Here is a 143217-nt window from a genome sequence, read left to right as displayed (position 1 = left end):
AAGAAAAATTAATTTGCCCAGGACATGTATTTGAGAAGGACGGACAGTAAGTGCTGCAGGTCAGGGGCCAGATCGGGAGTTTTTGCCACCATGAGTTGTCCAGAATGTAGGATGCCACCTCAACTGGGGCAGGTGCCTGTCTCCAGGAGGACTCAGGGTATCCAGCATACCTGCCCTTGGTGGTGGTCCCCCGAGGTGCTCAGGGATCTGCTGTGGCCCAGGATCTGCTGAGGAGGGCAGGATGCGGGAGATGGTGTCCCCCAGGGAGGGATCCTTTGCTCCAGGCAGCTTTCAGAGGTAAGCCAACATACTCTCTAAATACAGAAGAGTCGGGATAGTGACACCAAGCAGCCATCGCTGGTCACTTAGCCCATGGCCACAGGCATCAGACCCCATGCAGGGCTCCTCACTGCCTGGTCAGCCTTCACTGCAGAGGTTGACCTCATAGAGCTTCGGGTGAACTCTCCTTACCCATGCTGTCTGCTCTCCGGTGGTCAAAATGCCTGGAGTTCAAAGTCATTACAATAAGACTTGTGGGCTACAGTTTGAGTCAAATGAAGAACTCTGTTTGTCTGGGTTGCTCATCACTGTCCGCCTTTTCTGTGCTTTAGGAAGGTCGTGGTTGATTTCAGCCTGAATAATGGCGTCAGCTTCATGGGCGAACCATTGAAAATCACCAGCAAGGACTGTGTGAGTGCCAGGGTGGGGCTGCAGTGGAGCCCCTGCACTGGAGGGAGAGACACCCTGGGGATCAGGAGGGGAGAACAACACTCCAGGCAGGCCCAGCAAGTAGCTTGTGCAGACAGGTACCTCGGGCAGCATCTCACAGTCGGCCTGGACCCTAAGCACTTCCTCGGGGAGCTGTCCCCCCAACTCAGGCTTGGGAAGTGCCCTGGGAGTGCTTTTACAGGAGCACCAGGGGTGCAGCCAGCTGGCCAGGCCTTGCAGAACCTCTGCTCTCTGTGAACCAAGTGTCATTGAAGGCGCCTGGAGGAGACCAGTTAGAACTCTAAGCCGATCCCAGAAACGGTTCTGAGGATCTGCCCACACTATCTCCCACGCTGCCACCTCCCTGACCCGGGTCTAGTGGTGGAGATGTCAGGGCTCCATCCTGGATTCCAGCCGGAGTGAGTGGGAGAGGCTGGAGGGTGTATGCTAGGAGCCAGAGTCCAGGACCTCTGGGGCTCCTGGGCCCTCCAGATCGGGGTCCCTGGCACAGGGGATCTGGAAGGTGGGCCCAGCTGTGGCCCTGCACAGCTGGGGTGTGTTTGCACTGCACTGATGCCCAAGCTACTGGTACAGCTCTGAACCCACTCATAACTGTCACAGCCCCCGCCCCCAAGCCTGCTTGGGGACACCTGCTGTCATTTTGCAGATGTCTTCAGCCTCCCTTCTGCCTGTCCTCCTCTCTCCTGCTCCTCAGCTGTCCCTCTGCGCTAACTCTCTCTGACCTCTGCAGGAAGTGTCTCCTCTGTGGGTGGGGAAGCTGTCAGGGCTGTGGGGAGGGGCCGGGGACTCAGCTCAGGGAGAGGCACCTGGGAATGGAGGTGCTGCCCCCCGGGCCCCACTCCTCAGAGCTTCTCATCATCCGGGCGCCTCAGCCCGGGTCAGCATGACTTGGGCGACAGAGAGCGTTAGGTGGTGGAAGACGTGTGCGTGGCAGGAGGGACGCCTGCGCCTATGGCCTCCACCGTGTGTCCAGTACCAGCTTGTGAGGGTTGCAGCGGTGCTGACAGTCCTCCATGTGTGTGTCTTCGCTGTCCCTGGACATCCACTCACCGGTCAGCAGCTGAACTCACGCATTCGCCCGTCAGGAGTCCCACCAGCTGACAGCCCGCCCTCGACAGGCGCATTTAGAAAGAACTCAAGAGCAGCCTGTGGCTCTGGGCCAGCACAGGGCCGTCACCGTCAACCTGGCCTTTGCCTCTCACCTCAGGGCCCTGTTTCCTGGGCACAGGCTCTGTCACCCCACTCTCCCTCTCCTGCTTCTCTGAGAGCAGAGACTTCGTGTGGGGAAGGGCTGTGCAGCATGCGTGTCCACAGATGCGGCACCCTTTCCCGTGGTCATGAGGAACACAGTAGCTCCCGTTCCTTAAGCCCCGACGTGGACCTGGCCTGTCCCGGACTTGCTGTAATCGCTCTCAAACCCAACAAGTGCCCGCTCATTTCCTCGTTACAGGGCGAAACAGGCTCAGAGAGGTTGAGTCACTTTGCCCAAGATTGCAGAGCCTTGAAGTGCGGAGAGAGGCGATGGGGACTGGACCCGGGGCTCCTGCCTCTGCTCTTGCACCCCCACCTCTCAGTGGGCCCAGCAGCCCCTCCTCACCCGTCTGTGTCTCTGTAGCTTTTTGTGGTCCTCACAACACCCCTGTACTGTCAAACATGGCATGCAGTGAGGGCTGGGTTTGGTCAGTCCGTGGAAGATTCTGGAATACCTTGACAGGGCTCTGGGGCAGAGCTTCTGAGCAGAGCCAGTGGTGGGGTCTGTGGCCCAGGGCTCCAGAGTGGCTCTCCTGGTCCCAGCCTTGGCCTCCTCGTCCAGCTGTGGTCCATCGAGGTGGGGCAACCTGAGGAGAAGAGGGAGCGGGCAGACGAGTATGTCTGGTGTGGGAGGCCAGGTGGTGGGCGCCTGGGAAGAGGCCACCCGGGCCCATCCCACGCCTCTGCCACGTGTCCTTTCTGTAGCCAGATGCCACGGCTGTTCCAAAGACGGAGACCTCTGTGCCCACAACTGTCACACAGAAGAGGACCCCAGTGCCCACGACTGTCACACGGAAGAGAACCCCAGTGCCCACGACTGTCACACGGAAGAGGACCCCAGTGCCCACGACTGTCACAAGGAAGAGGACCCCAGTGCCCACGACTGTCACACGGAAGAGAACCCCAGTGCCCACAACTGTCACACGGAAGACGACCCCGGTGCCCACGACTGTCACACGGAAGACGACCCCAGTGCTCACAACTGTCACACGGAAGACGACCCCAGTGCCCACGACTGTCACAAGGAAGAGGACCCCAGTGCCCACGACTGTCACACGGAAGAGGACCCCAGTGCCCACGACTGTCACACGGAAGAGGACTCCAGAGCCCACAGTTGTCACACAGAAGAGGACTCCAGTGCCCACTATAGTCACACAGAAGGACACCCCAGTGCCCACGACTGTCACACCGAAGGAGACTCCCGTGCCTACGACTGTAACACAGAAGAGGACCCCAGTGCCCACGACTGTCACACAGAAGGAGACCCCAATGCCCACAACTATCAGAGAGGTGGAGACCCCAGTGTCCACGATTGTCACAAAGGAGGAGATCACAGTGCTCACGCTTGTCCCACAGGAGGACATCCCAGTGCCCGAGGTTGTCCCACAGGAGGAGGCCCCACTGCCCACGGTCATCCCACAGGGCCTGACTCACGACAAACATTTCTTCTTCCCTGTGCTCATCCCGGCCCTGCTCATGTTCCCGGTGCTGATCTGGTGCATCTGGTGCTGCAGGAGGGTGAGTGCCCCCTGCCCACTGCCCTGTGGCCCAGGCCCACGGGAACCCCGCAACGGACCCAGACGCCAACCTGCCCCATGGTCCTGCCTGTGGGCAGGTTCCCGTCAGCTCCAAGGTCGTCACATGAGCACCAGAGGTGCAGGCTCTGTCCTCCATTCCAGGTCACAGACACAGCCTGGGCTTCTCAGGAGCCTCCTGCCTCATATGTACCTCAGGGAGGTGGCCTACGGGCTGCCCTGCCCCTGGGGAGAGGTGACCCTAGGCCCCTGAGACCAGGGCTGCCTCACAGCGGCCAGGCTTCTGGAGGACTCAGGTGGACCAGAGCCGAGAGGAAGCCTCTGCTGTTGAGGGAAGAAGGGGGGTCTGCAGGAGGCACAGAGGGCCCCAATGGGAGATTGATGCTGGCCGGTAGGATTTGGAACCTTTGAAAACCAGCATGGGTCTCTGCACATCTCTAGTGTCTTCTGTCACTCCTTCCTCAGTCGTTACTAAGCACCAGGACACGCTGGGCCCCCTGCTGGGCACAGAGGGACAGAGTGGGTGGCCACCATCCTTGCCCACAAGAGCTCACAGCCTAGTGTCTGGTCTGGCGTTGGTGCCCGGGGCTATTGAGGGTAAAATGTCAACCTTCATAGGGTGTGGCAAGTACCCTGTGTAACCAGAGCAAGAGCAAAGGACAGGGCCTGGCCCGGGGGAGGGAGGGAAGGCAGAGGCTCTGGCTCGCTGGGTTTGCAAGGACACATGCCAGAGATCTGGATGGAGAGAGAGGCAGAGGCAAAGGCAGAGGCATGAAAGGCCTGAGCAAAGCCGCAGGAAGCAAGGCCTTAGGATTTCTACTAAGGGGGAGCAGCGAGGAGAGAAAGCCCAGGGGCAGGGGCCTGTCATCCCTGAGGGCTGCGAGGCCAGGGAGGGCTGCAGGGCATGGGGAGGGGAGGCGAGGAGGACGGAAGTGGGGAGTGTTCTCTTGTCTTCACATGATGTAAGGCTGCTGAGGAAAGGACCAGGCGGGGTGGCTCTACCAGGGACCAGGACCTTAGTCTGCTGTCTCCCCGTCCACCCTCCAGGGAGGTACCCATTCCCCTTGGACACCAAGCAGCCCAAGGCTCAGGGAGCTGGAGCCTGTTAACCACAGACCACAGGCAGCGGGCGCCCAGATTGACACCCCTTGTTCTGTCCCTGTGCTGCAGAGCAGGGTCCCGTCCTGTTTGCGGGGCTGAGCCAGAGCCCTCCCCGCCCCTTCCAGCCTGTGTTTGTCTCTTTAACATTCTAGACCGTCAAGGAGCCACCACCAGTGCAGAAACCAGAAAAGGTAGGTGCTGTTGGGTCCTGATGCTGTCAGCATGCCTGATGCACACACTGAGCTTCCCAAACAGGCCTCCTGCAGCCTGTGGGGCTGTTTCCACTCCCGCCCGCCAGCTCCCGAGCACCTGGCCAGAGAGAGCTGGCAGAAAGAAGGTGACAGAGGAGCAAGGGGGGACCTGGGGAGGACGTGGGACACAAAATGTTACCCACAAAAACCCTTTCTGTGCTCCCAACCCAGCCTGACCCAGGGCCTTTGTCAGAGTTAGCAACTTGGGGTAGCCTGCCAGGATCCCTACTGAAACAAATGGGGCTTTTGGGTCAATTCCCAAATGACTGTTTGTAGGATGGTCCTTCCCCAGGACACAGGTGAGCTCTGGGAAAGGGGTCTCAGGTTTCAGGGACCTCGTCCCCCCTCCGGGTCTCTTGTATGTTGGGCTCCATTTCCTTGGTCTTCATCCCTGTCCTCTGGCGGGGTAGGGGCTTGGCTGGGGCTGGCCTTTAGGGACTGCAGGGCTGAGGAGGGTGAGGGAGTCTTCCCTGGCATTGAGCTGTGAGGGCGGCCCAGCCCAGGGTAGCACAGGCACTAAGGGTTAGGTGAGCAGGCTGTGGTTCGCTGGGCGTCGGGGCCAGAGCAGTGGCCATAAGAAGTCGTTAGAGGTGGGGCCCGGGATCCCGAGGCACGGGGACCTGGGCCTGGGATCTGGAGGGCAGCAGGCCTCACTGCCCAGGACTGGCCTCTGTGCTGGTTGCAGTGTGGCCTGGGGAGGCTGGATTTGCCCGAGGCGGGGAATACAGCCGTGTCACCTGGAAATGCTCGCAGCCCTGACGGCCCTCCATGACGTTGCATGGCCTCACACCAGGCTTCTCCCATAAGTGCGGCCTCCGGGCAACCAAGGGGAGGGGACAGGATTTGTTCGCCTTTTGGGAAAGAGCCATCTTTGCAAACCGAAATGAGTCTGCTTGTTTTTCACACCGGGCCCCTCTCCTATGGTGCAGGATGCTGCTCCTTTGCCTTTGAACTCTCCAACAAACATTTGCTGAGTGGCGGGTTCTTGACAAGTGCTGGGGCAACAGATGTCATGTGTCTCTACCCCAGGAGCTGCCAGACCAGGAAGCAGACAGTGTTTTCTCTTCCTAGGAGCCAGAGACATGCCCCACAGTGATTGTCCCTTGTTGTGGGTGCCAACAAGACAGGATAAGACAGATGGAGGTAGGAAGGGCGCTTAGAGAGGGGCTGTGACCCCCAGGCTGGGGTGTGGGAGGAGGGGGCAGCCAGTTCATGCCACACAGCCCTGGCCCCGAAGGCATGACTTGGGTGGAGATGAGCTCTATGGGCACAGGACTTTGAACACTCAGTGCCTGACAAAAATCCGAGGCCTTCTTGACCCTCGTGGCCAGCGTAGGAGAAAAACTCTGGGGACTCAGGCTCACACCACCACCAGCAGTATCCTTGCTTCAGGTCGCCCCTTTGGAAGGGGCCCCGGTTTCTAGACATTGGTGGCTGGCTCACAGCCGGCCAGTCCCTGGGTCTCTGAGGTTTGTCATCAGCTCCAGCGATGGCTGGGCTTCACCGGCCACCAGGTAGATGAGTGAAGAGAAACTACATCACAGACAGGCCTGTGCAGGTCACAACAAAAAAGGAATGTTCTGAGCCAAGTTCTTACACCAGTAAACTACCCAGCAATGGCAGTGGCTCCTGCTGCCCCTGCAGAGGGTCCCTCAGCAGAGTGAGGGGAAGAGCCAGCTACATGTCCTTGTGGCCACTGAGATGGAGATAGGGGTGCAGGAGGAGGGGGCCTGAAGGAAACCTCCTTCCCCAGAGAGTGCTGTGGCCCCAGCCTGGTGAGGGAGAAGCCAGCCCACCAGGAGGCAGAAGATGACAGGGCTGGAGAGGGCCCTGGGTGGCCGGTGGTGAGGAGGAAAGAACCATGCGGTCTCTGCCCGGCTTTGCCCTCCTGCTCCCTGGTCCTGCCTCTGTCCCTGGTCGGATCTGTTGTTCCTCCTCGGAGCCTCCGATGGGAGCTGGAGAGCCAGGCCTGCCTCTCCCCTCGGCCAGTGTTGGGGCACAGAGAAGCCAAACACACCTTCCAGGGAGGGAGGAAGCCGCCTGCGAGAGGCTTGCTCTTGCTCAGTGGGCATGACCTCCACCCCACCAGGACCCAGAGTGGCCCGAAGTATAGGAACTTGCAGCCATGATGCCCCCCACCACTGGGTCCAGGGACACCTTCTGGTCTGTTCTCTGCCTTCCTCTTCCTGCTCCCTCTCCCACCCCCCACCCCTGTATCAGGAACTGGACCCCCAAGCAAGGCATAGGTCCTCTTCCCTGCCTTCTCCTTGTGCCACCAAATGAGGCCCTCTTCCCCCTTTCTTTGGCTCCTGCGCAGGTCCCCAATGCCCACCTCGCGTTTCCCCTTCAGGACCTCTCCTTGGCCACCACATATCTCCTCCAATCTCTGGACTTTTCCTCTAAAAGTAGCCCCTGACTTCTCCTCCTGCACCAAAAATACTGATTTGTCCCAGATTCCAAAACAGTCTGTGTCCCACAGTGACCACCCCGTTCAAAAGGCACCAGACACCATCCCCTAGGTGGAGGCTGCAGTGCTATCTCGGCAGTTCATGGGTCAGAGCCCCCGGAAGCCACTGGGAGCTGGAGGGATCACCACACCTGTGGAGACAGTGTCCACGCCTATAGGTTCCTCACAGCCACATCTGCCTTTCAGCGCAAACTGGATACCTTGTGTAACTTTGTTCAGAGCTGCAACCAGGTGCCATTGATGTGGTGTCAGCCCAGGGACAAGGTAAGCAGGGGACAGGCATGTTCCCCATTGGGTAGGGTCCTTTGCTTTTGGCCCTTGACAGTTGCCCTCTGGGACTGTGGGTCATCTGCAAGGAGGAATGGCCAAGACATGGAGACATGGTGCTTGTGAGCCTCCCAGGCCCATTCTGGACATGACACCCATGCATTTCCCTTGCATTGTCATGTCGGAAGTGTCAGGAGCTTTCTTATCTAGAGCGATACCCGGCCCTTCCAGACCTAAGTAAAAAGGGCTGGAGAGGAAGGCAGGCCAGTGAGGGCTATTGGCCTCCCAGTCCATCGTCCTCCTCACTGCCCACCCAACCCTGCGGGTCTGCTGGCTCCTCCCCCTCCACTGAGACTCTCCTGGGCTGGTCACACAGGGGCCAGGAGTGATGGAGGGCATGTGACACCCTCCCCAATATTGTCTGCCCAACAGTGACTGGTTTTACCAACTGTAAAGATTCCATCCTTCTGTCATTACCTGTGACAATGGGGAGAAGCCAAATTGTTAAAATTGTCATCTTGGAATGTAATAATAATGAAGGCTAATTTTTTTAAGTTTATTTTTTTATTGAGGTGACATTGGTTTATTACATTATATAAATTTCAGGTGTACATCATTATATTTCAATTTCTGTGTAGACTACATCTTGTTCACCACCCAAACCAATTACCATCCGTCAGGGTGCACATGTCCCTTTTACTCCTTTTCCCCTCCCCCCTCCCTTCCCCTCTGGTAACCACCAGTCTAATCTCTGTATCTATGTGTGTGTTTGTCATTGTTGTTTTTATCTTCTACTTATGAATGAAATCACAGGTATTTGACTTTCTCCCTCTGGCTTTTTCCTGCTTAGCAGAATACCCTCAAGGTCCATCCATGTTGTCGCAAATGGCAAGATTTCATCTTTTTTAGGGCTGAGTAGTAATCCCTTATGCATACATACCACATCATCTTTATCCATTCATCCATTGATGGGCACTTAGGTAGTTTCCAAGTCTTGGCTATTGTGAATAATGCTGCAGTGAACATAGGGGAGCAAATATCTTTTTGAATTAGTGTTTTTGTCTTATTTGCATAAATACTCAAAGTGAAATAGCTAGATCTTATTGTAGTTCTATTCTTAATGTTTTGAGGAATCTCCATACTGTTCTCCATAGTGGCTGCACCTGTTTGCACTCACACCAGCAGTGTGTGCGAGTTCCCTTCTCTCCACATCCTCTCCAACACTTGTAATTTCTTGTCTTGTTAATTATAGCTATTCTGATGGGTGTGAGTTGATATCTCATTGTAGTTTTGATTTGCATTTCCCTAATAAATTAGTCATGTTGAAGATCTCTTCATGTGCCTGTTGGCCATCCATATATCTTCTTTGGAAAAACGTCTGTTCAGATCTTTTGTCCGTTTTTTAATTGGGTTGTTTTTTTGTTGTTGAACTGTATGAATTCTGTATGTATTTTGGATGTCAACCGTTTATCAGGTACATGGTTTGCAAATATCTTCTCCCAATTTTTAGATTTTCTTTTCATTTCATTGGTCGTTTCCTTTGCTGTGCAGAAGCTTTTTAGTCTGATGTAGTCCCATTTGTTTATTTTTTATTTTGTTTCCCTTGCCTGAGTAGACATGGTATTTGAAAAGATACTGCTAAGACCGATGTCAAAGAGTGTACTGCCTATATTTTCTTCTAAGAGGTTTATGGCTTTAATAAACAAGTCTTTGCAAGTCTTTAATCCATTTTGAGTTAATTTTTGTGGATGGTGTAGGATGGTGGTCTACTTTCATTCTTTTGCATGTGGCTGTCCAGTTTTTCCAGCATCATTTATTTTTCCTTTTTTTTTTTTTTTTTATGAGGGAGATCAGCCCTGAGCTAACATCCGTGCCAATCCTCCTCTTTTTGCTGAGGAAGACTGGCTCTGAGCTAACATCTATTGCCAATCCTCCTTTTTTTTCTTCCCCAAAGCCCCAGTAGATAGTTGTATGTCATAGTTGCATATCCTTCTAGTTGCTGTATGTGGGACGCGGCCTCAGCATGGCCGGAGAGGCGATGCGTTGGTGCGCGCCCAGGATCCAAACCCCGGGCCGCCAGTAGTGGAGCGCGCGCACTTAACCGCTAAGCCATCGGGCCGGCCCCCAGCATCATTTATTGAAGAGACTTTGGCAGTGCAGTCCGCTTTTAGATTGACCCCTGAGCACCTACAGCATCTCCTACTGAATAGAGTAAAGGATAAATTCAACTGAATATGGCAAAGAGCTGTAGCATCCAGCGTCCCAAAGCCCGCTGTATCTTCCTCTGTCCCCCCGGGTGAGCTCAGATCTGGGACGATAGCACGGATGTAAACCCTCTCCATCCTGTTGTCTTTGGCTTGTCCTCAGTTCCATTTTAAATCTAGCTGTGACATTATTGGTTTGACAACTGCTCAGACACAACACCTCCCTCAGCCACAAGTTTCTGCCAGAGGGCGTGCACTCCCTCTCCCAGGAAAGCCCTTTGCTCCCTGTTCTGGAGCCTCTGCGTCTTCCTGTGCAGGCTGCCCTAAGAGCTGGTCATGGCCACTGGCAAGTCGATGGCAAGAGACCATAGGAAAGAGTGACAAGGAGAGGACACCTAAGAACCTTGACAGCAGACATCAGAACTGGAGGACCGCAGCAGCAAGGACAAGGGCCCCTGCACAGGAGGGGGCCTAGAAGGGCCTAGAGCATAGCAGCAGCAGCAGCAGCAGCAGCATCGTCCATATTCTTAGATCACCCTGTACGCACAGTATTGTCATTAACTGCTGTGTCACCACGTGTGTCATTTACACAGCTCGTTGACGTCGCTGCCTTAATCTAATCCCACTGCATCCTTGGATGCACTATCTGTGTTCTGCAGAGGAAAACGTTCAGGTTTGAAACCCGCCCAGAACTTGCACTTGGCTCTCCTGCCTCTTGAGTCTGCCCACTTCCTCTGTGGATGAGATGCTAAATGCAGCCTGAGCCACGCAGAAAACATGCTCAACACGTCTGGGTGGTGGCAGGGGAATGGTACACATGATCCAGGAGAGACTCATCACGAATCCCGAGCGGTGGCATGCTCACCTGGACAAATCTGCTCTTTCTGTCAGTGTTTTGGAGAGCTGTGTTTTTATCATAGGTCACCTGTCTGGGCCAGTGTATACTTTCCTGGGGCTGCTGTAACAAATTGCCACAAATGTAGTGGCTTAAAACAACACAAATTTATTTTCTCACAGTTCTGGAGCCAGAAGTGTGAAATGGGTTTCCCTGAAACGACATCAACTTGTCACCAGGGCCATACTCCTTCCTGAGGTTCTGGGGAGAAACACTTTCCTGTCTTTTCCACTTCTAGAGCAGCGTTCCCCGTGTTCCCTGGCTCCTAACTCCTTCTTCCATTTACAAGCCAGCAGGGCAGCACCTTAAATCTCTCGGCTTCCATCATCACATCGCCTTCTCCTCTTCTGTGTGCAAATCTCCCTCTGCCTCGCTCTCACTGGACCCTTGTGATCACATATAGGGCTCACCCAGGTAACCCAGGATAATCGCTCCATCTCAAGATCCTTAACGTAGCCACATCTGCAAAGGCCCTTTTGCCCTATAACCTAAAAAATCCACAGCTTCCGAGGATTAGGACCTGGATATCTTTCGTGGCCATTATTCAGATGACCATAGCAAACCATTGAACTACAAGCCTCTATGGGAGCAAGGATTGTCGTATTCAACACCTTGCACATTGTGTGACACATAATGAACCTCAGAGGGTCACGGGGGCATGAAAGTGTGAGTGTATATGGCGTAGGGGGTGTGCAAGGACCACAGTAAGGAAGGGCCACGCCCAGCGGCCTTTGCTCTGCCTGTGTTCCTAAAGGCCTGATACCTTGGTGTGCCAGTGGGTTTGTTTGGGATAAAGGCGGACTCTGTGGTCCTTGAGGAACCACCCACTGGAAGCAAGCCGGGGGTCTGGGAAAGGCCGAGGTGCTTTCCCTCCTCTTGTATATGCCGCTTCATGGAATGTGGAGGCCCTTTCTTACTTGCTGTCTGCATCCCCTGGAGCTGGAGTGGCCAGAGGTGCTGCCAGCTGATCAGTGTGCCCAGGCCACCCTCCCTGGCACATCCGGGCCGATCAGCTGGAGGTCCTCAGCAAAGGCAGAGCTGGAGCAAGGGGGAGATGACAACAAAATCAGGGGCGGTTGGTACTACATAGAGATTTTGCTATCTAAAGGGCCTGCATCATTCTTTTCCCAAAACAAGATGCCCGTGGGTGCTGCTGCCTCCACAGCCTGTCACCCATCTGAGGGTGTCCCCACCTGCCCTTGCCCTGGGGACCCGGAGCTCAGCCTGAGTGCTGTGGTGAGGGCTCATCCCTTCAGCACACGGTCACCAAGAGAGCGTGGGCAACACTGAGGCAGAGGCAGCAGTCAGGCTCGTTCTTGCTCCCCAGGCTTCCAGTCCAGGGGGAAGCAGAAAAGTTCAACACTAGAGCAAAAGGAGTCCAGAGTCAGAAAACGAGCTGCCGGGGAAGGCAGGGCAGACTTCCCATGTCTGAACAGCATCTCAGAATAGGACTCCGGGCTAGAGGCCAGCACCCAGGAAAAGGAAGGGCATCAACAAACGTCCACCCTGTGGGTCCTGACGGGTCCAGAGCCCGAGCCCCCTGAGCCAAGGAAACCACAGCCTTCTGGTCCCCATTGCAATGGCTTCTCAGTGACCTTCTCTCTCTTCTCTTCCCTGCAGGGGAGGTGCATCTGCTTCACCCTAGTGAAGCCCCCCTGCACACAGATGCCCTGCAGCTCAGAGATCTGCCTTCAACCCAGCCAGGAGTGCTTCCCCAACAGCTGCTGCTCACGGTGCCAACACCCCCCACCCATCTGCTCCCGGCCTTCCTCCAGGATGCTGTCGCTGATCCCTCCCCCTGCCCAGACACTCTGCAGAACTGCTTTGTCACTCCCACCCCCTTAGCCCAACCTGCAAAGCACCAAAAACCCAAGATTGTTAAGAGCCCCTTGTGTACTGAATTGTACATATATATTGAGTCTTGGTTTACAGTCAAAAGGAGTTGGAATTTATTCCTGATCAGCAAGAGAGTTTGTTACCTGGTAAGCATTGCTCCACCACATGAGACGTATCTATACTGCTCCCGCAGGGACAAAGCACCCTGGTGTCCTGTGGATGTAGACATGGATCAGTCCCACTCCCCGCAGCCTCACCTTCATCTGTCACCAAGGGCTGGGACGCATGGGATTTTAGGCAAATTCTGCTCTTTGGAAAAGCCCAAAACGCCTTTGAAATATGAATACAACTGTATGTCTGTCACTCGCTGGCTGTTACTTAATCTCTTGGGCAAGTTATTAATCTTCTTGTGCTTCACTTTCCTCATTGAAAAGATGGGAATAATGTCTCCTCTACAAGGTGCCATGAGGGTGATGGTAAGTGCTGCAATGTGCTCACCTCAGGGCCAGGCGTCTAGTAAGCACTCAGGTGCCTAATAGTTAAGATCTTCCCTCCCTGCCCCGGAGGAGGAGAGGAAGATGAGCACAGGGACATCAAGAAGTGTCTGGTGAGGTCAGGGGAGTCAGAGAAGAGACGATGCCTGGACCTTTTAGCTCTGGACACCAGGAAATGGGGGTGGCACAAATAAACATTCTCTGTAATGAGGCTGCTGACCACACATGGCTTCACATCCCAGGCCTACCAACCACATAACCTCCTAGACACTACTGGAAAAGGCCCTGGAACCTACTACCTCCTTCAGAAATGTTAATTCCCTTCCCATACCCTCAATATTTCTCATGATGTAAAGTAAATCCTAGGTGCCCACTTTACTAAGCTTTCAAATCTGCTCCTCTCTTGAGAGAGCCAGAACTCCCAATCTTTCAGATCCCTTCCCCTGAAGTCTTTGAAGACCTGATCAAGTTTTCTTTCCATGATAATGTTTGAGTACTATCCATAGATAAGACTCTATTGTGAAATCCCAGAACACAGGCGTGAGGCTGTAGCATCACCCTGGACCACAGTCTGAGGAGGAAAGAGGAGACTGCTTACTCCTGTACACATGCCAGTGCAATGAATCAGAGATCGTGAAGAATCAGATACACAACTTGATGAAAAGAAACAAAAAAGCTCCAATAATTGACCCTAAAGAAATAGAGATCTATGAACTGTATGACAAAGAATTCAGAATAATCCTCTTAAAGAAATTTAGTGAACTACAAGAACACACAGACAACTAAATGAAATAAGGAAAACGATGCATGAACAAAATGAGAAATTCAACAAAGAAACAGAAACCATCAAAAGAACAAATAGCTAGAGCTGAAGAATACAATGACTTTACTGAAGAATATGATAGAGAGATTCAACAGCAAACTTGAGCAAGCAGAAGAAAGAATAAGTGAACTAAAATATAGATCGTTTGAAATTATCCTACCAGAGGAGCCAAAAAAAAAAAAGAAAGAAAATTAAAGAGTGAAGAAAGACAAGGCGACATTATCAACAGAAACAATATATGAATTATGGGAATCCAAGAATTCAAAAAGAAAGAGAAAGGGATAGAAAGTATAATTAAAGCAAAAAGGGTTGAAAACTTACCAGATATGGAGAGAGAAATGGACACCCAGATTCATGAGGCCCAAAGGACCCCAAATAGGTTGAACCTGAAAGAGCTATACCAAGACACATTATAAGTAAATTTCCTAAAGAAAAAGACAGAGGGAATTTTGAACAGCAAGGGAAAAGTGAGTTGTCACATACAGGGAACCCTGTAAGACTTAGGGTGGATTTCTCAACAGACACTTTGCAAGCCAGGAGAAGGAGGGATGATATCTTCAAATATTGAAAGAAAAAACCTGTCAACCAAGAATACTATGCCCAGCAAAGCTGTTCTTCAGAAATGAAGGAGAGATAAAATAATACCCAAACAAACAAAAGCTGAGGGAGTAAGACCTGCCTTACAAGAAAGGCTAAAGGATATTCATCAAGCAGAAATAAATGTCTAATAATTAACATCATGAAAACATAAGAATGTATTTGTATAACACACTGGTAATGGCAAATATATTGTCAAAGTCAGATTCTCTAATATTGCATTGATGGTGCATAACTCACTTAGAACTTTAGTTAAAAGGTTAAAAAATGTAGGGGCCAGCCCTGTGGCATAGCGGTTAAGTGCGCATGCTCTGCTGCTGGTGGCCTGGGTTCGGATCCTGGGCGTGCACCGAAGCACCACTTGTCAGGCCATGCTGTGGCAGCGTCCCACGTAAAGTGGAGGAAGATGAGCATGGATGTTAGTTCAGGGTCAGTCTTCCTCAGCAAAAAGAGAAGGATTGGCATGGATGTTAGCTCAGGGCTGATCTTCCTCACAAAAGAAAAAAAAGGTTAAAAAATGTATTAACCATAAAAACAATAATTTGTTATTGGATATATAATATAAAAAACATGTAAATTGTAATGTCAATACAATGACAATAATGTCAAATTGAAGGAGGGAGAGGTAAAAGGATAAATTTATGTATGCTATTGGTATTGTTATTATTAGCTTAAAATAGAATGTTATAAATATAAGATATTTTAGGTAAGACCCATGGTAACCGCAAAGCAAAAACCTATAGTAGATACGCAAAAAACTATGAAAAAGGAATCCAAGCATACCCTTACAAAAAGCCATCAAATAACAAAAGACAGCAAGATAAGAATCAAGGAACAATGGGTCTACAAAATCGTTGAAAAAAAGTAACAAAATGGCAATAGTATGTCCTTACCTATCAATAATTACTTTTACCATAAAAGAATTAAATTCTTCAATTAAAAGACATAGAGTGGATGAATAGATAAAAAATAAGATCCAACACTATGCTGCCTATAAGAAACTCACTTTAGCTTTAAAGACTCACATAGATTAACAGTGAAAGGATACAAAAAGATATTATAAGCAAATATTAACCAAAAGATAGCACTGATACCTATACTTATATCAGACAAAATAGACATTAAGCTAGAAATGGTTGAGAGACAAAGAAGGTCGTTTTATAATGATAAAGAGGTGAATTCATCAAGAAGATAGAGCAATTATACATATTTGTGCACCCAACATCGGAGCACCTAAATATGTAAAGCAATTACTAACAGAGCAAAAGGAGAAATAAAGAGCAATACAATAATATGTGGGAACTTTAATACTCACTCTCAACAATGGAAAGATCATCCAGCCAGAGAGTCAATAAGGAAACATTGGATTTAAACAGCACTATAGGCCAAATGAGACCTAACGGACATGTACATAACATTCCATCCAAGAGCAGCAGAATACACATTTTTCTTAAGCACCTATGGAATATTTTCTAGGTTAAGTCATATGTTAGGCCACAAAACAAGTCTTAACAAACTTAAGAAGATTGAAATCATACCAAGTAACTTTTCCAACCACAGTGGTATGAAACTAGAAATGAATAACATGAGGAAATCTGGAAAATGCTCAAATACGTGAAAATTAAACACCACACTCCTGAACAACCAATAAACAAGTGAAGAAATTAAGAGTAAAATAAATATCTTAAAAATGAAAATGTAAAAACAGTATACCAAAACATATGGGAGACAGCAAAACCAGTTCTAAGAAGGAAGTTTATATCAATAAACACATACTTCAAGAAGAAAGAAATATGTCAAATGAACAAACTTACTTTACATCTCAAGAAACTATGAAAAAAACTAAGTACAAAGTTAGCATAAGGAAGGAAATAATAGATTGGAGCAGAAATAGAGAACAAGAAAACAATAGAAAAGATTAACAAAACTAAGAGTTGATTCTTTGAAAAGATAAACAAAATTGACAAACCTTTAGCTAGACTAACCAAATAAAAAGAAGAGTGCCAAAATCAATGAAATTATAAATGAAAGGGAAGACATTACAACTGATACCACAGAAATACAAAGGCTCTGAAGAGTCTGCTATCAAAAATATATGCCAATAACTTGGACAATCTAGAAGAAATGGAAAAATTCAGTCTCCTACCAAGACTGAATCATGAAGAAATAGAAAACCTGAACAGACCAATAACAAATAAGGAGATTCAATCAGTAATCAAAAACCTCCCAACAAAGAATAGCCCAAAACTAGATGCTTTCACTGATAAATTCTCCAAACAACTTAAAGAAGAATTAACACCAGTCCTTCTCAAACTCTTCCAAAAGATTGAAGAGGAAGAAATACTCCCCAACTCATTTTAGAAGGCCAGTGTTACCCTAATCCCAAAGCCAGATAAGGACACTACAAAAAAAGAAAATTACAGACCAATATCCCTGGTAAATATAGATCCAAAAATTTGCAACAAAAGAATAGCAAACCAAAGTCAGCAGCACGTTAAAGGGATCATACCATGATCAAGTGGGATTCATCCCTGGAATGCGAAGATGGTTTGAAATGTGAAATATCACATTAATAGAATGAAAGAATAAAATCATATGATCATCTCAATAGATGCAGAAAAATCATTTGACAAAAATCAACATTTATTCATGATAAAAACTCTCAACAAACTGGGTATGGAAGGACCATATCTCAACATAATAAAGGCCATATGTGACAAGCCTCCAGCTAGCATCATACTTGATGGTAAAAGGTTGAAAGCTTTTCCTCTAAGATCAGTAACAAGACAAGCTAGCCCATTCTCACCACTTCTATTCATCATAGTACTAGAAGTCCTAGCCAGGGCAGTGAGACAAGAGAAATAAATAAAAGCCATCTGAACTGGAAAGGAAAAAGTAAAATTGTCTCTCTTTGCAGATGACCTGATTTTATATATAGAAAATCTTAAAGACTCCACCAAAAAACTGTTAGAATTGATCAACAAATTCAGTAAAGTTGCAGAATACAAAATCAACATAAAAAATTAATAGCGTTTCTATATACTAACAATGAATTATCTGAAAAAGAAATAAAGAAAGCAATCCTGTTTACAATAGTATCAAAAACAATAAAATACTTAAGAATAAATTCAACCAAGGAGGTGGAAGATCTGTACACTGAAATTATAAGGCATTGATGAAAGACATTGCAGAAGACATAAATGGAAAGATAAACTCTGTTCATGGATTGGGAGAATTAATAGTTAAAATGTCCATACTCCCTAAAGCCATATATAGATTCAATGCAATCTCTATCAAAATTTCAATGATATTTTTTATAGAAATAGAAAAAAATACTAAAATTTATTTGGAAATACAAAAGACTCCAGACAGCCAAAGCAACCTGAGAAAAAAAGAACAAAACTGGAGGCATCACATTTCCTGATTTCAAACTATATTACAAAGGTATTCAATACAGTAGATACTGGCTTAAAAGCAGACACATAGAACAAAGGAACAGAATTGAGTGCTCAGTAATAAACCCTTGTATGTACAGTCAACTAATATTTGACAAAGGAGCCAAGAATACTCAATAGGGAAAAGATAGTCTCTTTAATAAACAGTGCTGGATAAATTGAATATCGACGTACAAAAGAGTAAAACTATGCCCCTAAAATACAACACTAACAAAAATTAACTCAAAATGGATTAAAGACCTAAATGTAATGCCTGAAACCATTAAACTCCTGGAAAAACCAAAGGGAAAAACTCCTTCACATGGGTCTTGGCAATGATTTCTTGGATATGACACCTAAAGCACAGGCAACAAAAGCAAAAAAAACAAGTAGTACTGCATGAAGCTAAAAAGCTTTTGTACAGCAAAAGGAATTATCAACAAAATGGAAAAACAACCTACAGAATGGGAGAAAGTATTGCAAACCACGTTTCTGATAAGGGGTTAATATCCAAAAAAAATAAGGAATTCATACAACTTAATCACAAAAAAAACCTAATAATCTGATTAAAAAATGGGAAAAGAAGCTGAATAGACGTTTTCCCAAAGAAGATATTCAGATGGCCAATAGGTACATGAAAAAGTGCTCAACATCGCTAACCATTAGGGAAATGCAAATCAAAACTGCAATGAAATACCACCTCACACCTGTTAAAATGGGTACCATCAAAAAGACAAGAGATAACAAATGCTGGTGAAGATGTGGAGAAAAGGGAACCCTGGTGCACTGATGTTAAGAATGAAATTGGTGCATCCACTATGGACAACAGTATGACGGTTCCTCAAAAAATTATAAATAGAACTGCCATGTGATCCAGCACTTCCGCTTCTGAATATATATCTGAAGGAAATAAATTCACTAACCCAAAAAAATATGTGCACCCCTATGTTCATTACAGCATTATTAACAATAGCCAAGACATGAAAGCAACCTAAGTGTCCATCAATGGAGAAATGGATAAAGAAAATGTGGTGTATATATGCAATGGAATACACTCAGCTATAAAAAAGAAAGAAATCCTGCCATGTGCAACAACATGGATGGGCCTTGTAGGCATTATGCTAAGTGAAATAAGTCAGAGAAAGACAGATACTGTATGATCTCGCTTATTGTGGAATCTAAAAATCACAAAACTCACAGAAACAGAGAACAGATTGGTTGTTGCCAGGTCAGGGGGTGGGGGCGTGGGGAAAATAGGTTAAAGTGGTCAAAAGTTATAAGATAAATAAGTTCTGGGTATGTAACATACAGCATATACAGCTGAGACTGAAAATATCCTTCCTTCAGGTGATGAACGAATGACACTAATCATAGCTCAAGGAGACATGTCAAGGGGGCAGATTTGCCTAATGGGGGAATGAAACAAAGATGTCCTCACAGTGTTGTGTATAGTGGGGACAAACAACAAACCACTAAATGCCCAAATACAGAGACTTGTTAAATAAGTTGTGTTGCATACCCAAGATGAAACACTATGTGACCTTGGAATGGAGTGTTTAATATGCATATGATATAAAGTTGAGGAGGAAAAAGGGCAAAAAGATTATATATTTGGTGTAATCTAGTCTTTGAAAAAATGCATAAGCAAAAGGAAAAACTGTTGAAGAAAATATACAGAAATGACCAACAGGTCCTATTTTTCATTAACTCACTAACTCATTCATTCATTCATTCATTCAGCAAACTTTTACCGAGAACCTTGTGCATGCCAGCTCTGTCCTAGGTGCTGTGGTGACAGTGGTGACAAGGCAGTCCTGGGCCTTCGGGGCAGAAGGAGAGTACACGTGGACCTGCACCTATGTGTGAGTTATAAACGGGCAAGCGTGGCATTTCAGCTGAGCCCTGAGGATCAAGAAGGGTTTGCCCAGGGCTCATGAGAAGGTGGATCTAGCTGGTAGAAGGGAAAACTCATGTGAGACCAGTGGTGGAGAACATGAGGGATGTTTAGAGAACTGAGGGAAGAGCAGTTCTGCTGGAGGGAGAGGACCAGGGGGCAAGGGTGCCAGGGAGGGTGTCTGTGGGAGGGGCCTGGTTGTGTTCATAACTAGAAAGGGAAAGAAATGATTCATTTGTAAAGTATGGCTACAGAACAATGCAATAGCATGGAAAAATATTTTAATATTGTGCTGTGTTGATGTATGTATGTGCTTCTTAAATAGAAAAACCCTATCTACCGAATAAATAAACAAAAACCATGGAAGGAAATATACTAAAATGGCAACCCCATGGTGAGGTAGTATGATGGAATGAATGCAGACGTGGGATTTGGCACGGTGGGTGTCAGAAGATCCCACTTGCCTGCCAAGGACGTCACCTCACATGCAGTTCTGGCTGATGGGTGTGGCTGCTCAGAGGGATCCATGTCCAGGGCCCATGCCCTCCTCACAAGGAGTCTGTGTGGATTTAGCTTTCCCAGCCTACAGTGCAGGAAAGCCCAGGGAGAAGGGGTGACAGGCAGTTGATTGAACCAATGGACAGTACCTGGCACTGTGGCACTGAACACAGCTGACCCCACGAGGAGGCTGAGGGGACACAGCCGGTCAACTCTGTCCCCAAAGGTTCTCCTTTCTGCCCCCAACTCTGTCCAGGTCAGAGCTTTTTTTGGATGTGGCCAGTGCTGGTCTGAAGCCAGCTCATAGTGGCTGGTGAGATTTGCAGGAATCTTGTGAGCCAGCTGTTTTAACACAGCCATTATTAAAAACCAAATCATGTAAACTCAAAAAATAAATAAAATGTATTAAAAACAAAGGCAATAAATACTCAAAACTCAGCACTTCCTAATTATGTTACTCCACTTTACTATTTAGTGTCTGTGCTTTGGCCGTTACTGCATCTCTTGCATCTGTCTAGTGGCTGTAGTGCCTGCTCCCGTGCATTTCTTCCCAACTGCACGTCTAGTGACATCACTTTGGAGGCTTGAAATCAGCCAGGATGGCAGAATTTATGGCATGCTAAAAATCGGGGCTTGATTTCTTGTTTCTTTGATTGTCTGGACTTCAGAAAGTGATGGAAATAATGCTAATACTGCAGATTAAACTGAAAAATGTCTTGTCTGCATCCATTAACGTTGTGAATAGAACGCAAAAATTAAGGGAGTATTCTTCCAGTATTCAAAAACTATTCTCCAGTTTGGCAAAGGAGTCACTCAAATCATTGACAAACTAGTGAACTATTGACGGCCGTCTTCATTGTTTCACTTGCGTCTTAACTTTATTGTAAATGAAAATACCATTCAACATTCGTGTTGGAACTACAGGCTGAGTTTAGCCAATTGCTAAACATTTACCAGCCCACCATGCATGTGCCCCAAATGATTTGGAATTCTGGGCACTGGAAATGTCAGAGACATTTCTGCCTCCAAAGGGCAGGCGGAAAGTAGAACTGGAAAGAGAAGGCAGAGGGCACTGCAAAAGCAGATGCAAGGCAGTGAAAGAAGTAGGTGAGAAACGAATCAGGAGTGTTGTGGATAGGGTAGGTTACTGTTATGGGTAGGTCATGTGATCTAGCTACAGGAACCCATACCATATCTCTTGGGGATGATGTTCATTCTTTTTTTTTCAACAAATACCAATCTCTGCTGGCCCTGAAGTTAGAAAGGTAAATGCTGTGGAGCCCACTACTCCACATTCAGTAAGAGAGGGAAATGTGGAATTATAATGGGATCTACAGAAGCCTGTATTAGTGATGTGGGGGGAATGTTGCAGGATCTAGGACAGACAGGCACTAACCCATGCTGCCTGGGGGACCTGAGGAACGCCCCATAGAGGAGGTGACATTAGCTCTGGGTGTCAGTGGATGAAAAGGAGCTCACCAGGAAGTGATGGTCAAAATGGCAGAGGAAAAGTCCTAATGGCAAAGAAGGACTGGGCATTTTCCAGCCATGAGGAGAAGGTTGAGGGGCAGGAGCTCAGGATGACACAGAGGTGGCCCCTAAATGATACCTTTCTATTCATGCTAAGCAGGCCACACCCTCCTGTGAATCCAGCCCCACTCATTGAGGCAGGGGAGGGAAAGGGGAGAGGGTCAGAGTCAGAGCCAGCAGTGTGCTCAGCTCTTCTCTGAAGAGCTCTGAACACCTGACCTCCAAGAACACCCATGTCCTCAGGCTCCCCTGGGAGGAGGAGCAGGCGCACACACAGCCCCCAGCTGGTGCCCCGCCCTGTCACAGTACAGATGGAGGGGCTGAGGGACGCACTCGTGGCCCAGCCTTCCAGAGAGTCAGATCAAGCAGAGCGGGGGTGCAATTCCAGGGGTCCTGATCCCCAGTGCAGACGCTCACAGAATTCCCCCACACTCCAGGGGCCAAACTGAATGCTGGGAGACGACTTTTTTTCCCATATGGAAATTATAATCCAGTGCTGTGTCCTTCCACAGCTTGCAACTTTACCCTGGTGCGAGGACGTCCAGGTGAGCCCCAAGGGGCTGCCCACAAAGCAGGAGGAAGGGGTTTCACCTGCGCCTGCTCACACGGAACACCAGCAGGCTGCCGGGCCCAGGGCTCAGGGCTCAGAGCACCGTCCACAGCCTGCCCGGCCCCGCTCACCGTCACTCCCACCCCTGAAGAGACACTGTGTGTCTGATTCATCTCTCTGTGGCCCCACAGGGCCTCAGGGGCAGCAGACAGCAGGCTCTCAGGAAGTGTTGGCTGCCTTGGACTAAAAGGCCCTCGTTTTCCCCGGATTCTTAAACGTGCACGTGGGAAGGGGGATTACATGATCTCTACGACAACAGAGCAGACATCGGAGGGTTTGGTTTGATCTTATGTTATCCGGCATCCTTCCTCAGAAAACCCTATTTCAGTTTGGGAGATTACTGGGACCCTCTGAAGCAGCTCAGTCCCTGTCTTTTCCAAGCCTTGTTCTCCAGTCCTCCCTTGGATCCTGGGATCTACTCCCCCTCTCCCAACCCAGCCCACCCCAACCCCACCATAACCTTCTAATTAATCTTCTTGGCTAAGTCAGCCAGGGTCAGTCTTTGTTGTTTGCACTGAAAGAACCCTGCCTGCTAGAGATGTGACAGCTCACCCCACTCAGAACTCAGATCTCTAGGCCACCTGCTTTCCCCTCCAGGGAGGAAGGACCACACCGCACAACACTGCCACCCAGAGGCCAGGCTCAGTACTGCCCTGCACTGTCAGCCTCCAGGCAGCAGCTGCTGTCTTCATAGAGCACAGGCGGCTTCCACCCGCGAGTTCTGACTCGGCTGACAACTCTAACGCTTGCACTCTGGTTTACAGCAGTTTTTGTTCCTACTGCTCAGCATGCTAATTCTTCTCCCAAATCATCAGAAGTGCCAGGACACTTTGAACACCTGGGGACAGGAGCTCCTGCAGGCAGAAGTGTCCAGAGGAATAAATGCTGGAGCAATAACACCCAGGCATGGCAGCGTGGGTCTGGGGCGGTCCTGCTCCCACACCTGGGGGGCAGCCACCTCTCCACTTGGCCTTGCCCCTGGAGCAATTGAGGGGTCTCCCCTGTCTCCATTCGCCAGAAGCGCCCACCCTTGGTTCTCGTCACACGTTAATCCACTAGCTTCTCCTCTGCTCACCTGTCAACTGTCCTCTTCTGCCAACCTGCTGGGCATACACAGGTGGACCAGCCTCCACTTTGCCCTTGAGGTGCTCACGGCTTGTGGAGGAGACACAATGGCCGTATGTGAGGTTGGCACCAAGGAGGAGAGGGTGCCATCAGCCCTGCTGGGGAGGCTTTCATCCCTGCCCTTCCCTAATCAGCTCCACCAGCGAGTTCTTGAAACTAGGAAACCCATCTTCAAGGGCCCCCCTCAGCTGGTGAGTGGTACTGCTGGACCACACTCCACTGAATGTTCCAAGTTTCATCATCAGAAAACATTTAACCCCCCGGGCCCAAGAGGACCCTGGGGAGTGGGCGGCTGAGCTCCTTCCTCGCAGGGACCTCCATGGGCTTGTTACGAATAAACGTCCCTTGGGCTCATCTCAGCTCCCTCCTCTGGCCCTGCCTCCTGCCCCACCTGTAAAAGGAAGCACAGGTACTCTGCCCTCTCTCTCTACGTTGGAGGCAAGAGTCTCTGACAGGCACTTTGCATGTCACCTCTTCCATCTTCACTGCACCCAGAGGATCATCACCCTCTTTCACAGATGAGGAGGACCTGGGCTCCCCAAAGCTAAACATCCTCTCCGAGGTCCCCTGCAAGTAGGAGGTGCAGCTGGGATTAAAACCCAGGAGTGTGTCCCCAAAGCCTGCTTTCGTTGCACTGCCCATGTCACCCTCACAGTGCCCCCCCATGGTGAGCACCAAGTCCAAACTGTGTGCCCCCAGGGGCATCTGAGCCACTCCTAACTACTTCCTCAAAGGGGATGCCATTGACCTTGGAGAATAGTGCCAGCCAGTGTTTCTTGAAGAGGCAGAGGTGGACACATCAGTCCACTGAGGGACCCTGAGCTCACCATCCCACTTCTGTCAGCCTCAATTTCCCACTATAAACTGGGATTTGGCTAAATATCCCTACAGTCCTTTCCAGATCTACCAGTGTATGACTCTAATTGGGATGAAGCCAATTCTCCCTCTTTCTCAAATAACTGGTCTGCTTGAAGCCCTATTACTGAGCATCCAGGAGCTCACACAAAGACACACACACAGATGCACCCTCACATGCACATACACACTCATACACACTCACGCACATACATTCACACACACATATACACTCACACACACACACTCCCCTCATCTCTCTCATGTGCGCGCTCTCTCTCTCTCTCTCTCTCTCTCTCTCTCTCTCTCTCTCTCAGGCAGTTCTCCATGACAGTTGACCTATTTGGAACCACATGATGTTTTCCCAAGCCTGGGAAGGAGCCTGCCTTGCTGTCCTCCTGTTCTGCTGCACCCCTGCATCCCTCTGCTGACAGCCCCACCCAACTGCCTTCCCAGCTCAGGCAACCTTTGCCAACCACAGCCGTGGAGGCCCAGTTGCCAGAACTGTCCAGAGTGCCCTGAGCCACAGACGTGACCACCCTCTTCTCAGCACTGAAATTTGGGACATGTGGTCTTAACTGCAGGATGGAATATTTCCTACCAAAATGCTTCATGATATAAAAATAGAAGTCACCTTTTGTTGACTACATAAGTGTCTACATGCCAGAGGCTGAATACACCTTATTTCATTGAATTTTCTCAACAACCACATGAGGGAAGCTGCATCTCTCAACCCAAGTGCATTCATCTCCAACCTGCCAGACGCCATGTTGCTAAACGCAGTGCTGCACTCCAGCTTTCTGAGACCATTGTGGATCTGGATTCTGCCAACTGCTGTGTCAGAGATCCATCCAACTTCATGCTCCATGAATGCTATCACCCAAATCTTCATGTCAATCGTGAGAACAAGGAGGAGGAAGAGGAGGAAGAAAAGGAGCAGGTGAAGATATAATGTTAACAAAAATGAGAAGGTGGAGAAAGGAGATGATAGGAGAAGAAGAAGGAGGAGGAGGAGTAAATAAAGAGGAAGCAGAGGAAGAAGAAGACGAATGGAGAAGAGGAAGAAGAAAAGGAGGAGAGGAAGACATAGGAAGAAGAAAGAAGAAGGAAGAGGAAGATAAAAAGGAGACAAAGATGCTGAACTGCCAGGGGACCTATGGCATGACCCACCTCCCTGAGGGTCACCACTCTCACACGCATCAGCACTGCTGGGGTAAGGTCACTCGGCCAAGTGAGAAGAATGTCCAACAAAACTCCATCTGGGGCTCCAGCTAACCTCGGTCCACTCTGTCTGCGACAATCGCCAGATCAAAGCCTCTCAAAATGGAAAATGATGTGTCTGACATGGCTTGTCCCTAGTGAGCTCCTCCAGCTCCTAATGCTCAAAGCTTCTTGTTGAAGAACTCACAGGCTCTTTCCCAGGGTCAACATGAGACTTTGAGTCTCATCCAGCTCCAGGCTTCATGTACCTCTCCCATGATCCCCGACACATGTCTGACGACCTGTGCAGATGCATGAGGCCATCTCTGGGTCACTCCATGCCCTGGCCAGTGAGTTCTGGGTCAGGAGACGACATGCACAGCAGCTCTGTGCTGCCTCGCTCCTCCTTTCCCACATGGACCTACCACAGCCCTTTGCAACTGGAGGATGGTTCTCTGCCAGACATTCCCTGGGTAAAGCAGAGCTGCCCTTTCCTCTTTCTCCTTCCACAGACGCCAGCTGCCCTGCCGCGAGTGGATCTGTGCAGTCCTTGTTCTCCCTGCTGTGACCCAATAGTAAAGGGCCCTTTGCGTTCCTCTACTCTCCTCAATAGCCTCGGTTCATTCTGGGCTCTTGCCCCCAACACTATTTACTGGTCCTCATCACTCTATCATATGTGTGTCCGGGAAGGGGCTTTTCTTGTCTTCCTTCATTCTTCTCAGTCTGAGCTCAACAAGACAACCCTCTGAGCCACACAGACATCTTTTGTAAGAACCCTGTGTTCTTCCTATTGAAATAATCTGATTTCAATGTCAGACCCTCCAACCTTTTTGAGTTCTAGGGCATGGGAACATGATGATCTTTGAAACCTTCTGAAAACGAGCCCACCAACTCAACATGTCCATGGTGTCTGACCATGTCCAGCCTTCTCTACCACAGGGGATACTTCTCCCTCACTCTCCCATCCCTCTGGGGCCACCAACCAGCATCAACTGACCAAAACAGGAAGTGGTACATTCTGAGGGATGAAGCCTCACCCACCCCACTATGTTAAAAGCACATATTTCTTTGTTTATTACCCATTCCCAGGGCCCTGGAGCTGTCCCTCTGCCTCTCTGCCTTTCCCAAGCCTCCTCGCTTGTGAAATGGCAGCATTGTGCCAGATCCCCAAATAAGGAGACTTGCTGGCCCTGGGGCCTGTTCTGGTGCCACACCAGGGCAGGAAAACTAATTCAGAGCCCCTACTACTAAGTGTTGTACCCAGTCCCAACCATCTAGTAAGACTGACCAGAGAACCCAGGCAACCTCAGAGCCCATCCTACAGCCTCATTTGGGGAGATAACCAAGCCAGCAGTCCTATCCAACTGTTCTCTGCCAGCAGCAGTTCCCTGACCTCAAAGCTCAGTCAGTGACCTGGCCCTAAGATAGACCCTGATAATAAGCCCCACCTGTCCAAGGATGTCACCAGTGGAAATGTCCAGAAACCCAAACTGGTGACTGGTGCTGACTGGTGAAATACACTTTCTTCCAAAATGAACTTGTAAATTCTGGAAGAGGAGACCACTTACTGAAATGTGTAGATACCAATGTAAGTATCAAGAATCATGAAAAATCAGGTAAATATGACACCACCAAAGGAAACTAATAAAACTCCAATAACTGATCCTAAAGAAATGGAGAACTATGAATGTCAGATGAAGAATTAAGAATAATTCTGTTAAAGAAGTTTAGTGAACTACAAAAACACACAGACAGACAAGTAAACAAAATTAGGAAAGTAATGCATGAACAAAATGAGACATTCAACAAAGAAATAGAAACCAGCAAAAGAAACCAAATAGAAATCTTAGAGCCTAAAGATACAATGACTGAAATGAAGAATTCAACAGAGAGCTTCAAAAGAACACTCAACCATGCAGAGGAAAGAGTGACCTAGAAGACAGCATATGTGGAATTATCCAGTCAGTGGAGCAAAACGGAAAAAGAATGACAAAGAGTGAGGAAAGCTTACAGGACTTACGGCACACAATGAAGAGAAACAATATCTGCATTATGGGAATTCCAGAATGAGAACAAAAAGAGAAAGGGATAGAAAGTATATTTAAAGCAATAATGGCTGAAAACGTCCCAAATCAGGGGAGAGAAATGGACATCCAGGTCCATGAGGCCCAAAGGATCCAAAATAGGTTAAACCTGAATAAGGCTACACCAAGACACATTATAATTAAATTGTAAAAGTCAAAGACAAAGAAATCATTCTGAAAGCAGCAAGAGAAAAGAGAGGAGTTGCATACAAGAGCCAGGGTCATATTTGTGGTTACTAGATGTGGGAGGTGGGAGGAGGAGGAATTGAGTGAAGGTGGTCAAAAGGTACAAAATTCCAGTTACAAGATAAATAAGTCCTGGGGATGTAATTTACAACATGAGACTACAGTTAACACTGCTGCATGGTGTATTTGAAAGTTGGTGAGAGAGTAGATCCTAAGATCTTTCATCACAGGAAAAAAACATTTTTTTCTTTTTCTTTTTTTTTTTTGGATTTATATGAGATGGTGGATATTAACTGAACTTATTGTGGTAATAATTTCACAATATATGTAGGTCTTATTACTATGGTGGACACATTAAACTTATACAGTGCTGTATGTCAATTTTATCTCAATAAAACTGGGGGGGGATCTCAGCTAATAAATGCAGAGGAAATGATAAAATTAGAAATCACCATTTTGCAACCATTAATGAAATAATAGCCTCAGATGTTTATCATCAATAGCTGCTTAAACCATCAGTTGAAATGTTGTTGGGGGTTTTAACCATGAGTTGAATTGTTGTTGGGGAAATTTAATGGTGGGAACAGACTGACAAACCTGATTGCATTGACCAATCTTAGCATCACTAAAAGTACAACTATCAAACCATCAAACATCATGTGTCTCCTGATGTACTACAAAAGGAATAATATCAACACAACAATAAAAATTAACCTGAATCTCACCAAGCTGCTGGCTCTAACTACTAGCTTACAAGAAATTTCGTAATAGAATAAAAAGTTTTATGAGACTATGAGAAAACAATCAACCAAATCCAAAATGTGGGAAATTACTCAAAATGACTGTTTTTTTAATACCATAAGTGGGGTAAAATAAAAGGAGATCAAACAAAAAAAATTAATGTAATACCACAGATATACTGTATATCCCCTTTTGTACTATGCTTCATACTTAAAAAGAATAAGACTAATTTTCACCCCCTTGGGGGAAATATTTTCACCGGTGTGAATGTATAGAATAAGAAAAGACACAATTAACTAATAAGAGGAATTTTTTTTAATATATAACTACAGATAGAGCAGAAATATAAAAATCAAACATATTCTGAACAACTTTATACCAATATATGTAAACAGATCTTCAAATTCCTAGAAAATAAAACACTTAAAATGATTTATAAGGGAAATAGAAGTGCTAAATATTCCAGTGTGTTAGTCTGCTCTGGTTGCCATAACAAAGAACCACAGGCTGGGTAGCTTAAACAACAGAAATTGATTTTCTCACAGTCTGGAAGCTGAAAGTCCAAGACCGAAGTACCAATGGGGTGGTTTCTGATGGGGCTTCTCTTCCTGGATTGCAGATGGCCACCATCTTGCTGTGTCCTTACATGGTCTTTTCTCTGTGCCTGCATGGACAGAGAATTCAGGTGTATCTTTCTCTTCTTATGAGGACACCAGTCCTATGGGATTAGGGCCCCACCTTTATGACCTCATTGAACCTTAATCATCTCTTTAAAGTCCCTATCTCCAAACACAGTGATATTATGGGTTAGTGCTTCAAAATGTGAAAGAGGGAGACAGAATTCAGGCCACAACACTCAGTAAATGTTAAATAAATTGTATCAATACTTTAAAGACTTCCCACAAAGAAAACATCAAACACAAATGATATCATACCAAATATTCAAGGAGCAGATTATCAGGATCATGTTCAAAGTCTTTCCAAAGAGAAAGAAAGTAAAAACATCCCAAGTGCATTTTATGAGGCTATTATTACCTAATATCAAAACCAGCTAAGGACAGCAGAAAAATAGGAAATTACAAGACAGCCTCCTTCATGATTGTAGGTAAAAAAGATTCTAAACTAATAGCAAACTGAATCCAACAGTGTTTTAAAAAATTATCATGTGGAGAAATAAAAGCTTTCCCAGACAAACAAAAGCTAGGGGAGTTCATCGCCACTAGACCAGCCCTACAAGAAATGCTGAAGGGAGCCCTCCTACCTGAAACAAAGAAAAGCAAGGAGATAACTAGACAGACAAAATCAGAAAATTGCAGCTCTCTATCAAATAAGTTAGCAAGCACTTAATTATAACATAAAGGATAAAGGGAAAGAAAGCATCAAAACTAACTATAAATACTTCAATTTGGTCATACACTCACAACACAAAAAGAATAATTTGTGACAACAAAAACATAGAAGGGAAAGAAGAAAAGAGATGGAAACTATTAGGCTAATGGAGACAAGAGGCTATCAGAAAAAGGACAATCTCATCTATGAGATCTTTTATACAAACCTCATGGTAACCACAAAACAAAAAATCAGAGCAGAGTCACAAACCAAAAATAAAGAGAAAACTGAGAAAAACATCACAAAAATACATCAAACAGAAATTGTAAAAACATAAGGGAAAAGAAACAATGGAAATATAGAACAAACAGAAAAATGGCAGTATTAAGCCCTCATATAACAATAACAACCCTAAACATAAATGGATTAAATTCACCAATCAAAAGACACAAAGTGACTGGATGGATTAAAAAACAAAACCCAACAATATGCTGCCTCCAGGAAATCTCAGCTCTAAAGACAAACAGGCTCAGAGTGAAGGGATGTGGGCCCGCCCTGTGGCTTAGCGGTTAAGTGCGCACGCTCCGCTGCTGGCAGCCCGGGTTCGGTCCCAGGCGCGCACCGCCGCACTGCTTCTCCGGCCATGCTGAGGCCGCATCCCACATACAGCAACTAGAAGGATGTGCAGCTATGACCTACAACTATCTGCTGGGGCTTTGGGGGAAAAAATAAATAAATAAAATTATAAAAAAAAAAAATTCCAATCATTTAAAAAAAAAAAAAGAGTGAAGGGATGGAAGGTGATACAGCAAGCAAATGTCAGGCAAAAGAAAGCAGGTGTGGCCATACTTCTATCAGACAAGTCAGACTTCAAGATAAGAAAGATGAGAGACAAAGATGGACATTATATAATGATAAAAAGGGATATTTCACCAAGAAGACATAACACTTATGAATATATATGCACCCTCCATAGGAGCACCAAAGTATATAAAGCAACTATTAACAGACCTAAAGGGAGAAATTGACAGCAACACAATAATAGTAAGGGACCTCAACACCCGACTTACATCAATGGATAGATCATCCATTGTCTATCAGACAGAAAGTCATCAAGGAAACAATGGCCTTAAATGAAACACTAGACAAGGTGGACTTAATGGATATATATATATGTATAAAATATTCCATCCAAAAACAGCAGAATATACATTCTTCTCAAGTGCACATGGAACATTCTCAAAGATAGACCATATGTTGGGAAGCAATGCAAGCCTCAATAAATTTAAGAAGATTGAAATCACATCCAGCATCTTTTCCAACCACAATGCTCTGAAACTAGAAATCAACTACAAGACAAAAGCCAGGAAAGTCACAAATATGTGGAGACTAAACAACATGCTACTGAACAACCATTGGATCAATGAAAAAATCAAAAGAGAAATCAAAAAATACCTGGAGACAAATGAAAATGAAAAATACCAAAACTTATGGGATGCAGCAAAAGTGGTACAAAGAGGGAAGTCTCTAGCAACACAGGCCTACCTCAAGAAACAAGAAAAATCTCAAATAAAGAATCTTACACTATACCTAAAAGAATTAGGAAGAGAAGAACAAATGAAGTCCAAAGTCAGTAGAAGAAAGGAAATAATAAAAATCAGAGCAGAAATAAATGAAATAGAGACTTAAAAAAAATAGAAAGGATCAATGAAAGTAAGAGCTGGTTCTTTGAAAAGATAAATAAAATTGACAAACTCTTAGCCAGACTCACTAAAAAAAAAGAGAGAAGACTCAAATAAATAAAATCAGAAATGAAAAAGAGAAATTACAATGGACACCATGGAAATATGAAGCATTATAAGAGAATACTATGAAAAGCTACAGGCCAAAAAATTGGATAACCTAGAAGCAATGGATAAATTCTTAGATTCATACAACCTCCCAAAATTGAATTGAAAAGAAATAGAGAAACCAAATAGAGCAATCACAAGTAAAGAGATTGAAACAGTAATCAAACACCTCCCAAAAATCAGGGGCTAGTTTGGTCACGTAGTGGTTAAGTTTGCACACTCCGCTTCGGTGGCCTGGGGTTTGTGGGTTCGGATCCTGAGCGTGGACCTACACACCGCTCATTAAGCCATGCTGTGGCGGCATTCCACATACCAAAAACAGAGGAAGATTGGCACGGATGTGAGCTCAGCGACACTCTTCCTCAAGCAAAAAGAGGGAGATTGGCAACAGATTTTAGCTCAGGGCCAAGCTTCCTCACCAAAAAAACAAAAACAAAAAACCTCTCAAAAAACAAAAGTCCAGGACCAGATGGCTTCCTTAGTGAATTCTACCAAACATTCAAAGAAGATGTAATACCTATCCTTCTCAAACTCTTCTGAAAAATTGAAGAGGATGGGATGCTTCCTAACTCATTTTATGAAGCCAACAATGCCCTTATACCAAAACCAGACAAGGATAACACAAAAAAGGAAAATTACAGGCCAGTATTGCTGAGAAACATAGATGGAAAAATCCTCAACAAAATATTAGCAAATTGAATACAAGAATACATGAAAAGGATTATACACCGCAATCAAGTGGGATTTATTCCAGGGATGTAGGGATGGCTCAACATCTGCAAAACAATCAGTGTGATACACCACATTAACAAAATGAGGAATAAAAATCACATGACCATCTCAATAGAGGCAGAGAAAGCAATTGACAAGATACAGCATCCAGTTATGATAAAAACTCTCAATAAAAGGTGTACAGAACAAAAGTACCTCAATAAAATATAGGCTATATATGACAAACCCACAGCCAACATCATACTTAATGGTGAAAAACAAAGCTATTCCTCTGAGAACAGGAACAAGACAAGGATGTCCACTCTTGCCACTCTTATTCAACATAGTACTGGAAGTTTTAGCCAGAGCAATTAGGCAGGGAAAAAAAGTAAAAGGAATCCAAATTGGAAAGGAAGAAGTAAAGTTGTCACTATTAGTTGATGACATGATTCTCTATGTAGAAAACCCTAAGGAATCCACCAAAAACTACTAGAAATAATTAATGAATATAGTAAAGTTGCAGGTACAATATCAACAAACAAAAATCAGTTTCATTTCTACACACTAATAATGAACTAGCAGAAAGAGAAACCGAGAATACAATCCCATTTACAATTGCAACAAAAATAATAAAATAGCTAGGAATAAATTTAACCAAGGAGGTAAAAGACCTTTACATTGAAAACTATAAGACATTATTGAAAGAAATCAAAGAAGACATAAAGAAATAGAAGGATATTCTGTGCTCTTGGATTGTAAGAATTAACATAGTTAAAATGTCCATATTACCTAAAGCAATCTACAGATTCAATGCAATCTCTACCAGAATCCCAATGACATTCTTCATGGAAATAGAACAAAGAATCCTAAAATTTATATGGAACAACAAAAGACCCCAAATAGCCAAAGCAATCCTGAGAAAAGAGAACAAAGTTGGAGGTATCACAATCTCTGATTTCAAAATATACTACAAACTATAGTACTCAAAACAGCATGGTACTGGCACAAAAACAGACACACAGATCAATGGAACAGAATCGAGAGCCCCAAAATAAAACCACACATCTATGCACCGTTTATCTTTGAGAAAGGAGCCAAGAACGTACAATGGAGAAAGGAAAGTCTCTTCAATAATTGGTGTTGGGAGAACTGGACAGCCACATGCAAAAGAATGAAAGTAGACCATTGTCTTACATCATACACAAAAATTAACTCAAAATAGATTAAAGACTTGAGTATAAGACCTGAAACCATAAAACTCCTAGAAGAAAACATAGGCAGTATGCTTTTTGGCATCAGTCTTAGCAGTATCTTCTTCAGATACCATGTCTCACCAGGCAAGGGAAAAAAGAGAAAAAAGAAACAAATGGGACTACATCAGACTAAAAACCTTCTGCAAAGCAAAGGAAACCATCAACAAAACAAAAAGACAACCCACCAACTGGGAGAAAATATTTGTGAATCATATATCTGACAGGAGGTTAATTTCCAAAATATATACAGACTCATACAACTCAACAACAAAAAAACAAACAACCCGATCCAAAAAAGGGCAAATGAGATGGACAGACATTTTTCCAAAGAAAATATACATGAAAAGGCACATGAAAAGATTTTTAACATTACTAATTATTATAAAATGCAAATAAAAACTATAATGAGATAGCACCTCACACCCATCAGAATGGCTACAATTAACAAGACAAGAAATAACAAGTATTGCAGAGGATGTGGAGAAGGAGGAACCCTCATACAGTGCTGGAATGCAAACTGGTGCAGCAACTATGGAAAACAGTATGGAGATTTCTCAAAAAATTAAAAATAGATATACCATTCTATAATCCAGCTATTCCGCTACCAAGTATTTATCCAAAGAACATGAGATCAACAATTCAAAGAGACTTATGCACCCCTATGTTCATTGCAGGATTATTCACAATGGCCAAGACATGGAAGCAACCCAAGTGCTCATCAACTGATGAATGGATAAAGAAGATGTGGTATATATATACAATGGAATACTCCTCAGCCATTAAAAAAGATAAAATCATGCCATTTGTGACAACATGAATGGACCTTGAGGGTAATATGCTAAGCGAAACAAGACAGACAGAGAAAGACAAATACCGCATGATTTCACTCATGTGGAAGATAAACAAACAAACACATAGATAAGGAGAACGGATTGGTGGCTACCAGAGGAGAGGGGTAAAGGGGCACATATGTTGGTGATGGGTGAAACCTAGACTATTGGTGGTGAACATGATGCAGTCTATACAGAAGCTGACACATTTGTACACCTGAAATTTACACAATGTTAAAAGCCAATATGACATCAATAATATGTTCATCACAAAATATGCAAAAAAAAATTTAGACAAAATTCAACACTCATTCGTGATTTGTAACTAACCAAGAATAGTTTGAAAACACCTTAATCTGATAAAAGATTTCTACCAAAAGACTTCCATAAATGTCATTCTTAATGATGATATGTTAGAAGCATTTTTTTAAAATCAAGAATGCCTCCATCACAGCTTCTAGTCAGCATGTCATTAGAGAACTAGTCAGCACAGTGTTTTTTGTTTTTTTTGTTTTTCATAGAAACTCAACTTATTTTACAGATAAATTTTTAGAATAAGAGAGTTTAGCAAGTTGGGTGAATATATCAATAAATAAATACATTTCTTCATGACAGCAATAAACAGTTTTAAAACTTTTAAAATGCCATTTACAATAACAGCAAAAATATAGGGTATTTAGGGAAGGCACTTGACAAAAGAGGTCAAGATCTTCATAGGGAAATTTATATGGAAAGCATTGAAAAAGATTTAAATCAGTGGAGACATTGCCATGTTCACTGATAGGAGGAGTTCAGGTTGCAGATATCAAATCCCTGCAAATGTATCTATATATTTAATGTTGTTGTAATCAAATATTAAGAGGGTTTTGAGGGAACAGAGATGATGTGCTGCTTCTAAAATTTTTATGTAAGAGCAAATGGATTTTCCATGTTTTTCCATGGAGCAGAGACGAGCCATCCCCACTCAGCGCTCTCTGAATTTCTGGACACAGAACCTGTGGGCATAATACAATGGTTCTTGTCTTATGTCACTAATTTGGGGTGGTTCATTTCACCGCAGTAGGTAACTGCGGAATGAGGTAACTCATTCGCGAAGAACTCTGGCATCCTTGCATACCTTCCCCTTCTAGATCCTTCCATCCCTTGGGCGACTTCAGTATTCACAGGAGTGACCTTTACAGCACACCAGACTCCAGTTCCTTGACCTCCTCACCCACAGTGACGTCCCTAGCTAAGCCACCTCAGTGCCCTTTCAGTTTACAGAAAGGCAGGGTTTCTGGAGGATGTTAATGGCCACCTGTAAGCGTTTGGGATGAGGGACAAATGGAGGCCTCCTCTTCCCCGCATCCAAGGATCCCATGACTCCCGCCTGGGGCTGTCAAGAGGCAGGACTCTGAGCAGAGCTGCAGGTCACAAAGTCACCATGCCAACCTTCCTGTCCATCACAACGACGGGAGACTCGGCCTCCGCGAGGCGGGGGAAGCGCCGCGCAGGTAGTGAGAGCCTGGGGCCACAGCCGCTTCGCCTCCTTGGCCGGCGGGGCAGCTACCAGGTGGAGGCTCGCGCACGCGCCCTGGTGAAAGCGCGGGAGGGGCTGAGTCCCCGGGCACAGGGGACGCAGTGGAAGCGGGGGCCTGAGGTGGCTTGAGGTGGCCCGGGTCCCGTGGTGCCGCAGGGGCCGCCAAGGAAATGGGGAGCGGCGGCCCCGCAGTGCCGGACCCCGCGCTCCTGCTGCTCCTGCTGCTCCTGCTGCTGCTGAGCGCGGGGAGCTTCCCACACAGCCTCCAGGGCTCCCCAGACTTCCAAGGCCTCGGGCTGGACTGGGGAAGGTTCCAGCACCACCGCCTCCTCAGTCCAGACCGGGGAAGGTTCCACCACATCCGCGGCCCGAGCGCGTGGCCCCAGGAGACCCAGAAAGAAGAAGAGCCGAAATCCTGCGGGAGCTCATATGACCTCTACTTCATGTTGGACATGTGAGTGGCCCTCCTGCCCTCGCCAGCGCCAAGGGGCATTGCTGTCCCTGGGGTCATTTGTGCAGCACGTGGCCAAAGGGGACACCCCTTCAGCGAGGGGAGTGGGTGGGCCAGTCTTGATCAGACCCAAGGAACAGACCTTTGTGGCCTCCTTGGTCCTGAGGCAGCAGGAATGCCCCAGGCATTTGTTCCCTGAAATTTTTTCATTTGGAAAGGAAAAAAGGCCACCAGAGGGTTTCTGAATGGGTCTGTGTCCTCCACCAGCTGGGCCTGAATCTGTGACCTGCATGCCCCTTAAACAGCCCCAGGGGACGTGAAGGCTGGAGCTGCCTTCGCAGCAGTTGTGCAAGCTCACTGAGGGCTTTGGGTTTGTTTGTTCGTTGTTTTGTTTTTTGCCCAAATGTCTTCTGTTTTTACTGGGCCCCAGAGAGATTGCTGTGTTGTCTGTTGGGCATTGTCACTGAGTCGTGGCTTAGAAGGTCCTTTGCTTTTTGAGTCCCTTGTCATTTCCTTTGTGTATATTCTATTATAGCCATTTTCTTTATGGTTACATGAGCATTAATGGTTACAAGTTAATATTCTCATTTTGTTCATATATCGTTTTCCTTTATTTTTTTTTAAATTATTTTTTGATTGAAATATATTTGACATCCAACGTTGTGTAAATTGAAGGTGTACGACGTGTTGGTTTGATACATTTATATATCATAATATGATCGCTATTGTAGTGATAGATAGTGCCTCTGTCATGTCACATATTTATCATTGTTTGTGGCAAATTTGCGTAGCAAATTTGATGATTCTAATATAATATTGTTGTCTATATTCACTAAATTGTGCATTAGATCTACAGAATTTATTTGTCTACTAGTAACAAGTTTGTACCCTTAAACATTTCTCTTATTCCCCCACCCCCTAACCCCTGGTAATCACCATTTGACTCTGTGTTTTTATGAGCTTGGCTTTTTCAGATTTTAAATATAAGTGATATCATGCAGTATTTGTCTTTTTTGTCTGACTTATCAGACTTAGCAAAATGTCCTCAGGGTCCATCAGGGTTGTTGCAAATGGAAGGATGACTGCCTTTCTTATGGCTGAATTATATTCCATTGTGTGTGTATATATATATATATATATACACACACACACACACACACATCTTTTTTGGGGGTTTTTTGTGTTTTATTTTTTTGTGAGGAAGATCAGCCCTGAGCTAACATCCATGCTAATCCTCCTCTTTTTGCTGAGAAAGACTGGCTCTGAGCTAACATCTATTGCCAATCCTCCTCCTTTTTTTTTCCCCAAAGCCCCAGTAGATAGTTGTATGTCATAGTTGCACATCCTTCTAGTTGCTGTATGTGGGACGCGGCCTCAGCATGGCCAGAGAAGTGGTGCATCAGTGTGCGCCCAGGATCCGAACCCGGGCTGCCAGCAGCGGAGCGTGCGCACTTAACCGCCAAGCCCCGGGGCCGGCCCTGTTTGATCCTTTTTAAATTAATTTTTGTGAGTGGTGCAAGGTGGAGGTCCATTTTCCCTTTTCTACATGTATTTATCCAGTTTTTCCAACACCATTTGTTGAAGACTATCCTTTCCACATTGGATGTTCTTGGCTCCCTTATCAAATATTAGTTGGCCATATATATGGGAGCTTACTTCTGGGTTCTCTATTCTGTTCCATTGGTCATGTGTCAGTTTTTATGCCAGTACCATACTGTTTTAATTATTATAGCTTTGTAGTATAGTTTTAAATCAGGAAGTGTGATGCTTCTTGTTTTGTTCTTCTGTCTCAGGATTGCTTTGGTTATTTAGGGTCTTTTGTGGTGTCATACAAATTTTAGGATTTTTTTTGTATTTTGTAAATGCCATTGGAATTTTTATAGGGATTACATTGAATCTGTAGATGGCTTTGAGTAGTATGGACATTTTAACAATATTAACTCTCCCAATCCATGAACATGGGATGTTTTTTCATTTGTTTGTGTCTTGTAGTTTTTGTTGCACAGATCTTTCACTGCCTTGGTTAAATTTATTCCTAGGTATTTTACTGTTTTAGGTACAGTTTGAATGGGATAGTTTTCTTTATTTCTCTGAAATCAAGAATCATTGATTTCTCAGAAATCAATGCAACTGATTTCTGCATGTTGATTTTATGTTCTGCAACTTTACTGAATTTTTTGACTAGTTCCAACAGGTTTTTGGTTGAGTCTTTGGGATTTTCTGTATGCAAAATCATATCATCTGCAAATAGTGACAGTTTTACTTCTACCTTTCTGTTTTGGATGCCTTTTATTTCTTTGTCTTGCCTAATTGCTCTAGCTAGAACTTCCAGTACTATATTGAATAAGAGTGGTTAAGAGTGGGCATCCTTGTCTTGTGCCTGATCTTAGAGGAAAAGCTTTCAGTTTTTCACTATTGAGTGTAATGTTAACTGTGGGTTTGTCATATATTGCCTTAATTATGTTGAGGTATGTTCCTTCTATACCCAATCTGTTTGGAGTTTTTATCATGAAAGTTGTTGTATTTTGTCAAATGCTTTTTCTGCATCTCTTGAGTGAATCATGTGATTTTTACCTTTCATTCTATTAATGTAGTGTATCCCATTTATTGATTGGCATATGATGAACCATCCTCACATCCCAGAGATAAATCTCACTTGGCCATGGTGTATAATTCTTTTGTGTTCTTGAATTCAGTTTGCTAATATTTTGTTGAGAATTTTTGTACCTATTCATCAAGGATACTGGTCTACAGCTTTCTTTTCTTATAGTGTCCTTATCTGGTTTTGGTATCAGAGTAATGCTGGCATCCTAGAATTAGCTTCCAAGTGTTCCCTCTTCTTCAATTTTTTGGAATAGTTTAAGAAGGATTGACCTTAATTCTTCTTTAAATATTTCATGAATTTGTCAGTGAAGCTGTATGGTCCTGGGGTATTCTGCATTAAGAGATTTTTGATTACTGATTCAATCTCTTTACTCATTGTTGGTCTGTTCAGATTTTCTCTTTCTTTCTGATTCAGTCTTGCTAGGTTGTGTGTTTCTAGGAATTTATCCACTTCTTCTAGGTTATCTAATCTGTTGGCATATAATTGTTCAGAGTAGTCTGTTATGATCCTATGTATTTCTGTAGTATCAGTTGTAATGTCTCCTCTTTCATTTCTAATTTTATTTATTTGAGTTCTCTTTTGTTCTTAGTTAGTCTAGATAAAGGTTTGTCAATTTTATTTATCTTTTTGGAAAACCAGCTCTCAGTTTTGTTGATTCTTTCTATTGTTATTGTAGTCTCTATTTCTGCTCTGATCTTTATTATTGCCTTCGTTCTGCTAACTTTGGGATTAATCTGTTCTTTTTTCTAGTTCTTTGAGGTGTAAAGTTATGTTTTTTATTTGAGATGTTTCTAATTTCTTAATACATGCTTTTATCACTATAAATTTTCCTCTCAGAACTGCTTTTGCAGCATCCCATAGGTTTTGGTATGTTTTGTTTTCATTTTCATTAGTTTCAAGATATTTTTTTTATTTTCCAATTGATATCTTCTTCCACCCATTGGTGGTTTTGTTTAATTTCCACATATATGTAGATTTTCCAGCTTTCCTCTTGGTGATTTCTAGTTTCATAACACTGTAGTTGGAAAAGAGAGCAGGTATGATTTCAGTCTTCTTAAATTTGCTAAGACTTGTTTTGTGTCCTATCATGTGGTCTATCCTGGAGAATAATCTTTGTGGACTTGAGATGAATGTGCATTCTACTGCAATTGGATGGAATGTTCTACATATGTCTGTTAAGTCCATTTGTTCATAGTGTGGTTCAATTCCAACATTTCCTTGTTGATTTTCTGTCTGAGTGATCTCTCCATTGCTGAAAGTGGGGTATTGAAGTCATCTACTATTGTTGTATTATTATCTTTCTCCCTTCAGATCTGTTAGTATTTGCTTAATATATTTAGGTGCTCAGATGTGCACGTATATTTACGATTGTCCTATCTTCTCAATGTATTGACCCCTTTATCATTATATAATGACTTTCTTTAACTCTTGTTATTGTTTTTGGTTTAAAGTCTGTTTTGTCTGATATAAGTGTGGCTATCCAATTTTTTTTCATTTCCATTTGCATGGAATATTTCCTTCCATCCTTTCCCTTTGAACCTGTGTGTGTCTTTAAAGCTGAATGAGTCTCTTGTAGGCAGCATGTACTTGGATCTTGTTTTTTTATCCATCCAGCCACTCTGTGCCTTTTGATTGGTGAATTCCATCCGTCTGCATTTAAAGTGATTATTGATATGTAAGGGCTTACTACTCTCACCTTACTGATTGCTTTCTGGTTGTGTTGTATTTCCATTGTTTCTTTTCCCCTCTGTTTCTGCCTACCTTTGTATATTGGTGTTCCATGGTGGTATGCTCTGTTTTTCCTTGCTCTTTGTTTGTTCAGTGTTTCTGTAGGGGGAAACCAGGGCTTGGAGCTTCCAAGTCTGCCATTTTGCTGACATCACTCCATGCTACTAGTTTGTTTTTTTTTTCCTCCAAAGGGAGTTGTGTGTTTATTTTTTTTTATTTTTTTTTTATTGCAGTAACATTGGTTTATAACGTTGTATAAATTTCAGGTGTATGCCCGTCAGAATGGCTATAATTAACAAGACAGGAAACACCATGTGTTGGAGAGGATGTGGAGAGAAGGGAACTCTCATACACTGCTGGTGGGAGTGCAAACTGGTGCAGCCACTATGGAAAACAGTATGGAGATTCCTCAAAAAATCAAGGATAGAACTACCATATGATCCAGCTATTCCACTGCTGGGTATTTATCCAAAGAACTTGAAAACACCAATGCATAAAGATACATGCACCCCTGTGTTCATTGCAGTGTTATTCACCATAGCCATGCTACTAGTTTTTGTTTGTAATTTCATTTTTACATTTATCAAGGAAATGCTTAAACATTAATTTAAAACTAAACAATATTACAAAGTTCACAACAAAAAACTCAAGGCTCTTGACCCTCTCTTCCTCACTTCTGATCCCACTCCCCAGAGGCAGCCACTTGCAATTCTTTCAGATTTTTCTTCTGGTATTATGACCATGTTTCTCATAACATGCTTGTACTGATTGCTGTTTCTTGCTGTTTGAGGGTGCACCTTCTCTATTGACTTCTTATTATTGAGGAAGAGAATTTAGCTTTCTTATAGCTCAGCTCCCCCACATGATTCTGACCCAGCCACTTCCATTCTGCCAGCATAGTTATAGCACTAGGATGTTCGGCCTCAAGCTTTAATAGTAGAGATATTCTCAAATGTCTTGTGATCCTCCTCTCGCCATTCTCGTTTAAGAGTGGGGCACTAAAACATGATTGGAGCTCTGTGTGCCAGAAGCCCACATGGTTGCTCTGTTCCGTACTGCCTCCTTTCCAGGGTCCTGTAGGTCCCTGTGGCATTTTCTACTGCCCATGAGCACTTGCATTCTTCTGTATTTTAGATTCTAGACTTTCTTTCAAAATCATCACAAACTGGAAACTTTCTAAGAGTAGGTGAGTGGGTTGAAGATTCTTGTTTCCTGTATATTTCTTTAGAAGATCTTCTTCACTCAGGGGAAAAAAGAGGAGGAGAGCAATGAGTAGTAAGAAGGAAAGTGGAAAGTGTTACCAATAGTTAGGAAAGGAGTTGTCTTGCACTTTAGCATGGGAGCTTACAAAAGAAAGTCTATATTGTGGTGATCATCAGAGTCTAGTGCCTTGCTAGCCAGTAATTGTCAGACACAGGAGTGTCACCCAGATATGCCAAGTACAATGGATAAGGCATGGGTTTTAAGGCTAGATCTGGGTTTAGATCCATGCCAGCTATTGAAGTTATGGCAAAATCCACGACCTTTGAGAGCCTCAGTTCTCTCATCTGTAGTGTGGTAATAATACTGATATCATAGGGTTGTTCTGGAATTGGAAATCATGTATGTAAAGTACTGGTACATATGAGCTCCATGAAGGATAATCCTGATATCGTTATCATCTCCTTGGTCTCATCACCGTCTGTTGACAGTTTTAGATACAGCCTAGAGGAGACAAAAGGAATGGTAGAGAGGACAAGCCAAGAGCCTTTTGTTGGGATGTGGTGTCAAAGAGTCCTGCCTGCCACCAACACACACCTTCAAGGGGTAGGAAACGAGAAGACAGTCGGGAATGGTTATTCCCAAGGAGAAGTGGGGGACCAAGAGAGCCAACATATCAGAATCGTTGGAGGCTTTTCCAGCCAACACACCCTCCCTCATTTCTTGTCTAAGAGCCCCACCTAGTGTGACCAACCATCCTGGTTTGCCATCCAAAGTCCCTCATCCTGGAAGGCCCTCAGTCCCAACACACAGGTCTGGTTGGTCACACTCTCCACCACTCGCACTGATGAAAGTCACCACCAGGGTGGACCCACTGAGATCGCTGAGGGTCACCAGGGTGACCCACTGAGAACTGAAGGACAGCCTTCATCTACATGGGGAGGGGGGAGGGTCTTGCTAAAGGGGCTGCTGGAAGGTAGGGAGGCAGAAACTGTGCCCACTCAATGAACACGACTCATCCCTCTGACTCAGGTCTTCTTCATTTTCAGGTCGGGCAGTGTGAACAACAATTGGATGGACGTTTACAACTTTGTTGATGAAGTGGTCAAGAAGTTCGAAAAGTACGGCTTCTCCATGTTTCTGGGTGTTTTCTTCTCCCAGGCAGAGTTCACAGCTGTTTAGACTTGGTGGGCATGGGAGTACCTCTCGGGTCAGAAGCACAGACACAGGGTGGTGTTCTGAAGCAGGAAAGGACAGATCACAGTGGTTCAGCTGGTTCTCCGCAGCTTTGCTTGGCTCCTGCCTAGGATTCAGGTCATATTGCAGGGGAGACAGTCTTCCCTTGAGGCCCTCAAGGACTAGGAAACAGATAAACCACTAACATACAGCTAAACACCTGGTTTAAACAGTGCTAAGGGCCAAAAGAAAAGGGCAAAGGACTTATAAGACAGCTTAAAGGAGAAAGCAAGAATTCTTAGAGAAAAAATGATGGCTTCCCAGAAGATGTGGACATTAGAACTAGGTCTTGAAGGATGGGGAAAGGTTAGGTAACAGAAGACATCAAGGAGACTTCTTGTGGAGAGAATGGTCTGTTTGATTGGACGGTAGGGTTAACTCAGGGGAGGGCTGGGAGATGAGACTAGACAGGACATCTTGGGGCCAAGGCCATTGGGGCTCAAAATGCCAGGCAAAGGGGTTTGGATTTCCTGCTGTGAGCAATACGGTGCTATAGATGATTCTTGAGCAGGTGTGTGACATGATAAATGTTGTGCTTCAGGAAAAGAAGTCTGATAATTGTGGGTAAAATGAGTTGGAACAATAACCAGGAGCTGTAGGAAGCTCATCTAGGGAACTGTGGTAGCAATTTAGTTAAAAGATAATGAGGTTCAGCAGACCAGAAGACAGTGGCCAGGGAGAGGAAAGGGAGGGATGTATATGAATGGCTGTCATGAGAGAGAATAATTTCTTTGAGATGAGAGAAGAGATGAGATGGGGAAGACAGGCAGGGAAGGAAGGGTGATGAAGATCCAAAGAGTTTTACAGTAGAAGCAAGGCCAGCTGAGAAACCTTCATGCAGGAGTGTGTAAGTGTCTATCTCCTTGTGCATGTGGCGTGCATGTGTGTGTGTGTCTGTGTGTGTTTGAGACAGAGAGACTTGTAGGGTATTGGAGCCTCAACAGTGAAGCCTCAGAATCCTTCACGGAAGTTACAGGAATTTCTGGGGCTCAGAAAATGGGCCCCAAAGGGGAAGAGTTGGGGTGGGGAGCAGGGAGGTTGGCATGCACCCCGTCCCTGGCTGCACATTGGCGTCATTTGAGCCTGTGTTTATGGCCTCTCACGAGTGCCTGCTTCCTCCCCAGCCCGAAACTGCGGATGTCCTTCATCACGTACTCCACACAGGGCCACACCCTCATGAAGCTCACCTCAGACAGGTAAGGGCTGCCTTTTTTAAAATTATTTTATTGAGGTCATATTGGTTTAGAACATTGTGTAATTTCAGGTGTACATTATTATATATCAGTTTCTGAATAGACTGCATCGTGCTCACCCCCAATAGTCTAGTTTTAATCCATCACCATACATATGTGCCCCTTTAGCCCTTTCTCCCTCGCCTCTGGTACCACTCATCTGTTCTCCTCATCCATGTGTTTGTTTATCTACCACATTTGAGTGAAATCATATGGTGTTTGTCTTTCTGTGTCTCGATTATTTCACTTAACATAATACCCTCAAGGTCCATCCATGTTGTTGCAAATGACACTATTTTGTCTTTTTTTATGGCTGAGTAGTATTCCATTGTATATATATACCACATCTTCTTTATCCAATTCATCAGTTGATAGGCAATTGGATTGCTTATATGTCTTGGCTATTGTGAATAATGCTGCAATGAACATAGGGGTGCATGAATCTCTTTGTATTGTTGATTTTATGTTCTTTGGATGAATACCCAAGAGTGGAATAGCTCAATCATATGGTATTTCTATTTTTAATTTTCTGAGAAATCTCCATGCTGTTTTCCATAGTGGCTGCATCAGTTTGCATTCCCACCAGCAGTGTATGAGGGTTCCCTTTTCTCTACATCCTCTCCAACATTTATTTTTTTTCTTGTTAATTATAGCAATTCTGACAGGTGTAAGGTGATATCTCATTGTAGTTTTGATATGCATTTCCCTGATGATTAGTGATGTTGAGCATCTTTTCATGTGCCTGTTGGCAATCTGTATATCTTCTTTGGAAAAATGTCTGTTCAGATCTTCTGCCTATTTTTTTATCAGGTTGTTTGTTTTTTTGTTGTTGAGTTGTATGAGTTCTTTATGTATTTTGGAGATAAACCTCTTGTTGGGTACATGATTTGCAAATATTTTCTCCCAGTTGGTGAGCTATCTTTTCATTTTGTTAATGGTTTCCTTTGCAGTGCAGAAGCTTTTTAGTCTGATGCAGTCCCATTTGTTTATCTTTTCTTTTGTTTCCCTTACCTGAGTAGACGTGGTATTCTAAAAGATACAGCTCAGACCGATGTCATAGAATGTACTGCCTATGGTTTCTCCTAGTAGTTTTATGGTTTCAGGTCTTACATTCAAGTCTCTAATCTGTTTTGAGTTAATTTTTGTGTGTGATGTAAGACAATGGTCTACTTTCATTCTTTTGCATGTGGCTGTCCAGTTTTCCCAGCACCATTTGTTGAAGAGACTTTCCTTTCTCCATTGTATGTTGTTGGCCCCTGTGTAGAAGATTAACTGTCCATAGATGTGTGGTTTTATTTCTGGGCTTTCAGTTCTGTTCCATTGATCTGTGTGTCTGTTTTCGTACCAGTACCATGCTGTTTTGATTACTAGAGCTTTGTAGTATATTTTGAAGTCAGGGATTGTGATGCCTCCAGCTTTGTTCTTTTTTCTCGGGATTGCTTTAGCTATTCAGGGTCTTTTGTTGCCCCATATGAATTTTAGGATTCTTTGTTCTATTTCCGTGAAGAATGTCATTGGGATTCTGATTGGGATTGCATTGAATCTGTAGATTGCTTAAGGTAGTATGGACATTTTAACTATGTTTGTTCTTCCAATCCACATGCATGGGATATCTTTCCATTTCTTTATGTCATTGTCGATTTCTTTCAATAATGTGGGGTGTAATTTTCAGTATATAGGTCTTGTACCTCGTTGGTTAAATTTATTCCTAAATATTTTATTCTTTTTGTTGCAATTGTAAATGGGATTGTATTCTTGACTTCTCTTTTTGCTAGTTCGTTATTAGCGTATAGAAATGCAACTGATTTTTTTAAGTTGATTTTGTACCCTGCAACTTTGCTGTAATTGTTGGTTATTTCTAAGTTTTGTGGTGGATTCTCTAGGGTTTTCTCTATATAGAGTCATATCATCCACAAACAGCGAGAGTTTTACTTCTTCCTTTCCTATTTGGATACTTTTTGTTTCTCTTTCTTGCCTAATTTCTCTGGCCAAAACCTCGAGTGCTGTGTTGAATAAGAGTCGTGAGAGTGGGCACCCTTGTCTTGTTACTGTTCTCAGAGGGATGGCTTTCAGTTTTTCCCATTGAGTATGATGTTGGCTGTGGGTTTCTGATATATGGCCTTTATTGTGTTGAGGTGCTTTCCTTCTATACCCATTTTATTGACAGCTTTTATCATAAATGGATGTTGGATCTTGTCAGTTGCTTTCTCTGCATCTATTGAGACGATCATGTGATTTTTAGTCCTCATTTTCTTAATGAGGTGTATCACATTGATTGATTTGTGGATGTTGAGCCATCCCTGTGTCCCTGGTATAAATCCCACTTGATCATAGTGTATGATCTTTTAATATATTTCTGTATTCGATTTGCCAATATTTTGTTGAGGATTTTTACAGCTATGTTCATCAGTGATATCAGTCTGTAATTTTCCTTTTTTGTGTTTTCCTTGTCTGGTTTTGGTATTAGGGTAATGTTGGCCTCATAGAATGAGATAGGAAGTGTCTCGTCTTCTACACTTTTTCAGAATAGTTTGTGAAGGATAGGTATTAAATCTTCTTTGAATGTTTGGTAGAATTCTCCAGAGAAGTCATCTGGTCCTGGACTTCTGTGTTTTTGAGGTTTTTGATTACTTTTTCACTCTCTTTACTTGTGATTGGTTTATTCAGATTCTATATTTCTTCTTGATTCAACTTTGGGAGGTTGTATGATTCTAAGAATTGTTCCATTTCTTCTAGGTTATCCAGTTTGTTGGCATATAGTTTTTCATACTATTCTCTTATTATCCTTTGTATTTCTGTGGTATCCATTGTAATTTCTCCTCTTTCACTTTTAATTTTATTTGCTGAGGCTTCTTTTTTTTTTTCTTAGTGAATGTGGTTAAGAGTATGTCAGTTTTGTTTATCTTCTCAAAGAACCAGCTCTTAGTTTCATTGATCCTTTCTATTGTTTTTTTAGTCTCTACTTCATTTATTTCCGCTCTAATTTTTGTTATTTCCCTCCTTCTGCTGACTTTGGGCCTTTTGATCCTCTTTTTCTAGTTATGATAGGTGTAGTTTAAGATTACTTATTTGAGGTTTTTTTTGTTCATTGAGGTAGGCCTGTATTGCTATAAATTTCCCTCTTAGCACCACTTTTGCTGCATCCCATACCACTTTTGCTGCATCCCATAAGAGTTGGTATGTTGTGTTTTCATTTTCATTTGTCTCCAGGTAATTTTTGATTTCTCCTTTGACTTCTTTGTTGATTCAATGGTTGTTCAGTAGCATGTTGTTTAGTCTCCACGTATTTGTGACTTTCCTGGCTTCTTTCTTGTAGTTGATTTCTAGTTTCAGAGCATTATGGTTGGAAAACATGCTTGGTATGATTTCAGTCTTCTTAAATTTATTGAGGCTTGCCTTGTGTCCCAGCATATGGTCTATCTTTGAGAATGTTCCTTGTGCACTTGTGTATTCTGCTGTTTTTGGGTGGAATGTTTTTTATATATATATATATAAAGTTCATCTGGTTTAGTGTTTCATTTAAGACCACTGTTTCCTTGTTGACTTGCTGTCTGGGTGATCTATCCATTGGTGTAAGTGCGATGTTGAGGTCCCCTACTATTGTTTTGTTGCTGTCAATTTCTCCTTTTAGGTCTGCTACTAGTTGCTTTATATGCTTTGGTGCTTCTGTGTTATTTGAATATGTATTCATAAGTGTTATTCTTTCTTGGTGGAAAGTCCCTTTTATCATTATATACTGCTCCTCTTTGTCTCTCATTATCTATTTTATTTTGAAGTCTGCTTCCTCTGATATAAGTATGGCAACACCTGCTTTCCTTTGGTTGCCATTTGCTTGGAGTATCATCTTCCATCCCTTCACTCTGACCCTATTTGTCTTTAGAGGTGAGGTGTGTTTCATGGAAGCAGCATATTGTTGAGTCTTGCTTTTTAATCCATCCAGCCACTTTGTGTCTTTTGATTGGAGAATTCAGTACATTTACATTTAGAGTGAGTATTGCTATATTAGGGCTTCATACTCCCATTTTATCTCTTCTTTCCCATTGTTGTTCTGTCTGTCCCTCTGGAATACCTATAATCCTGTGTTACTTTTCCTAATTGAGTTGGATATTTCTCAAAGAATTTCTTCCTTTTTTTTTAAATCTTAGTTCTCTCTCCTCCTCCACCTGAAGCATTTCTAGATTTCTATCTTCTAATTCACTAATTCTGTCCTCTATGAAGTCTGCTCTATTTTTTATGGTTTCTACATTATTTTTTATCTCCTTAATTGTGTTCTTCATATTCAGAATTTCTGTATAGTTTTTTTAAAGGGTTTGAATCTCTTTGGTGAAGTATTTCTTCTGTTTATTAATTTTATTTCTGAGCTCATTGAACTGTCTTCTGTGTTTCCTTTTAACTCATTGAATTTCTTTATGACAACTATTTTGAATTCTCTGTCATTCAGATTGTAATCTTCTGCGACTTCAGGTTTGGTTTCCGGACAGTTGTCATTTTCCTTCTGCTCTGCAGTGTTACTGTACTTCTTCATGGTGTTTGATGAAGTGATCCTCTGTTGGTGCATTTATGGTGTATCAGGTCACAGATTCCACCTGCCACCACTAGGAAGGGTGGAAGGGTGGTCAGGAGCTGTGTTTTCTGATCCCATCCCATCTTCTGGTAGTTGTGCGAGTCAGGCCACTCTGGGTTCACATGGGCTGGCCGCAGCCAGTTGGCGGGTTGCGCTTTTGCTGATGAGAGCCACTAGGCTCAACAGGCTCACCTAGCTGAGCTGCTGTCCTAGGCAGGAGGGGTGCTTTCATGCGGGCTGCTGCTGTGCTTGTGGGCAGTTCCAGGCCAAGCTGTGGCACTTGGTGGGTGGGGCACCTTCTTGCAGGCTGAGCCTCTGCCACCAGGTGGGGAGAGGTCACACAGGCAGGGCCATCTTAGTGGGTGGGTGCTCCCCTGGGCCAGGCTACCACTCCCAAAGCATTTGCGTGCGGGTTGGGCTGCCCCCGTCTCTACTCACAGTCACACTGGCTGCTGTGTGAGGATCTGTGACGTGGAACACTGCCTCTGGGGAGACAGAGACATCCACTCACCTAGTTCTGCTGGTTCCTGGGAATCTAGTCCACCACATTCAGGTATATAGCTACCTGGATCCCTTAGGCATCCTGTTGTGTTATGTAGGGAATCCTCTGTTGGTTAATGAATGTCTGTTTAGTTGTAACTTAGAGAGGAGAGACAAAGGAAACAACTGACTTCACCATGATGCTGGCGTCACTGGTAAGTGCTGCTTTGATCCCCAAGGCAGGTCCAGTGGCTGGGGCTGCAGGGAGAGCCAAGGAGCTGAGAGGTTCCCTGAGACCTCAGTGGGGAGCCCACTGGTGTGCAGGCTGGGCCGGCCTGGGCTCCTCTCAGTGCCCACCCTGACCCCCAGCCCCAGCTCCCTTACCCCTTTGACCCTTGGCTGCACTGGCACTGTCAGACCCATGTGCTTCGAGACCATCTCCACCCCTCTAAGTCCCACCCTGCACCGGTCCTGAGTCCTTTCCTGGGCACTCTACCCTTTTCATAGAATGGGCTGCCTGTGAGGACTCCTGGGATCTGGTGGAGCAGATGTTCGGGTCCTTTGTGAACACTGGCCTGTGTTGGGCACCTGCTGTGTGCGTCACTCTCTGCCCTGGGCCAGTGAGGGGAGGGGGGAGACAGAATCAGAACCAGGGAGGAAGACATGGGCAGCGTCGAAGTGCTGGGGGCTTCAGTGGAGGGAAGCATGGTCCCTTGGTGGGTCTGAGGCAGGGGAGCCCATGAGTGGGGTCCTGAACATGAGACTGGGCTGGGGTGCTGGAGGGAGGCATGCGCACCCGCATCCCAGCGGTGTGCACAAAGGTCTGGAGGTGGGAAGTTATGGGGCTTCTGAGTAGCTGGGAGGTTCAGATTCTCGTGGATGCAAATGCCTGGAACCCAACTCAGAGTGGGTGAAGCACCAAAGAGAGGTGACGCCATTTAGGACTGATGGGTCCCAGGATTTGAGAGACAGAGCCACTGTTCGGGACCTGAGAGAGAAGCCAAGTACAGCAGAGTAAGCAGGAATAGCCAGGCTGCAGGGGAGGGGTGTGGTGGTGCCAGTGCATGGAGAGCGCTCTCCCATATCTGACTCCCAGGAGAGGCAGGGAGTGGGCTGGCTGCTCCATGGGCTCGGGGAAGGAGTGGTTTTGTGGGTGCATGTGGTTCACGTTAGGGAGAGAGAGATCTGAGTGGGTTTGAGGTGGAAGAAAGCAAGTCTGTGGGTAGGGACTCTGGCAGGTAGCAGAGAGAGAGGCGGCAGGAGCTGGGCATGGGCCTCAGGTAGAGGAGCAGCCCTGGGGGAGAGGAAACCCACCGCCTCCCCCACAGCAAGGGCTCAGGGCCCAAACCACGAGAAGCTGTGGGGAAGCTCATGGAGGGCATCCGGGGTCCTCTCTGGAGAGTGAAGGTGGGGCCATCTTCCCTGAGGGAGGGTGTCAGGAGTGGGAGTGGGACTTGGGGGAGGGGAAAGATATGAAACACTGGGGGCGGGGTTGATGTGCACCTGGGAAGACAGCTCGGAGTCAGCTGAGGGCCCTAGATCTGCCTGCTCCCAAGCAGCCCACAGCATCTTGATTGGAGCTGGGCCCAGCCTGAGATTGGCCATTCCCCAATGTGCCCACTGCCTATGAGTTGAGGAGGGGTATGGCAGAGGGCCGCGGTGGGCCCTGGCATGTCAGGTGAGTCCAGAAGGGACCAATGGAGCCTGAGGAGAGGGTTGATTCTGGAGGGTCTGCCCAGAACGTGGGGCCTAGGCTTTCTGAGCCCTTTCGGCTAGGGGGCAGGCAGAGGATGACACAGTCCACAGAGGAGCTTGCTCTGGGCGCTAGAGGAGCCAGACAGCACAGGGGCTAGAAAGCCCCCAGGGGTGATGGCAGCGGAAGTGAGAACCGGCAAGAGGTGGAGGGAGCTCTTAGGGGTTGAGAGGGGTATTTTAAGAGGAGGAGGAATTGCTGAGGGTGCTAGGAGCCTGTCGTCCCTCTGTGAGCAGAGCTGGGAGTAGGGGGTGACTTGGGCTAGAGGGGCCACATCAGGGAGAGCTCGCTCAGGCAAGAGCACAGCCTGGCTGAGCTGGGTCCTGGGCCAGAGAATGGGAGGGCTGAGAGTTTCAGCATATTTGGAGGTGCTGTTGACAAACTGGAAATCTTCCAGAATGTTCAGAGAGGAGGGGAGGGTGTTTGTGCTGGGCTGGGCAGGGCCTGGTTTGGCCTCCACTGGCCCTGGGAGTCAGGCTTCCTCACCTCCTGGGCTGGACTGGGCAGGACTGCACCCTGGCTCTCAGCTCTCACCCCATGGTAGCATCTCCTCTGCCTGCAGAGAGAAGCCAGCCTTCAGGGGCCATGCTTTCCTGAGCCTTGGTGTGCCAGCTCAGCTCTGTCACGTCGGAAGCCTGGACCTAAGCCCCACCCCCTCCTGTGTCCCAGTCCCAGCCTGTGCTTCAGGGTTAACAGTGGCTGACAGGCTACATCCCCGTGGCAGGCTGGGGACCACTGGTCTTCTGCCTGCTTGGACAGCCCTCAGGGCCACTGCCCCAGCTTTGGTCTTTTCCTTTCGGACACGTGAAGTCCAGGAGCCTAGCACTCTAATTAAGTAGCTTTGCTTCTTCTTTACCACCGATTCAGAGGAGGGAGAGGCTTGGGGGCACCTCAGGGGTCTGTGGCAGGGAGAATGGGAGCGAGGGGGAGGCATCAGCTGGATGACCTTTTCCAAACTAGCCTTACCTGTTGGAGAATGTGTGCCCTCCTGAGGGACCCCTTGGGTGCTTTGCAGTCGTGCCAAGCACGTTGTGTGTGCTGGAATCACAGGTGAACCTCCCTGGATGCTCCCCACTCCCACCATGGACGGTCAAGGCAGGGCCCTTGGTGAGGTCCCCTGAGGTCTGCGTGCCTGAGACAGGCGTGAGCCCATTGAAAGCCAGGCCATACTCTTGGGACCAGCAAACCAGCATCCCCCCTCATGCTCACCAGATGGGGGACATGGAACGCCTTTCCGTTTCAATGACACAGAGCAGAAACACCATGACAGGGCCACTTGACTGTGTCTGCTCCACTCCGGGCAGGTCTGCACAGTGCAGAATTGTGCCAGGACAGCGTGGGGCTACTTTTCCATCATCAGCCTCTCACTCCACCTCAACTCCCTTTTCTGATTCTCTTCAGAAATGAGATACGTGATGGTCTTAGCAGACTTCAGAATGTAGTGCCTACAGGAGCCACAAACATGCATGAGGGATTTAAGAAGGTACAGATTGCTGGGGCCCTGAGAATGTTTTCTGCTTTATCAAGTTCTTAGAGTACTGTTCACTCACCTTGCTGTCCTCCCTCAACATTCCTTCATTCCTTTGCAGGCAAATGAGCAGATTCAGCAAGCAAACTCTGGAGGTAAGCTGCCTGCTGGCTTCGTCATGGGCAGGTCCGGAGACAGAGCCAGGCCTGGGCCTCAGCGAGGTCTGTGCAGACCCACCTCAGCTACTCCCTAGCGCTGACTCTTGGGGCAAGTTGCCTGCCCTCTCTGAGCTGCAGGTTCCTCCGCTGTGCAGTGAGGATACAAACCACCCCCAGTGATGTTTGTCAGACCTCCAAGGGATCATGTGTGCACGTCCTGGGTTCCTAGTAAACAGGAGGTCTCGACCTACAGTTGGGCTGCATGAGAACGAAGAAAACAGCCCGGCGACCTAGAGCAGACAGGCTTCAGCTTTCAGAAAAAGAGCTTGCTTTTCTCTTTGCTGACCTCACTTTTGTCTCACTCCCCTTTCTGGCTCTGACTCCTTTTGCCATAAGCTTCTTCCCTTGGTTGACTGTCGTCCTGGGGCTGTGTCTCCGACAGTGGAAGAGGCTGTGCTAGGCCCAGAACCGTCCTCATCTAGACTGTAGGGTCACAGCTCTTGTCAGTAGAGATGCGTGGGCCTGGTGGGAAAGGCTTAGAGCCGCTCAAGCACCTCTGACCCCGCATTCGGAAGCCCTGGGCCTGCAGATGCCAGCAGGAGCTCGGGCAGGCGCTGCCCAGAGCCGGAGCAGGAGCCGGCCTTCCTCTGAGCCTGCGGGGCCTGGTACAGTCGGGGGCGCCTGCTCCTCCCTTTGCTCACCCGAGAGCCTTACGCTTGTCCAGTGAAACAGCTGCAGTCGCCTTTCAGCGGAAAGTTTGTACCATCCAGTCGTGGGGATAGTTCAGCAGGAAGGGCCCTGAGCTGGGCTCGGTGTCCTCATCTGGAAAGTGGGTCCTGGGCTGAGCTCCCTTCTCCCTCCAGCAGTGGGCTGCAGAGCCCTCCAGGCGCTCTGGACGGCAGGTGCTCAGGTCTGGGTGCCCTCTCCCCGGGAGGAGGAGGTGTGGGGAGCAGTGCTGTGGCGCTGGCAGCTTGCAGCGGGTCCCTCTGGGTACCTTTACTGACCAGGCCACTCCCTGCTTCTTCTGCAGGAGACAAGGTTCCCACCGTGATTATCGCTCTGACCGATGGAGCACTGCTGCCAAGTTCATTTGTTGAGGCTAAGGCCGAAGTGAGTCCAGGTCATCGTTACCAGTGTTTTGCTCCACATATTTGGTGATTTATATTCAACGCTTTCTTTCTCTTAGGCTGCAAATGCTCAGAAAATGGGGGCGACTATTTACTGCGTGGGTGTAAAAGACTATAAGAAAGACCAGGTAATTCAGTACAAGTAACCAGGTGCCATCTCTGAGCCTAGTTGGGGAAAGCTTCCAAACGTGACTTTCCCAGGGCCACCCAGAGGATGGTCCACCCAGAGGATGGCTAAGTGGAGAACAGACAGCCACTGCAGAAATGAATTACAAGTCTTGTGTAAACCACACCAGAGGTGCAGGTGGAAAAGCTTCCACTCCCTTAGGGTGGGCTGATGGCAGACGCCAGGGGCTGGCCTTGGAGTCTAACAGGGCATGAGGCGAGAGACTGTCCCATGGGATGGGGACCTGCTGTGTCCTCAACCCCTGGCTTTGGGCACAAGGCACCTCCTCTCCCTTCAAGCTACTGGAAATTGCAGACAGCCCGGACCACGTATTTGGAGTGGACACCGGATTCAAGGGTCTGAGAAACATTGTTGATTCAGTGAGTGGGGGCTGGATGTGAGTAGGGAGTGGGCTGGCTTCTCACCACACCCCCCGCCATTCACTGTCCCTGATCCTGCCCCGTGTCTCCCTGTTCCAGCTCACATCAAAGTGCTGTATGGAAGTTAGAGCTGTGGAGCCTTCCAGTTCCTGTGCAGGGGGTAAGAGCCGGAGTCACTGTTGTAAAGACAGGGGTGTGTGTGTGTGTGTTGTGAGTGTGTGCTGGTGTGTGGTGGGTGTGGCGTGTTTCAGTATGTGCTATGTATGAATGTGTAGTGTATGTGTATGTGTTTTATGTGTGTGAGTGGTCTGAGTGTGTATGGTATGTATGTGACGTAGGTGAGTGGCGTGTGTGTGTTGTGTGTGTGTGTGAGCTGAGTGTACATGGAGTGTAGGGTTATAGTGTGCTTTGGGTATACACATGTGTGTATGTTTGTGTTGAGTGTTTTTGCCAGGGGTTGTGATGTGGATATGTGTGTGTTATTACTTTTTTTTCCACTTGTATTGAGATATAATTGACATACAGCTCTGTGTAAGTTTAAAGTATACCACATAATGACTTGACATAAATACATTGCAAAATGATTACCACAATAAGTTTAGTGTAATTACTTTTTTAAATCTTGAAACCAAAAGTATACTTAAAAAATAGGAAAAAATATATTTAAAACCCCTCAACAAAACACTACAAATGGCATCTAACAAGACATACAAAGGACAATACATCAAGCCCAATTAGGGATCACCCCAGAAATGCAAGTCTGATTCCGTATTTGAAATGTCTGGATAATTTATCAAATCAGCAAAATAGAGAAGAAAAACAACATGATTGTCCCAATGGATGAGAAAAAGAACTGGACACAGCTCAGCATCCAGCGTCCTACAAGGAGCATAGCCTGACAAAAGGCATCCGCACAGATAGGCACAGCCAACCTCACACCCAGCGGTCAGGCGGGGAACGCCTCTCCCTGAGACCTGGAACTTGACAAGACGCCCTCTCTCTCCAGAGGGGTCCCTGCACCAGTGCGGGGAGGGCATCCTGTGCAGGTGCTCGGCTGAGAGGAGCCTCTGTCTGTCATGAGCTCTGTGTGTGCAGGCTTGTGCATCCACGTCACTGGGATTTGTCCAGCTGAGGTGGATGGATGGGCACGCTTCTTCCACTGGTGACAGCACCCAGCCAGATCCAGCTGGGTCCAGTCCGAGGCAGCCGGGTCTGGCCTCTGTGCTCTTCAGGCTGTAGTGCAGTAGGCTGTGGGGTCAGACAGAGCAGTGGTCATCTCTGAGCTCTGCTGCCCATGGGCGTGCAGTCTGGGGCAGATGGCCAAATATCTGCAAGCTCCGCTTCTGTCTCCAAGAAGTAGAAATAACACTGCCCACTAGCAGATCCGTTGTGAGAGGTAAGGCCAGTGGATTTTACAGTGAGTGGCCCAGGATCTAGAAGCTGGGAGGTCCTAACCAACAGTAGCCAGTACTAAGATTTCCATCATTGATCATTGACTGTTCCCCCTGACCCCATGCTGAGCGCAGGTTGGGGAGGGAAGTGGTTCAAGGACATCCAGGATGAGTCTCCAGCTGAGCCAGCTGTTGGTGGCGGGTGTCTGAGTCCTCCTGTGTTCTGAACCTGTGAGCTGCAGTGTGAGGTGTGGAGGCAGGTTAGAGACCCCCACACACGTAGGGTCTGTTCCTGCTTCTCCTGGTTTAAAGCACCCAGCTGTGCGGCAGCCTGACAGCGTCATTTCTCTGATTATGTCCCCTGGACACACACACAGGCTGCGGCATCTGAGCAGCACATCAAACCGCAGGAGAGGATGCGAGTCGTCATTCCTCCCCAGTGGCAGCCGAGCCGAGGTGACAGGTGCCCGCTGCACACCCTCTGCCAGCGTGGCAGCAGTCCCCGCTCTGACCTTTTAAACAGTTGCTGTCTTGTCAGAAGATGCCACACAGTGTGACAGTCCCTTGGAGGGAAAGCACAAGCAGGGACCTGGACCCCAAATGCAGGACAAGGAGCCGTTTCATCAGGCTGTCATTCTGAATAGATCAGGGGCCGGGGGAAGCAGGCAGTGGGGGAGCACGACGCCCATGTCCTCTCCAGTCTCTCAGGCTCACTCAGGGCGAGGCTGAGGCCTCTGCTGGCCTCCTAGCCTCTAGGCCTGCACGCCAGCCCGTCCTCTGCACTGGGTCCGAGGGTGCTGAGAAGACCACTTCCCTAACCCCGGGCTGGCTGGGGAGTCGGAGGCCCCTTAGCTGGACAGCGGCACCCTCCAAGGGCCAGCCTTGCTCTGGGCCCCACCTGCTGCAGAGGTGCCGTGGGAGGGAGGGGACTCGGCTTCCTGCAGGCCCTTCCTCAGCTTTACAGGGTCCAGCCCACCCATCCTTTGAGACCTTACACTCAGGGCGCCTCACCCTCAGGGCCTTTCCTGGTCCACTGGCTCCTCTGGCTTCCCAAAGCCCTTGGTCTGTCCCTCTCGTTGGTCACTTGTCACCCATGTGTACCATGACTTCTGCTGGGCTGTGTCCACAGTTTTATTTTTCTCATTTAGTTCTTTGATTTTCTTCCATCCTTTTATCGTGGAAATTTCCAAACCCACAGCAAAGTGAAAACGGTTTACAGTGAACACCCCTGTATCCACTACCTGGATTTTGCAATTATTTGACCATGTTCTGTTTATCCCTTCTCTGTCTTGCTCTCTCTCCTTTTCTATGCATCAATCCATCTTATTTTTGGCTGCATTTCAAAGTAAGTTGTTACAATCATCAAGCTATCTCACCCCCAAACCATTCACAGTGCGTATCTGTACCTAGGGAACAACATTTGTTAACACTTCTCTTTTGGAAATGTAGAAGTCATGTGTGTCATTTTGTTTTTTTCGGTTTTTGGGGGTTTTTTTAATTCCTTTTTTTTTTAATTGAGGTAACATTGGTTTATAACACTATTTAAATTTCAGGTGTACATCATTGTATTTTGATTTCTGTGTAGGTTTCATCATGTTCACCACCTGAAGACTAATTACTGTCCATCAGCATACACATGTGCCCAGTCATCCCTTTCGCCCTCCTCCCTCCCCGATTCCCCTCTGGTAACCACCAATCTAATCTCTCTATCTATGTGTTTGTTTTTTGTTGTTGTTGTTTTATCTTCTGTTTATGAGTGAGATCATGCAGTAATTGACTTTCTCCGTCTGACTTATTTCACTTAGCATCATACCCTCCAGGTCCGTCCATGTTGTCACAAATGTCAAGATTTCATCTTTTGTTATGGCTGAGTAGTATTCCATTGTGTATGTATACCACATCTTGTTTATCCATTCATCCCTTGATGGGCACTTAGGTTGTTTCAAAGTCTTGGCTAGTGTGAATACTCCTGCAATGAACGTAAGGCTGTATATATCATTAGGCATTCGTGTTTTCATAATCTTTGGATAAATACTCAGCAGTAGAGTAGCTGGATTGTATGGTAGTTCTATTCTTTGAGGAAAAAAAAATTTTTGAGGAAAAAAAAGTGGTTTTCCATAGTGGCTGCACCAGTGTGCACTTCCACCAGCAGTATATGAGCGTTCCCTTTTCTCCACATCATCTCCTACACTTGTTATTTCTTGTCTTGTTAATTATAGCCATTCAAAGGCAAGAGGTGGTATCTCGTTGTAGTTTTGACTTGCATTTCCCTGATAATTAGTGATGTTGAACATCTTTTCATGTGCCTGTCAGCCATCTGTATATCTTCTTTGGAAAAATGTCTGTTCAGATATTTTGCCCATTTTTTAATTGGCGTGTTAGTTTCTTTTTTGTTGAGATGTATGAGTTCTTTATCTATTTTGGATATTAACCCCTCATCCGAAATACGGTTTGCAAGTATCTTCTCCCAGTTATTCGGTTGTCTTTTTGTTTTGTTGACGGTTTCCTTTGCTGTGCAGAAGCTTTTTAGTTTGATGTAGTCTCATCATTATTATTATTTTTTCTCTCATTATTTTTTCTATTGTTTCTCTTGCCTGGTCAGACATGGTATTTGAAAATATGCTGCTAAAACTGATGTCGAAGAGCATACTGCCTATGTTTCCTTGTAGAAGTTGCATTGTTTCAGGTCTTACATTCAATCCATTTTGAGTTACTTTTTTTGTATGGTGTAAGATAATAGTCTACTTTCATTCTTTTGCATGTGGCTGTCCAGTTTTTCCAACACCTTTTATTGGAGAGACTTTCCTTTCTCCGTTGTATGTTCTTGACTCCCTTGTTAAAAATTACCTGTCCATAGATATGTGGGTTTATTTCCGGGCTCTTAAATGTATTCCGTGGATCTGTGTGTCTGTTTTTCTGCCAGTACCATGCTGTTTTGATTACTGTAGCTTTGTAGTATATTTTGAAATCAGGGAGTGTGATACCTCCAACTTTGTCCTTTTTCTCAGGATTGCTTTGGCTATTCGGTTTCTTTTGTTGTTCCATCTAAATTTTAGGATTCTTTGTTCTATTTCAGTGAAAAATGTCCTTGCAACTTTGATATGGATTGCACTGAATCTGTAGATTGCTTTAGGAGGTTGGACATTTTAACTATGTTAATTCTTCCAATCCATGAGCACAGAATATCTTTATTTCTTTGTGTCATCTTTGATTTCTTTCATTTCATAATTTTCACTGTACAGGCCCTTCACCTCTTTCATTAAATTTATTCCTAGGTATTTTATTCTTTTTGTTGCAATTGTACATTTGATTGTATTCTTAATTTCTCTTTCTACTACTTCATTGTTAGTGTATAGAAATGCAACTGATTATTGTATTTTGATTTGGTATCCTGCAGCTTGACTGTATTCATTTATTAGTTCTAAAAGATTTTTGGTGGATTCTTTGGGACTTTCTCTATATAAAATCATGTCATCTGCATATAGTGACAGTTTCACTTCTTCCTTTCTGATTTGGATCGCTTTTATTTCTTTTTCTTGCCTGATTGCTCTGGCTAGGACTTCCAGTACTATGTTAAATAAGAATGGTGAAAGTGGGCATCTCGTTCCTGTTTTATAGAGATAGCTTTCAGTTTTTCTCCATTGAGTATGATATCACCTGTGGGTTTGTCATATATGACCTTTATTATGTTGAGATACTTTCCTTCTATACCCATTTTATTCAGAGTTTTTATCATAAATGGATGCTGTGTCTTGTCAAATATTTTCTCTGCATCTATTGATATGATCATGTGATTTTTATTCTTCATTTGTTAATGTAGTGTATCACGTTGATTGATTTGTGGATGTTGAACCATCTCTGCATCCCTGGAGTAGATCCCACTTGATCATGGTGTATGATCTTTTTAATGTGTTGCTGTATTCGATTTGCTATTACTTTGTTGAGGATTTTTACAACAATGTTCAACAGTAATATTGGCCTGTAATTTTCTTTTTTGTGCTGTCTTTGTCTGGTTTTTTATCAGGGTAATGTAGGCCTCATAGAATGAGTTTGGAAGCTTCCCCTCCTCTTCAGTTTTTTGGAAGAGTTTGAGAAGGATAGGTATTAAGTCTTCTTTGAATGTTTGGTAGCATTCTCCAGGGAAACCATCTGGTCCTGGATTTTGATTTTTGGGAGGTTTTTGATTACTGTTTCAATCACCTTACTTGTGATTGGTCTATTCAGATTCTCTATTTCTTCTTGATTTAGTTTGGGAAGGTTGTATGAGTCTCAGAATTTATCCATTCTTCTAGATTATCCAATTTGTTGGTGTATAGCTTTTCATAGTATTCCGGCATAGTCTTTTGTATTTCTGAAGTGTCCATTTAATTTCTCCTCTTTCATTTCTGATTTTATTTATTTGAACCTTCTCTCTTTTTCTTTTGGTGAGTCTAACTAAAGATTTGTCAATTTGTCTGTCTTTTCAAAGAACAAGCTCTTAGTTGCATTGATTTTTTGTTTTTTTATTTTTTCAGTCTCTCATTTATTTTCCCTGTGATTTTTATTATTTCCTTCCTTCTACTGCTTTTGGGCTTTGTTTCTTCTTCTTTTTCCAGTTCCCTTAGGTGCAATGTTAGATTGTTTATTTGAGATTTTTCTTGTTTGTTGAGGTAGGCCTGTATTGCTATAAACTTCCTTCTTAGAACCACTTTTGATGTATCCCATAAATTTTGGCATGCCGTGTTTTCATTTTCATTTGTCTCCAGGTATTTTTTTATTTCTCCTTTGATTTCTTTATTGGCCCAATCGTTGTTCAGTAGCATTTTCTTTAATCTCCACATATTTGTGGCTTTTCCAGTTTTCTCCCTATGGTTGATATCTAGTTTCATGCCATTGTCATCAGAAAAGATTCTTGGTATTATTTCAGTCTTCTTTAATTTATTGAGACTTTTTTTGTGGCCTAATATGGGATTTATCCTGGAGAATGTTCCATGTGCATTCAAAAAGAATGTATTCTGCAGTTTTGGGATGGAATTCTAATAAGTGCTTCTGTTCTAATGTGTGATTCAAGGCCAATATTTCCCTTACTGGTCTTCTGTTTAGATGAGCTGTCCCTTAATGTAAGTGGAGTGTTAAAGTCCCCTACTATTATTGTGTTGCTGTCTATTTTTCCTTTTATGTCTGTTAATAATTGCTTTATGTATTTAGGTGCTCCTATGTTGGGTGCATAGATATTTACAAGTGTTATACCCTCTGTTGCATTGTTCCCTTTATCGGTATGTAGTCCCCTTCTTTCTCTGTTATTACAGTTTTTGTTTTAAAGTCTGTTTTGTCTGATATAAGTATTGCTACCCAGGTTTCTTTTCATTGCCATTTGCGTGCAGTATCTTTTTCCATCCCTTCACTTTCGGTTTGTGAGTATCTTTAGGACTGAAGCATGTCTCTTGTATGCAGCATATATAGGGGTCTTGTTTTTTCGTCCAGTCGGCCACCTATTGCCTTTTGATTGGAGCATTTAGTACATGGCATTTAAAATAGCTATTGATAAGAATGCACTTATTGCCATTTTGTTACTTTATTCCTGGGTGTTTCATTAGTTCTTCTCTGTTCCTTTCTTCTCTTGCTCTCTTCCCTTGTGGTTTGATGGCTTTCTTAGTATTATGTTTGGGTTCCTTTCTCCTAATTTTTTGTGTATTTATTATAGGTTTCTTGTTTGTGATTATCTTGAGGTTCATATGTAATAACCAACATATATAGCAATCTATATTAAGTTGATGGTCTCTTAAGTTTGACTTCTTGCTAAAAGCTCTACTCTTTTACTCCCCACCTCCCACATTTTATGTTTTTGATATCATATTTAATCTCTTTTTTGTGCATATGTATCCATTAACCTCTTATCATAGAAATAGATAATTTTAGTACTTTTGTATTTTGACCTTCATATTAGCTTCATAGGTGGCTGATCTGCTACCTTTACTGTATATGTGCCTTTACCAGTGATTTTATTGTTTGGTGGGGTTTGTTGGTAATTTTCTTATTCCTATTTGCAGTCTTTTCTTTTCCACTAAAATAAGTCCCGTTAGCATTTCTTGTAAGGCTGGTTTATTGGCGATACGTTCCTTTAGTTTTTCCTTGTCTGGAACACTCTTTATCTTTCCTTCCATTCTGAGTGATAACCTTGTCGGGTAGAGTGTTCTTGGCTGTAGAATTTTTCCTTTCAGCACTTTGAATATATCGTGCCACTCCCTTCTAGCCTGTAAGGTTTCTGCTGAGAAGTCAGCTGATAGCCTTATGGAGTTTCCTTTGTGTATAACTTGTTGCCTTTCTCTTGCAGCTTTTAGGATTCTCTGATTATCTTTAATTCTGGACATTTTAATTATTATGTGTCTTGCTGTAGGCCTCTTTGGTTTTACCTTGTTTGGTGCTCTCTGTACTTCCTGTACCTGGATGTCTGTTTTCTTCCTTAGATTAGGAAAGTGTTCAGCTAGTATTTCTTCAGATAGGTTCTCTGTCCCTCTGTCTCTCTCTTCTCCTTCTGGGACACCTATAATATGGATATTAGTGCACTTGATGTTGTCCCAGAGGTCCCTTAGGCTGTCCTCCTTCTTTTTAATTCTTTTTTATTTTGCAGTTCAGCTTGGGTGATTTCCTCTAGTCTTTCATGCAGCTCGCTGATCTGTTCTTCTGTATCATCTACTCTGCTATTGAGTCCCTCTAGTGAATTTTTCATTTCCATCATTGTATTCTTCATTTCTGATTGGTTCTTTTTTATATTTTCCCATTCTTTGTTGACATTTTCACTGAATTCATCCATTCTTCTCTCAAGATCAGTAAGCATCTGTATGACGATTAGTTTATACTACTCTTTATCAGGTAGATTGTTTATCTCTGTTTTGTTTGGTTCTTTTTCTGAGGATTTGTCCTGTTTCCTTATTTGGAATATATTCTTTTGTCTCCTGATTTTGCATCTTTCTCTGTGCTTGTATCTATGTATTAGGTGGGTCAGCTACGTCTCCTGATCTTGCAGAGGTGGCCTTATGTAAGAGATGCCTTACGAGGCCCAGCAGTGTGCTTCCCTGTCATCACCAGTTCCAGATCTTCCAGAACTGACCTCTGCGTGGGCTGTGTGTGTCCTTCTGTTGTGGCAGGGTTGCTCTTGCTGCAGGTGCAAGGGGAGGCTAGACTGTCCTGGCCAGCTGGTTGTAATGGTCAGCTGTGTTACTGCTGCTGTGGTCCTTTCAGTCACTTTATCAGGCATGGGGAGTCCTAGTACAGTTGGCTATGAGGTCTAATAGCACCTACCTGCTCCAGTTTTTCTGTTAAGTAGTAGGCCCCCAGTGTGTCGTGTTGCTAGGCTCAGGGGCTCACAATTGCTACAGGCCTGTGGCCTGCTATGTTTTTCTCAGCTCTCTAAGTAGTGCAGCTGGGTGGGGCTGGCCCCAGGCATGTCAGCACACAGTTGTTTCAGGCGTTGGAAGGTGGGGCTGATCCTCTATGGGGCTGTTTAAGAAGCACAAGTCTGCTGCAGCTGACAAAGTCTCACTGCCCACAGGCCCACACACCCTGTCAATGCAGTCCTGCCCCGTGCACATGCCCTGCCCACTGAAGCAGGCCCACTAACCCCACTGCAGAGGACCCACACACTCCGCCAACACACACCCTGCCCCTCGTGTCCGCCCTGCACCGCAGAGTTGGACCCACTTGCCCGGCTGCAGAGGTCCCACACACTCCGCCTATGTGGGCTCACAGGTTGCCCAAGGGCTCATTGTTGGGTGGGGCCAGTCCATATGGTAGGCTGCCTGCCCTGGGTGAGCTGGATTAAATCGGTGCTCTAGTGGGTGGGGCAGATGACTGTGCTAACAGACCAGGGGAAGGACTCCAATGGCATCTGCCAGCATCTGTTTGAGCGTGCCTGTACTAGGTCACAATAATGGCTGCCGCCAATGTCTCAGTCCCTGGGGAGATGGTCCCACCCTGGGGAGGTGTTGTCTCTGGCCGAGATGTGCCCAGAGCCTATCAAGTGAGTTTCATTTCACCAAAGGACTGTACACCTTTCTTTCTGGTGATTTTAGATTGCTTTCCGAAACAGATGAATTTGTGCATGGGCCCTTTAAGAGCAGACTTTTCTTTCACTTATATTCAATAGCTTTTCTGGGGGTTTTCCCCATTGTTGTTCATAGCCAGCAAAGCCAGATATTATGACACACGTCTAAGTTGTGCAGAGTCCAAAAGATGCTTATTTTGGCAAAGCTCTCCTGCTCAGATCCCCCACTCCTCCAGGGAAGGCTGCATACCTTAAGATTGTTCCCAGCTGTGAAGTGCCATGGCTGGATGTAGCTGTTTCCTGTCGAGAAAGGAATTTATGCCTCTTCCACCTCAATCAGCACTGTCCCTTCTTGTGAGGGTTCTTTTTGTCCAGTTTTCAGTTGTCTCCGGTGTAATTGTTCCAAGGGTAGTTGTAAATTTCTTGTTTCTGTGGGTGGAGGTGAGTTCAGAGTACTCCAGTGCTGCCGTCTTCCCAGCCAAGTGTATCATTTGATGAGTTCTGATAAATGCACACAGTGCCCTTGTAACCCCAAATGCCACAAAGACACAGACCATTCCTCTTGGCCCCAGAAATTCCTGTCAGATCCCGTCTCTGGCATTCCTTGCCGCCACGCCCTGGAGTCAGCTTCTCCTCTGATGTTTTCCTCCATAGACTAGTTTGCTGCTTTAAAACGTCTCCCCAGTGGACTCCCGTGGTAGGAACACCGTGTCTGGCCTGGTGTACTAGGCACAGTGGTTTGGAGATTCGTTGCTCCGCTGTGTTTGCTGGGTAAACGCAGGGCTTCTCACCCCAGGAGGTAGGCTGGAGGTGGCACCTGGTCATTCTGTTTCCTGTGAACGACTGGCCCAGAGTGAGTCTCTGCAAAGAAGCCCAACAGACGGGGCATGTCCGTGATGGCATTTAGTAGGACCCAGTGCAGAGGAGGGCTGTCCTCTGAGGTCCAGTGTCAGGTCCTGCACTGTGGCTGGGACACCATCTGTGTGGAGTGGGCGGGGCAGGCTGTGTGATGTGGGAGGACCTGCAGGGGAGGCAGGACCCCCTGTGCAGCACAGGGACATTCTGCAACCAGCCTGGCTGGCCGCTGTCCCTCCACTATGATAATCTTCCCTCCTGTCCTATCCTAGTGTCTCCCAGAGATAACTGCCATAAATAGTTGATCATATATACGTACTACCTGTCTAAACGTACCTTACAAGGGTATTTTTACGTTAAAAGGATCATGCATAATACATAACATTTTCCAACTATCTACACAGTATTCTGTCACATGAGTGGACCAGGTTTGTTTCATGAGTCTCCGGGGTCGATATTCAGATTGTTCCTAATCAGTGGACAGCACAAGCCACACTGCTGTGAACATCCCCACGCTTACCTCCCTGCAGGCCTGGGTCCAGAGTTCCGGGGATCGAGACCAGGAGTAGCATTGCTGCATTAAGGGGACCCTTGTTAAAGGTGCTCAGTAGTGTCGAATGTCTCTCAAGAGGTTGTCCCCAGGTGTCCCCAGGGCAGGACACTTCCATCTGTGTGGCCTCTGGGTCTCACGGCAAGTCCCTGCCCCTCCTCACTGCTCAGCTTCCCCCCTGCCTCTGGGGAGCTGCCCGCCTTCCCAGCTCCTCTGTCTGGAGCCACCAGAGCCTGGGGTGGAACTTTTCTTCCAGAAACAAAGCTCTCCTTTCCGGAAGGATTGGTCTCCCTTCCAGGATCCAGCCCCTTCCAGGGGCTGCCTGACCTTCTGCCGCCTGAGACCTGGTGGGCAGTGGGACTGGACGTGGGCAGTACAGCTCCCTGCAAGCCCTTTTTAGTCCTTCCTGTGGCTGGATTTTCTTGCTGTGGTTGTTACTGTTGGAGGAGTTGGCGTGAGGGGAGCAGGAAAGCAGAAGGAGCAGCTCTCTAGACAAAGCAAAATGCTTTAGCTCCAAGTCTCTTCTGCCCAAACATCTGAAAGCATGCCCCTGCCTTCCACTTATGGAGACTTTCCAGAGCTAACCAGACCCTCTGTGAGAGCCACAGGCCCTAGAGACCGTGGGGGCCCTGCTGCAGAGGTGAAGAGGAACTTGAGGGCAGCAGGGGACACAGGTAGGAAGGAAGGGCATGCAGGCAGAGGGGCAGCCTGCATTTTACATGTGGGCTCCCGTTGTCTTGAAACACTTGAAAACCTAACAAAACTTGTCCACAGGGCAGCTTTGGCCCACAGCCCAAGAGTCTGTTCTCTTCAAGGCTGAGAATGTGCAGACTTTGTCTTTATAAGCTAGGTGCAGCAGGAAGACCTGAAGCAGGAGGAATGGGGACTGCCAGGTCCAAGGTCACGCTGGCATTCCTGAGGAATTGCCCTCGAGTCGCTGGACCTTGGGCAAATCAAGCATCTTGATTGGAATTAGCCAGGCCTGGGCCAGGAGGCAGCGGTGGGGGCTAATGACCTTGGGCTTGCAGCAGGAAGACCTGCGTGTTATCTCGGCTAACTCCCCAGGCCCAGGCCGGCTAGCTGCCCTCTCTCTATCCCCTGGTGTGTGCTTCAGGGGCGGGGATGTGCCAGGGCAGCCCCAGCAGCCTGGGTGCCTAGCTTAGGCGTGAGACAGGGCTGTCTTCAGCTTGTGTAGTCTAGGCTCCTCTCCCATTTGTGTGAAGGAGGGCCTGGGAGAGAGCACCACCTGCACCCCTTACAGAGCACCTCAGGATGTCAGGGCATGAAGCTGGGTGCCGTTAATGGGCTCAATGGGTCAGGATAGGTGGTGAAGTGCCCCCGGGTACTCAAGGCCCAGCCCAGCCACCTCTGAATGAACCCTTAGCAACAACAGGTGGGGATCTCACCTGTGGGGATCACGGCTGAAAGGCTGGGAAGCCTGTGGGGATCACCACCCACGGCTGGTTCAGACACAGCTACTTCGTTATAGGAGCCTCCTGGGAATTCCACTACGGAGGTGGCCTGCCATACTTGTGAGATCAGAGGGAGGACAGCACTCAGCCCCTCCTCACACAGATATCTGGATGTTGCCCTTGCAGAAAACTATGAATTGAAGATTTCTGGAAAAGGCTTTAATAATGCAAAGAACAAGGATGATGTTATTTGTAGATTCAAGTTCAGCGACACCGAATTATTTGGTAAGTAGTCCCCTTAAGCCTCCACGTGACAAATTTCCCACGCCAGGCTGCATTCCCCTCAGCCAGCCAAGCCTTCAAGGTTCTTGCTGACCATTCTCTGTGGACGCTGTGGGGATAGAAGCGGCATGGACAAGCAGAGGAGGGACCTACCTGAGAAGCCTGGCCACCTCCCCTTCATCTGCAAGCCAGGAAGTCGTCAGCCCCCAGCACCACAAGAGGACTTGGAGCGGGGCTTTCCCCCTGCCAGGGCTGGGTATGGGGTGCAGGGTCGGCCCTCACAGCTTCATGCCCCTCCCTTTCCTCAGCTCTCAGTCCCCCTGAGACCCAAGGACCCAAATGCCATAGGTCTGCTTCCACAGGTGGGAAGTGGAGGCAGCCCCAGGGCCCTGAGGCCATGCCGGGTGCACTGGTAGCTTCCCCAGGAGGTTGTGTCCACCTTGGATTGAGAGACAATGCCAACTGCTGGCCTGGGTCCTGGAATCCTGCCTCAGGCACATGTCACCTGTGTGTCCCTGACCCAATGAGTGTTCTCTTCTCAGCCTCTGCTTTCCCTGCTGCCAAGTGGGGCCACTGTGGTGGTTGCACTATCTCAGCTCTAGCACATATGTAAATCTAGTTTTTGGAAATACAGAGGCATTGGGTGAACCCCCATGATGGCTGGGCAGCCTGAGGAAGCCCAGAGTTGGGGCAGGCAGATGTTATACCTCAGCGCTGAGGTGGGTGTGACCTTCCCCACAGAGGGCATGGGGAACAGTTGGACTATCTGCCTCCTCCTCAATCTCCCGGTTGGCCCCTGGATGTCTTCATTTGATCTGATCATCTATGTTCAGTGACTTCTTCCAGGGCCATCTGGTAAACCCGGAGCAACTCCCCTGCCCCAGCACACTTCTAGGCCGTCTCTCCTTTCCATGGGTGCCTAGAATGGGGCAGAGCACTGTCACTGCCACATTTCCCCACTGCAGCGTTGTGTAGGCAGCCTCAGGGATTGTGTCCCTGTCTGTACTTTCTGAGGAGAGGCTTAGGGACTGAGTAACTCCCTTATACAGAGAGCTAATGTGTACTGAGCACTGACTACCTCAGGTACGTGCTAAGGGCCTCACCTAACACTATCCCCACTCATTCTCAGAAGAGACCTATTGTTACCCCTTTGTGTGGATCTGGAACCAGAGGCAGGGAGGATTAAAGGGTTTGCCCCAGGCCACAAGCTGGTGCAGGAAGAGCTGCAAAGTAGCCACAGGGGATCGCATTGCCCAGTCTAGCGTCAGCCTTGCGAGAAGACGGTTCTTGAGGAAGGTTAGACACCACGTGTACCCCAGGAAGTGCGTTCAGATGCTTCCTCTGTGGCCTCTGGCTGTCCTGCTCTCCCGAGATCACAGTGTTTCTGTCTGAGGTGGACCAGGGCCAGGCTCTCACAAGGGAGATGCTGTCCCACAGTCCTCGGCCCCTCTGCCGACGGCCACTCTGCCCCCGGTCAGAGGCCAGCCAGAAGAGGCCAATCTGGGCTGTTTATTGCCAGAAGCTCTGATGCCCTCATAAGGATTGATTTGGTTGTTTTTAATTACGTTTTCTTCTGCTTAAAACATCTGTGAACGTGTTTTAGAAAATAGAAGCATAAAGAAGAAAATATTTATATCACTGTTTGTATATGTTTTATATTATGTCTTTAGTGTGTGTTTTTATATTTTTAAGAAATCTTTAAACTAAGGCAACTGTAGTATTGGGTTTAATCAGCTAATATTGGTTTGAAAACTCCTCTCCAGCCCCCATGCTTTGCTGGGCCCTTGCTGTGCCGGGTGCCTGCCATCACCGCCTTCTCCCTGCTCTGGCCTGTGAACACCCTACTGGAAAGGCATTGCATTTCTTTCAGATTTTTTTCCCACTTAATCCCAAGCATCCCACCCCTCAGACCCAAGTCCTTTCCCCTAACGGTACTTGGCCATTAGTTTTCATTATCAGCACCAAACAAGGAGTAACACAGTTCAGAAGTTCATAGCTAATCTGACAACAGAGTTAGAGCCAAAGAGCTGCTTACGAGGAAATGACCATTCCGTAGAGAATACCCCTGACCCACGGTTCAGGGCTACAAAAAGAGTTTGGACTCAGGACTGAGAAGGCTCCACAGCTGCAAGTTATGGAAGTCTGTTTAGCCTGGTGAGTACCAACTCCACACACAAAGAAACCAGAAAACAAGAACAAAGAAAGCCCCTGTTCCCTCCTCAGGCTCCCCTGTCTCGGTAGGTGGCACCACATCCACCCAGTTGCTCTGGTCAAAAACCTGCATGTCATGTTGACTCCTCTTTGCTTTCATCCCCACATCGAGTCCACCAGCAAGCCCTGTTGGGGCTCCAGACAGAGGTCTCTTCCGAGAATTAGTTGGGATAGTGTATGTAAGGCACTTAGCACAGTACCTGATGCAGTTGGATGTTGCCTGTCTAAAACACATCCGGCTCTAGCCAGCCCTCGACGGATTCGTTGTACCTAGAATAAACCCAAACCCCTTCCCAGGGCCCACGAGGCCTGCCCACCTCTCCTCACTCACTTCTGTCCTCCTCAGCAAGCTCAGGTCGTCACGCCTCAGGGCCTTGGCACATGCCATCCCACAGCCCAGAACATTCTTCCCTCGCATCTCTCCCTGGCTTTCCCCTCATCTAGTTTCAGCTCCAGGAACGCCTCCTCAGAGAGACCTTATTTTTAATGGAAATTTTCAATAATATACAAAAGGAGCAAAAACTGTGTAATGATCTTGAAGCAGCCTTCACCTACTTTCAATAATTATCAACCCTGACCAATCTGGTTTTGTTGATACCCTAGCCATCGATTATTTTGAAGTAAATCCCAGACAAGCAGCATTTCATATGTAAATATTTCAGTTTCTCTGAAAGAGAAATTGTCTCTGACAGGCAGGACAGGTCACCCATTCCTAAGCAGCTGTCCTTTCCCCTCCATTCTCTGTTCCTTCCCTTGTCTAGTGATGTCACAGTACTTATCACTCTCTGGCATTCATTTTGTTCACTGTTTGTTATTTCGTTGTCTGTCTCCCTTTCCAGTCCCTCAAGTGTGAGGCCCTTGAGAGCAGGGACTCTGCCTGCCTTGTTTCCCTTAAACCTCAGAGCATGGCCTGGTGCCTGGTGCCTGGTAGGAGCGCAGTGGTATCTTTGGATAGAAGAAGACAGAGAGAAGAGGAGCTGGCGTCTGCCCAAGCGTTAGCTCTGCTTGCCAAGGGCAGGGAGGAGGGGAGAGGTGGATGGACGGATGTGTCCACTGACGTTCTCATGTGATTTTCTTTTAGATGAAAAACCCACCTCTGTGGAAGATACCACAATAATGTGCCCAGGAGTAAAGATAGAGAAGCCAGACCAGTAAGTGCCCAGCTCAGAGACCAGGTGGACAATTTTTACCACCATGAAGTGTCTGTAATGTGTGATGCTACCTCTGCTGGGACAGCAGATGGCTGACTCCCAGAAGGCTCAGGGCATCCAGCATACCTGCCCCTGGTGGTCGTCCCCCAAGGTGCTCAGGGATCTGTTGTGGCCCAGGATCTGCTGAGGAGGGCAGGATGCGGGAGATGGTGTCCCCCAGGGAGGGTTCCTATGCTCCAGGCAACTTTCAGAGGTAAGCCAACATACTCTCTAAATACAGAAGAGTCAGGATAGTGACACCAAGCAGCCATCGTTGCTCACTTAGCCCATGGCCACAGGCATCAGACCCCATGCAGGGCTCCTCACTGCCTGGTCAGCCTTCACTGCACAGATTGACGTCGTAGAGCTTCAGGTGAACTCTCCTTACCCATGCTGTCTGCTCTCTGGTGGTCAAAATGCCTGGTGTTCAAAGTCGTTACAATAAGACCTGGAGGCTACAGTTTGAGTCAAGTACAAGAACTGTGTTTGTCTGGGTTGGTCGTCACTGTCTGCCCTTTCTGTGCTTTAGGGAAGTCTTCATTGAAGTTAGCCTGAGCAATGGCATCAGTTTCATCAACAATGACGTTAGCATCACCAGCAAGGACTGTGTGAGTGCCAGGGTGGGGCTGCAACCTCTCTGCGGGGCTGGAGGGAGAGACACCCTGGGGATCAGGAGGGGAGAACAACACTTCAGGCAGGCCAAGCAAGTAGCTGGTGCAGACAGGCACCTCGGGCAGCATCTCAGTCAGCCGGGACCTTAAGGCCTTCCTCGGGGAGCTGTCCCCCAGCTCAGGCTTGGGAAGTGCCCTGGGAGTGCTTCTATAGGAGCACCAGGGGTGCAGCCAGCTGGCCAGGCCTTGCAGAACCTCTGCTCTCTGTGAACCAAGTGTCATTGAAGGCACCTGGAGGGGACCAGTTAGAACTCTAAGCCAACCCCAGAAACAGTTCCGAGTCTCTGCCCACGCTGTCTCCCACGCTGCCACCTCCCTGACTCGGGTCTAGCGGTGGGGACGTCAGGGCTCCATCCTGGATTCCAGCCGGAGTGAGTGGGAGAGGCTGGAGGGTGTATGCTAGAAGCCAGAGTCCAGGACCTCTGGGGTTCCCAGGCCCTCCAAATCAGGGTCCCTGGCACAGGGGATCTGGAGGGTGGGCTCAGCTGTGGCCCTGCACAGCCAGGGTGTGTTTACACTGCACTGGTGCTCAAGCTATTGGTACAGCTCTGAACCCACTCATGACTGTCACAGCCCCCGCGCTCAAGCCTGCTTGGGGACACCTGCTGTCATTTTGCAGATGTCTTCAGCCTCCCTTCTGCCTGTCCTCCTCTCTCCTGCTCCTCAGCTGTCCCTCAGCGCTAACTCCCTCTGACCTCTGCAGGAAGTGTCTCCTCTGTGGGTGGGGAAGCTGTCAGGGCTGTGGGGAGGGGCCGGGGACTCAGCTCAGGGAGAGGCACCTGGGAATGGAGGTGCTGCCCCCCGGGAGCCCACTCGTCAGAGCTTCTCATCATCTGGGCGCCTCAGCCCGGGGCAGCATGACTTGGGCGACAGAGAGCGTTAGGTGGTGGAAGATGTGTGCGTGGCAGGAGGGACACCTGCGCCTGTGGCCTCCACCGTGTGTCCAGTACCAGCTTGTGAGGGTTGCAGCGGTGCTGACGGTCCTCCATGTGTGTGTCTTTGCTGTCCCTGGACATCCACTCACCGGTCAGCAGCTGAACTCATGCGTTCGCCCATCAGGAGTCCCACCAGCTGACAGCCCGCCCTCGACAGGCGCATTTAGAAAGAACTCAAGAGCAGCCTGTGGCTCTGGGCCAGCACAGGGCCGTCACCGTCAACCTGGCCTTTGCCTCTCACCTCAGGGCCCTGTTTCCTGGGCACAGGCTCTGTCACCCCACTCTCCCTCTCCTGCTTCTCTGAGAGCAGAGACTTGGTGTGGGGAAGGGCTGTGCAGCGTGCGTGTCCACAGATGGGGCACCCTTTTCCGTGGTCATGAGGAACACAGTAGCTCCCTTTCCTTAAGCCCCGACGTGGACCTGGCCTGTCCCGAACTTGCTGTAATCGCTCTCAAACCCAACAAGTGCCCGCTCATTTCCTCGTTACAGGACACAAGAGGCTCAGAGAGGTTGAGTCACTTTGCCCAAGGTTGCAGAGCCATAAAGTGCGGAGAGGGGCGATGGAGGCTGGACCCGGGGCTCCTGCCTCTGCTCTTGCACCCCCACCTCTCAGTGGGCCCAGCAGCAGCCCCTCCTCACCCGTCTGTGTCTCTGTAGCTTTTTGTGGTCCTCACAACACCCCTGTACTGTCAAACATGGCATGCAGTGAGGGCTGGGTTTGGTCAGTCCGTGGAAGATTCTGGAATACCTTGACAGGGCTCTGGGGCAGAGCTTCTGAGCAGAGCCAGTGGTGGGGTCTGTGGCCCAGGGCTCCAGAGTGGCTCTCCTGGTCCCAGCCTTGGCCTCCTCATCCTGCTGTGGTCCATCGAGGTGGGGCAACCTGAGGAGAAGAGGGAGCGGGCAGACGAGTATGTCTGGTGTGGGAGGCCAGGTGGTGGGCGCCTGGGAAGAGGCCACCCAGGCGACCCCACGCCTCTGCCACATGTGCTTTTTGCAGTCTGAGACACGAAATGTCCTGCCGGATCCCCTGCCAGATCCCCTGCGAGATGCCTCACCAGATCCCACACCGAATCCCCCGCCGTCTCCCCCACATTTTATCCCAAATTTCAACCCTCTCTACTTGGTTGCCCTCATCCCGGCCCTGCTCATGTTCCCGGTGCTGATCTGGTGCATCTGGCGGCTGTGCTGCAAGAAGGTGAGTGCCCCCTGCCCACAGCCCTGTGGCCCAGGCCCACGGGAACCCCGCAATGGACCCAGATGCCCACCCGCCCCATGGTCCTGCCTGTGGGCAGGTTCCCATCAGCTCCAAGGTCGTCACGTGAGCACCAGAGGCGCAGGCTCTGTCCTCCATTCCCGGTCACAGACACAGCCTGGGCTTCTCAGGAGCCTCCTGCCTCATACGTACCTCAGGGAGGTGGCCTACGGGCTGCCCTGCCCCTGGGGAGAGGTGACCCTAGGCCCCTGAGACCAGGGCTGCCTCACAGTGGCCAGGCTTCTGGAGGACTCAGGTGGACCAAAGCCGGGAGGAAGCCTCTGCTGTTGAGGGAAGAAGGGGGGTCTGCAGGAGGCACAGAGGGCCCCAAAGGGAGATTGATGCTGGCTGGTAGGATTTGGAACCTTGAAAACCAGCATGGGTCTCTGCACATCTTTAGTGCCTTCCGTCAGTCCCTCCTCAGTCGTTACTAAGCACCAGGACATGCTGGGCCCCCAGCTGGCCACAAAGGGACAGAGTGGGGGGCCACAGCCTAGTGTCTGCTGTGGCGTTGGTGCCCGGGGGTATTGAGGGTAAAATGTCAACCTTCATAGGGTGTGGCAAGTGCCCTGTGTAACCAGAACAATAGCAAAGGACAGGGCCTGGCCCAGGGGAGGGAGGGAAGGCAGAGGCTCTGGCTCCCTGGGTTTGCAAGGACACATGCCAGAGATCTGGATGGAGAGAGAGGCAGAGGCAAAGGCAGAGGCGTGAGAGGCCTGAGCAAAGCCGCAGGAAGCAAGGCCTTAGGATTTCTACTAAGGGGGAGCAGCGAGGAGAGAAAGCCCAGGGGCGGGGGCCTGTCATCCCTGAGGGCTGCGAGGCCAGGGAGGGCTGCAGGGCATGGGGAGGGGAGGCGAGGAGGATGGAAGTGGGGAGTGTTCTCTTGTCTTCACATGATGTAAGGCTGCTGAGGAAAGGACCAGGCGGGGTGGCTCTACCAGGGACCAGGACCTTAGTCTGCTGTCTCTCCGTCCACCCTCCAGGGAGGTACCCATTCCCCTTGGACACCGAGGAGCCCGAGGTTCAGGGAGCTGGAGCCTGTTGACCACAGACCACAGGCAGCGGGCGCCCAGATTGACACCCCTTGTTCTGTCCCTGTGCTGCAGAGCAGGGTCCCGTCCTGTTTGCGGGGCTGAGCCAGAGCCCTCCCCGCCCCTTCCAGCCTGTGTTTGTCTCTTTAACATTCTAGACCGTCAAGGAGCCACCACCAGTGCAGAAACCAGAAAAGGTAGGTGCTGTTGGGTCCTGATGCTGTCAGCATGCCTGATGCACACACTGAGCTTCCCAAACAGGCCTCCTGCAGCCTGTGGGGCTGTTTCCACTCCCGCACGCCAGCTCCCGAGCCCCTGGGCAGAGAGAGCTGGCAGAAAGAAGTAGACAGAGGAGCAGGGGGAGACCTGCGGAGGACGTGGGACACAAAATGTCACCCACAAAAACCCTTTCTGTGCTCCCAACCCAGCCTGACCCAGGGCCTTTGTCACTGAGTTAGCAACTTGGGGTAGGTAGCCTGCCAAGATCCCTACTAAAACAAATGGGGCTTTTGGGTCAATTCCCAAATGACTGTTTGTAGGATGGTCCTTCCCCAGGACACAGGTGGGCTCTTGGAAAAGGGGTCTCAGGTTTCAGGGACCTCGTCCCCCCTCCGGGTCTCTTGTATGTTGGGCTCCATTTCCTTGGTCTTCATCCCTGTCCTCTGGCAGGGTAGGGGCTTGGCTGGGGCTGGCCTTTAGGGACTGCAGGGCTGAGGAGGGTGAGGGAGTCTTACCTGGCATTGAGCGGTGAGGGCGGCCCAGCCCAGGGTAGCACAGGGACTAAGGGTTAGGTGAGCAGGCTGTGGTTCGCTGGGCGTGGGGGCCAGAGCAGTGGCCATAAGAAGTCGTTAGAGGTGGGGCCCGGGGTCCCAAGGCACGGGGACCTGGGCCTGGGATCTGGAGGACAGCAGGCCTCACTGCCCAGGACTGGCCTCTGTGCTGGTTGCAGTGTGGCCTGGGGAGGCTGGATTTGCCCGAGGCAGGGAATACAGCCGTGTCACCTGGAAATGCTCGCAGCCCTGACGGCCCTCCATGACGTTGCATGACCTCACACCAGGCTTCTCCAATAAGGGAGGCCTCTGGGAAACAAATTTATTCGCCTTTTGGGGAAGAGCCATCTTTGCAAAAGGAGTTGGCTTGTTTTTCACACAGGGCCACTCTTCTATAGTGCAGGACGCTACATGTTGGTCCTTGAACTCTCCAACGAACCTTTGCTGAGTGGCCAGTTCTTGACAGGTGCTGGGGCCACAGATGTCATGTGTCTCTACCCCAGGAGCTGCCAAACCAGGAAGCAGACAGTGTTTTCTCTTTCTAGGAGCCAGAAGAGAAGACATGCTGTGTACGGAAATGTCCCACAATGATTGTACCTTGTGGGTGCCAAACAGGCGAGATAAGTCGGATGGAGGTGAGAAGGGCGCTTAGAGAGGGGCTGTGACCCCTAGGCTGGGGTGTGGTAGGAGGGAGCAGCCAGTTCATGCTGCACAGGCCTGGCCCCGAAGGCATGGCTTGGGTGGAGATGAGCTCTATGAGCACGGGACTTGGATCACTCGGTGTCTAACAAAAACCCGAAGCCTTCTCGACCCTCGTGGCCAGGGGAGGAGAAAAACTGTGGGGGCTCAGGCTCACACCACCACCAGCAGTGTCCTTGCTTCAAGTCTCCCCTTTGGAAGGGGCCCCGGTTTCTAGACATTGGTGGCTGGCTCACAGCCGGCCAGTCCCTGGGTCTCCGAGGTTTGTCATCAACTCCAGCAATGGCTGGGCTTCACCGGCCACCAGTTAGATGAGTGAAGAGAAACTACATCACAGACAGGCCTGTGCAGGTCACAACAAAAAAGGAATGTTCTGAGCCAAGTTCTTACACCAGTAAACTACCCAGCAATGGCAGTGGCTCCTGCGGCCCCTGCAGAGGGTCCCTCAGCAGAGTGAGGGGAAGAGCCAGCTGCATTGTCCTTGTGGCCACTGAGATGGGAGACAGGGGTGCAAGAGGAGGGGGCCTGAAGGAAACCTCCTTCCCCAGAGAGTGCTGTGGCCCCAGCCTGGTGAGGGAGAAGCCAGCCCACCAGGAGGCGGGAGATGACAGGGCTGGAGAGGACCCTGGGTGGCCGGTGGTGAGGAGGAAAGCACCCATGGTCTCTGCCCGGCTTTGCCCTCCTGCTCCCTGGTCCTCCCTCTCTCCCTGGTCGGATCTGTTGTTCCTCCTCGGAGCCTCAGATGGGAGCTGGAGAGCCAGGCCTGCCTCTCCCCTGACGGTCAGTGTGGGGGCACAGAGAAGCCAAACACACCTTCCAGGGAGGGAGGAAGCCGCCTGCCAGGGGCTTGCTCTTGCTCAGAGGGCATGACCCCCACCCCACCAGGACCCAGAGTGGCTTGACCTTCAGGGATCTGCAGCACTGATGCCCCTGCCACTGGGTCCAGGGACACCTTCTGGTCTGTTCTCTGCCTTTGTCTTCCTGCTCCCTCTCCCACCCCCTACTCCTGTATCAGGAACGAGACCCCCGAGCAAGGCATAGGTCCTCTTCCCTGCCTTCTCCTTGTGCCCCCCAAATGAGGCCCTCTTCCCCCTTTCTTTGGCTCCTGCCCAGGTCTCCCACGCCCACCTCGCGTTTCCCCTTCAGGACCTCTCCTTGGCCACCACATATCTCCTCCAACCTCTGAACTTTTCCTCTAAAAGTAGCCCCTGACTTCTCCTCCTGCACCAAAAATACTGATTTGTCCCAGATCCAAAACACTCTGTGTCCCACAGTGACAACCCCCGTTCAAAAGGCACCAGACACCCTCCCCTAGGTGGAGGCTGCAGTGCTGTGTCAGCGAGTTCATGGGTCAGAGCCCCCAGATGCCACTGGGATCTGGAGGGAACACCATCCCTCTGGAGACAGTGTCCACGCCTATAGGTTCCTCACAGCCACATCTGCCTTTCAGGGCAAACTGGATACCTTGTGTAACTTTGTTCAGAGCTGCAACCAGGTGCCATTGATGTGGTGTCAGCCCAGGGACAAGGTAAGCAGGGGTCAGGCATGTTCCCCGTGGAGGAGGAGCCTTTGATTTTGGCCCTTGACACTTGCCCTCTGGGACTGTGGGTCATCTGCCAAGGAGGAATGGCCAAGACATGGAGACATGGTGCTCTTGAGCCCCCCAGGCCCATTCTGGACATGACACCCATGCATTTCCCTTACATTGTCATGTCGGTAGTGTCAGGAGCTTTCTTATCTAGAGCAATACCCGACCCTTCCAGACCTAAGTAAAAAGGGCTGGAGAGGAAGGCAGGCCAGTGAGGGCTATTGGCTCCCAGTCCATCGTCCCTCCTCACTGCCCACCCAACCTTGTGTGTCTGCTGGCTCCACCCCCTCCAGTGAGACTCTCCTGGGCTGGTCACACAGGGGCCAGGAGTGATGGAGGGCATGTGACACCCTCCCCAATATTGTCTGCCCAACAGTGACTGGTTTTACCAACTGTAAAGATTCCATCCTTCTGTCATTACCTGTGACAATGGGGAGAAGCCAAATTGTTAAAATTGTCATCTTGGAATGTAATAATAATGAAGGCTAATTTTTTTAAGTTTATTTTTTTATTGAGGTGACATTGGTTTATTACATTATATAAATTTCAGGTGTACATCATTATATTTCAATTTCTGTGTAGACTACATCTTGTTCACCACCCAAACCAATTACCATCCGTCAGGGTGCACATGTCCCTTTTACTCCTTTTCCCCTCCCCCCTCCCTTCCCCTCTGGTAACCACCAGTCTAATCTCTGTATCTATGTGTGTGTTTGTCATTGTTGTTTTTATCTTCTACTTATGAATGAAATCACAGGTATTTGACTTTCTCCCTCTGGCTTTTTCCTGCTTAGCAGAATACCCTCAAGGTCCATCCATGTTGTCGCAAATGGCAAGATTTCATCTTTTTTAGGGCTGAGTAGTATTCCATTATGTATACATACCACATCATCTTTATCCATTCCTCCATTGATGAGCACTTAGGTAGTTTCCAAGTCTTAGCTATTGTGAATAATGCTGCAGTGAACATAGGGGTGCAAATATCATTTGAATTAGTGTTTTTGTCTTATTTGCATAAATACTCACAGTGGAATAGCTGGATCTTATTGTAGTTCTATTCTTAATGTTTTGAGGAATCTCCATACTGTTCTGCATAGTGGCTGCACCTGTTTGCAGTCACACCAGCAGTGTATGAGAGTTCCCTTTTCTCCACATCCTCTCCAACACTTGTAATTTCTTGTCTTGTTAATTATAGCTATTCTGATGGGTGTGAGTTGATATCTCATTGTAGTTTTGATTTGCATTTCCCTAATAAGTTAGTGATGTTGAAGATCTCTTCATGTGCCTGTTGGCCATCCATATATCTTCTTTGGAAAAACGTCTGTTCAGATCCTTTGTCCATTTTTTAATTGGGTTGTTTTGTTGTTGTTGAGCTGTATGAGTTCTTTATATATTTTTGATGTTAACCCTTTATCAGATATATGGTTTGCAAATATCTTCCCCCAATTTTTAGGTTTTCTTTTCATTTTGGTGATGGTTTCATTTGCTGTGCAGAAGCTTTTTAGTCTGATGTAGTCCCATTTGTTTATTTTTTATTTTGTTTCCCTTGCCTGAGTAGACATGGTATTTGAAAAGATACTGCTAAGACTGATGTCAAGAGTGTACTGCCTATATTTTCTTCTAAGAGGTTTATGCCTTCAGGTCTTACATGCAAGTCTTTAATCCATTTTGATTTAATTTTTGTGTATGGTGTAATATGATGGTCTACTTTAATTCTTTTGCGTGTGGCTGTCCAGTTTTCCCAACACCATTTATTGAAGAGACTTTTCTTCTCCATCGTATGTTCTTGGCTCCCTTGTCGAAAATTAGCTGTCCGTCGATGTGTAGGTTTATTTCTGGGCTCTCAATTCTGTTCCATTGATCTGTGTGTCTGTTTTTCTTCCAGTCCCATACTGTTTTGATTACTGTAGCTTTGTAGTATATTCTGAAGTTAGGGATTGTGATGCCTCTAGTTTTGTTCTTTTTTATCAGGATTCCTTTGGCTATTTATATGGTTGTTCCATATAAATTTTAGGATTCTTTGTTCTATTATTGTGAAAAATGTCATTGGGATTTTGATAGATATTGCATTGAATCTGTAGATTGCTTTAGGAAGTGTGGACATTTTAACTATGTAAATACTTCTAACCCATGAGCGTGGAATATCTTTCCATTTCTTTATGTCTGCCTCAGTTTCTTTATGATAGCTAATTTTTATTGAGTCCCTCCCATGGGCCATTTGCTGGCCTAAGAACTTTACACGTTTGCCCTCTTTGCATCCTCCCAGTACCTGTACATGTAGGGACTACTATCATCCCAGTGTTACCAAGGGGGGCAGCTGATGCATGGAGATGCTGAGTTATTTGTCCCAGGTCACAAAGCCTGGGAGTGACAGAGCTAGACTTGAACCCTGAGTTGGGCTCCACCCTTCTCATTGGCCTGGCTCCCTTTCAGGTCAGCACTCATGATCTCATGATGGTTACCCCCAAAGCTGCCCTGGTAACTGCCCTGCTCAGGCCCTGGGGCCCAAGGAGAGTGGTGCCCCTGGCTCACTGGAGCTTGTCTGCCTGGGATCCCCCGCTCAGTCCCTTGGCACAGACTGGGCCTGAAGGACCCTGTCGTCCCCGGGGTCTGTCGTAAGGACTGCGTTGGCCACATTCCATGAATTAGGCAAACACTGGCTCTCGATGACTGGGCAGGGCATTTACAAGTTCTGGGCAGGTCTGAAAGCCTCTGGACACTGCCGATGAGATACACTCGAGGCCTGTGACACCCATCAGGGCCCTGTCTGGTCTTGGAGGTGTCAGGGCTCCTCTGGTAGCTGGGCTTCTGGCTCTGGGTCTGAATAGAGCTCTCAGTCCCAGCCATGCTAGCATGGAAGCCCCACTCTCCATCTGATCCTCCTGCAGCCCCTCCCTAGACCCTAGCCCCATTATGGTCACGAGAGCACCACACCAGCTTTATGCCCTGAACAGTGGAGACACATGCCCAGAGAAGCCCACTTGGGCTGGAGAGACAGAACAAGACAGAGGGTTCAGGCAGAGGAGGCAAAAGGCCAGAGGGTGGACAAGGGAAAGATGCCAGAAATGGCCTTCTCACCCAACGAGGTGAGGGCAGGGGCGCTGAGCAGCTCTCTGAAATGGTCCCATTCCAAGGACCACTCTTTGAAGGTCAGGTTGGGGAGGTGGCAGAGTAATGGATTAAGGGGCACTTACAGCTGCCCAGGGCTCTGCCACACCCCTGCAGTGCCAGCTCTCAAGTCCTCTCAGCAGTCCTCTGAGCCTGGAGTGACTACTGCTGATGGCAAAAGGGGCCCAAGCAGTCAGGGAGGTTGCGGAGGCCCTGCGGAGAGGAAATGGCAGGCCCCAGGGCTGTCCTGAGGAGAGCTGGGAGCCCATAACCGTGCCTGGTGGACATGGGCCCCCTGCCCGCTCCTCTACTCCCATCTTGTTTGACCTTGTCCCTCCCATCCATCGTCCTGGAGACCTGAGTGTTGTATTGTAGGATTTCTCTTGGGTACCCCAGTATTCCAGTAGGTGCAGGAGTTCTGGCTCCTTCTCTTTAACCTTCAGTGCACTGGTCCCAGGCTTTAAAGTGAATCATGGACTAAATAGACTGGGGTGACAGCTGGGACCTGCAGTCTCTGCAGACCAGAGTCACCCCAACCCCAGTCCTGAGTGTGCAGTGCCAGACACCCAGCCCGGGCTGCTTGGGAACACATTATCCAGTACTGGCCTCATGGCCTTCCGTGTACTAAATTGTCAGTCTTGTTTACTGTAAACTGTGTAAAATGACCTTGTCTTTCTGCCCCAGCGCCTTCAAATCCCCAGAGGAGTTTTTCTGATCCTATTGCCTTCCAGACCATCTCTCCCTACACGCACATACAAATGACGCAGCAACACTCAGTCTTGTTTCTTAATCTTGAGCCAAACCCTGACTCCCATCCTGATTCTCTTCCTCTGTTGCCTTATCCCGGGGCAGCCCATTAGTTCATGGAGAACAGTTCTCCTAGATCCATCAGGAAAATTGGGCCAATAATGGGAAACCTTGCCCTCTCTCACTGAATATGATGCTGACAGTAATGTCACTGTCTTCCAGTGAGTATAATCTGAGTGCCCACCCCTACGTGAGGCCCTTGACGAACAGGATCTCATTTCATTCTCACGACAACAGCTGCCCTTGATCCAGGGCTCACAGACGGCCCGACTCTGAGTACTTCACACAAACTGAAGCTTTGCATCCTCCCAACAGCTCTATGGAGGAGGAAGCTGAGTCCCTACACAGTTAAGTCACCAGCCCAAAGTCGCACAGCCATGAAGCAGTAGGGCTACAGCAACAGCCCAGTGCCCGGCCCTTCACCGTGTGCTTGGAAGCCTCTCTGTCCTACAGGGAGGTCACTGCTCTGTGTTTAGCATCCAGGGAAACTGAGGCTCTGACGTTTAGTGAAGGGCTCAACGTGACTGGGTTATGGATGGGTGTAGCAGCACTGTCCCTGGGGAGGCTCACTTCCAAGTCCAGGCTCCATGCCCCATGTCATGCTGTCACGGTGGTATGGAAACATCTGGAAAGTACTTTCTACTGTGCAGTGTGTTAGATGTGCAAACAACTGTGAATATTAATATATTCTTTTCACACTGTGTTGCTTGCAGGCCTCCTCTAAATATGAGCTCATATCTATTTGCTGGGAAACAGTTGTTCTGGGTAACAATTAGAGCTGGGTACAGATGGGCCTCATGATGCATTCATGGCCAAGGAGCTCCTGAGTCCTTTTGACCCTGCCCATGGAGGGAGCTCAACCAAGGGTCTGTGATGAAGCAGAGGCGTGGCTTCATCCCTCCAGGAAGTCCTAAGTTGACAGCTGACCTTCAAGCCAGTGATCTTTGGGGAAGTCTGAGATCATAACTTTGGGGTTGTGATGGCAGCCAGCTCCCCCGTGCTCCACAACCCTCCCTGGTCCCTCACCCGACACTCACATTCACACACACTCACACTCACACACACACTTCCCCATGAAATAAGCATGAAATCCTAGGCTGCAGCCACAGCTCAAAGCACTGGAGATTAAGGCTAACAGTCAACCATTTGCCAACCGTTTCAAGACATGTCCCTTCACCGTGGAGCAGTTGAGCTGGTGTAAGAAGTAACTGGTCACTGGCTTAGATCTCTTCAGTTGGTGGAAAGCCAGAGAGGAAAGAGACCCCCCACAACCCGCAGTCCCCTCCCCTCACCCCCTTATGCTTACACCACAGACTCAGGGGTTCTGCCGACAACTGGGGGTCTCCCCTACTGTATGGAGAACCTCACTCCTCTCCATCATCTGTGTGCAGACCCACTCCTGCAGCTCCAGTGATGGGCTGTGGCCAGGGGAGAGGAGACGCCTCAACTCAGGTGTCCTGCCATCATGCTCCTGAGGAGCTCAAAGGGATCCCACAGCAGTTGGTAGACACTAGGTCTAGAATAATCTGTTCACATTCTGGAGTTAATAAGCAGAAATAAAGGATCTAGAGATAAGGATAAAAGATTCCAGTCTATTCTCAATTGCAACAGAAATAGCATACCCTCATGTGTGTAACATAGGTGTACTGACCTACAGTGGAAAGAAACCGCAGTACTTTACTCATTGCTATGAAAGAAGATTTGAAGATATGAAAACCTAGTCCACGCTGTCAGCTTTTCCCGAAGGAACCCATGGGCTTAATGCTGCTTTTGTGTGTAATTGTAATCAACATTTTTAGGGAATTTGATCAAAATGATTCTAAAGTTCACCTGAAAGAAAAAAGCAGTTAAGTACAGTTAAGGAATTTTTGGTGCCATCCTGGGGCAGGGAGGGTGAGGGTCCTGTTGAATGACTGAGACCCTGCCCGTGATCCCAAGAGAGACTGACTTCAGTGTTGAGAAGAGGGGTCCAGCTCCAGTGCTCTGGGGGCTGTGGGACCGGAGTGCTCCTGGACTGGCTTCGGGAATGCCGTGTGGCAGAGGCAGCATTAGAGAATAGGGGAGTCTAGATGTGTGAAATGGAGAGGCCTGAAGGACATCCCTGGAGCAGAGGAGCACCCAGCCACAACAGGGACCCAGGGATGCCCTGGGTGCGTGCAGGGAGGGTTGGTGAGGAGCCTGGAGTTGGATGGCCTGCTGGTTCGTCTGGGCACTGGGTCTGGATTCCCAAGCAGTTGGGATGCATAGCTGAAAATGTGAGCTGGTGAGGAGCCTCTTCTTGGGAAAGATGATTCTATGAGGCTGGGATTGGGGGAGAGCAGAGCCAGGTGACCAGGGGAGAGGAGACACTCGAGTCAGCCTAAGAAGGGAGCCTGGGGCCCTGGACAGACAGTAGGTGCAGAGGAATGTGAGAATGGTGGCCAGGGAGACAGGTGGCTCAGGACAGGGTCTGGGCAGAGTGGCCCCTCAGGCTAGGCCTAGTGACCTGGAGGCTGGGGAGGCCTAGAGAGAAGGGGGCAGGGGAGGTGAGCATGGACAATATGGTGAGCCAGCAGGAAGGTGGCAAGAGAGGGCAAGCCTGGGCCGTGGCTCTGGAGGGTAGAATGGCCAGCTAGGGAGTGGAGACCAGAAAAAGGGGGATTGCTGATAAATGATCAAAGCACTTGCTGTATGCAGAGAATTCAGGATTCTATTCATAGTGGTTATGTGGGTGGTTGGAAAATAAGCAAATTTACTTTCTTGTGCATATTTTTATGTATTGTCTAGTTTCTACAATGGGCAGGTATTACTTTTATAATGAGGAAAAGTAAAAATGTTTATCTGTAAAAGAGAAAACATTAACTTGATGAAACCTAGGGTGAGTTTACATAGAAAGTTGCCTAGAAAATGACATTTAGCAAGGTACTCAGTCTTGTCGTGCTGGGGAAAGTCAGCGTGTGGAATCCCTTCCCATCTCTGGGCTCAGCTCTGCTCTGCACATAGGGGTGCAAGTCCCAAAGGGTGTGTGTATTTCCCGAAAGTTTCATCGGGTCAGATATCCCTGTGGGTGTGGAAGACGACAACGTCAGGCTCAGGTGTCTCAGTTCCTTGAGAACATAGTTGTAAATTCAAGGGGTTTTAGGTGTTTTGTTTTCCTAATGTGGCTATGTTGGGGGGAAAACCACGATCATTCTAAAGAGTTTCTAAAGATTTTAAAACTAGGGTGATGAAAAGGACAGTCTCAGTAAGAGAAAGCAGCATTCAGTGCCCTTTGTCATTCACAGGTGCTCAGGTAACATTTTATGTATGAATGACAGGTTCACGGAAGCCCAAAGTCTGCCCACTACATGGAGCACCTGTGGGGACTGGTGGGAGTTTCTGGGGACTGATGGGCCCAGACAGACCTAGCAGTGGGCTCAGTGGGATTCTGGGCAGCAGAAGGGCGGGCTTGAATAGAGAAGGAATTCGGCAGGCCCCAGCAGCCAGGGAAACCACAGCTTCCTGATCCCCATTGCAATGGCTTCTCAGTGACCTTCTCTCTCTTCTCTTCCCTGCAGGGGAGGTACATCAACTTCACCCTAGTGAAGCCGCCTTGCGGGCAGTTATCCTGTGGCCCGAAGATCTGCCTTGCACCCAGCCAGGAGTGCTTCCCCAACAGCTGCTGTTCACGGTGCCAACACCCTCAACCCATCTGCTCCCGGCCTCCCTCCAGGATGCTGCCGCTGATCCCTCCCCCTGCCCGCACCCTCTATGGAGCCACTTTGTCAATCTCACCCCAGTAGCCCAACCTCTAAAGCACCAAAGATTGTTAAGAGCCCCTTGTGTACTGAATTGTACGTATATATTGAGTCTTGGTTTACAGTCAAAAGGAGTTGGAATTTATTGCTGGTCAGCAAGCGATTTTGCTACCTGGTGAGTGTTGCTCTGCTGTATGAGACGTATCTATACTGCTCCTGCAGGGACAGAGCACTCTGGTGTCCTGTGGATGTAGACATGGATGAGTCCCACTCCCCACAGCCTGGTCTTCATCTGTCACCAAGGGCTGGGACGCATGGGGTTTTAGCCAAATTCTGCTCTTTGAAAAAGCCCAAAACATCTTTGAACTATGACCACAATCCTGTGTCTCCTTCCCTGATTTTATGCAGAGAGAAGTTCTTGAATTTCTCACTCCTTCACTCCATGTCCCTGGTTTCTATTTTTTGGCTACCCACATTCCAAATGTGTCATAGAAAGAGACGAGGCCCATCAGCTGGAAGTGCCACTTCCCTTCCCCGATACCCCAAACTGTCCCTAAGCCCAGGAGAATTTTAGAGGCTCCTCTCCATTTCCCTAGAGAAGGTAAACCTCCCCTATTAGCCCTTTGCCACCACAGAAGAAACCATGTTCCCACAGAGACGTTTTAGCGTGCGGTGTCCTGCGAGCCAGTGTGTGCACGCATGTCTGTGTGACTGCTCCAGTGCCGAGCACACAGCCACGGCAGATGACGCGGGACCCCTGGGTGCTTCAGGAGGGGTCCTGCAGTGGGGACCATGACCAGTTGTCCCTAATCCCTGTTGATAGTCAGTAAATTAAACTGCTCTCTCCCCCACCCCCATCTCCTCGAATGTTATATTTATGCCTTTCAGTTGAATTTCTGCCAGACAACTATAGGTAAAAATATGTCAGGTTTGGGTTTGTAATCTGTATTGATTGAAGTGGATGAATAGAGATGACCATAATATTCCCCATGTTTAAAAAAATGAGAAAAAAAGTTTTGCTGGAATGGCTTGTACGTATATATGTAGGGACTGTTTGCAGGGTTCCCCTAGGTCACATGACCTTGAACCTTCAAAGCATTTATACCTGGAGTTGCCCTTTCTTGAAGACCCCTCCCCCACTGCTTTGTCCTGTCACAGCTTGGGTTCCACATCTGTGTCCTGCCAACAGCCAGGACAGGAGCGGGGAGAGGGGGCGTCTCCCACCCCCTCGTGGGCCTAGTCCATCTCCGCTAGCACATCCATCTCCCAAGCTATTTATATTTTCCCTTGGCCCAAAATGCCAGGCACAAGGCAATTCAGAGAAGTACACCAATGAAAATGGAGGAAATCGAAGAGGGCACTTAAACCCCTGTGGGGTGGGACTCAGTTGTCTGATTTGGGCCCCATGCGGAGACTCATTCCCAGAGCAACTGTAGGTGCTGAGAGCAGCCACTCTGTACCTCACTTCCTAACATCCTTCATGGAACGTGAGGCCTTTGTCACTGTTGTGTTTTGGTTTGGTTTTGTGTCACAAAGAGTAAAAGCCACTGGTTGTGTAAATACAGAGGATGGTAACGAGGGGCTCCTGATGCCTGGCTGGCAGGTGACCCTGCCCGCCTATGCAACCCCCTGGGGCAGGGTCCAGAGAGGTGAGTCACAGACTCTGTGCAGGTGTGGGTGGGCCCCACTGGTTCTAGAGCCTTCGCTGAGCTCCCTGGCGCCTCCGGGTCATGTACACATTCCAGCTTTAAAAAGGCAACTGGGACTTTGGGTCTTTTTGAGAATCAGGGAAAAATGTTTATTGTATTCATGATACCAAGGAAAGTGTGTAAAACTTTTTTTATTAAGAAGAAAGAGCATTAAAATAACCTGAAAGTGTATAGAGAGATTTTATCTCTTCATTAGAACTGGAATGTTTCAGATTGTCCGTAATTGGTGAAAGCATTGTCTTGGCCTGAGGTTCAAGGACACTTTGCTGAAACTGGCTCTGTGCTCCTGCATTATATCCACGTATAAGCATAAGACGGTACATGCCCATCTCTGAGACTCGGTGACCCTGTATGGAGAAATGTATATGTGATTTAATAAAGGGCTTATTGTGACCTATAATATATAATATATACTATATAATAATGTGACCCTGACTGAAATCAACATACCTGTGTATTAATGGATGTTGAGAGCTGTCTTAGTTTTAGCCAATATGGACTAAGGCCCATTGCTCCTGAATGTTCCATCAGAGGACATCTGGGAGGTACACTGGTCCGCCCTTTGCCACCCACACCAACCCTCATTCCCTCGCCTCACTTTCTGTGGTGAACAGTAACAGGAGGCAGCAGGAAAGGGGAGTTTCATTGGCAATCTCTTCCTGGGCCATCTCTCGCCCTGCCTTCCCCTCTCTAGCTCAGCCCATCTCTGGCTTGGCCTTAAGCAGGGACCTCCTCACCCTAGTGAAGAGGAAGAGGCTGTGGTCTGCAGCTGATGCCTGACACCCAGGGGCTGCCTTTTGTCCCACCTCCCCCTCTTGGCCTGAGTTCTTGGGTGGAGCCAGATATTTTTAGAAAAGAAATCTCACATGTGAGCTGTCCCAGACTGAGACGCCTACAAAGGGGAATATACTGGGCAATGCTTGTTCCTTATTTTAGACTAGGGCAGTAAAAATGCACATTGTCTGAGTGTCTCTTGGTGTCATGTGAAGCAGCCCCTGTAGACTCAGAATGGACCTCCAAGCCTGGGCCAAAGCTTGTGCTTCTGGAAGCCAGGAGCCCCCAGCCCCCACAAGGGTTAGCTGCAGGCCTCCTCTATGAGCACACAAGCAGAAGTGCACACACTCCCATGTTGGAGCTTGTGTTCCTAACAAAGCTGTGGCCTTAACAGCAGTTCCCCCCTTGTCTGTGTACCAGGACCCCCAGAGCAGGCCCAGGACATGGAGGAGGTCAGGGCAGCAGAGGGAGCTCCATTTCTCAAGCATGCCCGGCGCTTGCACTTGCTGTGCTAGGCCACCTGTCCCCACGGGAAAGTCGTCTACTGAAGTGTCCATTCAGTTTCACTCTCTCGCTGTCTCACTTGATCTCTCTGTTTTCCATTCCACGTTCCAAACACGTAGCCAGGCCTTTGGTATTGCCTGGATGTTTGCAGTGGAAAACAAGTGGCCTGAGTCACCCTTTCTTCCTTCTTGTGTCAAGACTGCAGCTCCCGAGGGGCAATGCTTAGTGTCTCTGAGTGGGGGGATGGAGTGGAGAGCGAGGGAGGAGAGAGGTCAGGGGTCAGAGAGGGTGGCTGCCCAATACCAGACCCTAGAGGGGTGGCTGGGTGGTGACCAAGCCCAGGGACCCAACCTCACCAGAGCCTCCAGGGCTGAAGGGCTCATGTAGGCCGGGCACAGCATGACTCGAGGGTAGGCATGAGGACTGCTGACCAGGGACCTGCTGCATGCAGGACTTTGGCCCAACCCTGGAGGAAGAGCAGCCCCCAGGAGCGTATGAAAATTACATTCTTAAATATGAAGAATTCCATTTTTAAATCATGAATCTTTCAGGTGAACCACAAAGCTTGCAAAAATTTCACAGACTACTCCAAAATGTGCCCCTAGCTTGTTCACGTCCTTTGTCAACCGGGGAACTTTCGTGGAAAAGTTTAAGAAATCCTGCCATCAGGGCTCCCTATGCGGAGACCCCAGCCTGACCATGCCTCTAGGCTGTTTAGGGTCAGGGCCCACAGCGGACACCAGAAGGACAGGGCTGTAGTGGCTGTGGGTCCTGACCTGTGGTCGGATAGGCAGCCAGGCCCCAGTGGGACCAGAAATTGGAAAGCTCACGGGATCCACACTTGGTCTTCTCTTTCAGGTTCTCCTGCTCTCTGGGCCATGTGGCTTCTGGGCTCTGCCCCTCCACTCTCTCTGCATCTGCCGCTTTCTCCCCTATCTCTGCCTCCCTGTGCACTTGGCTGCCCACCGCCCCACAGTCCCTGGTTGCTGGTCTTCTACTCAGGTGGACTGGCTGCTCCCCAGTGCCACACTGCTAGGGGACGATGTCCGTGCCTGGTCCAACCACCAGGGTCATATACAAACAGCTGCTGTCAGGCCCAGCATAGGGTGTGGGGGCAGTTTTGAGGGTGTGACATGGGCTGAGCATGCACTTCCAACCTTGTCTTTAACATGTGGAGGAGCCTGACCCATCTCTCTCTCCATGAGTGGCCCCTGTCCCCCTACAGCCTTCACTCCTACTTGTTTTTCCCACCTACTTTGTCCTTCTGATGCCCCAGGAAGCTGAGGCATGTGAGCAAGAGCCCCTCAGTGTCTGCTTTCACCTGCCCCCAGTACCTGCCTCTTCTGTCAGAGTCACACGCCTGCCTCTGCCTCCAACCTGCAGACGGACTTGTGCCAGTTGGGAGAATAGGGCTGGGCTTGGGCAGTCGGGGGAGAGAGAGAAGTCCAGTCTCTTATGTGCAGGAAATGGGGTGTGGGGGTGTCTGGGCTCAGTTAACAACAAAGCCGTTGTATTTGTTTGCTCAGATTGCCGTAACAAAGTACCACAAACTGGGTGGCTTAAACACAAATTTATTTTCTTACAATTCTGGAGGCTAGAAGTCCAAGATCAAGGTATCTGCAGGGCTGGTTTCTTCTGAGCCCTCTCCTTGGCTCGCAGATAGCCATCTTCTCCCTGTGTCTTTACATGGTTTTCCTCCTGTTTATATCTGTGTCCTAATTTCCTCTATAAGGACACCTAGTATATTGTATTAGGGCCCACCCTAATGACCTCATTTAATTTAATTACCTCTTTAAAGACTCCATCTCCAAATACAGTCACATTTTGACATACTGGGGGATTAGGGCTTCAACAGATGAATTTAAAGAGGACACATAATAGCCATTTATCCACTGACACCATCAAGAGTCCCTCTTCAAATGATGGGTTCTAGGGGACAGTGGAGTCCTGGGAAAAGACTCCTACAAGCTTTGGAGACAAAAAGGCCACAGCTCCTGCTCAACTCCATCGTTACAGACGAGCTGGATGACCACAGGCAGGTCACCGTCACCTCTGTAGATACCAGATCTATGTGAAGATTGATTATGTACATAGCTCACCACACACACAAATAGTGGGGACTCCTAAGAGGCAACTCCTGCATGATGAGTTCCTAGGAATTTGAGGCAATGCTGGGTCAGGACCCAATTGCTCAGGTCAGTCTGCAAGATTGAGAAGGGACCTGGGAGACTCATCATCTCCTTTGATGAATGAGGAGCTGAGGAAGAGCGTGTCGGTGCTTCATCGTTCTAGGGGCAGCAGCCCCATCCTCATGAGCGTTGCAGCCCGTGAGCCCAAAGGTGACCTGGGATTCTCAAACCCAAAGATACAATTCCTTGTCACCAGAAATCCTAAACCGTCATTCCTTATTTCCCTGCTACCTGTGGGTGATAGGCATCCTGGGGAAGCAAACTCTGGCTCAGAGAGCAGATGGCCAGCCATGGGAGGTGCTCACCACGCAGTCAGGAGGCCATGAAGGGGAGGTGTGTCTGCCTCAGAGATAGGCTGCTAAATCAGCAGAAGCCTAACCTGGGGCCCAGGGGCAGAAGGCACAGGGGGCTGATGGGTGTCTCCTGCAGCGCCCCCCAAGTGGCCTTCCTGTCTTGTAGCCTCAGGCATTTGGTGCCCAGGTGCCCCGCTGAGGACCTGGGATGAAGATGATGGAGAGGCCAGTGTGACGTGGTCAACTATTCCAGGAGATGGCGCTCAGAGCTTGCCTTTGTTTACTAGCCCAATTTAAAAATCCATTTTAAAATGTCAGTGTTAGCAGAATCATGGAACAAAAACGCCCGAGACTTCTGTTTCACCCATTATGTGTCACCTTCTGCCATGCTGTCAATGGTGAGACATTTGTCCCTTTCTGGAGCCTCAAGATATTTCTTGAAAACCTAGAGAGATGGGAGAGTACTTGGAGGGGTGGGGGGACCCTGTACTGCCCTAAGCCGTCAGCACACACTTTTCTGAACACAGGCCTCCCCCCAAACACACAGCCTCCTGTGATGACAACAGACCCACTGCTGGGGCAGCCAAGTCTGTGCTCACGGGCCAGTCCTAGCCCCTCTGCCAGACCCCGGCGTGCCCAGGTGTATGGGTCCTGTGCAGGCACCCGTGGAAGAGCCCTGCTGCTCTTCTGCCTTCTCCCCACGATCATCCGTCTACTCCCCACTCACTGCAGACTTGGGCAGGCTGACCCTGCACTGCAGCCCAAGGCTCACTGTTATCCCAGGGAACCTCAGCATCCACAGGATGACCATCTAACACCATGACCTCTCGATCCTCAACCTCTTGGCCTCCAGCTCCCTGCACTGCAAGCCATCTCCCTACCCCTGACCATACCTTGAGCCTTCTTCTCCCCTAACCACACAATTCAGACATCTCTTTCTCCCAACACCGTGGACACTTCCAGTTTATTGACTTATTACTTCCACCCCATTATTTTTTAACCTCATCAGGACTTGTAATCCACCGACATCTCAATTTTCTTTCAAGCACAGGCCCCAACACCCCGACTAATCTCATTCCAGTTTGCTGCATTTCTCTGGCCCCTTTTCTTTGTCACATGCTCAGGGTGAAACTGCTGACTCAAATGAATGGAACCAATTGTTTGCCTTTTCTGAGCCTGCCCTGGGCTACTGAATGCTATTGCCGGGAACAACGCACTCCTGGCATGTTGGCACTCTCAAAGTCAATACCCGCCAATCTCAACTTCAATGCTGAGCACAACTTTTAATTAAAAATTCAGCTAAAAACAAGAAAAACCATTTACTAAATGCCATAAAATTTTTTAACAAGTGAGGAAACTTGAAGTCAATCAAGTCAAGACGGTGAGTGGCTTTGGGACCTTGAAGACATGAGAACAAGCCTTATGCCTAAGGGGCCAAGACACTCGTGTCAGGTGGGGCTGGAGGTGAGGCCTCAGCTCTCAGGCACGTAGAGAGTTGGAATCTGCTCTCTCTTTTTTTTTTCTTATTTTATTTATTTTGTTTTTATTTTTATTTATTTTTTTTTATTTTATTTTGTTTTTATTCTTATTTTTATTTTTTTACTTTTTATTTTCTTTTTTTTTAAATTTTTTGTTTATTGCAGTAACATTGGTTTATAACATTGTATAAATTTCAGGTGTACATCATTATACTATTTCTGCATAGATTACATCATGTTCACCACCCAAATACTAATTACAACCCATCAGCACACACTTGTGCTGAATTATCCCTTTCGCCCTCCTCCCTCCCCCCTTCCTCTCTGGTAACCACCAATCCAATCTCTGTCTCTATGTGTTTGGTTATTGTTGTTATTATCTACTACTTAATGAAGGAAATCATACGGCATTTGACCTTCTCCCTCTGACTTATTTCACTTTGCATAATACCCTCAATGTCCATCCATGTTGTCACAAATGGCTGGATTTCATCGTTTCTTATGGCTGAGTAGTATTCCATCATGTATATATACCACACCTTCTTTATCCATTTGTCCCTTGATGGGCATTTAGGTTGCTTCCAAGTCTTGGCTATTGTGAATAACGCTGCAATGAACACAGGGGTGCATGTATCTTTACACATTGGTGTTTTCAAGTTCTTTGGATAAATACCCAGCAGTGGAATAGCTGGATCATATGGTAGTTCTATCCTTGATTTTTTGAGGAATCTCCATACAGTTTTCCATAGTGGCTGCACCAGTTTGCACTCCCACCAGCAGTGTATGAGAGTTCCCTTCTCTCCACATCCTCTCCAACACATGTTGTTTCCTGTCTTGTTAATTATAGCCATTCTGACGGGTGTGAGGCGATATCTCATTGTAGTTTTGATTTGCATTTCCCTGATAGTTAGTGATTTTGAACATCTTTTCATGTGTCTGTTGGCCATCTGTATATCTTCTTTGGAGAAATGTCTGTTCAGGTCTTTTGCCCATTTGTTAATTGGGTTGTTAGTTTTTTTGTTGTTGAGATGCATCAGTTCTTTATATATTTTAGAGATTAAGCCCTTATCAGATGTATGGTTTGCAAATATCTTCTCCCAATTGTTAGGTTGTCTTTTCGTTTTGTTGATGGTTTCCTTTGCTGTGCAGAAGCTTTTTAGTTTGATGTAGTCCCATTTGTTTATTTTTTCTATTGTTTCTCTTGCCAGGTCAGACATGGTGCTTGAAAATATGTTGCTAAGACCGATGTCGAAGAGCGTACTGCCTATGTTTTCTTCTAGATGTTTCATAGTTTCAGGTCTTACATTCAAGTCTTTAATCCATTTGGAGTTAATTTTTGTGTATGGTGTAAGGTAAGGGTCTACTTTCATTTTTTTGCATGTGGCTGTCCAGTTTTCCCAACACCATTTGTTGAAGAGACTTTCTTTTCTCCATTGTATGTTCTTGGCTCCTTTGTCAAAGATTAGCTGTCCATAGATGTGTGGGTTTATTTCTGGGCTTTTGATTCTATTCCATTGATCTGTGTGCCTATTTTTGTGCCAGTACCATGCTGTTTTGGTTACTATGGCTTTGTAGTATATTTTGAAATCAGGGAGTGTGATACCTCCAGCTTTGTTCTTTTTTCTCAGGATTCCTTTAGCTATTCGGGGTCTTTTGTTGTTCCATATAAATTTTAGGATTCTGCTCCCTCTTAAGCCAAGAGCTGCAGGGGGCAACAGCCGCCATAAAACAGGACTAGAAACCTCATCCCCAGCTGAAGACATAGCACAGAAAACAGCTGGACACCCGTGGGAAATCAGGGCCCCAAATCTGCAGTGAGTGGGTTTGGAATCTGCACTGAGAAGCTAGCATTAAGGCCCCCTGGACCTGATAGAACCTGCCAGCTGTCAGCCGAACCAAACACGAAACTCCCCCTGGAGACACCTTCCCCATCCAGGGTCCTTGGGATCTCAAGAAAAACATTTCCTGCTGAAGATGAGCTCAAAGGAAAAAAAAAATCCTAGATGTATAACCAAAAAGAGCCAGCAGATTCAAGAAACGAACAGGCTCAGGGCCCAGAAGGTAGAGATAATAGAGGATTCAAAAAGGGACAGTAAATAAGAGCGTGTGAAATGTTCAAACAAGGTAAAGGACGGAATCAAAACTGTAAGGCAGGAACAGCTAATCAGGAAAAAGGCAGGGTTTAAAAAGAATCAAAGCGGGGCCAGCCCGGTGGCAGCATAGTGTTAAGTTAGCACACTCCACTTCAGCGGCCTGGGGCTCATGGGTTCAGATCCCTGGCGCAAAGTCCTAAAAGGGCATTAAATTAGAAATTAAATGTGACTAGACAAGGTTGAAGAGAAAAGATGGAATAATTCGAAAGACGCATCTGCAGACATCGTCCCCGGCGCAGCATAGAGATAACTGAGATGGAAACCAGGAAAGGGAAATCAACGAACCAGGAAAGAATGAGGAGCCTCAGACATGGCAGCTTCTTTGCCCATCCTCCGTGGCCAAAGGATAAAACCAAGGGCCTGGAACTCAACTACACGGACGAACAGAGCCTGACTTGCCAGGCCAGAGAGCACACACAACTAGAGAAACCACTGAGTGGTCTGCTGAGGACAAGTCAGTAGATTCTCTAGAGGGTTCTGGAAGGGCTGGTGGGGCTGATGGAGGATGGAGAACTAGCCCTCTGTATGGGACAGGATGAGTTCCTGGGCCTGTACACAGTTGGTTAAACCAAGTCCCATATTCACGGACCAAGGGGGTTTTCACTCAGGCCTGGTGCACCGGGTGACTCAAAGTCTATGATTAATATTCAAGTTTGATATCTGCCATAGGTTAATTTTATACCATAAGGACTGTTTCAGTCCTCCGCCAATCTCTGACCTCACTAATTCACCCCACACTTGGCATGGGATATCGCGTCCTGTTAAATAGACAAAAACAACCGTGGGGCACATAGAAGGAGTTCCCTCTCTTGTCTGACGCACCCTCATTTCTCTACCCCTTTCTTTTAAATATCATGACAGAGAGGTTTGGGTTTCAGTTTTTGCTTTCCTTCCTAAGGTCAAAGTCTCCAGTGGTGCCCTGGCTCCCGTTCCCCACTCCCTTCTTGTGGACCTGGTGTCACTGTTGTGTTCCTCTCTCTCCTGTGTCTTCAAACTCTCCTTCTCTACCCCTCCAAGATCATTTAAACACGTCCAATCCCCTCCTCCCTTAAAAACGCCTTCCTTGGCCCACATCCCTTCCAGATACAGGCCACTCTCTCCCCTACCTCCCAAGGTGCCTTCATACTGAGCCCACTGCTCCCATGGCACCCCACTGCTGTCCAGTACCCTCCCTGCCACACCCCTGGCATTGCCCTCCCCGGAGTGACCACCTGTCAATAAATCCGATCAGCTGACTGGAGCCCTTCACCTGTGGTCTGCTCTGCAGCTGTGGTAGCAGAATCACCGCCGTCTCCTGAAACCGTCTCTCCTCCTTCCATTCCCAGCACAATGCGTTCACCCTGTTCTGTGGGTGTATCTTCACTCTCCATCTTGATCCCCTTCTCATCTCCCTGTGCAGTTATCATCCATGTCTGTGGCTTAATTACCACCCGTATGATGATGCCCCCAATGCCCCGCTCCACACCAGTTCTCCCCCTCAGTCCCGGAAGCTTCTCTGTAACTGCCTACCTGACAGCTCCACTTAGATGTTGTCTTAGGTCTGTTTGGCCGGAAGCAGAGCCTGAGACCAGGATATGTGTCTGGTGGTTTCCTCAAGAAGTGCAGCCAGGAGGCCAGGGACGGAGTGAGGGAAGGAGGACAGGAGAGGGAGGCTCCCGCACCTCAGCATGACCCAGGGAGCCCTCGAGTGAGGCCCCCAGGTCTGTTTCCCCCGAGGTGGGAGAGCTAGGCCTTTCTGCGTCAGCGCCTGCAGTCTTTGAGTCGGGCAGTCGGTCGATAGAGACTCCAGGCACGGCCTGGGCTCCCGTACCTCAACAGCAGTCTTCTGAAGAATCGTCACAGGGCCAGCCATTAGACACAAAGTGCAGAAACTGCAGATGGAGGGCATGGGAATTGGGCAGCATGCTGACAGCGTCCCCACAGCTGTCAGACAGCATGTCTGGAAGTGGCCTCATCTTGCCCTGTCTCTGGAGAACATGCCCCCATCTATGCTGTTGCTAAGCAGAAACTGGAAGTGACCCCAAATCCCTCTCTGTCCCTCACACCCACATCCTGTCATCCAGTCCCCCATCTCCACCTTTCCCCTGTCAGCAGGCTGCTACCCTCAGCCCACAGCAACCCCTTCCACCCGCCTCCTCACTCTCCCATCTGGCTCCACACAGCTTTGGGCTTCCAGAAATCTGGGCCCGATCCTGCCATTCTCCTTCGTGCCTGTCAATCCTGCCTCACTGTGCTTAGCCTAAACTCGGAAACGCTTTTGGTGCCTGCAGCCTCCCCTGGATTCCCAGCCTCACCTATTGCTTTCCCTGGTGACTCTGCAGCTATTCTCAACCTGCGCAGGCTACACCTCTCACATCCTTCTGCCCTGACTGGTAGTAAGCTGGGCGCCTACTGTGTCTGCATGCACACACACCCTGTCTGTCCACAAACACCACACCATGGGCATCATTGACCTCCGTTTTGCTTTTCTGCCACCCCCACCCCTAGCCCCATCCCTGGGCTAACTGTGATGATTCATCAGGGCCCAGTGAAATGTCCCTCCCTCAGAGCAGCCTCCCAACTCCCGAGGCCCAGACTAGGTTCCATCCCCTGCTGTACACTCCAAACAGCATCCTCTACCTTTCTCTCCGCGGCTCACCTGCAGCTTGCCGGACTTTGTGGACAGTCTGTGCTCCCCCTGGGCCAGGGCTGTAGGCCCAGCATCTTCCACACTCAGCTGAGTATTGGGAACATGGTAATGTCTATCACTCTTTGTACCACGAGGGAAATGTGTGGCTGGGGATCCTGGGATCCCACGGGAAGATTGTAACATTCCTCACAAGAACTCTGGCTTGGGCTGGCTATGTCCTGAGCACCCCTAGGCATGTGCCAGCTTCCACCAGCCTCGTTGTTGCATGTGGTTCTCACAGTGACTGCCTGAGCAGTAGGAAGGGCAGGCTACAATGATTTCACTCATGAAGACCCCCACAGAGTGCTCAGACAGCTACCCCAGGGTGCAGCTAGCTGGACCCAGTTCTGTCTGAAACCCAGGCCCGGGCTCACTCAGCAAGGCTTGGGGAGCACCATGGCTTCGGGCGTCCTCTTCCTGCCCGAAGTGGTAGTCCAGGGGAAGAAGAGAATTCTGGATGGGGTGAATGCCATGGCCAGGGCTGGCGAGCTGCCCACGCCCACCCAGGAGTGAGGAAAGGCCATTCAGGAGGCACAATATGCTCAAGGGCAGGATGTAGACACAAGTGGGGCGGGTGAGAGGTTCCAGAGGGGATGTGGGGTCCAATGGACAATCCCAGGATGGGGCTGGTGAGCCAAGGAGCCCCCGCAGGGGCAGGTGGGGCCTCAGGGCTCTTGTCTCTGAGGTAGGAGGTGCCCTGGTGATCCCACAGGTCAACCAAGGTTCAGAACCCTGATGTGGAGGGGGAAGAACAGAAGGCCCAGGAAGGAGTCCTGGGGACAGTTAGATGGTAGAAAAGAGACGGAAAAGAATGCAGGGTGCTGGGTATCCCGGAAGCGGAGCAAGGACTGAGCTTGGAAAAGAAGGGACGTCCTGGCTGCAGGAGCTGGGCAGAATGGAGCCTGAGAAGAGGGCACGAGCCCTGAGGGGGAGCAGGCCATGGAGGGACTGGTCCTCTCCTGTGACCTCACTGGGTCACTGTGCCCTGTAGACCCCAGAGGGCAGGGTTGTGTCTGGCAGTCTCTCTGTGCCAAGCTCTGCAGCCTGTCTTGGACTCAGGGTCCAGCATCTCTCTCTGGGCTCTGCCCGGGGCCCACCACACCATGGTGATCTATCTAGGGTCATCCTCATTAACAGACTTTGGCCAGACCCCCCTGAAGGGTACCTGCTCCCCAGATACTCACACTCGTAGCCTGGCACGGGCACGCCTCAACTTGCACACAGGTGGACGCAGTGAGTGGCTGAGGTCCTGAGAAAGCCTCGCCAGCAAGGGCACCTGGGTTCTGGCCCAAAGGGCTCCCAAGGAGGGTGGGAAGTCCAGGTACCCAAAGGCCCAGAGCAGCCCTTTCTCAGTCCATGTGACCAGAGGTGGGCAGTAACCTTCCTCTTTTGGTGGCATCTCACAGCGCTGTGTGACCTCCAGTTCTCATGCAGCTCTGGGCAGTGGTTGCTTCCAGGGCACGGCTGCCTCCCCTCCCTCTGCATGCTGTCCCAGCTCCATCCCCACCCACGCCAGCCCACACTTCCAGAAGGAACAGACTGAGGACACTGGGGAGCAAAGAGCTCTGGACCCAGGGTTAGGAAACTGGAGGGTTTTGCATCAGGAGACAAATCTTATCTGTTACACTGAAAGGCTTCACTGGGTGTGAAAGAATCACATCACCATGGAGCTGTTTTTCTTTCGGGGCTCCAGGAGCCGTCGGGGCTCTGGAAGCCCCGTGGGAGCCTCCCTCGGGATGGAGGGGTGCCTGGGAGTCCCTGAGGCACGGTGTTTACACTGCAGGGCAGTGGCAGAGAGAGTGGTGCTGCAGAACACTCTAGGCAGGGACCTCAGGGAGGGCAAAATCCAGAGAGGAAAAAATTAACCTATTCCTGGGAGATTGCTCTTTCCTTTGGCAGCCAGCGGCCCTGCAGGGCCCAGCGCAGAGCAGGAGCTGGCAAGTCAGAGAGGCCTGGGGGTTGCGACTCTGCTTCTCACGGGAAGTGTGATCTGGACAAATGATCCATCACTGAGCCTCCGTTTCTTACCAGAGTACGCGGAACTCACACCAGCTTCTTAGGGTTGTGGCAAAGGTTAAAGGAGACAGAGGCACAGAGGGATTCAAGAGACCCAGAGACACTCCTAGAAGCAGAGGCTGCTGTTACTTTCCCGTCCTTTGCCGAGCTCCCCATTGCATTGTTAACAGTGTGGGTGCTGTGCATAAATGAAAGGGATGTGTAGTATCACTCCTTTTTTATACAGACCAAGTCTTGCAAAGACTGTTCAAAACTACAGCCGTGTTTACTAAGTGGGGCTTTCAAAGGTTGGGAATCAGAATTTCCAGTCTGGTAACAGCTACAGTCCAAACATGTGGCGGTGAGCGGCATAATTCCCCAGAGCAGGCCTAGGCAGTGCTTGGGCGGGGCCTGGGAGCCACAGGAGGGACTCACGGCCAGGCAGTGCCCAGGAGGAGGGGCGGGGGCAGGGGTGGCGCTGCCTGAGGCCTGGGCCCTGCTTCCGCCACCACACCCAACCCAACGGCCTGCTCTCCTGCATGCAGCGGGACAGGCATGAGGAGTCTCAGACAGGAGGGAGGGCTGACGGTGTGTCTTCATCTCCCTGAGGACAGGCGGCCTTGAGGTGAACAAGATGGCCTGGTGGAGAGCCTGGGTAAGTGCAGAGCAAGCAGAGGCGGAGGCAGAGGGTTCCTGCACGGTGTTGGGAGAGGGAGAGGGAGAGGGAGGGGGAAAGAGAGAGAGATCAGTTCAGTCAACACTCGCGGCTGCCTTGCCACCAGGGAGGAAGACAAGAAGAAACTGCCCCAGCCCTGGAGGCGCTCATGGCCTGCAGGGAAGGGAGCAGGTTGGATAAAGAAAACCTTGAAATGCACAGGGGGGTGCGGGGTTGGGCAGTGGACCTGAGGGGATGGAGGAGCCCAGAGAAAGAGCCCCTGTGGGGAGGAGTCAGATTGCTCAAAGCTAGGGGGAATCATGATTGAGCCATATGTGCGTGTATGAGGCGTGTGTGTGCTTGTGTGGTGTACGCACATGCACGTGTTTGGGAAGAATCACGCAGATGATTCCTTGCAGAGGGAACAGTATGTGCAAAGGCCCAGAAGGGTGGGAAGATTGGCTTTGGAGAGAAGTAAGCTCATCATGGCTTGAGGGCCCTGGGTGGGAAGGCAGAGGGTAGGGGGAGATGTACCTGGAGAAGCAGGCAGGCCAGGTTCTAAAGAGCCTTGCGTGGCGGGCTAAGGAGCTCAGGCTTTACCTGCAGAGCCATGGGGAGCCATTGAAGGGGCTCGAGCTGGAGAGCAACAAATGAGGTATAGGTTGATGTTGGAGGACTCATCAATGCCCACTCCTCGGGACATGGGAGGAATGGCTGGCCTCCAGGGATCAAAGGTGTTTATTCGTCAGGATGAGGAGGGAGGAGAGAGAACAAAAGGACCCGACCTGCAAGGGCCTTGCGAAGCTGAAACTCACGCTGTATAGAGTGACTGAGGGCTGAGGTGGGGAGGGTAGCACAGCCTGTCCCCAAGTCTCCCACGTCCCAGCTGAATTAACAGATTCTCAGGAGTATTTCATCTGGGTTTGGGTCCGAGGCCATTTCCTGTTATGGACTTGAAAACACAAAAGGGGGATGACAACGATGAGCGAATGTCATCTCCTGGGCAGACACAATGCTGTGTGCTCTGCACATCTTCCTTCGTTTCCTCCCCAGGCAGCCCTGGGGCGTCAGGGCTGCTCTTTCCATTTCACAGATGAGGAATCGGAGGCGCAGAGACACCAAGTGACTTGCTTGGTCCCACAGGTAGCAGACAGAGGTCTGGTGTGAACTTGAGTCTCCCTCCGTCCCCGCCCCCAGCCTCTCTGTGAGCCTTAGTGGATGACCCAGACAATCTTGCCTCAGGAAATCTCTCTGTCACAAATGTCACAACCCAGGGGCCCTCAGATCCAGACATGCTGGGCCTGAACAGGTGGGACAGAGAGGAAGCGGGGGGCAAGGTGGGGCAGCCCTCTGTCCCCGAGTGAAATAGCCAGGACAGTCAAGGGGCCACGGGGGCCTCCAGTTTCGTCCTGGCGGGTGGGAACAAGACTTAGAGGAGGCGGACGTGGTGGGAAGAACCCAGGGCTGGGCACTTTCCAAAGTCAGCCGCTGCCCACGGCAGCCTGATTCTGGGCCTTGCTCCCAGTGCGGCAGGGGCGAAGGCCCATCCTTGGGCCCCACCCAGCCAGGCAGACAGAAACCTCTTTGTAGGGACCTGGTCAACTTGGCAGGATAACAATGACATTCACTGGGCATCTACCGTGGGCCAGACATTCCTCTAAGCACCTCACATTCAATATTTCACTTGAGACTCTCAACACCTCTATAATGTAGATGCCAATATCCTTATACACAGACGAGGAAACTGAGGCACCAGGAGGCTAAGCAGCTGCTCAAGGTTGCCACACTAGTAAGTGTTAGAGTCTAGTTAGAATCTGAGCAGCTTCACTCCAGAGCCCAAACTCTGTGGGCCTCATGTGCCCACAACCATGGGAGAGTGGTTTGGGGGAGCAAGATCGCACGTAGACCCCACCTGCAACTGGCTGAGCTGCTGGTGAGGACCAAATGTCCTCTGGGCACCACCTGGACCAGGACGAGGACTGGAGGGGGATGAAAGATCAGCTAGGGGGGCTCATCTGCAGGGTAGAGTGTCTGGGCCTCTCTTGTAGAGACAAAGCCTATCTCCCAAGTTCTTGGGCAGCCCCATGATGGGGGACAGCAAAGGCGTGGCCACTCCCCTGTGACTATCACAGAATGCATTGTAGGTGTAGAGTCACAGGCTGGGCTGAGTCACCTTTTCAGTGAAAATGTTCCTGTCTGGACTAGCCTGCTCTGGGCAAGACCCAGTGGGAACCTAGGCAGACCCTTCCTCTAACAGCTGGAAGGTCTCAGATAAAAAGATCTGAGCTCCACCACTCCAGGTTGATATACAGGGGCCTGATCCCCAGAAAATTGTCCTTTTTTCCCCCCCTAAAACCGTGGAGTGGGAAGTGAGGCTGAAGCTTCTCAATGCAGCAAAATCATAACCCCCCAGGTAGCTGCTTACAAATACTGCCACCCAAGCCAACCTCGGACCTGCTGAATGGGCCCCTCCATCCAGTCAGCGCTGCACGGCCCTCTGAGTGCCAGCGTGAGGGCAGGAGAAAGCCCCTCCTGGGTGGCCCCCAGAGCTCAGCAGCGAGAGCTGAGATGCCCCCACGCTCCCAGATGACCTGCATTCCTGTGGGCGAGGCTTCCTTCAGTGAAGAGTTCCAGGAAAACTCAGTCTGGAAAAGGTTGAGTCATCAGTAGAGTAGGAGAGGTAAAAAAGAGCTCAGCTTCTGAGTCAGGCTGTGGGTTAAGTCCTGACACCAACAGTTAATAGTTGTGTAACCTTGATAAGCACCCTTGCTGGTAAAATGGGGCATTCATATTTAACCTGGTGCAAATGTCGGGGAGGTCAAGGAAATGAGCACTGCATTTAAAGCATCTAACACACAGGGCCCAGCACATAGGAGGTGCTCAAATCACTAACGGTCATAACAGCAGCTCATGACTCCACAAACAAGGGATACAGCGTATGCAAGCACACAGTTGGGCAACATCTGGACTGCACAGGCTCTTGGGATGGAATTTCCACAAGGAATTATTTCTAACAATTTCTGCTGTGAAACATGATGCTAAGAAATGAGATAGGATAATCTGTCATCAGACATTTGAAATTCAAGCAAAGGATATGGAAGGACTTCTTACCTCTTACTGAAAAGAAATATCCCTATAGACATACTATGGATGGGAATCTGCTCTGTATTTTCAGGATCTAACCCAGGGCTTGCATGGAAGGATGGGTAGATGGAAGGAAGGAAGGAAGGATGGAAGGAAGGAAGGATGGGAGGGAGGGAGGGAGGGAGGAGGGAGGGAGGGAGGGAGGAGGGAGGGAGGAAGGATGGATGGAAGGATGGATGGAGAATGGTTGAATAGATGAATGAATGGGTGAGTTGGTGGGTGGGTAGGGGAAAGAGTAGATGAGTGGATGAGGGGTGGATAGAAGGAGGGAACAGGTGAGTGGGAGACCAAATTCAATGGGACTAAACTCCCTTCCATTTGAAGGATTTCTGAGTCTCTCTCAAATTCAATGCCGATCTCAAATCTCCCTCCACTCCTCTACAGTTCCTCTCCCAAAAACACATACTTAAGAGAGATCATTCATTTACATCTCAGAAACTCTGCAGGCACAAGTCTAAGTGCCCTGAGACAAGCCCTGGATTAGAGATTTGGAAATCAAGGGCCCAGAGATTTTTGTTATCTGGTTGATATCACAATTTCCGAAGCATCATGCAGTTTTTCTAAACCTAACCCTCTGTTCCCTATGAGCTTGTGGACGCACAAATGCCCTAAGCTGTCAGGACGCTCAGGTGGGTGCCCTGGCTCTCTGCTTCCTGTAAGTGGGCAGCCCATGCCTGGCTTCCAGTCTTGTCTGCACGCTTTCGTGTTCAGCTCATTGTCCTGTAGCTTTGGGTGGGGTTGTCCTTCCTGCTGCCTGTCGACGGTACTGAAGGGAGCTGGCGGTGGCTGGGCCTGCTGCCTGCCCTCAGTTGGCACTGGCTGTGAAGCGCCCAGCCTGATCCAGAGCCCATGCCCCAGGGCAGAGGCTTCTCCCCGCAGGCTGTGGCTCTGGCTGGCATGAACCTGTTAACCAAGAGGCTGTTCTGTGGAGGAGACCTGGCAATCCCACAGAGCCCAGAGGGGAACCGGCAACCCCCCCACAGGCAAGCTGGGCACACCACAGTCTCTCAGGGTGCCCCCACCTTCCTCATTCAAGTAGGTCCCCTACACAGGTCTGCCCAATCCCAAGATAGCCACCTCCACAGGACGCAGTACCATTCATGTTCTCTGGTAGCCCCTGCACTCTGCAGTGCCCCCCCACTTCTCCTCCCAAGCTCCCATCAACCCAGGGAAACCTTCCCAGCCTCAGGAATCTCATCACAAATGATCCAAAAACCAGCCCGGCAAGAATGAGGGAGGGAAACCTGCAGGTCCAGGCAGGACCCTTCTGATGACAACCAGGTGGCTGGGAAGACGCATATGGTAATCGTTGTGCCCTGTCACCTCAATAAAACCATTGCTGGACTCTGAAAGATGCCCCTCAGTCCCAGGACTTTCTCCTGGTTCTCCCTCCTCCCAAAGCCAAAGGCAAGAGTCTGGGCTCTGCAGCCTCTTCTTGCTGCCCCCACAGCAAGTGTGGCGGCTCCGGGAATGGCCACAGTGGCCACCTGCAAGGGCTTTGCTGGCACTGTATGAGCCTGCAGCCCCCGACTCCCCAAGGCTGGAACTGGCACTGAGAGCTGGGATTCCGTCTCTCAGGGAGGCCAGGTGGTGCTGACCAGTCGGCCCTGCCTGCCTCCTCCTCAGGAGGCCCCTCCTTCCAGCCTGAGGGCCAAGCTGGCAGGATGAGCCTCCCCTTGGCCAAGGCAACTAAGAGGCACCTGGGGCCTCTGCAGCCCTGAGGTGAGGAGGCCACATGGCAACTTGGTGCAAAGTGGACAAAGGCACCCGTCCTCAGCACACATCTGCCGCAAACTACCACATCCAGAAGCTGCGGCCGTGGACCAGGAAGGACCCCTCAGGCCACCCTCCACCTGAGGTGGACAGGCAGGAAGAGCCAAGCCAGGCAGGGCCAGGAGGAGCTGGAGGCGCAGCCCTAGCCTACAGCGGCCAAGCTGGTGCTCACCTGTGGGGTGGGCTGCGAGGTGGGCCGGGAGCCTGCACTGCCCTCCCTGCCTTCCCACTTTGAGCAGGCCGGGGTTCTCTTGCAGATTGAACAGGAGGGTGTTGCGGTAAAGGGCAGCCCCCACTTCAACCCAGACCCTGACGCGGAGACCCTCTACAAAGCCATGAAGGGGCTCGGTGAGTGGGCGTCCATGGCCTTGACTCCGAGCGCTGTGACTCTCTGGGGCTCTGCGCACTCTGCTCAAGTCCCCTCTGCTCACAGCAGTGGAGAGGGGATGCCAGGGGCCAGCCTGGGAGTTGGGGGCGTCTCTCCATAATCCTCTGAGACTGACTCCCAGCCGTGGTCTACACACACTCCCGACTGGAGACGGGGGAGGGCAGTTGTGCCTCCCTGAGCTCTGGGGGTGGAGAGGGGGCAGCCATCTGTGTGTGTTCCTGTGTGTCCTTGTGCACGCCACTTCACCCCGCTGGGGCTGAGCCTTCTCACTCTCACTGGTAAATGTCCCCAAGAACTCTGGACCTTGCGTCACTGGGATTGTGGGTGGGAGGATGTTGGGAGTTTTGTGGGGCTGAACTGGGCCCAGGGGGCATCGCACAGGTTCTGCAGCTTTTCACCTGCTCCGCTTCAGCTGGCCACAGGGCGGGCTCCATCCTGTCTCCAGTATCCGCGTGCCTGTGAGCGGGAAAGGGCCAGCCTGAAGCCCTCCCTCAGCCCAGACAGCCCTCGTGCTGTCAGCCCAGGCAGGATTTACCCCCTAGCTGGCTCTGACTGGAGAATTGGGGCATTAACAAGAACTGCCATTCCTAGACGAGCCTAGAAAGCGTGTTCATGTCCTCTATTTCCTGTGAAATCTTGACTATTATCTCCACTTCCCAAAGGAGAAAACGGAGGCTCGGGGAGGTGCGGCAGCTGGCCCATCCAGTGCTGGGCTGGGACTCAGATCCAGTCTCCTGGACCCTCAGTCCTGACCTTGCCTCACTGCCACCAGCACAAGGGCAGTCAAGGCAGGAGGTCTCACTTTCTGAGCTCAAAAGACCCCAGGTGATATCCAGAGCAGACCAGATGACCAGAGGGTCCTCAAATTCTATCACTGTGAGGCTGGGCCTGGGCCGCACCCCAGCATTGTGTGGTTGGGAGGTGGGAAATGGACAGACAGATTTTCTATCTAGGCATCTTGTCTACACCATGAAAATCACCAGGTTTGGGAGCTATCCAGGTGATGTATCCCCACTGCTTGGCCACCAAGCAGCTGCCTTCCCTCCCCCCAAGCCCTCATCAGCCCCCCTGGGGGCAGTGGGGTGCTCACGCTGTGCACCACTGCAGGGACCAACGAGCAGGCCATCATCGATGTGCTCACGAGGAGAAGCAACGCGCAGCGGCAGCAGATAGCCAAGTCCTTCAAGGCTCAGTTTGGCCAGGTAAGGGGGACTGGGGGCGGGGCAGGTGCGCTGGGGGCAGGGACTGCTGCTGCCAGAGACAGCTTGGAAGGCAGTTCCATTCTGGACGAGGCCCTTTTCTAGAGGCCAGCCCACTGGAAACACGGGCACAGGGGACATCCTTAGACTAAAAAAGGATTCATTGTTTATCTGAAATTCAAATTTAACTAGCCAGCCCATGTTTTATCTGGAAAACTTACTTATGGCTCCCCACGCTCCTGGCTTGGTGTCCTACCTCCTGCATCTGCCTCACCTTCCTTTCCCACTGTCTCTCCCACTGTGCTCCTTCACATTTGCTCTGTGGCCCCATCCGCCCATCCCTGAGCTCTCTTTCCCTGCTGTGATGCTTTGCTCACAGCTTGGCCTGTTCCCTGAGCCTGGAAGGCCCTTCTCTTTGCCACGTGCCAGAGACACAGGCCAGCTCCACTCTGTCCTGTGGCTTGGGACTCTCTCCTCCTGTTGGAGCTGCTGTGCCTGTGCCTCCTCCCCGCTGCCGCACGGGAACTCAAAGGGCAGGGGGCACGCAGCCTGGACCCTTTGTCTCTCCTCCCACCCTCCACCACCTCCAGGACAGACCCGGGCACTGGGGTGCTAGGTAACACAGGAATGAACACACACGTGGCCTTGGCTGCTGGAAGCCTCTGTCAGCGCATATCGTTAGTTCAAAGAGTTAACGCAGCAAGATGAGTGATGAAGCCCAAACATTCCATCGGAGAAATCAATGTGCTTTTTTTCTTAAATAGTTTCTCTCTCTTAATCTTCACGCCTGTGCATTATTCTCTGAGTGCAACATTAGAGGAAACAGATGTTCTGAAAGGTTGAGTAAGTCGCCGAAGATCCCAGAGCCTGTGAACAACGAGGTTGGGATTTAAATCCAGGTCTGACAAGGTCCTTGGCCCTTTGCGCCGTGGTGCTGATAGATCAGCTGGGTGTGTGGCTTCTTGTAGAGACAAGTGCCCTTAGAAGGATACAGACGTGGGATGGATTCCTTAATTGGTTCACACATTTATTTAGTGCTTGTGGGCCTAGTGACGGAGATTTGATGGTGACTAATGACGAACTTGTATTTCGGGCTTATGATGTGCCCAGCACTGTGCTGAGAGCTGAGTTGAGCCGCACACGTCCCTCCACCAATCCCCTAAGCAATGGTATAAAGCAGGAGTACCGTTATCTCCATCTCACAGGTAAGGGTAGTAATGCTTAAAGAAGCTAAGTTGCTGGACCAAGAAATCCCCAGCCAGCACCAGCATGGGGCAGAGCCCACATGGGAATCCAGCCAGAGCCCCTGGGCCCGACCGCCATCCTGCTGCCTGCACACAGGTGGGCACAGTGTACAGATCATCATCCTTCCTTGTTCCCACATTAGGATCTCACCGAGACCTTGAAGTCGGAGCTGAGTGGCAAGTTTGAGAGGCTCATCATAGCCCTCATGTATCCACCATACAGATACGAAGCCAAGGAGCTATACGACGCCATGAAGGTAACTAAGCAGGTGGGATGGAAAAGGACCCCAAATGCCAACAAGGACTGGGTGAGGAGCAGTGCCTGGACTCCTTTAGGAGAGCTGGCCCTGGGAGCTCCGAGCTCCCCTTGAGCCACCCTTGGGATGGCACCTGGACCTTGGCTGAACCCAGCGAGCTTGCAGGCTGCTGCTCAGACTGCCACCAAACACAGCACTACCTGGCTTCTGCCGTCACATGGCCGTGATGAAGCCAAAATGAATACCTCTCAGGACATCACTCCCCAGGCATGCAGGCATTAGACACTAACCTCTGCAGGCTTGTGCCCGTTCCCTCAATTTCCCGTCACTTCCCACCACCCCTTCTGCACTTGCAGATGACTAGGAGGGAGTCAGGACCCAGCAACAATAGCCTTCCCCACTGAAAGGACGCTTACTGTGGACGTGCATCCACTTTACATCCGCTATCTCTAATCCACCTTCAGGGTGAGGGGCTTATTATCCCCGCATACTGATGAGCACCCTTAGGCTCACGGAGGTGGAGTGACCTGTTCTGGATGACCCACCTATGGAGGGAGAGCTGAGACAGCTTTCCCATCACATCACTGGCCCACGGTGTCCACCACTGGAGATGAACACGTGCTATTCCCCGCAGCAACATCCTCCAGGAGAGGCCCCATCGGAGTAGGGCAGAGCTGTGACTGCTCTTCCTGAGGCTCCTCCTTTTGCGTCTTGACAAAAAAGGGTGTGGACAGAGCAGGAGCGCACAGGCAGAGCTCTCCAACCGGCAGAGGTCTTTATCCACAGGGCTTAGGAACCAAAGAGGGCGTCGTCATTGAAATCCTGGCTTCTCGGACCAAGAACCAGCTGCGGGAGATAATGAAGGCCTATGAGGAGGGTGAGAGGCCTGCAGAGAGGGAGGGTGCAGGGCCTGAGTTAAAGGCTTGGGAATGGCCACAAGCTTTGGCAGCCTGGTAGGGGACATTGGAAAGGGACTTTTCTGGGCTTTTCCACACGTGGGTTCTGAGCACCTCCTGTGTGCCAAGTCCTGTGCCTATTGTGAGATTGGACATGACTCAGGCTCAATCTCTAAGCCCCCTAAGACCACGGGCTGCTGGGGAGAGGGGCATGCACCCACTAAACCGTCTGCCCTTGAGGGCATGGCAGCACTGTAGGCCACAGGCTGTGTCAGCAGTGGGTGGGGCTGGCTCCTTCCTGGCCTGGGGGGTGTGGACCACAGGCGAGCTGTCGTGGAGTCTATGGGATGCAAGACAAGCAGAGGCCAGCCCACCCTCCACGTGGTCTGTCTGGTGGGGAGTCTGCCGGAAGGTCCTGGCTTTGTCGAACCACAAGATGAAATGGAGCTCGGTTGGCAGCCCCTGGCTGGGCTCTCTGGCCTGGCCCATTTTTCTGCTTCAAGTTGGGTTGGCAGTCTTTGTCGCTTCCTAGTTCTGAACGACCACCAGGCAATGGAGCGTTTGCCACTCAGACACCTGAGCAGTGTGTCTACTCCCTGTGCCAAGGACTGATCCTTCCTGGAAGGCTTTAATCCAGAGAAGTGTGGGAAGCGAGGCTGGGAGGAGAAAATCAGGCCCTGGGTAGGCCCCGGGAGGGGGGAAGTCAATCTTGGCCTGTTTCCCCTGCAGACTATGGGTCCAGCCTGGAGGAAGACATCCAAGCAGACACCAGCGGCTACCTGGAGAGGATCCTGGTGTGCCTTCTGCAGGTATCACAGCACAGGCTCCTGGGAGCCCCCCGTCTGGGCGATCCTGACAGCTGGGCCCCAGGGCGCAGCTCTCCGGCTGAGCTGCTGGGATGGGGCGTGGTACAGCCTCCGTGGCCTGGGCTCCCTGGGGACGTCTCAGCGTGGTTGGAGGGCTCTCACTGCAGCCCCTCACACCTCTCCTGACACAGACGCGTGAGGCACCCTGGGAAGGGGAGGAAAGGGCCCGTCACTGAGCAGGTCCCTCACGCCAGGCCCCATGCCAGGCACCTGGCTTACCGTAGCTCACCGAATCCCCCAGCTCCCTGCGAGGCAGCCCTTACTGCTCCCATTTGACAGATGAGAGGACCGAGACTTGGGGAGGATAACTGGCTTGCTGAAGGCCCCGTGACCACAAAGCTGCAGACCCTGCCTGCCCTCCTGTCTGGCTCTCCCCTCTGCCCCAGTTGCTCTGGTCAGCCAGCCTTCCTTACAGATCCACCTCCTCTGTTCCTAGGGCAGCAGGGATGACATGAGCGGCTTTGTGGACCCAGGACTGGCCCTCCAAGATGCACAGGTGAGGCTACATAAGCTTCCACGCTGCTGGCCACCTGGTCCCGCCCTCTGCCAGCTAGACTCCGCGGGCTAATGCCCAGAAGCCTCACCCAGCCCCTCTGCTCATGGGGGTCTTCTTTGACGCCAGGCTGGGACCCAGCTCAGCTCTCTACAGGCCTTTACCCTCTGGTGTTTGAGGAGGAAAGTGAGGCGTTGGGGAGACTCAGAAAAAGGATGGGGAGTGACTTTGGTGGGGTCCACTGAAGCTCTGTCCTGGCAGGAACAGCCCACAAACCTGGGGCCGCTGGGCCTCCGAGGACCAGATGCATGTATTCAGCTCTCTATAGGTCTGGCAGCCAGCAGAGGGCCTGGAGATGCCCAGAGGCAGAGCCAAGCCCCCGTGGGGAGGCAGGGGAGCTCCTGGGGCAGCTTCCGGCCAGGCATTGAGAAGACATTTTAACCACTCAGGGGTAGCAAGCTCCCCGTCAGAGACAATCAAGCAGAGGAGCACGCCCGCCTGGTGTGGCGGGCAGGGCCTGACCCTCAGGCTGCAGCTCTGGGACGCTGGGCTTCTGTCCACCTCCTTGCTCTCCTTCACTGGCTCGTTGTGGGTGTCCCAATGCTAGGATCTGTATGCAGCAGGCGAGAAGATTCGCGGGACTGATGAGATGAAATTCATCACCATCCTGTGCACGCGCAGCGCCACACACCTGATGAGAGGTACCAGGGAGGGACAGAGGCCATGTCGGGGCCACAGGGCCTCTCCCTTCACACTGAACATCCAGTGTGCGGCCTTGTCGAGTCACAGAGGTGGGGAGAGAGCCAGGGAGCCCTGGACCCTTTCCCCAGCAACCAAGTGGAGGTCAGGGGTGGCACGTTGGTGTGCGGTCTCTGATCCGATATGCTAGGGGCGTTACGCAGACACCTGTGCGTCCCCTAAGAGAAGCCCACTCTCCACAGTGTTTGAGGAATATGAGAAAATCGCCAACAAGAGCATTGAGGACAGCATCAAGAGTGAGACCCACGGCTCGCTGGAGGAGGCCATGCTCACCGTGGGTAAGAGACACAGCTCTGTGCTCAGACCGGCGTGTGTCCACAGGCCATAGGCTCAGCGATGGGGCAGCGCCCAGGGCGGCAATAGCCAGTGGCTGGATCCCTGTGTCCACCTTCAAGGGACGCTCCCCAGCCCACACTCTCAGCATGTACTCTTCCGCCCAGGACACTGGAGCTACTCAGGTGGACCTTACTGTCTTCAATGTGCTGTGTCCGGCCAGGGATTGTTCTCTGTGCTGCCCACAGAGTGCCCAATGCTGTATGGGTGTGTCATGTGTGTGTGAGTATGAGAGTGTGTGTGAATGTGTATGTGAGTGTGTGAATGTGTGTGTGTGCACATTTGCAGGGGTATGCCGGACCCTGGCCCTGCGCTCACCCACAGCAGCCACAGAAGGCACATTCTGGTTCTGGTTATGAAGCCATGAAGACAGTCACTTTAGCCTGGAGCCTGCTCCCTGCCTAGGTTTCTGATTTAAGAAATGATGATGTGTAGTTTGAGTCCAAACTGAGTAATTGATGGTCTGATGCTGGGGAACATTGAGAACGTTTCCCAAAGAGCACATCTTGGGGTCCAGAGCCGAGGTCACGGTGAGAGGAGTCATCGCAGAGTGGAGATCTGAGGCCCAGGGGCTGAGGGACTTCTGCTCTCCTCCCTCCCACGATGGAGCCAAGGTCAGGGCCCTGGGGCTGGGGCGCTCACCTCCACACCAGGCTGTCCCCATTCCGTGCCCAGCAGCAGGGTAGCTCCACAACGTGTCCCATTGCGTCTCGGGGTAGACTGGGACATCTGCCACTCCCCAGCAGGCTTTGACAGCTGTGATAAAATCCAGTCTATGTCAGGGCGTCTAAGCAGGCCCCTGCTCCAATCTCAGCTCCCAAAGTCAGCCCCTGCATCCGGTCTGAACAAGCTCCCGAATAAAATAAAAAGGCAGCGAAAAGTGAAGGTGAGCGGTGCCCTCCTGTGCTGGGCACTTCCTATTTCATTTCTCCTGGAAGACCCAGATCCCTCACTTCACAGATGAGGACAGCACAAGGCAGGGAGGTCAGGTAATGAAGTCACGCACTGCCGGCAAGGTGAGGTTTGAATACCCTTCGGCCTCACTCAGAGCCTGCGCTCTTTCCTCTGCCCTGGGTTAAAGTGCCAGCCTCCCCCACCCAGAGGCCGAGTCTCTGAAGCAGCACCCATTAAAGCGAGCGTGTAGCCAGATGCCCTATGTGCCCAAGTGCACCAGAGCAGAGCCCCTCCCCTCTTGTGGGAATTCAAACTGCAGGGGCCTTGCCGAAAAATGACATGTGAAGTGGGCACTCAGAGGCCGGCAGTCAGCATACTGGGGCTCCTCTGTGGAGCTGAGTGGCTGGATTCTTGGCAGAGATGTCTCTGCAGCGTAAGAGTCCAGAAGCCGCCCTGGGCAGAGCTGTGCTCTGATGGGCCAGCCCTGCAGGCCCCCGTGCATTTAATGCCTCACCCTTTGCCTGCCTATTCTGTGCCTTTGGACCCATGCCCAGTGCCCCAGGCTTCCTTCCCTGTCCCACCCCACCTGACACAAAGCCTCTCATTTTGAAACTAGGCAGGACACAAATAAATAGACCAAGACTTGCATAATGCTAACCTTTAAGACCCAAGGCAAGACATAAACAAATAAACATGTACACAATGTCACCTACAGCCTCCAGTTGTTAACAGAGCTTTCCTGTTTTCCAGTGAAATGCACCCGGAACCTCCACAGCTACTTTGCGGAGCGACTTTACTACGCCATGAAGGTAACCATTCTGTCTTCTGTGCCCCTTACTGTCAACCCTTCTTTGGCACAAAGCAAAAGAGCTCAGAGCCACCAATTTGAGCAGGTGTGTTCACAGGTGTTCATTGCCCTGAAGTTTCACAATGATCCTGTGAGACTTGTGTCATAACTGCCATCCTAGAGATGGTGAAACGAAGGCTTGTGGCCAAGGTCCCACAGCTGGTAACTGGCAGAGCCTTGATTTGAGCCAAAGCCAGTCCAAGAGTCCTTTTTATCCCACCACGCGGCCTCCTTGAGAGAGCACAGGTCAGGATTGCCAGGAAGCCAAGGCGCCCTTTGAACGGACCAGTTCCGAGGGAGATTGCCACGTGCGGCAGCTCAACTTTCCTGCCTGGGTGCCAATCTGGGTCCTTTGTCCAAAAGGCTGCACTAGCCACTCAAACAGATGTCCACACCACTTGTGTCAGGTGGAGTTTCTGGTATCTGGAACCAAACTGGAATACAGACAGTCAAATTAATTCCCCGAGACAAAAGTCAGCGCCCACCTTCTCTGATTTATGGTTGCTGATACCACCTGAAGTAAGAAGCTCAAGCTCTCTGGCCAGGGAATGAGAGAGGGCATGGGATTTCCTTGGCCACGTGGCTCCATCTGACATGAGACTAGTCAAGGATGAAAGTGAGCAGGAAGGTCCTGATTGGGAATTGACCAGTTAAGCTGAATTACATGACGTTGCTGCCTTAGGAAGAAGTCTTATTTCTGGAGCAGTGAGTGTTTTGTGTCTAGAGACTTATGTGGCAAACCACGCACTGCAATTGGGGCATCTGGTTTCTAGTAGGGGAAGAGAGGTGGGCATTTAGTGAGAAGAGATTAAGGGAATGTAAACCCTAAGCCACTAAAGCGTCCCTCTTAGTGCTTCACTCACTGAAGCAGAGGCTCATTCCTGCATCTCCATCCCTCTAAAAGTCCCCTGGACCCAAAGCACGGATTTGTCCATCATCCCAGAGATGGACCAGAAAGGAGAGACGTGATTGTTGACTGCTGTATCTTATCCAGGGAGCAGGGACGTGTGATGGAACCCTGATAAGAAACATTGTTTCGAGGAGCGAGATTGACTTAAATTTTATCATGTGTCAGTTTGAGAAGATGTATGGCAAGACCCTCAGCAGCATGATCATGGTAAGCCATGAGTTTCCAATTCCAACACCAGTTTGAAACAGAGACATTACTGGGAGACCTGGATGTTGTGACCAATGTCATAAGTCACATGTGTCCATCCCTTCTCAGTGGTTGTCACACTCTTGCATTCATTGCCATGTGGTATGTAGAGGGATCAGCAAGGAGGTCATGTGGCTAAGGCCTGGAGGGGAGTAGGGGAGGCCCCTGTACCTCATGCCCAGAGAGTTGGCTTTGCATTTGGGTTATGGTTGCCCCTTTGAAAATGACACACCAAATCCTTGCAGAAGGAACCATAGCTGAAGAGTCAATGAGAGTCAATAGTTTAGTAGGAATTGAAGCATAGCATTCAAATCCAGATTTAAGTAGTCCTGGCAGTAAAATTTTAGGGAGATAAATAAGATGGGCTCCAGTGGGTGGCCTAACCAGATTCCAGTTAGTGAAAGTTCTGGAGTTGAGAAAATGCAGAGTGATTATCACACTGCTATAACTTCGAGAGAAAAAGCTATTCTAGCCATTAATGCAAATTGAGGCCGTGACAAATTCGTTAACAGAAGCCAAACCAGGAGAAATATATCCCTAAGTCTTCACTGGCTATTAAGTAAGTCTTTGGTTATTCTACAAAGGTCTATTGTTAACTACACTTTCCAAGAAACATATAGCTTACAATACATTAAAAAGACATTTCTGCTTTAAGATGTCTCAGAATGGGACAGTGGGCGGGTGGGGGTGATGGGGTGGAATTATTCTTTGTTCATTTTAGGCTTTCCAGCCAGTCTTGTCAAGAGTCAGGAGCGCTATTTGCAAACCAGCCCAGGCTACTGCTGTGTCATCCACAGAGATGGCTTTCCCAGCCCACATGTCATGAATTCCTTCAACCATACATTGTTCTGTGGCATTGGGAGGATTTCTATTCCTTCTCACCATTCCAGCTAGATAGAGCTACAGTCAGACTTCAGAAGAACAAAAACACCTCTTGAGTGAAAATGATCGCTTTGACCCGTCTAAGATGTGGACCTCATGATGGAAGGAGACTTAGCAGGCTAGTTAGTGCATAATCAATAATAGAGCCCTGTATCATGACATACACGAAGCCCACCCTCTTAGATTGCCTAAAGTTGTCACTTAAGAAAATTTAGTTGGAACTGTGAATAAGCTAGCCAAATATTTTCTTTTTAGTATAGACCACTCTCTGTACATGTCATAGAAGCAAAAACGATTTCCAACAGTGATACCAGCATTAAATTAATAGAAAAATTTATAAAAACCCCACATATAATGTTATACCCATTTGAAAAGATAGACAAAAGGAATAGTTTTATTTAAAAAAAGCTATATTACAGAAATTGTTTTGTAAGTAGTAAAAAAAAAAAACAAATTTAAAATGTGGTTAAAAATTTCAGGCCCAAATGATTTCACAAGCAAACTTGACTAAACAGTTAAAGAATAGATAATTCCCGTGAGACATAAACTGCTATAGAACATAGAAGAGTGGAACTAGCCCCCAGCCCTACCACTTACTAGGTGGCCTTGGATGAATCCGATACCCTCTCTTGGTCCCATTTTTCTCAACCACATAAAAAGGGGGTTGAATATGCCCTCCCCTGTTCCCCTGGCTCTGTGTGCAGATCCTTGGCTAGCTAGTCCTATCAGGACCTGCCTAGTAGCCAAGGGGGCCTGGTAGACCACAGAAATGGGGTTCAGCCATTGGACCTGTGGGGTCTATCCTGTTGGGAGACGAACGCTGCTTGACCCCTACGTGACCAGCTACTGTGCAGCAAGCTCACATTTCTACCGCTGTTTAGTCCTCACCACATCTCAGCAAGGTTCATATCATCAATGTCATTTAATAGACGAAATGATGAGTCTCAGAGTGATGAAGGGACTTGCCTCGGCCATGGAGTCAGTGAGTGATGGAGCAGTGATCCAGGTTCTGTGTGGGCCCAAAGCCCAGGCTCCTTCCACCCAACCCCCTGCCTCCAGGTGTGGCAGTGGGTACCCTGCTTTCAGCCTCGGTTCCCTGATCTGCAATAGCAGTGTTGAGTAGATGATGGATCATGTTGTATAGATGAATGGTCAGGCACACCCGGGTCCTGGATGAAACATGAGGAAGAGCCCTGGAGCAACTGATGGGGTAAGGGAACCACCTAAATGCCTTCCTTACTCAAGAGCAGAACTGTCTCTGTGATTCATTGTCAGAGAATCAAAAGGAGATATAAAAGAATAGCCTGAAATGGAAAACAAGGAAAGATGCGTGACATAGTATGGGCCCTGCAGTATAGGAACCACATAGAGATGTGCCAGGCCTCCCCACAGGGAGCAGGACTCCTAGTAATAATAAGAACATTGCTCTTGACGGAGGCAATTCCCAGCCAGGTCGACGTCACAAACACCCCTCTTCTAACTCTCATGTCCCTCCTGTCCTCAGGAAGACACCAGTGGCGACTACAAGAATGCCCTGCTGAACCTAGTGGGCAGCAACCCCTGAAGGCTCAGAGGATGAGAACAAAGGCCAAGAAGCCACAGCCACCAAGCCCTGCTTGCTCAACTTTGGCCATGGATGGGGGTGGGGGGTGGGGCACAGCAAACCTTTCAGTCTTCTCTCTCCCAGCTCCCAGTGCTTTCCAGCCAGTTTTTCTGACCCAGGGGGGAGGGAGCAGCCTCCCTTCACCTTCTTCCCAGGTCATTGCCAACCTCAGCACACACCTGGCCCAACAAATATCTCAGCAGGAACGGGTCTGCAGGGGCTCATGGTCGGTTCTTCCTCCCTTACACTCGTGCTTCCCAACCTTGACTGGTCAGAGTCTCCTGGGTACAAGTTACACAGATACCCAGCCCCACCCCTATCCATGAATCTGGATCTGCAGAGAAGGGACCAGGAAATATGGAATTTTACTAAGCATCTCAGCTGATAAGCTTGTCTTTCAAGAACCAGAGAGAAGGCTGTGAGAGCCTATTTAGAGCACACACTCCTGGTCAGCTGACAAAGGAACACACACATCCAGGCCAACTAGGATATCACTAACATTCATTCACTAGCCTCATCTAAAAATGTTAGGCTATAGGTAGAAGAAAAATTCTCTCACCGCCCTACTAAGCAAGAAAGCTGCAGATCAGTGTCCTGACCCAAGGACACTGTGTTCTAAGACGCTCAGACTTCACCAGTCATTTCCTTCCATGACACAAGTATGGAGCATCTCTTATCCCAACCGAATGGCGACAGGAACTGGTTACTCAGAGAAGCTGAGATGTCTGTGCTGTGCGTTTCAGAATAATAAAGACTTGTACATTCCCATCTAAGTGTCTTTGGATTTTCAGCAGTGACCAAAGTAGGACCAATTTAATTTCTCAGTGGATATAGAAGAAATGTGATTAAAAAACACTTTGGGAATCAAAACTGAGCCCCCAGGTGGGAATTTCCCTGTGGGAACACTCTGAACTGTGCCTGCTGTCACCCTGGAGATGATTTATGTAAATGAAGATACTTTCCATTCACCTCCTGATTTATAGCCTAAATCCTGATATCTCAGAGTTGGAGGGGGCTTTAAAAGCCATGTGCTCCTATTCCATCTTGCAGCCTGCCTCCTCGTGGCATCCACACAGGGGGATCCAGCTGGCCTTGGCTGCCTCCACGATGGGAACTCACAGCCCCCTTGGACAGCCCAGTCTTTTTCCAACAGGTGTGATCAGTAGAGGTATTCCTGAACTGAGCCAGACTCTGTCTCATGGAGCCTATTGCTCTCGACTCTACTATCTAGGGCCACAATGTTTATCCCATCCCAATAACAACGTTTCTGATATCTGAAGACAGCTCACATATTCCGCCAAGACTTCTCTCAAAGCTAAATGTCCCATTCCCTTCAACTGTCCCTCCTGGAGCCCGGTTCGGGGCCACATTCTCTGAACATGCTCTAGTTTGCAAACTCTCTCCTAATGTGCAACTCCAGGGAGCCGGGGCACATCCAAGAGTGAGGAGCCAAGCAGAGCAGCGAGATGGAAACAGCAGGGGCTTTGAGCTCACACAGATGGGAGGTAGATGCTGGCCCTGCCCTGTGCTGGCTCCATAACTCTGACATCATCACTTCCTCTCTCTCTCTCTCTCTCCCTCCCTCCCTCCCTCTCTCTCTCTCTCTCTCTCTCTACCCCCTTCTCTCTCCCTGAGCCTCAGTTTCCTTACCTTTAAATGCAGGAGTGGGGTCCCAGTTACAGTTGCTGCATTTCAAACCACCCCAAAGCTAGTGGTGTAAAACCATTATTTCATGATGCTCGTGGGTTCTGTAGGTCAGGAGTTCAGCCGGGGCACAGTGTGGACAACTTGTCTCTGCTCCAGCAAGTCTGGGGACTCTGTCAGGAAACCCTGAAGGTTTGGGAACTCTCAGGCAGGGTGCTGGAATCATCTGGAGGCTTCTTCACTCACAGGCTGGGTGCCTGGGTGCGATGGCTGGGAGGCTGGTCTCAGCAGGGACTGTCCCCTAGCACCCCCCCATGTGGCCTCTGCAGCACGGGGCCTCAGGGTACTGGGACTCCTGACGTGGCAGCGCAAGGCTGCATTGCCTTCCATGGTGCAACCTCAGGAGTCACACAGATCACTTCCACCGAGCCCTATTGCTCAGACATCACAAGCAGCCCAGCTTCAACGGAAGGAGACACAGCCCCCATCTGTCAATGGGAGGAGTATCAAAGAATTTGAGGGGGCCACTTTTTAAAAATCTCCAACAAGTAGTTTAAAATATTGAACCACTGGTGTAGCACAACTGCCCCATGGGAATGCCTGCTGTCTGGAGGGCTGGAGCAGGGTCCAAGAGGCCCCCGCAGGGCCAGGCCACAGTCCTTAGTGCTGGGTTTCGGGGCTGTCTGGGCCCCAGGCGAGGCTCCTGGGTGGTGATGATTCTTTCTCTTTTTAGTTCAAGTCCTGCCCTGGACTTTCTTTCAGTGCTGAGTCACTGAGTCACTTTCTGCCAAAGCCCTTTAGGGGTGAGCTGTGAGCCTCTTGAGGGCAGGAACTTGGTTTTACTCATTTGTGAACATTCCTAGCATATATAGTAGCAGGCAGTTAATGAACATTTTTGAGTGAACAATGAACAAGAGTACAGACTTTGGGTTCAGAAGACCCAACTAGTGGGTGAGCCGGAGCCAATCCTTCCTGGTCTCTGATTCTGAGAAGACGCTCTGGGCCTCTTGGAGTCCCCTGAGGAGGGAAGCCTGCACGGCCAACCCTAGTGAAAATAGTCCTGAAAAGGAGCTAATGGAGAAGGCAGCTTCCCCTCAACTCTTTTGTCACCAGGCCTTGTTTCAGGTTCCGACACTGCGATGACAAACAAGCCCAGAATCGTTCCCCGTTTGAGCCCCTTTGGAAGAGCTCGTCTCCTCAGACCCCCAGTCCAGTGGGGCAAGCAGACCACACCCAGAACTGGGCACATGTCCTCCAGGGTTGGTTTGACTCTGCCAGAGGGATAGGGCCAGCATGTTGAGCATGTTCATCTTTGTTCATCTTACTGTTCATCCCTGAGCAGGAGAAGAGTCACCTTCCTGAGGATTGAATACTGGACTGAGGGCAAAATCAGGACTCTCTTGGCAAGGAGTAAAGGGAGGAACTGATCTGTGGGCAACACCCTACACTGTGTGTCACCATGGCCAAGCATTCTATCCACAACCAGGTTGGAACTGGCCAGGTAAGGCTTCATAAGGAAGGTGGTGCTTGAGCAGAATCTCAAAGGATGACTCAGTGCTTGTCAGGTAGACAGGACAGGGAAGAACATTCCAGGCAGAGGGAGGAATGCAAACATACCAGGGAGTCTGGTCTCTATTAGACTACAGGAATGCTATGTTCAACCACCAGAGGTGGGAGAGTCGAAAGATAAGGCTGCTGTCAGGGGCCAAGTCAGGGAGGGCTCCAGCTGCGAAGCTGAGAAGCTCATGCTATTTCCAGGGCCCACGAGACCCTTTCAGGCGTCAGGCACCGGAGCATCTGGGATGGATCTTAGTAAGATTTCCTGCAACACTGCAGAGGGTGAGTGAGCCTTCATGAGTCTGGGGACAGGGAGCCCAGCGCCGAAGCTGTTGTAACTACCGACAGCAATTCCCTCCAACCTCCCAGCCTAGTACTCTGTGTCCTGGGGTTAATGCCCTAGAGGACGCTGGCCTTGACCACATTCTGTCCTGGTCCTGGGAAGTCTTCCTACACAGCTATGATGAAGCCCCAGGCCACTACGTCTCTGTCCCTGTAGTGAAGAGCAGATGCTCATTTCACAGCTCCTACCCTCAGCCCGTAAATAGCTGAACTAGCTCTGTGAGCCCGGGGCCTGAGCAGGAGGTTCCAGGGACTTCCCCATGTAGGTGTCCAAGTTCCCTCATGGTATCAGGCCGAAGTGGGTGCTCCCTGATGCCCCAGTGGCCTGTGACTACCTTTGTTCTCTTGCCAAGCCATTCCTGGCTCTGGGCCCGGCCCTCAGGCTGTGCTCTGATGGAATTCTGAGGCCACCAGTTTGGAAATCAGAGCTTCCACTATCTCTGTAGAAAGTTTTGGAGCTGGACTCCCATCAGTGTCTCCCAGACCCAAACCCCTGGGGTGCCTGACACTCAGCTTTGACTGGACATGCTGACCTCACGTTGTCTGGGCCAGTCAGCTCCTCCTCAGGGCCACAGCTTTGTAGCCAAGTCCCTCTCCACAACTCAGTATTTCTCCTACTCCCAGAATGCCTTGCTGCTGGAGTGACCAGGTTGGCCATGGGTGAACCATGAGCCGCCCATTACCCCTATGTCTGCTGTCTGTACCTCCTCACAAGTAAGTTCCGCAGCCCCCCCTCCAGCCCACTCTGTCATAAATTGGTCCTAATTGAGATAGGAGTCATCTAAGCACTGCCCCTGACCTGGTAGACTCTGCCACGTGCTGCATGTTGCCCTTCACTTCACCCCTCCTCCCCTTCCTAGGTTGCCCTTGTCCCCATTCCCAGGTCTGTGTTCTGAGGGAACATACGGGCTCAGGGGGACCGTTCCACATACCGTTCCACGTCTCGGGTGAAGGCACTGCTCTGCCTTCCTCCCGCCTCCCCACATGACCATACATGACCTATAGAGCCTTCCCCTGCCCCCAGAGAGCTAATATCACCCCTGCACAGGCAGTGGGGCCCAGTGCTGCATCCATGTGGCAGGCAGTGCCAAGCCAGCCTAGAAACCTGCTCTCACAGCGCCCTCTTGTGGCCAGCTCCCACCAGCAGGAAGCTTCAATGTCGGCGCAGGGCCTGATGTCCCTGCCCAGGCAAAGAAGGCTGAGGGGCTGTGGAGGGGAAGCTGGGCCTCCTCACCACTGGGTGGGGGGAGTTCCGTGCTTTCTTGTAAACCAGCTCTGGAGCGCCATGGGTCCTCTCCGCTGAGCAGTGCATTTCCCCAGTTAGGTTTCAAAAACACTCACCTGTACTGACCCTCAGTGGGTCACTGATTGCACCTCCTTGGCCCACTTTGTTCCCTGGGGAGTGACCTGCCCAAGGCCATACGGCTGGACACAACCAAGATACACCTTGGGCTTCAAGGCCAGGGCTGCCCCTACTGACTCCCGCATGTTTTTCTTCAGTTATTTTTTAAATATTAAATGAAACATATGCATCTGATTAAAAAAAATTCAGAGATAGGTGATAGACATAAACCTAAAAGTTTCTGGAATAAAACAGTGTCGCTTTACCAACTTAGGGTGAAAAAGTATTTCTTAGACAAGACACAGAAAGCAGTAACTACAAAGGAAAAATATTAATAAATCGGACCTCATCAAAATTTTAAATTTCACCAGCAAGAAAACGAATAGACAAGTCAAAGACTTGGGAAAGTATTCACAAAACATATCAAATAAGGGATTTGATGCCAGAATATTTAAGAATTCTTGATGAAAGAGTGTAAACTTCCAGCTATAAGATGAGTAAGTTCTGGGGATCTAATGTACAGCATGGTGACTATGATTAATAATACCGTCTTATATACTTGACAGTTGCTACGAAGTAGATGTGAAATGTTCTCACTACAAAAAAGAAATGGTAATTATGTGACGGATGCAGGTGTTAGCTAACCCTATGGTGGTAATCGTTTTGCAACATATGAATGCATCAAATTAACACTTGTTGACCTTAAACTTACACGATGTTATATGTTAATTATATCTCAATAAATCTGGATAAAGAGAAAGAATTCCTACAACACAATAAAAAGCCCAATTAAAAAATGGGCAAAAGAGGGGCCCGCCCGGTGGCTTAGCGGTTAAGTGCACGCGCTCTGCTTCGGCAGCCCGGGGTTCTCAGGTTCAGATCCCAGGCGCGCACCAACATACCGCTTGTCAAGCCATGCTGTGGGGGCATCCCATATAAAGTAGAGGAAGATGGGCACGGATATTAGCCCAGGGCCAGTCTTCCTCGGCAAAACGAGGAGCATTGGCATTGGATGTTATCTCAGGGCTGATCTTCCTCACAAAGAAAAAAAAAAACGCGCAAAAGACTTGAGCAAACAGTTCACAAAGGCGTATATACAGATAGCCAATATGCCCATGAAAACCGCATGGGTGTTAAAATTTCAAATAGGCCCATCAATTTTGCTGGCAAGAAAGTAAAGGATACAAACACTTTTGAAAACAGTTTGATCGTTTCTTACCAATTTGCACCCAGGCCCTACTGTAGGATCCAGCAATTCTGTTCTTAGATTTTTATCCAGAAGAAGTGAAAACCAATCTCTAACAAAAAGGCTTATGTGGCAAGGTTCATAGAAGCTTTATTCATAAAAGACAAAAACGAGAAACAACCCAAATGTCTATCAACAGGAGAATGAATAAACAAATCGTGGTGTATCCCTGCGATAGGACACTAGAAAGCAATACACAAGAAATGCACTACTGCTTCACGTGACAACACAGAAGACTCCCAGGTACATGTTCTCGCCTGAATGAAAGAAGCTAGACATAAAGGAGCAGGTAGTGTATGTTTCCATTTATAGGAAAACTAACCTATAGTGAAAGAAATCAGACTAGTGGAGTGACATGGCAGAGATTAATTGGAAGGGACACAGAGAAACTTTCTGGGGTGTTAGAAATGTTCTAAATCTTATAAAGGGTACGTTACAGGAGTGCATGCATTTGCCAAGCATATTGAATTGTAAAACTTGAGATTTGTGCATTTCGTTGTATACAAATCATCCGTCAATAGAAATATTATGAATAAAGCTGCTATGAACAGATTTTTGTGTGGACTTAACATTTTAATTTCTCTAATAAACGCCCAGGATTGTGATTGCTAGGTAATACAGTGAATGCAAGTCTCTGCTCAGTGGACATTTAAGGTGTTTTTGGTCATTTGATCATAGGATCAACTCCTAAAATATAGTGCATGAATCAAAGGGCATGTGGAACTGTAACTGAGATAAATTTTGCCAAATTGTCCCCAAAATGACATTCTCATGAATAACAAAAAGGAAAGTACCAGTTTCCTAGTCCCCTCACTGATACAGCAAATTTTCAAAATTTGATCATTGCTCATCTGGTGGGTAATGCATAATAATTTGATATTTTAATTTGTCTTCCTATAATGACAAGTGGTTTTAAACATATGATGCTTTTCATATATTTAAAAGCCTTTGTGCTTGTTGTCCTGTGAATTGTCAGTTCAGGTCCTCCCTTTTAGTGAGTTTAGTGAATTGGGCATGTTTCCCTAACCAATTCTCTCTCACTACCGGAATGGAAAACCGCATTTGTTTACCCATTCGTCAGTTGATAGACATTTGAGTTGTTACTACTTTTGGCCTATTATGAATAACACTGCTGTGAATATACCTATAAAAGATTTTGTGTGGACATATGTTTTCAAATTCTTGGGTATATATCTAGGAGTGGAATTGCTTGATCATATGGTAATTCCTCATTTAACTTTTTGAGGAACTGCCAAACTGTTTTCCAAAGTGACTGTACCATTTTATCTTCCCACTGGCAGTGTATGACATTTCCAATTTCTCCACATCCTCATAAACATTTATTATTATATGTCTTTTTTACTAAATTCATCCTAGTGAGTATGTGTAGTGGTATCTCCTCATGGTTTTTATTTGCATTTTCCTAGTGACTAATGATGTTGAACATCTTTTCATGTACTTTTTGGCCATGTGTATGTCTTCTTTGAAGAATGTTTATTCAAATCCTCTGCCCATGTTTTCATTAGGTTATTTATCATTTATAGTTGAGTTGTATAATTTCTTTAGATATTCTGGATGCAAATCTCATATCAGACATATGATTTGCAAATATTTTCTCCTATTCTGTGGGTTGTCTTTTGATTTTTTTGATAGTACCATTTGAAGAACAATGTTTTAATTTTGATGATATCCAGTATTTGGTTTTTGTTTTGTTGCTCTTGTATTTGATGTTATGTTTGCCAAGTCCAAGGTCATGAAGATTTACTCCTATGGTTTCTTCTAATGGTTTTACAGTTTTAGCTCTTACATTTAGAACTTTGATCCACTTTGAGTTAATTTTTATATAGTGTGTGAGGTAAGGGTCCAACTTCGTTCTTTTGCACTTGGAAATCTAGTCATCCCAGCATCATTTGTTGAAGACATTCTTTTTACCCCATTGAATTGTCTTGGCACCTTTGTCGAAAATCAAAGAACCATAAATGTGAGGGTTTATTTCTGGATTCTCAGTTCTATTCCATTTCCGATACCACACTGTCTTGATTATTATAGCTTTGTAGTAAGTTTAGAAATTGGCAAGTGTGGGTGCCCCAACCTCGTTCTTCTCTTTCAAGATTGTATTTGCTATTCTGGGTCCCTTGCATTTCCATATGAATTTTAGCATTAGCTTGTAAATTTCTGAGAAAAAGGCAGGTGAGATTTTGATCAGGATTGCATTGAATCTGTAGACCATTTGGGGAGTATTGCTATCTTAACAATGCTAAGTCTTCCAGATCCATGTACATGGGATGTCTTTCTATTTATTTAGGTGTTCTTTAATTTCTTTTAATGGTATTTTATGGTTTTGGGTATACAAATCTTGCACTTCTTTTATCAAATTTATTCCCAAGTATTTTATTTTTTCTGATGCTGTTGAAAATGAAATTATTTTCTTAATGTTGTTTTGGATCATCCATCGCTAAGTGTATATAAACACAATTAACTGTTTTATGTTGACTTTGTATCTGCAAATCTGCCAACCTCATTTGTTAGTTCTAATAGTTATTTTGTGAATTCCTTAGATCAGGTCATCTGTGAATATAGGTTTACTTCTTTCTCTCCAATCTGGATGTGAATTATTTTTATTTACTTATTTACTTCTTATGTGCATAATTGCCTTGTCTTGGACCTCTAGTACAGCATTGAATAGAAGTGATAAAGGCAGACTTCCCTGCCTTCTTCGTGGTCTTGGGAGGAAAGTGTTTAGTCTTTCACCATGAAGTGTGACGATGTTAGATGTGGTTTCTTGCAGATGTCCTTTATCAGGTTTCAGTTCTCCTCTATTTCTAGTTTGTTGAGTGTTTTTATCATGAAAGGGTATTGGATTTTGTCAAACGCTTTTTCCGCATCTATTGAAATTATGTGATTTTGCTCTTGATTCTATTAATAATGGTACATACTTTGATTAATTTTCTTATGTTAACCAACTTTTAGGTACATTATCATCATACAAATTACATCTTTATACATTATAAGCCCATCAATACAGTTTTATAACTTCTCACTTATGCAGTTTTCTTTTAAATCAGATAGGATAAGAAAAAAATACAATGATACATTATACTCTTTTTTATATTTACTTGTGTAGTTATCTTTACAGTGCTCTTTATTTCTTTGTGTGGATTCAAGTTACTCTCTAATGTCCTTCCATTGCAGCCTGAAGGACTCCTTTTGGTATTTCTTGTAGGTAAGGTCTGTTAGTGATCAATTCTCTCATTTTCTGTTTATCTGGGAATTTCTTCTTTGTTTTCTCAAGGATAGTTTTGCTAGATATAGAGTTCTTCATTGACAATCTTTCTCTTTCAGCACTTTGGGTATGTGCCGTCCCACTGCCTTCAGCCTCCATGGTTTCTAATGAGAAGTCTCCTGTTAATCTTATTGAGGACTGCTTGTTAGTGATGGATTGTTTTTCTTTTGCTGATTTCAAAATTCTCTTTGTCTTTTGACAGTTTGACTCTGATGTATCTAGATGCGGATCTCTTTGGGTTTATCCAACTCGAAGTTCATGGTGTGTAGATTAATGTTTTTCATCAAATTTTGGAACCTAATGGCAAATATTTCTTCAAATATTTGTTCTGCCTTTGTCTATCTATCTCTGCCCTCCTTCTAGGACTCCCATTATGCATACATTGGTATTTTTGATGATGTAACACAGGTCTCTGAGGCTCTGTTCATTTTTCTTCTTTCTTCTTTTGGTTCCTCAGGCTGTGTAATCTCAATTATTGTATCTTTAAGTTCACTGATTCTTTCCTCTGCCTGCTTAAATCTGTTGTTGAGTCCCTTTAGTGAATTTTTTATTTCAGTCATTGTACTTTTCAACTCCAGAATCTCTATTTGGCTCTTGTTTATAATTTCTGTCTCTTCATTATATTTTCTATTTGGTGAGACATCATCATACTTTCCTTTAATTCTTTAGATATGGTTTCCTTTAGTTTTTGAACATGTTTACAATAGTCGGTCTAAGGTCTTTAATAGTAAGTCCAATGTCTAGTCTTCTTCAGTGACAGTTTCTGTTGATAGTTTCTTTTTTTCCTGTGAATGGGTCATACATTTCTGTTTCTTTGCAATTCTCATAATTTTTTCTTGAAAACCAGACATTTTAAATAACACAATATGGCAAGTCTGGAAACCAAACTTATTCCTGGGTTGTTGTTGTTATTGTTGCTGCTGTTGCTGCATTTTTTGTTTGTTATTGTTGTTGCTGCTGCTGCTGCTGTTTCTGTTTCTTTGTTTAGTGACTTTGCTGGACTAATTATTTGAAGTCTGTATTCTTTGCCACGTGTGGCTACTGGTGTCTCTCCTTGGTTAGTTTAGTGGTCAGCTAATGATTGGACAGAGATTTCCTTTAATGCCTGAGCCTCTAAGTCTCTCTACCTTTGTATGAAACTTCGTGTGTGTGTGTTGGGCTATGTCTTCAATACTCCAGCAAGCAACTTACAACTTTGCCTCAGTTTTTACTTCTTGCTTGCTCAAAGCCTGAAGGTCAATCAGAGGTTAAGCCCCCTGCAGGTCTTTCTTGGGTGTGTATACAACCCAGCACATGCACAGGGCCTTCTAGAATTCCAGGAATAAGCCAGAGCTTTTCTAAGCCCCTATGAATGTTTCATTCCCCAGTTTTTCCTTGTAAGTGTTTTGATCAGCCTCTTGCTAGCCCCAACTGGTATTGCCACCCCAGGCTGCTGACTGTTTTAGACAAATGCCCTCAGAATAGGGTTGTTTGCACAGAGTAAGCTGTGAGCCATGTCAAATAAAGAAAATCTCTAAGAAAGGAGCTTTTCCAGGAAGCTGTCAGATCAAATAGTGACAATTCTCTCTGGAGGGGTTTTTTTGGAAAGGCCCAAACTCATTCTTCCCTCTTCAGTAGCTGTCAGGCTGCTGGTTTTCATAGCTACCATGGTTGTAAGACCTCTGGTTTTCAAGTCTACCATGGAGCATGAAGGGGGATGGAATAAGGCGAGTTAAAACACTACAAAACCTGCTATTTCTACCAAGATTCAGCCATTTTTCTCGAATAAATGACACTCAGTTTGTTGGAAGCCTTCAATTAATTCCCAGAGCTCTGAAAAAGTTGATTGTGACCATTTTCACCAGCTTTCTCGTTGCTTTCATGGAGTAGCACATCTTCAGATGGCCTTGTTCTGCCATTCTGGAAGTGCTCCTCTTGGTTGGAGATTTTGAGTGATATTTTGGTTTTTTTTTAACCTCGTTTTTGGGAGGATGGTTTTTCACTAGATACCCTTAGAATTTTTTTCTTTGAAGTCAAACATTCATCTATTAGGATCTGTCTCAGTGTTGACCACTCTGTATCAATTTACCTTTCAGTCAGTAAACTCAAGTCTGTCTTTATTTCAGGAAAGTTGTTTTGAATTTTGACCCTAATATTTTTTTTTATTGCATAGTTCAGGTTTCCCTAACTAAGGGGGCAGAATGTCCTCCTCTGTGTTGAATGGCCACTGTCTTCTACTGAAGGATGCCTGTGTACCGCTTGCAATTCAAAACAGGGCCTCTCTGTGGAGATTTCTCTGCACCCAAGACAAGGTTTAGAGGCCTGACTATTTGTGTTTCCACACCAATGGTACTTATTACAGTAATCATTACTAAAAGGTAAGCTTCTAATGCTTCAAACTCTGATGTCATTTGATGACCACAACTACCTTGTGAGATAGGTATTATCTTCATTTTACAGATGAAGATACTGTGGCTCAGAGCATTTAAATGGCTAGTCCATAGCCACCCAGCAGTTAAGTGTCAGAAGCAGGATTTGTACTGAGAAATCAACAACCCCAAAGTCCACGTGCTTGGCCAGTATGGCGTACTGATGCTTGCATCTGTCTTGACCCGGCATCATCCATTGACTTGGGAGCACCTGCCAGCTCATCATCCCTGCTACACTGAGAACACCTGAGGGCCGGATCGATTTATCTTATTTAACAGGGTCCCTCGCAGAGGTTAGGATGGTTCAGTGCAAAGATAGCAAATCATGTGACACATGTGCCGCCTCTCACCCTCCGGCAGGCACAGAGGGCTTTGCTAATCAAACATGGCATTCTTCCCCTTTATGCCCAGTTAGGACTCAGAATCCTTCTAGACCCAATTTTTAGAGCAGCCACAACCAACTTATTGGAGTTGACATGCAAGTTTAAAGATATTTTCTGTCCCTTAATCTAAATAGTTCATAAAGTGAGGAGGCTGAACTGTGGAAAAAATGTAGTAGAACAAATGAAGTCCTCATTAAATGAGGAGGCTGAGCGCAGGGAACAAATGTAGCCCATCAGAAATTTCCTAGAAAAAAAAATCCTCAATAGACCTGGAATTGGAGAAGTATGAATCTCAGAAAAATACAGAAACTTCTGGTCTTATGGCCTAATGCCAAGCCATGTAGCCTCTCAAATAGCACATTTGCATTTTTGTAGGAATGAAGCTAATTAAACCTCTTCGGGGTCTGCTTTCTGTATTGTTAAAATCCTCATGTCTGATTTTCTCACATGCTCTGCTTCAACATTGCCTGCCAATAAGGAATTCACGCAGCCTCACACAAATGGCTCTCTAACTGGGTGAGCTATGAAAATACTCAGGACCTCCAAGACTAGGTGGGATTGAGGTAACGAAATGCCTCTATTCCCCGAAAGCCTTGAATTGTCCTGAGTGCCCCAGTCCCAGGGACCAAGAAAAACCTGTCCCCTCAAGCTTTGATTCCAATACCTGTGGCTGCTGTGAAGACCAGGAAAGCACTCAGGCCCCCAGTGGGAGGGTCAGAAGTTTGCCCTGCAGACCTCAGGGAGCCTTCAGCCACGAAAGATGGATGGCCAGGGGCTGTGGAAGGCAGGGTGAGGGATGAGAAATGATGCAGCCCTGAGCCCTAATTGGATTCCGGGTTTCCGTGGGGTGTGCTATCACTGCTTACAAATGTGGCCCAGCTGCAGAATTGAGTTATCAGCTAAGCAGATTCCTGAGTTACAGATCATCCTGTCCTCCGCAACGTGATTAAAGACTGGACACAGCTCAGGAAGATGTCCGCAGCTGTGGGCTTGGAGGAATGCTGTTTTTCTGCTAAAGCACAATAAAAAACAGGCCAGCAAATATTATCTCAGGCCTGGCTACGTTCCTCACTGGCTCCAAAATTTTGAGAAGTCGGGGGAGGGGCGCTGTGTATGTATGCATGCACACACTGCGCACGTGTGCACATGTACATGCAGGATCATATAATCAGGGTGAATAGGTGAAAGTTGATTCTCCCTGCACCTTCCCCCAACCAGGTGTACAAAGAGTGTTCTTTGAGGATGAGAAAGTAGGAAGGAGAACAACCCCCCACCTCAGCATTCACATAGTCAGTTAGCAAACTTTGTTAGAGAACCCTGAACTCACACATCATGTCCCACACCAGGCAATGGAAGGGGAGGGGAGCAACCACTCGTGGAGGGCTTACCATGTGCCAAGCATATGTTAGTTTCACCTTACGCCATTAGTAGGCTGGGTCCACACCACGCACATCCCTCACTTCCACCTTCCATTAAATTACACTATTAGTGATGCATTCTTTTGAGTCCCTGTAAATTCCCTAGGAGGGAATATAACCACAGCAGTGGAAAGAGCACTGGAGACCGCTTGAGAGACTATTCCAGGTCAACTGTGTGACCTTAGGCAAATCACTCACCCTCTCTGGACCTGTTTTCTCCTCCATAAAATAAAAGGTGATGTTCTCCAAGTTCTCCTTTAAACCCTGACTTCTCCTCAGTCATCATTTTGCAAAGGGCAGGTCTCACCCCGAAGCCTACCGAAGCAGAGCCAGGACAAGGCTGGGAGGGTGGGAGGGGGACAACATGTTGGACTCAGTCATCCCTTTGAAGGCTGAGCCCAGAAGGCTCAGGCTCTTGCCTGCATGGGACCCCTTAACCTTCTCCACTGGGCCCATACACCCCCAGTGCCATGGTTTCTGCCCCGGCCCAGACCCTGGTGCATGCAGGTTGACATAATGAGGAGGGCAAAGCCGAGAAGGACAGCCCACTAGCCCTGCCGTGACCAGCAGGCGGCCGGGGGTGGGTAACGCCACTCGCTCCTCTGGGCCTCAGCTTCCTCCTCCTCACTCCTTCGCAGAGACCACTCCTCACTTCCTTTCTAAAGTCTCACCGACTCCTACCACCGTTATTTTCTCTCCGTCCCTTGGTTTTTCTCTTCAGGGAAGTTACTGCATTGCGTACTCAGTGTCTGTTTATTAGGGGGAAAGGCTATCTGCCTCCCCCCTAGAATGTGAGCCTTGTAGAGAGGGACTCTGCCTGCCATTCAGGTTTAATCTCCAACGCCCCCTGCAGAGAAGTTCAATGTGTATTTCCAATACTAGCAATAATAAAACAGCAATAACAAAACAGCAATAACAACGGTGTTATTTTTGTCCCACCCACATCCTGACCCCATACATAGACCTCACTTTCAGAAAAGAAATAACCCCTGGCTTGGACCCACCCCTGCTGGGAGGGCCGCCCAGGCATGGCCACCCTGTGACCTTGGACTCTGGCTCATAGCTCTTGGGCTAGTCTGGCCTTTCCCCTGGGCTAAGTGCTGGCCGCCTGGGCATGCTCCCAGCCAGGGTCCAGCCTTCCTGGGCACCGCCCTCCCACACCATCTCTCCTGGACCCCAACTGGTCCAGCCAGGAACAAACGCAGGCAGAAGCTCCCTGCCCGCCTCCGCTGCCCCTGCTGGGTCTCAGGCAGCGCTCACTGATGGTGCCTGCTCTCTTCAGGCCCCACAGCGGGATGCTGGGCGGGTCCCAGGTGGCCTTTCTTTCCCACTCACCCGAGGAACATGTCAATCTCACTCACTCCTGTCAGCATGGAGAGCGTGTGTGGGGCCAACCTGGAGGCGTAAGGCTTTAGCAATTTACGAGTTGCAGCGAGGAGATGAAGAGCCCAGGAAGATCTTCAATCTAAGAAAAGAAGTGTGACCGGCACTCTCCGTGACTCAGCACCTTATTTCCTCTCTCCCCTTTCCCTTGCGAATAAAACAAAGACAATTCCAGCACAAGTTCCCCCATTCCTTCCACATGATGGGTGTCCCCCAGACCTCAAGTCAGGGTGACGAGAGCGCACAGGAACGCTCTACCTTAAGCAAACTCAATCACCTCTATTAGAGAAAAGGAATTAAATAAGGGAAAACAACCCACAAACCAGAACCTCATGGCCATTCTGGTGCTAGAGGTCCTAGAGTAAAAGGACCTTAAAGTATTTAAGGATCAGAGTGGTCAAGTAACTTGACTGAAGTCACATAGCCAGAAGGCTACAGAGCCAGGTGGTTCCCCAGATGACTTTCCTGTTGTTCCCTGCCCACTGGCCACTTGCTCTGGGTTCTGTAGGATCAGTTCTGCTGGTGTGTTCATCAAATTGATCACTGTGGCACAATGCCCTACCTCTGGTGTGGCAGGCACCCCAGCTGACACCTCCCTCAGCCAGCCTGGCCCCCACCATCCTCCTGAGGACACAGCCAGGGCTGTTTCATTCATTACAGACCCAGAATGCAAGAGTTTTTGATTTTTCCAGGGCCTGTAAAATGGTTGAGACATGAGATACCATTGAGAGCTTCTGAAATACGCAAATAAAACTGCAAAAATATCTTATTAATGAAATGCCTTACAATATGTAGGCATTTTAATTACATACCTAAATTAGTTAAATGCCTACAATATGTGACATTGTGTCAACTAGTGAACTTGCTGTTTTATAGCAGTTATACATAGCTTATGTAATTATATATAAACTGCATTTAATGATGTTGAATGTGATCGTTTTACTGTTTGAAATGGGGTGGGTGAAGCCTCTGAAAGGTAGAGTGTAGTGGCCGATGACTTTCTTAAAATGGCCCTGACCTACTACTCTCTTACTCTCAGGTCTGCCACCAGGAAGCTGTCCCCTCCAAGGGGGACACACCTCATTTCCTGGGACTTGCTCAGCGACAAAGGTGGCTTAGTCAGACCTGTTTCAGGAGACGCCCCGCAGGGATGAGCCGCACCCTCCCAGCGCTCAGCTTTAGAGCGTGGTGCAGACGGAGGGGAAACGAGAGCCATTTGTTGGGCACCTGCTCTGTGCCAGCCGCTGAACCAGACTCCTCACACACGCCATCGCACCTGTCCCTCCAGCAACACTGTGTGCTGCCCTGGAGGATCACATACCCTCCCCCGGCCACACAGCGAGTGAGTGAGCAGCGCTAACCCACGAATCGCCAGGTCTGCCCGCAGCCAAAGTCCACGCTCTTCCCACCATAGGCCTTTAAAAGGCCCTTTGAATTTTCCATTTCTTTATTCTTTCATCTCCTGTTCTTCTGAAGACATCACTGAAATTTCAGCTTGTACATTTAAAATGGAAAAAAATCACAAGGCAGAAGCAAAAGGAGGGGAGGGCCATTAATGAATGAGAGGGTTGACACATTTCTGGAAGACAGAAGGTTCACAGGAGAGTGTGGAGAGAAGGACTGGGGGTGAGTGGAGGAATCTGCAGGGCCAGATATATTGTTGAGGATTCCAGGGGAGCCGGGAGGCCCTCCTCACACACTCCACAGGTATGACAGAGGCTGCAGACACACAGGGTTGCAACACTTCAAAGTGGTAAAATGTCGATACCAGCAGACTTTGACAAGACACATATGTGTATTGTAATGCCCAGAGCAACCACTATGAAAACTATACAGAGAGATTCACTCTTAAACATGATAAATAAATCAAGATAGAGCATTAAAAAGTGTTCAAACAACCCATAAGAAGGTAAGAAAAGAGAAACAGGGGAACAAGAACCACAGGAAATAAACATAAAACAAATAATAAAATGCAAATTTAATCCCCAACATATCAATAATTGCCTTAGTTTAAAAGATCTAAATGTACCAAGCATGACAAAGATTGGCAGACTGGATTTAAAAAAAAAAAAAAAAAAAGGCCCAACTATACGCTGTTTACAAAAATCTCACTTCAAATTCAATGATAGAGGTAGGTTGAAAGTAAAATGATGGGAAAAGATACACAATACAAACATAGATTTTAAAAATTAGGGGTGGCTATATTAATATCTAATAAAGGAAACTTAGGAACAAGGAAAATTACAAGAACAAAGAGGGACAATATAAAATGATAAAAGGATCAACTCAGGAGGAAGACACACAATCCTTTATGTGTACACACCAAACAACAGATCCTCAAAATACATGAAGCAAAAACTGATAAATCCAAAATTATAGTTGGAGACTTCAACATCTCTCAGAAACTCATAGAAACTGCTACTCAGAAAATCAGAAGATCTGAACAACACAATCAACCAAGAGGATTTAATTGACATAAGTAGAACAATCCATCCAACAACAGCAGAATACACTTTTTTCATGTGTCCCTGGACTATTCACCAAGATAGACCATATCCTGGGCCATAAAATAAACCTCAAACAATTTAAAAGAATTGAAATCTCATAGAGTATGTTCTCTAACCACAACAGAATCAAACTAAAAATCAAAAACAAAGACAACAAGAAAATCTAAACACTTGGAGATTAAACAACACACTTCTAAATAATCCACAGGTGAAAGAGGAAGTCTCTAAAGAAATTCTTAAAACACATAGAACTAAAAGAAAATTAAAATACTATATATCAAAATACCAAAAAAACAACATATCATGGATTATAATATCTCTTAAGTAATACTGAGGGGACATTTATAGCACTAAATACTTATAATGAAGAAAGGTCTCAAATCAATAATCTAAGTTCCTACTTCAAGAACAGAGAAAAATAAGCCCAAAGCAAGCAGAAAGAAGGAAATAATAAATATAAGAGCAGAAATAAAAATTAAAAATAGAAAAACAATAGAGAAAATCTAGGAAACAGAAAGGTGATTCTTAAAAATATAATAAGATTAATAAATCTGTAGCAAGATGCAAATATAAAAAGAGAGAAGACACAGATCATAAATATCAGGAATAAAACAGGAGACATCAGCACAGATATTTAAAAGATAATAAGAGAATGATATGAACAATTTCATATTCCTAAATTTGAAACTTTGAACAAAGGAACCAAATCCTCAAATGTCAGAAACTACCAAAACTAAGCCAAGCTGAAATAGACAATCTGAATAGCCCTATAACCATTAAAGAAGTTTAATTAATAATTTAAAAGCTCTGGTAAATTTCCAGGCCACGATGGTTTCCCTTGAGAATTCTTTTAAACACTTAAGGAAGAATTAACACCAATTTTACACAATCTTTTCCAAGAAATGGAAGAGGAAATAACACTTTCCAACCCATTTTATGGGGCCTATATTAACCCAGATACAAACCAGGCAAAGACAAAAAGAAAATAACAGATTAATATCTCTTGTGAACTTACACCCAAAAATCCTTGACAAAATCTGAGCAAATCCAATCCAACAACGTATGAAAAGAATTAGACACCACAATCAAGTAGGATTCATTCTAGATACGTAAGGCTAATTCAACATTTGAAAATGTGTCAATGTTATCTACCACATCAACAAGCTAAAGAAGAAAAATCATATGATCAATGCAGAAAAAGCGTTTAACAATATCTAATATCCATTCACAATAAAAACTCTTGGCAAGTTAGGAATAGAGGGGAACTACGTCAAATTGATAAAGAGCATCTGCAAAAAAAAAAAACTACAACTAACATCATACTTAATGGCCAAAACTAAATACTTTTCCTCTAAGACCGAGAACAAAACAAAATGTCCACTCTCAGCACTCTTATTCAACACAATAATAGAAATTTTATGACTACAATAGGTCAAGAAAAGAAATAAAAGAAATACAAATTGGAAAGGAGGAAATAAAACTGTTCCTATTGCAGATGACGATTGTCTATGTAGAAAATCCCAACAAACCTAAAAAACTGAAAACTGAAAAAAAAAAAACCAAAACTCCCAAACTAATAAATGATTTCAGCAAGGTTCTAGGATACAAGATCAACACAAAAATCAGCCTCAAAACTCACCGATAAGAAAACAACTCAGTAAAAAGATGACGAATGATTTGAGTAGAAAGATGGCACATAGATGGCAAAGCAGCACATGAAAACATACTCAACTTCATTAGTTATTAGGGAAAAACAAACTAAAACCACATTGGTTTTTGTTTTGTTTTTTTCTTTTTTTTTTTTTTTTTGGCTGAGGAAGATTCACCCTGAGCTAACAACTGTGCCAATCTTTCTCTATTTTGTATGTGGGTCACCACCACAGCATGGCCACCAGTGGGAACTGAACCTGGGTTGCCAAAGTGGAGCACGCTGAACTTAACCACTAGGCCACGGGGCTGGCCCCAAAAACACAGTGGTTTTAATGCCTAAAATTTTAAAATCTGATATTGTTGTTGGTAAGGATGTAGAGCAACTGGAGCTCTCTATATTGCTGGTAGAGATGCAAAATGGTGCAATCATTCTGGAAAATGGTTTGTCAGTTTCTTATAAAATTCAATGTACATTTATCATATGACCCAGAAATTCCCCTCCTAGATATTCACCATAGAGAAACAAAAACTTATGTTCATCAAAACCTATATACAGATGACTAAAGAAGCATTATTCATAATCACCCAAAGACGGCAACACCCAAATGTCCTTTAGCGAGTGGATAAACTGTGCCATGTCTATAAATGGACTGCTACTCAGTAACAAAAGGAATGAATGATTGCTACACGAAACAATGTGGACGAATTTCAAAGGTGTTATGCCAAGTGAAAGAAGCCAGTCTCAAAAAGTTACATACTGGAGCCAGCCCCATCGCCTAGTGGTTAAGTTCGGCCCACTCTGCTTTGGCAGCCTGGGTTCGTGGGTTTGGATCCCAGGAGCGGACCTACACCACTCATCAGCCACGCTGTGGTGGTGACCCACATGTGAAAAATAGAGGAGGACTGGCATGGATGTGAGCTCAGGGCAAATCTTCCTCAGCAAAGAAAACCAAAAGTTACATACTGTGTGTTTTCATTTATATGACAAGCTAAAAAACACAAAACTATAGGGACAGGGAGTAGATCAGTAGTTGCCCAGGGGGAAGGACTGTAGATAAAGCGGCAGCCCCAGGGAACTTTTGGGATGATGAAACTGCTCCGTGTCCTGATTGTGGTGCTTTAAAATTCATAGAACTGTATACCACCCCAAAAGTGAATTTTACTGTATGTAAACTAAAACAAATTCTAAAAAAAGAAAATAAATTACATGCCTTCTGATGTGATACAATACAAAATTCACAGAAACAACTATGGAAAAAAATGTTAAACATACACCTACCTATCCAACCATTTCATTCCTAGGTATTTTCTCAAGAGAGATGAAAGTGTATGTCCACATAACTGGAACAACACATCATTCCATCAAGAGCATTTACCTTACACGAGTTTTTGTAATTAAAAAAACAATTATGGTACATCCATACAAGGGAATACTACTCAGCCATAAAAAAGAGTGTACACACAATAACATAGATTAATCTCAAAATAATTGTGCTTAGTAAAAAAAAAAAAAAAGCCAGAAAAACAAGTATACATGGGGTATTATTCCATCTATATAAAAGTGTAAAAAAATCCCTGGAGATGCGGGGGGCAGGGGGAGGAAGGAACGGATTACAAATGGGCATAAGGATACTTTGAGGGGCAATGGATATGTTCGTTATCTTGATTGTGGTGATGGTTTTATGGGTGTATACATAAGTTAACACTCATCAAATTATATACTTTAAACACATACCATTTATTGTACATCAATTTTATGCCTCAATAAGCTCTTTAAATTTAAAAACAAAAGGAGGGGCCGGCCCGTTGGCATAGCAGTTAAGTGCATGCACTCCGCTTCGGCGGCCTGGGGTTGGAAGGTTCAGATCCCGGGCACGCACCGAAGCACCGCTTATGAAGCCACACTGTGGCAGCATCCCACATAAAGTGGAGGAAGATGGGCACAGATGTTAGCCCAGAGCCAATCTTCCTCAGCAAAAAAAAAGGAGTATTGGCATCAGATGTTTGTGCAGGGCTCATCTTCCTCACAAAACAAAGGGAAAGGTAACGGGTGGCTGATGGCAGCTGAGGTGTGAAATTGCATTTAAAATGCGAGGAGAAGTATGGTAGGCAGAACAACGGCCACCCCAAAGATGTCCATGTCCTGGTCTCTGGATCCTGTGAATAAGTAAATCATATGGCTGTGGTATAATAAAAAATATTTATTTGATCTTTGTCCCTGGTTCCTGGCACAGAGCTCCTAAAATCCTTGGAATTTCCTGACTAACGGAAGTCATAGGAACATCTTTGTTATTCATACATGCCCCTTTCTACCTTACCTGTGTTTACACTAATAAAATGACTCTTGGAGGGCCCCTAGATAACTTCAGAATGGCAGCTGGTCCCAGAGGAACCAATGTGGTTAGAGAGTTAAAAGTTTCAGTCCTACCTCCCAAGGGGGTTGGGGGAGGGCTGGAAATTGTGTTCCATCACCAGTGGTCAAAGATTTAATCAATCATGTTTACTTAATGAAACCTCCATGAAAACTCCTAAACAAAAGTGTTTGCAGAACTTCCAAGTTGGTGAACACATTAAAGTGCTGGGAGGGTGGTGCGTCTCAGCTCCATGGGGACATAGGCTCAGGGCCCTTTAAGACCCCACCTATGAACCTTTTCATCTTGTTGTTCATTTGTATCCATTACAATAAACTTTAATAGTAAGTAGAGCACTTTCCTGAGGTCTGTGAGTTGTCCTAGCAAATTATCAAACCTGGAGGAAGGGAGTGGGAACCCCCAAATTTGTAGCAGTGGGACAGAAGTGTGGGTAACCTGGGGACCTGGTACTTGTGACTGGCATCTGAAGTGGGGGCAGTCCTGTGAGATTGAGCCTTTAAACCCGTGAGGTCTGCACTAACTCTGAGTAGTTAGTGTCAGAATTGAACTGAATTGTAGGACACCAAGTTGGTGTCAGAGAATCAGGGATTTGGTGTGACACCACACACTGGGTGTTAGAAGCAGTGTCAGACAGACACTGCAATGTCACAATGGCAAACGGAATTAAGTTAGCAGATGGAATTAGGTTGCTAGTGAACTAATTTTAAAATAGAAAGAGTATCCTGGATTATCCAGGTGGGTCAAATGTAATCCCCAAAATCCTTAAATGGGGAAACGGGAGGCAGAAGAGGCGGTCAGAATGACCCCATGTGAGAAGGACTCGACCCCCTATTGCTAGCGGTGGAGAGGGAGGAAGAAGGTCACGAGCCAAGGAAGCAGGCAGCCTCCAGAAGCTCGAAAGGGCGAAAAAACAGATTCTCCACCACAGCCTCCAGGAGGAACACAGCCCTGTGGACAGTGAGACCCATTCGGACTTCTGAGCTCTAGAACTGTAAGATTCGTGATGTTTTAATCCACTCAGTTTGTAGTAACTTGTTACAGCAGCAATAGGAAAATAGAGTGTAGGAGGAAGAACTATTACTCTACCCTCTAGGTCCTTCTGGCTGATCTAAGAATTAAATTGACATGAGACAGAATAACAGGAGAAAATCAAACAAAGTTCAATAACGTGTACACATGGGAGAAACCCAAGAAAACTGAGTAATTTGCCAAAATGCTGGGAGCCACTACCTTAAATACTATCTTCAGCTAAGGACAAAGGAGGGTGTTGAGGGTAGTGGTTTGGGACTTCAAAGGGGAGGAAGACAATTCACACGGAAATGGAAAAGCAAATGTTCAGTAAATGAATGTTTGCTGGGCTATTTATAGACAATGGGTGGGGAGAGAGACAGAGAGAGAGAGAGGGAGAGAAGGAGAGAGAGAGAGAGAGAGAGAGAGAGAGAGAGAGAGGGAGAGACCGAGAGAGAGGGAGAGAAGGAGAGAGAGAAAGAGAGAGAGAGAGAGGGAGAGAGGGAGAGAAGGAGAGAGAGAGAGAGAGGGAGAGAAGGAGAGAGAGGGAGAGAGAGAGGGAGAGAGGGAGAGAGAGGGAGAGAGGGAGAGAAGGAGAGAGAGAGAGGGAGAGAAGGAGAGAGAGAGAGAGAAAGGGAGAGAAGGAGGGGGAGAGAGAGAGAGGGAGAGAGAGATGGGGGGGCGGGGAGAGAGAGAGAACTTTGATAAAAATGGGCTTAGCAAGGAGCCTCCCAGTCTACCATACCCAGAAGCATCTATGGTGAGACCTCCTTACTGGGACAGGCTATCTATCTTAAATTCTTTTAGGCAGTTAAGGGAAAGGTCAGAGTTTTTTTCTGTCTTTTGTTTTTAAAAATAACAAAGCCAAAGAGACACATTTTGGCGTGGCAAATTCTGATCCCCCACAACAGGAAGCATAGCTGCTAGTTCTCACCTTATGTGTGATGGGGTGTCCAGTATGCCATGATTAGCCCTCTATTAGTCAGAAAGCTAGTACAACTGGTTGAAGTTAACAATGAAATGTTCAGGCTCACGTAGCTGTGAAGGTTGCGGCGAACTAGGCTCCAGGGGAGACGGATCCAACAGTCTTTCCCATCATCAGACCTCAGTCTCTCTCTCATTAGCTCCCCCTCTCACCACTGTTGACCTCTGGATTGGTTTTCTCAGGCAGGATCTCTCTCCACATGGTGGCCCAAAGGGACACTACAAGAGAGAATTTTCCATTTCCCTCCTAGAGGTAATGCCAGAGAAAAAGAGAACAGTTTCAGTAGTGAAAGTTCAGGGGAGGATGCTTAATGGGCCAATGGGAAACATGCCCAGTGTTCAGGCAGTTGCTATGGCTACGAAGATGAGTGCACTGATTAACCTGCCAGGAGCACTCTCACGCCCACCCCTGGGAGAGAAGAGAAGAGTCCTTCCCAAAAGAAAGAGGAGCAGGAAGCATGGGGTCAGACCAAAATTGGCTGCCCCCGTCTGTGACCCTGACTGAGGTTGATGAAATGCAGAATCAGGTACAATTACACAGTGTAAAGTTACAGAAGCAAATAACAGAACTAAAAATAATTATGGGAAAGCTATAAAACTTTGGGAGAATGAAAGGACGGAGAAGTATATACGTGAAGAAATTTTTTTATTTTCCATTGTAAGGGACGTCAATAAATTTTCTGCAGATGATGAATCAAGAAAGAACAGTATGTATACATGCTGTTTAGAGTTATGGAGGTACCCACCATAAGTACTAAAAGTGGAAATGTTTCAAAGAAGTTGCCTCTGAGAGTGAGACCAGGACTGGGGAGAGGTGAGACGGGAAACTGCTTTCTTTCACCATAAACCCTTCTCTCCTGTTTAATTTGTTCCTATTTGTGTGCATTATGTCAATGACAAGACATATTGTGATAGCTAAAGATTTTTAAATGTTTGGATGAACGGCCTAAGCTTTGAAAGGGATCTGATCAATATCGAGTATTGTGACTCCATGATGAATGGGATGAAATTTTAGGGTCATGAGGAAAAAATACGTAATTCGGAATGATCTTTATTAATATTTGAGTTATGCTTCTTAAAAAGAAAACTACCTTATTTCTTATCTGCTGGGCTGAACCTCTAGGGGTTTGACCTGCTATGTCACAGGTTTCAATAAAAGATAGATGTTCCAAGGCTGTAAAAACAACAACAACAACAACAAAACCTCACTTACTTTAGTTTTAAAAAAGCAATTATGAAGGGAAGAAGGAATGAATGAAGGGACCTGTTGTCATCCCGCTCTCTCCAGGAGACAGTAAGGAGCTTAGTTCTCACAAGAAGACTTGCCGCCTCCCCATTCATCTGCTTCCCGGGCATATGGCTCTTCTGTCTCTGGGGTCTGTCCAAAACACTGCTCGTTCCCCTGCTCCTGCCAGCCCTGGCCCTGGGTGATGACGGGAAGCTCCCTGAGAGCAGCTGCCCAGGATCCCATTCACCTTGCTTGTCTGGGGCCTGACCTGGCAATCAGGCTCTTGGGCTAGATCCCCACCTCCGCTTGCCCAGAATCTGGGCCTGGCTTCCTCATGCCCACATTTCCTATTAACTCACAGGTCACAGCCCTCAGGGCCCCAAGGTCGGGGAGGTCCCTGAGGGCATCGGCATCCCTTCTTCATCAGTCCTGGGCTTCCAGACAGTCTTGAGCACCTGCAGTGAGGGGGACCCCTTCCCTCCCTGGTGGCTGCTCCTTCTCCAGGTAAATCAATAATCATTGCCAGCCTTCCCTCCGACCCAAGGGGCAGCACTAGGACCAAGATGTGGGAGCCACTGAGGCAGACCTTGGCCTGCCCATCACCTGACCCCCAAGACGGCCAGGCCACAGCCCTAGGATGCTGATATGCCGTGACTCAGGCCTGACACTGACTTCCAGTTCTTCTCCAGGTCCCAGCTCACTCACACAGGACAAGGCATTCAGAGTAGGTTTCTCCACCCTCCTTCAGGGGCACAGGTCATTTACTTACCCCGAAGCTGGGAGACATAAATAACCCTAGTTAATCCAACCCCTGCAACCTTTAGCCACCATCCCAAAGGCAATCCCCTAGCCACCCACCATCGCCTCTCTCTCCCTCCATCCTGCTCTGGGACTCCTCTCCTTCCGGATCTTCCCCCATGGCCAACTCCAAGTCCTCATCACTGTACCCTTGGGAGCCCCATTTCAGAGTAAACAAACCCTCTGTCATCAGCCTCTTTGCAAAGTTCCCTCCCTCCTGAGGCTCTCTGAGGACACACTCCCTTTGCCCTCAGTCAGGGGCTTCTCTCTCCCATATCCAACTGGGTCAAGGATGGAGTGGGGGGCGGGGAGCCTTTCCCTCTTTCCTTTGCCCTTCTGTGATACCATCTGCCCTCTGAGGGCCGGGAGACACAGCCCCCCCAGCTCCCCGCTTCCAGGGCCTCCACAGTCACCGCCTTCCTCCCCACTCAGTGCTTTCCACCTGAGGATTGGCAGTGCCCAAGGGGACAGCCTTGCAGCTCCCAGGCCTCTCTGGCTTCAGGCCAGTCTCCCCAGCCAGGAGCCCCCTTTTGTCTTAGCTGCAGTCCCTCTCTTTGAAGGACCATCCCCCACCATGGGAAACCTCAATCAAAAAGTAAATTTAGCATCTGCATTATTTGGGGTCATGGTAGGAAATGGAATTCATTTAACAATGAGAATTTAATAATAGTATTCCTTACAAAAGTGTGTTCAGGGTGCAGAGAACAAACAAGGGATTCTGAGGAACGCAGAGACAGCAAATATAGGACGCTGTTATACCCATGGGGCTAAAGAGACAAAAAGGCAATAGTGTCACCATTGCCAGAAAGAGCTGGAGCTGTGGAGAAGGGGCTGCCGGCAGGAGTGGGGTCTTGGAGGGGCTGCCGTGGGAGGGGGACTCTGACTCCTCTCTCCTCCTATACTTTTGGCCTCCAGCCAGAGCCTCTCATTGGCTGGATCCAACCTATGACCAGCAAGAATGCCCTAGAGAGGCAGCCTGAAGAGATCAGGTTCCCAGGGCCAAAGCGGCCAGACAACGACACCAGGAGGCGTGGAAAGGGGTGGGTGGGCAGGTGGGAACAAAAGGAGAATAGCAGCACAGAATCCAGGGCTGTAGAAACATTCTTGGAGTCCAGCTCCCTCACTTTGCAAATGGGGAAACCGAGGCTGGGGAAAGCTGGCGATTTACCCCAGTCTCACAGAGAGTTTGTGGCCAGGCTGAGCCCAGACCTTGGGTCACCATGTCCCGTGCTGCCTGTCACATGACAAAATCCATGATGCCAAAATTCCCTTCTGTGTAGTCTCTTGAAGTGTTTATGCACTAAAAATAATTTTTAAACCATTTTAATCAGGTACATTGCTTTGAAGCCCTTCCCTGACAGGAAGTATGCTGGC

General features: G+C 47.9%; 2 protein-coding genes across 2 annotated transcripts; both read left to right on the top strand.

Annotated features, from left to right (window-relative positions):
- Positions 1–36269: 36269 nt before the first annotated feature.
- Positions 36270–85257, top strand: ANTXRL (ANTXR like). Its single transcript, XM_014789037.2, has 17 exons — positions 36270–36553; positions 43133–43204; positions 44444–44515; positions 52750–52831; positions 52938–52971; positions 54005–54084; positions 54161–54229; positions 54567–54647; positions 54747–54807; positions 67065–67163; positions 70453–70522; positions 71091–71181; positions 73165–73362; positions 74609–74647; positions 75766–75855; positions 77370–77447; positions 84959–85257. Exons 1-17 carry the CDS (start codon positions 36270–36272, stop codon positions 85181–85183), a joined length of 1725 nt encoding a protein of 574 aa, XP_014644523.2. The 3' UTR covers positions 85184–85257.
- Positions 85258–99423: 14166 nt separating this feature from the next.
- LOC101388500 (annexin A8) lies at positions 99424–116329 on the top strand. The gene is made up of 12 exons (XM_004432459.2): positions 99424–99556; positions 104731–104821; positions 105969–106063; positions 107448–107561; positions 108348–108438; positions 109187–109266; positions 109760–109819; positions 110424–110517; positions 110758–110853; positions 112553–112611; positions 113644–113766; positions 116192–116329. The coding sequence occupies exons 1-12, from the start codon at positions 99536–99538 to the stop codon at positions 116249–116251; spliced, it is 984 nt and encodes a 327-aa protein (XP_004432516.2). The 5' UTR covers positions 99424–99535; the 3' UTR covers positions 116252–116329.
- The last annotated feature ends 26888 nt before the right edge of the window (positions 116330–143217 follow it).

The sequence above is a fragment of the Ceratotherium simum genome, chromosome 6, assembly GCF_057802395.1.
Source record: "Ceratotherium simum simum isolate JZ-2026a chromosome 6, ASM5780239v1, whole genome shotgun sequence".
In the NCBI taxonomy this organism is placed as follows: domain Eukaryota; kingdom Metazoa; phylum Chordata; class Mammalia; order Perissodactyla; family Rhinocerotidae; genus Ceratotherium; species Ceratotherium simum.
This window is presented reverse-complemented; position numbering and strand designations above follow the sequence as displayed.

Coding starts and splice junctions, on each gene's coding strand:
- ANTXRL (XM_014789037.2), top strand. CDS start 36,270: ATGGGGAGCGGCGGCCCCGCAGTGCCGGACCCCGCGCTCCTGCTGCTC. Junction 52,972..54,004: donor TCAGCAAGCAAACTCTGGAG/GTAAGCTGCCTG, acceptor CTTCTTCTGCAG/GAGACAAGGTTCCCACCGTG. Junction 54,648..54,746: donor TGAGAAACATTGTTGATTCA/GTGAGTGGGGGC, acceptor TCCCTGTTCCAG/CTCACATCAAAGTGCTGTAT.
- LOC101388500 (XM_004432459.2), top strand. CDS start 99,536: ATGGCCTGGTGGAGAGCCTGG. Junction 99,557..104,730: donor TGGCCTGGTGGAGAGCCTGG/GTAAGTGCAGAG, acceptor GTTCTCTTGCAG/ATTGAACAGGAGGGTGTTGC. Junction 108,439..109,186: donor AATGAAGGCCTATGAGGAGG/GTGAGAGGCCTG, acceptor TTTCCCCTGCAG/ACTATGGGTCCAGCCTGGAG.